The sequence below is a fragment of the Gavia stellata genome, chromosome 27, assembly GCF_030936135.1.
Source record: "Gavia stellata isolate bGavSte3 chromosome 27, bGavSte3.hap2, whole genome shotgun sequence".
Taxonomy (NCBI): Eukaryota; Metazoa; Chordata; class Aves; order Gaviiformes; family Gaviidae; genus Gavia; species Gavia stellata.
Genome location: NC_082620.1, coordinates 3,260,114 through 3,404,292, shown reverse-complemented (window position 1 = coordinate 3,404,292; position 144,179 = coordinate 3,260,114). Strand labels below are relative to the sequence as shown.

General features: G+C 38.6%; 3 protein-coding genes across 4 annotated transcripts in view; all 3 read left to right on the top strand.

Annotated features, from left to right (window-relative positions):
• The window catches only part of TNFRSF8 (TNF receptor superfamily member 8), a 20,741-nt gene extending 18,408 nt beyond the window's left edge, over window positions 1–2,333 (top strand). Inside the window, exons 10-11 of the mRNA XM_059829847.1 lie at window positions 348–555; window positions 2,047–2,333. Coding sequence (XP_059685830.1) covers window positions 348–555; window positions 2,047–2,333 — 495 coding nt within the window. The remainder of the gene's footprint in view (window positions 1–347; window positions 556–2,046) is intronic.
• Window positions 2,334–6,149: 3,816 nt separating this feature from the next.
• On the top strand, window positions 6,150–21,992 carry TNFRSF1B (TNF receptor superfamily member 1B). Its single transcript, XM_059830044.1, has 10 exons — window positions 6,150–6,203; window positions 13,994–14,096; window positions 16,219–16,347; window positions 17,496–17,645; window positions 17,933–18,026; window positions 18,111–18,304; window positions 19,078–19,152; window positions 20,119–20,156; window positions 20,631–20,901; window positions 21,460–21,992. The coding sequence occupies exons 1-10, from the start codon at window positions 6,150–6,152 to the stop codon at window positions 21,756–21,758; spliced, it is 1,407 nt and encodes a 468-aa protein (XP_059686027.1). The 3' UTR covers window positions 21,759–21,992.
• Window positions 21,993–26,974: 4,982 nt separating this feature from the next.
• VPS13D (vacuolar protein sorting 13 homolog D) lies at window positions 26,975–132,185 on the top strand. Of its 2 annotated transcripts, XM_009810019.2 has the most exons (69): window positions 26,975–27,071; window positions 27,973–28,050; window positions 28,288–28,478; window positions 28,789–28,869; window positions 30,198–30,314; window positions 30,532–30,636; window positions 30,972–31,142; window positions 32,104–32,204; window positions 32,835–33,003; window positions 34,411–34,503; window positions 35,238–35,448; window positions 36,003–36,182; window positions 36,622–36,752; window positions 37,520–37,592; window positions 38,103–38,273; window positions 39,448–39,578; window positions 40,479–40,611; window positions 41,824–44,046; window positions 44,404–44,555; window positions 45,324–46,358; window positions 47,288–47,378; window positions 47,933–48,059; window positions 48,945–49,125; window positions 50,144–50,326; window positions 52,963–53,182; window positions 53,656–53,866; window positions 54,004–54,175; window positions 55,498–55,610; window positions 56,155–56,364; window positions 58,380–58,645; window positions 58,827–58,960; window positions 59,886–60,041; window positions 60,632–60,857; window positions 61,708–61,782; window positions 62,468–62,674; window positions 63,160–63,249; window positions 64,246–64,386; window positions 65,615–65,737; window positions 66,365–66,439; window positions 68,889–68,994; window positions 69,326–69,478; window positions 70,096–70,231; window positions 71,260–71,307; window positions 72,079–72,229; window positions 72,871–73,081; window positions 74,224–74,471; window positions 75,148–75,339; window positions 75,944–76,070; window positions 77,006–77,148; window positions 77,998–78,128; window positions 78,377–78,552; window positions 78,681–78,804; window positions 79,559–79,794; window positions 80,554–80,662; window positions 81,296–81,456; window positions 81,812–81,920; window positions 83,862–84,041; window positions 84,308–84,424; window positions 84,775–84,924; window positions 85,895–86,044; window positions 86,879–86,975; window positions 88,665–88,813; window positions 91,322–91,456; window positions 91,816–91,983; window positions 106,512–106,644; window positions 108,460–108,655; window positions 126,479–126,610; window positions 130,532–130,772; window positions 131,609–132,185. In XM_009810019.2, the coding sequence occupies exons 1-69, from the start codon at window positions 26,975–26,977 to the stop codon at window positions 131,738–131,740; spliced, it is 13,185 nt and encodes a 4,394-aa protein (XP_009808321.2). In that variant the 3' UTR covers window positions 131,741–132,185. The 2 variants fall into 2 exon arrangements, with proteins under 2 accessions (XP_009808321.2, XP_059686057.1); XM_059830074.1 differs by lacking the exon at window positions 66,365–66,439.
• Window positions 132,186–144,179: the final 11,994 nt, after the last annotated feature.

The window sequence follows — 144,179 nt, the reverse complement described above, 5'->3', positions numbered from 1 at the left end:
AATTGCAGACAAGGCACTGGAATTTACCAAAGCATCCAAGCATATATAGGAAACTGAATTTCAATGGAAGTGAGGTACATTCTTGCAAATGTCATTGAAAATCTGTGAATTAGCTTAGAAATGCTATTTTTAAATATGGCCTTAAGTGATGCAGGAATCTCGTTCAAAGAAACTTAAGTTCCTATATCAGGTAGGCACTTCGGAGTTTTTTACTCCCTGTGGTAGTGGTGCTATGAAGTACATTATGTTATTCTGACTGCCATAGAAAGATTCTGTAGACCTATTGCAATCTTTGCAGTGTTGTTTTTACATTCATCCCACTTCTGCTCTCCGCTTTGTATTGGCAGAAGATCATACTGGCTACTGACAGGGGGCCAGAAGAGAAGGAGTTAATTGACAGAACCCTCCCTTTGGAAACCAACAATAACCTGGTCTCCAGCACAGAAAAAGCATGCAGTCCTGATCTGAGTCTGACTGACGTGACACAGAGCAATGGAAATGCCCCAGATTGCCCTATCGATTCTCGAGTGAGAGACCACACAAATAATCGAATTGGTGAGTCTTGTTTTTTTTTCCTCTTGCCTTTTCAATTTTTCAACCATGGGCACATAATGTCATTATGAGATTATCAGTAAGCTGCAAAGTGTCCAAAGCATCTAACAAAGATTGGGGTTGAATCTCCAGAACCTTTGACACACAAATTCTGGTATATCTATTCATTTGAATATAATGCTTTCTTATTTTCACATTTGCCTTAGTCACTTATGAACATGACAGAAAAATGCTCTTCTTCCTCTTTTTCTTTCCAGAAGATGTAAATTTGCAGAAGAAATTTGAAATCCAAAATATGCCAGCTGGAAAATGATGCTGTAATATTTAATGAGTTGTACTTCACATGTCTCAAGCTATCATTTTCTTCTCTTGGTTTCACAGTAATAGCTTGAAATGTGTCTCCCATATGTTGCCATAAAGTCTTTGATGATGGCAGAGGGTAGGAGATAAAAGTCAGGCAAGGAAGCTTACTCACAGGGGGAGAATTGTTACCTGAGACACAGTCTACGTGAGACATTCTGGCAATGTTTCCAAACCCAATTTTGAGGGCATTTGAAGGGTTCTTTTTGGTATTACTAGAACTGACCTTTCCTTACTAAAGGCCCTTTCTGTTTTTCCTGTGAGTGATCGACTTGGGACGAATGTGATGATTTGACTTACCATACCCATATATCTCCAAGGAATTGTGAACAATAACCTACAGTGTCTGATCTGCAACATCCTTCTGAATAAAATGTAGTGGTCCAAGCCACAGCAAAGGCCTTATTTACCTTCTGTAAAGGAGTGGGGTCAACAAGTTGGACACAAGGTTCAAGTCTATCCTAGAAAGTTTTGTAGTTGATTCTTCGCTGGAAAGAAACTAATTTCTTTGCTGGTCCTAAGACCCCAGATAATTACCCAGAATTTCTGCACAGTGCTGATCCTTGCCCAAAAGCTGCTTTTAATGCAGCTATTATTGCTTCTCGAAACAGCAGAAGCTTAAACCTTGGATTCTCCATATCCATCTTCCCCAGATCCCAGTTAATTGCTTCTTCTGATGGACTCTTGTGAATATCTTACTGCCTTTTCTAATTTGTCTTTCTTCAGTAGTCCTAGCTATAGCACGGAGGCTTCATCACGTGGGAGCTAGATCTACTTGATCGAAAATGCCCAGAGTTCCCTTGACAGTGGTCCAAAACCAGAGAGTATAGTATGAAATGTGCAGGCCTTCTTTATCACTTAATATGTTCAGTGCTTTGATTTCAAAATTAAAAGCACCTTATAAATAAACAACGAAGTATACAACTCATGATGTATGAATTCCAAAAGCTTTAGTGGGTTAGTGAATTCTGTGTTTTCATAGTGATAGGCTTGATCTGCATGACTCTGATTAAAAAAAGAAGGGGGGGAGAAGAAAAACTGAGTACCAGCTAAAAATTTTGCATAAGAAGGAACCATCTCTAGGGTCAGCAGTGATTGTTAACTGTGCTCAGCACTGTTTTTTTCCTTCCTCAGAAAAAATATACATCATGAAGGCTGACACTGTTATTGTGGGGTCCATTTCAGAAGTGCCTAGTGGCAAGAACTGTGCTGCTAGAGAATGTGAAAGTAATGTTGATGCCCAGGAAAACATGGAAGAGGAACTGGCAATGCACTATCCAGAACAGGAAACAGAGTCTTTTCCAGGGAATGATGTAATGGTTCCTGTGGAAGAGGAGGGAAAGGAATTTCATCACCCCACCACTGAGAAGATGTGTGAAGCTACAGAAACATCCAATGTGACACTAAGCCTGAGTCTATGACAAGGGAGGTAAACACATAGTGCCTTAGATTATCTGAAAACTCATGTGAAGCACTGAAACACATTCAAACAAGGAGTGCTAGAACCTATTTCATCTAACAAATGAGAGGATCATCCAAACCATTGGCATTCATGGCTGATGTCAAGTATTTCTTTTTCCCTCTATTTCCCAGTGTCATGCTGGAAACAAATTTGAATCAAAGCTACAAAATTCAGAAGACATCTGGATGCCAACTCAAGTTTCACAGCTTGCTTTCTCTGCGTGAAGGAAGGGATTGAAAACTATGTCTGATTTCTTCTATTAGCTATGAAAATTCTGGCCAGAATTCCGAGCTAAGCTTGAGACTCAGCCATGTATCATATGTTGTTTCTATTCCAGTATTACAAGTACTTCCAATTTTGTCATATATTTTGCAACGTCTGGTATTTTACTTAAGGCCTCAACTCTTGAATAAAAGTAATGACCGTTTCAGTTTTCCCTAACACAAACAGAACTCTTAAGTTCGTGGACTTCATGTTTCTTGAGGAAACAGGATCAAAATGTGTCACACAGGCTCAGAAAACAGAAGGCAAATGAAACTAATTGAATGTACTTTAGGCCATTCTTTCTGGTTTTTGAAGCCAAACTGGCTGAACATTTGGGTGTTGGATGAACTATGGATTTAGCCCAGTGTGGAGTCTGTAAAAAGGGAAAAGAAGAAAATAAACTAGTTTTCTACAAAAAGGAAGGACTGAAAAACAGGCACAGCAGTTATTTCCTATAAAATTGTTAATATCTGCTTGTTTTAGAATTGCTCATAATCATCAGGGCGACACTGATTTGCATATCTATTCTTTAAAAAAAACCTGTTTTGTGGTCAACTGGCTTGTGTTACGCTATTTCTCCATCTCATGCTGCTTTTTGGGTAACTGTAAATGTAATAGTGCTGACTGTGTTTTTGCACAGGACAAAGGAAAATGAGCAAGATGACAAAGTGTGCCTTAATAGTCAAAAAAAGGAACCACAAAAACAATTACTTGCTTTGTAGTTTTACCCTGGACAGAGTACTGTAATAAAAGCTGTGCAACTTCAGCATCTTTTGTCTTAGAAGACACAAAAGGAACATAAGGGCATAAAAACCACCTTCTTGGGCCAGACTAATAGCACAAGCCCATCATTTTATCTCTGACAGTCGCAGTAAGAGATGTTATTTAGAAAGAGCACATAAGCCTTGCTAATATTTGCTATTTGCATTCCTCATAGTTCTGCAGCATCGGCTGCAACTGGATTAAGGATGTTAAAGAGTTTGTCCCAGCCTTTAGTATTCATTCATATTGCTATTAATTTTTCTTCTCTCTTTTGAATTTCCTGGTACAATCTGCCTCCATAAGCACCTGCGGCAACAGATTACAGATAGTTACCATTCACTGTGTAAAGAAGTACTTTTACCACTTTTAAACTGACCTCTTACTTATTTCATTGAGTGCCACTAGTTCTTGTATTACAGAATTTAGTGCAATACTGAGTTGCTTTTACGATTCTTGATTGTACCCTCCTCAGCCTCCAAGCTGAGTACCCATCTTTTTATGTTTCTCATGTAAGTTAGATGCTCCACTGCCTTGGTCATTTTAGTTGACCTCTTCTGCATCTTTTCTAACTTCACTACATTCTTCTGGACATCTGGAGGCCAGAACCATGCACTGCACTGAAGAAGAGGGGTGGGCCAAGGTTTTAAATAGTGGCAAAATGATACTTTCTATTTTGTTCTCACTACCTCTCTAGATGATGTCCACCATTTTGTTTGCTTTTTTTTGGCTGCCCCTGCACACTAAGCAGATGATTTCAGAGAACCACCAAGGATGACTCCAAGATTGCTTTTCTGAGTGAAAGCTGCTAGATTCCAATTCAGCACTGTGTACACCTGGTTTAGATTACATTTCCCTGAATGTATTGCCTTGCGCTTACCTATGCAGAAGGCATTTGCCACCTTTTTATGAGCTCCTCCTGGCTTTATTTGCCCCTGTATGTCATGTAACTACGGGGAGAAGTTTAGTATTGGCTTCACAGTGCGGATGCTGTTTTCTCCAGATCATTGATGAAGATATTGACTAGAACTGGCCCCACACATCTCCACTGCTAACTGTTCTCTATCCTGAAAAATTCCCTTTATGCTGTGCTCTTTTCTTCCTGCCTTTTAAACAGCCATAGTTTTTGTATCCTGTAACCTTTTAGCAAATCCATAAAATGACCTTTTCTCCAATCCTGTGACAACTTTGTTTTGCCCCCACCTTAGATATGGACCTTCATCAAAGGCTTTTTGAAATCTCCAGGTAGTAGGTCCACTGGATCTTGTTTATCCGTTAAGCCTCACAATATAAGGGAAGGTATGTTATCAAGATTTTGTGACTGAAGAAATAAATCCAGCAAAATTCATACTTTCCTGGAACCACAGCCCCAGAGATGAAGTGGGAGAATCTCAGCATTATGGGAGCTAGTCACTGACTTTCATCAGTGGATATTCTACCTGTACTACATCTAAAAACTGGTGGTAATTTCAAGTGTTGTTAGTTCCAGTATTTACTTCCTGAATTCCACTCTTCTCTGCAAGTCCAGAACATGTCTAAAAATAATGTCTAAATAATGTCTGAAAACAACTGGTGCCACTGTGTAGTTTAGTTCATTTAGTGAGTCTTTCAAGAGAGTCGATTAGTGACTCCTTTCTGTGTACTTCTGTGTTTGTACTTGTTTTGTTTCATTCAGAAGATAAGTGGCTCCTAATGCTCAGATCGAAATTTCTTTTGGCTATCAGTATTGCCATGTCAGCAGCAGTTACGTGAGGTGAAGAAGGAAACAGAACCTTTTGGTTTAAGTGCTTGTTGTGCAACAGAAAGTCAAGTCACCAAGTACTGACATAAAGCAGCAATGCAAGGAAGAAGAAAAAACTGTGTAGGACAAATACTGGTCACCCTTTCCTCACCTCCAGTTGAGGTTGTTCTTTGTTTTCCAGTGCATACGCTACATTCTAGAAGAATACAGGAACTTCTGTTTCATTTTAGAGAACACCAAGTTGTGTATCCACAAACTGAATGACCATGTTCACCTGGCTGTGAGTGTTAAAGGATGTTCTGGAATGATGGCCAATGGTGTATTTCAGCTCTGTATATAAATTAATCTTTTTTATTGGAACAGCTTTCTAGACGAATCATATGCGTTGCAACCTGCTGGATGTATTATAGTTGGTTAGTTTAATAATGCTGGTAATCTTTGAATTAAAAATTACATGGATTTTAAGCCATAGCCACAGTTTTCTTGTCTGATATGTAAATGTTTCATTGTTGATAATTTCAGTACATGTGTCAAGAGAGCTGTTCAAAACTTATGAAGCGATTAGTTGACTGGAGTTCTTCCTCGAGAGCAGAACAGGTCTGAATATACATTAAGGTCTCTCTGCACCATCCTGGCAGCGTGTACGAGACATGAGTGAACATGATACAGTGGTACGGTGGGCACTGACGAATGCTGGAACGCTGCAAAAGGTACGTTCCTATTTTGGGGCTAAAGGAGCATAAATCGGACCGGAGAGCCCCGTTACCTATGCAGAGAGTCTCTTCTAAGAGACTTGAACAACTTTTATGTCCGGCCAGCGGGCAACACCGCTCTAACCTGGGGGATCGCGGCCAGGCTTCGACTCAACGCGGCTCCGCGCTGCCCCCCAGACACCCCAGCGCTGCCGCCGCCCGCCTCGGGGCGGTGCCCCCCTGCCGGGGCCGGGGCCGGGCGCTGCCGGGCGGCCCCAGCTCCGCCCCGCGCCCGCCGGCGGCCTCACTCGGCGGCGGGATGGGGCCGCGCTGGGCGCTCCTCGCCGCGCTCCTCCACGCCGCGGGCGGCCGGGTGAGTGCGGGGCCGCGGGCAGCCCCTGCGGCGCCCCGCCGGGGGGAGGCGGGGGGTCCGCCCGTCGCTCTGCGGCGTCGTGGGGCTTTTATGGTGGTAACGGCTGCGCAGCGGGAGTGCACCTGGTGTCACGCGAGCTGCGAGGCGAGTGGGCATCGGTTTACCGTTATGCTTGCAGAGGTGTAATGCAAGTGGGCATCGGTTTACCGTCGTGCTTGCAGAGGTGTAATGCAAGTGGGCATCGGTTTACCGTTATGCTTGCAGAGGTGTAATGCAAGTGGGCATCGGTTTACCGTCGTGCTTGCAGTCCCTTGAGCTATCTGCCTCCCTCTGCTTGTACTGAACTCAGCGTGATCTCTACAGGAGCCTCAAATCCCGCTCTTAGACTTCTTTAAAGCTCATCCTGCTCCCTTTGGCTATGTCGTTATGTGCTGGCTTCCCAAAGCAATGACTAATCGTTTTTCCTGGATTCTCATAGGAAATGGGTTGATTTTTCAGGCTTGTTTGAATATTTGCAAAAACCGTGAGTGTCCTAGGAAGTGCAGAGTGTAAATCTGTATGTGTTTTACACCGTTGTTTAAACAGGAAGAGCTTGTTGCGCTCTGTTGGATCCCTGAAACTATTCCCTATTTACATAGAAAAGCCCTTTAATTTACGTCTAAGCCCTGACGTGATGCAGCTGGGACTGTTCTCTTTTATATCCAGCTGTACCACTATTTGGCAGTGAATGCTTTTACGTGTTTAAACCAAAAGCTTGATGGGATCTATTTGACTTTGAGTGTGTGTATGCTGTACTGGTATATTGACAGCATTTTTTTAGCTGATTTTAAAGTGTCCTGGATTGTGAAGATAAATAGGGAAATGCTGCTGAGATGTCCAGGTCATTGCTTTTTCATGGGATGTGTATGTTATTTACACGTTTATTTAATCATATTAATTTAGCCTTGATAAGACAACGGTTCAGTGAAACTGGGTGGGGATGTCGGAATGCGTATTGAACCTGGAATTACACAGTGGTCTTTTAAGGAGTACTGGGTGCTATAGTGGGTTGATAATACATTTTTTTTTAACTGCTTCTTACTCATTTTGAATTCAGCCCTGGTTTGTAAGATGATAGTATTTTGAACCTGATTCACTGAACACCTTGGAGTGGATAGGGTAGAGCATGTAAAGAAGGGAGAGTCTCAGAATTGTAGCAGACCTTATCACCAAAATTTAAGTTTAAAGTTTTGTCATGCGTCTTGCTGAATAAAGGGCTTTGATTCAAAAGGAATTAACTCTCCTCTCACCCTAAACATAATAACAGAAATCATGAAGGAAATTTTCAGCATTACTTCTTGCATTGTGACAAACTAAAGAAAAGTCCATATATAAATTAGAAAAACAAACCCAGTAGTTTCAGAAATACCACATCTGCCACAGAGCTGGAAAAAAACTGCCTGTTATATCAATTTAAAAAAGTGATCAGTTAAAGAAAACTTCTGCTGGTTTGGAGGGAGAGAAACTGGCAAAGCAATAGTTTCTGAGTGACACTTCTTGGTTTTTCTCCTTCGGCTGAAATTATCTGAAAGATTCTAGCCTAAGTCCCTGTGCTACTCACAAGAACTGAGCATAATTTTTGCCACTTTGAACAACTCAGTCACGAGGTATTTTTGATAGAAACTTTCTCAGTAGCCTCAAACCTAAGTAATTGTCCTGTGCAAAGCAGCACAGCGTGCTCTGTCTGTAGCTGCTGTGTGCAGAGAAGGTCGTCTTCTGGATGCTGCTGACTGGTTGTAGGGGAATGCTGCTGGTACATGGAAGGTGTGTTGACAACCACGCACGTATTCTGAACTGCAAAAGGAAGAGCATAACGGAGATCTTGGGGAAAAATCCCAAAATAAAACTGAGCAGACTGCTCAGCTGTCCCTGGTTTTTTACAGGCAGAGCTAGGAGGACTGTGGGTGACCTGCAGCTTTGCTGTTGTACATATCCACACTTGTGGTTGTTGCATCAAAGTTCACGATGACTGAAAGTTGTAACAGAGCATTGCAAAAGCCGTCTGTGATACAAGCAACGGCATCCCAAGAAAATAATTTGTTTCAGAATAATAAAAAAATGCCAATTCTGGCATTTGGCCCAGATAGAAGGCAGTTGGCCCCTCTGGCAGTGTTTTTGGCTGGGACACCTGGGCCATCTTGGGAGGTTCTTCATCTGCCATCTTTACGCTCAGGGCTCACGTAGCTTCTCCTTTCCTGCCCTGCTCTCAATGTTAGGTATCACCCTGTCACCCTTAGGTGCATCTTCCAGGATGTCTCCATGAAAGGTCAAACCTAATGTGGCCAATCCTGACTTGCTGATCCTTTCTTGGGAACTTGTTCATCACCTGCCCTTCTCTGACAAATGGTGGGGATACAATCTGTCTTCCTGCCTCTTAGGCCTGCAATCTGTTATTCCTCTTGCTTTCACCCCTTGTTCGCCTGAGTATCTGTGCTTTCCACAGGGAAACTGTAGATTTTAAGGCTTATTGGCTTTGACAGTGCCTGTTACTGTAAGTGTCAGATCTTGATTTAGTGGATAATATCTTTTATTAGGGCAACCTTTGGGAAAACAGACCAACTTTCGGATACATAAGCCTGAAGTTTTGAAACAGAAGAGCTGTTATTTCTGAAAATGTGTATGTTTTCCCAAATACATATATAATAAAACATGCTATGTCTTCCTACAAACTTTGACTTGCTTCTATAATTTTTGCACGTTGTGAATAGCTTCCATATTCTATGCAGCCTCCTGCCATCTCATTCTGGGAAAATATTTTCATGTTATGGTGGTGAGTGGCAATGAAGTAGAATCCCTAACAGTAAGCAAAAAGATACTGTTTTCTCAGGGAGGGGGAATGTGGAGTTGTAAATCTGTTTATCTGTGGCTATCCAAGGACTCCTGCTTTACAGAAGTGAAGTACAATATAGGATGGGAGAAAAATTCACGTAATGGACCCGTAATCTTAGAGAGATATTTGCAGGAAAGCAGCTTTAAAAGAAGCTTTATGGTTTGAGTATAGTTGCTACAGCCTGGTACAACTCTGATTTTGGTGAGACTTGCTGTTACCTGATAACTAACCTTCAACAGAATTATTTTTGTAAATGACCAGTTTTAGTATTTTAAACAGAATTCTGTTTTTGCCTGTCTTCAGCAGGTTTGGTAGCTCAGCAAACAGTATCTCTTTACCTCAAGTCCTTCCCATAGCAACAGATTTTTACATCAGAGTCCTTAGTGACTTCATTGTGGTTTCATATGCGTAAAGAACGTTATACACCAGATGTAGTTCCTGTTCAGACTCCTTTGTTTGACAGCTTGAGTTTGAAGAAGGCAACTGTATGAAAAGGAGACCAATAAAAATCTAGACATGTGAGTTAGGATTAAAATATATGCTTAAATATCTTCGTTTAAATGGGCTCCTTGAGTGAAAATGAATGTTATGTGAATGGATTAATATATATATAGTCATCCATGATATTAGCATTTTTATTTCTATTATTGAAGATACTTAAATTTAATTGCACATAAAGTCCAAGAATACAGGAACAAGCTGTAAGGCAGGAATTAACGGAAATTATGTTCATCATAATTAATATTCATCACACGGGGAGCGCATTACATTGTGACGTGCTGTGAGTAGTTGAGACCTGGACTTCCTCACCAATAGGTAGAGCCAGGTTGGTGCATTGGATCAAGCCCTTATAATTTTGAAGAAGTCTGAATCCAAATCTTGTTTTGCAGTTCATGACTCGGGCTCAGCTCTGGTACAGACATGGGGGTCTCAGTTGTGGTTGATGTCTGTATGACTGTGTGGGAGGGGACAGCCCGCAGGCCCTTTCCCTTCACTAGTGCTGCTTCTTCACACAGCACAGATACAGCTGCAGGCCTGAAAATCATGAGATACAGGCACGTTCTCTGCTAGTTTTATCTTCCGGTGGGTATGATACAGGGAATCTTGGAAACAATTGTGCTTGTGCATATGTGTGTAGAAGAGTCTGTGCTAACCTTGCAGTTGGTATGGAGGCTGCTGTTAGCCTACTCCTCTCCAGTGACAAATTAGGTCACTGATCTACTGGACGCCTGTGGTGCGGGTGGGAAAATGATTCAAACAATGTACGGACTCTGGAGAGAGAGTCTTGAGCCATTGACTTTTCGTATGTAACTTCTTAGTTATTGCTTAATACAAAGGCATTGCAAAAATCTCCCTAGTGAGTTGTGTAGTCAAAGGCAAGCATAGTTTACCCATTTCTATGCCAAAATATATTGCTTAATTTGATTGATGTGCATAGAGCTACACTAAATTTCATGTTTAACAATGTTTGTGCCTCTGCTGCTAGATTGATGAGGCATTTTACTTCTACTTGTACCTGTCAAATTAAATGAAGTCTTCCAAAGTCTTTATTTTGTCCGTATAAATATCTTAACAAGTCTGCTGCTCTTAGACACTGCTACCTAATGTGAGAAGTTCTAAGGCTGTAACACAAAAGATGCAGCATCAGGTTAGTTTTCCTTCATACAATCTGCTTGCAGAACATTGAATCACAGTAAAAGCAGAAGACAAAATAAGGACTTAAGAGAGCTACAAACAATAACAAAATGTAAAGATTGTGGAACAGAATCTGGCCCCTACTCATCAGCCTTTCAGCCCAAAGTAGCCAATGGATCTGGATGCCAGAGGGTTTTGTTTTGGGCAGCAAATATTGTACTGCCCAACTCAGACCTTAAAATTGATGAGATGGCTAGAACTAGTGGAGTCTTCTTGTAGTCAAGAAATCCAGGAGAGTTTTATACCTAGTAAGAGGCCTACACGTCCTCTGACGTAGTAGGAGATTTGGCTGCTGGCCTTGACAGCTTTGATTAAACTAGTTTATATTGGAAGTAACTACTAAAATTAATGGCATCCTTCCAGTGCAAACAAAGCTGAGCTCATGTGTTTATGTAAATTCTATCTAAGTGAGTTGCAAGTTCCTTTTAGTTTCCTATAATGTTCTTTGAGGACAGTTGGCAAGAAATTGTCAATTGTATGTCATTGAGAGCCACAGTTCATCAGATAAAATTTCAGGGAGATTGTATCAGACAGCAGACTTATCCTTTCAAGCACAACTTAAGAGAAATAGATGTGAACCCATCAACCAGCAGGTTTTCCTGTGTCTTTAATTCGCAGGGCAGTATTTACAGCAGACAATGTGGAGGATGAGATAAGAACATTTTTTGCCAGGAAGCGTCACCAGCAGGATAATTTGTGTTGTGGTTTATTGTATTTCTCCTTTTTTTTTTTTTTAATGTGTCTGCTCTTGCAGTGAAGTTTTCTGCTTTAAAAAGACTCTCAAGTGCTTGTTTTAATGAAGTTGATCTTAGTGACTACAAAAATATGATGACAACACTTGATCTTTCTTCTTTTAATAAACAAGAAAGTAACTGAAACAAAAAATACTTTTGAGAGCAGAGCCCTTTTCTTCTCCTTCATCAGATTTTAGTGTCAGCTCACAGTTGCAAATGGTATGGTTTATCACTGCCCATCCTATGAAGGTATAATACCAAGTCCAGCATTAACAGTTATTACTGAACCTAGAAGGTATTGAAAAGTTTTGTTTTTCTTTTTGAATTGTTATGGTTATTATTCTCATTAATAATGACGAAACTGATAATGCTGAAGCCAGCCTCCTCGTTCTGCTTCAAACTCTTCAATCCTTGTGCAAGCCCCCTTTAAATAAGGCTTCTTAACTGGAAAGCAAAAATGAAGGCCAAAGTAGATTTTGGAGATATTTGAGGCTGCAGCATGGTTTCTGCAAAACTGGCTTTCTTCTCATGAAAAGGCAAAGAGCAGAATTTGAAAAATGCAGCTTGTGCTCAGCAGCTGTTTCTTACTTCACTTACTCTAGTGTTTAAGAAGAATGATTTTTTTGTGTGTCATCCTTCCCCACCCCATCACAGTTTCTAGCCTGTTAAAAGCATCTTTAAGACTTTGTTCTTCAGTTTGCAATTTGACTGTTTCTCATTGATCTGGCTGTGAAAGAATGGGGCTGGTATCGGTGAAACCCATCCCCAGTCTCCCTCGTTTTGAGTCTTTAACTCAACAGACTGATCAGAAGAGATCAGAATTGTCCTGATATCTGGTCAGTGTTACCAGCTTTCACAGTGTTTTAAATAGGAGTGGTGAAACTTCTACTTAAATAGTTTGCTTTCCTTTTTTTCTTTTCTGGAATGAATATTGAAACTCAAGAAGGCCTTTCTGTGCCTTCACATTCTCAGGAAAGGTTCTTTTGACACTGACCATTGAGTAGATAGGTGAAATCCTGTTTCTGATACACAGGTAAAATATTTCAACAAGCTGCATAAGAAAATGTTGCGTTCCCTTTAAGTAATTGTTGAGAGTGGGAAGTGTTAGTCTACTTTGTCAGTAATGTGAAGACACAATAGATAATCAACATGTTTTTTCGGTAAGGAGGAAGGATATTTTCATTACCGGCTTCCAAAGAGCTTGTTCCTGTTTTGATTTCTCTTTTTAATAATACTTTTGAAGTACTTCTCTAAATGTGTGTAGATTATACATGCAGCAATCTCTTCAGACTGCAGAAAATTGAGCAGTGTCGCATACTTTTTGAACAGCATCTTTCTGATCTAGCAGGAAACTCCTACGCTTGTGCTACCTAACATTAGCCTTTTTCTTTTGAGTGAGTATGTTTTTCCCTTTGAAAACAGATGGCAGGTCCTCAAATTTTTTGACACTTGTTCATTGAGGTCACTGAGCTGTGTTGATTGGTATGAGCTGAAAATTAGGTACACTGTATTTCATGACACTTTCTTATGCGTTTGACCTGCCATATGAGGTAGGTTTTTTATTTTTATTTCAGTCTTGTAGCCAGTTGCTCCTTTTCAGAACCAGCAGAGCAGTTTTTGGAGACGGCGTTTCTAAAACATCAAGGCCTTTCTCATTCAGAAAGGAATCACAAAGTATCTGGAATGATAAAAGCCTTTTTTCCTTTCCTTTGGTGAAACAGTTCTAATAGTACAGGTTCTTTGACTGAAGGGACAGGTTTATCTTGCCTGGATATTACATGGGTGTCAGTGAGGGCATAATGAACGTAAGCGCAATAGAGAATTGAACTTGGGTGTCCTGTGTCCTTTGCAGCCGCTGATGAAAACAGAAAGATTCCTTCAAGCATTCCAGCAGTGCTAGACCCACAGCTCCCTCTTCCACCGGCTCAGGAGGCCTGAGGGAATTAATAAATTGCAAAGTCAATCTTGTAGTTTTCAGATAGGGCTCTAAATGTGTATAGGGAGTAGACCTACTATGTAAGAAGGTATCATTTCTAACGTAGCCACTTTGCAGAAAATGCTTCTCCCCACAAACCCACAGGTAAGAATTTAGGTTTCACTGGCGTTTTGTCAAAGGTTGTCTGAATCATGGCAAGTGCGAATAGGTACTTTGCCCTTTGGTTTAGGGGATGCAGTAGTGACCAGGTGTGATGCTAATCCCATAGTTCCATTGCATTCTTTTGAACATAAAACCTGGAGAAATCACTTTGTTCGTTGTGACAGATCTTTGAAAAACAGAGGAATCTCTAAATGGTCTCAAGTAGCTTATAAGCTGTGCATTCTCCTTCAGGTTTTTGGCATCTGCTGCTTTCTGTTTCATCAGGCCTACATCAGTGTCTTGGAAAGGAAAGTGGTTATAATTGCAGGGATCTTTAAGTGTTTGTCTCTTTTGAACCTCTACTCTAGGGCCAGAATGGACTTGTGACTCATGATTTTCCTCTAATTTCTCCTAGGAGTATTCATTGCCTTACACACCACAGTTTGCACAATGCAAAGATCCCAGCACTGAATTCTATGAAGAAGGACTTAATAAATGTTGTAGCCAGTGCCCTCCAGGTAGGTTATAATTCAAACTATTACTTTACACAGCCAAATTCAGTCAATTTTCAGATGAGCAGAATACGTGTTGATTATTGATACGTCTTAAGAGGATCTAATTTTTGCTGTTGTTTAGCTGGAAGACAATAAAATGCCGTGACTGTAAAAATATCTGCAAAAGAGACACACTGTTAATCAGATGTGGAAGTCTGTTACAAGGTTAACCTGGCTGAGGCTTATCAGGAGGTAGGCTGCTGAGCTCTTGTAAGCACAGTTTTGCATGGTATTTTGATTAAAGTATTTTTAAGTCAACATTTGGGGGAGGAAGCAACAGCTCACTAAGGGAATTACAAAAATTAGACAATGCATGTCAGACCCACATCCACTAATAACTAATATGTTGTAAAACAGGGCATGAGGTAGAGCTTAGTTTCTGTACTTTGATAATATCACTTACTTAAGGGGCTTTCCATTGGACAGGTTAATCTATAATTGCTCATTAAGGGAGTTTTGTTGTCTGTTACTGTAAATCAGACACTGCAGACCACTATCAGAGGCTGGGTACAAGACTACAGAAATTGCCTGCTTTGAGGTGTCATGTCTTACACTCCAGTGATAATTATTAGTGATCTTTTGTTAGCAGAAGTTGTTGACTGCAGAAAGGTGGGTGTGTGGGTTTAGGTTTTTTGGGGAGGGTAGTAATGCCGTTCGGGTATTTTAATAATAGCATTTTTGCAATAAGTTGTCATTATATTTTTACATTAGACACAGCAAAAAAACTGCCTAGTTGTCTCATTACATGCTGAGCAAACAAAATTTGTCTCCGTAAATGCTGAGTTCCTGTCAGATCCGGAAGTTGAAGCAGGAAATCAGTATATGCTGAAGCAGCCACAGTTGCTTGAATTAACCGAAAATGTCTAGGTAGATCTGTCAAGCTTCCTTTGTCAAAAACACAACAGATGAAAGATGATAATTCATAGGTAAAACCTTTTTCTGTTGTGGTATCTACTGTTCAGTCTATTTCTCCTTAATTTTATTTTTTCTGAATAACAAACTCTGGGCAACAAGTTGTAGGAAGTCTAAAATATTTATTTTTGTTATTATGAATTTGCATTTTTTTTACCATAATTTATCAAAAATTGAAGCTTAAATCATGAGCAGGATGTGGGAGGCAGAATTTTAAGGTTCAAGTAAGTATAAGTACATGGAAAAACAAAGTCTTTGGAAATAATTTCTATTGCTCACCTCCAGTGCCCCTTCTTTCAGAGAACAACGATTCTCCAAGCAGCTCCAAAGACTTTTTCAGTGTTATTCCTGCTTTCTGAGTATATTTTCCAGGATATTTCTGTACAGATATGAGACATTGACTTTTATCTTCTTCCTTTCAAGCAAGGGGGAAATGGCAACTGAGGTGTTCTCCTTTCTCCAAAATGAGCATGTTGGAGCTCATATTTACTTACTCTCACCACTGCACTGAACTCTGTTGTTGGCGAGAAGCATTGGAGAAACTGCTTTTGATAGCTTTTGATTTTGTCTAGAACGCCAGTAGCTTCAGAAACTCATTGCTTTGATCTGTTAGGGCTGGCTGATGATGTTAGGGCTGGCTGAAGAGGGGAAGGAAAAAGAGTGAGCTCATGTCCCTTCAGTAGTGACAAGTGGTGAAGTTTTAATTCAGGTCTGTTTGTGGTAATACTTTATTATTCTTAGGTAGTAAGGGCCTCACCCAGACAGATCATTCTAGCATATGTCTGACTTTCAGCATGAAACACCATCCTGTGCTTCACCACAAAACACAGCTTCTATGAGGATAAAAAGTTTGTTTTGTGTATTGTGGTAGCTGCATCTGAGTATATGCTGCGGGGTTTTGTTCAGGATTGAGGCCGCCTTGTTTTGAACATGGCTGGAATTCACTAAACTGAATGTAGGAAAAGGGGTCAAACACGAATAATGTAAAAGAAAACAGAGTTTCCTATGCTGTCCTCCTTTAAATCAATGCTTGCTTGGTATGCGTTACCAATATGGTAGTGGCAGTGAAGGGGAAGGGTTTCTACAGCTAAAACTGAAACTTAGGTTAAATAATTCCTAGTGATCTTTTCCAATGAGATGCTTTCTCTGTTTTGTTTTGGTTTTTTTTCAATAGGTCAATATAAGACAGAGAGCTGCAGTCACAGTGTGGACACAAAGTGTAGTCACTGTAAACCTAACACATACACAGCAATCTGGAATCGGTCCCCTCAGTGCTTTGCCTGCTCACCACCCTGCAGAAAAGGTAGGCTTGAATTATTAAAGAGGCATTTGTGACTTTAACAGCCTGCTCAATGAGTGGGCTTGGTTTAACCTAGTCTTTTCTCCTAAGAAAACTAGGAGGTTTTGTCTGTCACCTGTATAGTCCCGTTCTCATGCTTTTGGTACTCATAAGATTTGGGGAAAAGAATCAGGGAAAAGTCTTGCAGGGGGCCCTGCCCCTTTTTCTTTCTAAGTCCTAAAAATGTGACATTGGTCTTATATTCTTGGAAACTAAGGTACTGCATCACTAAAATAGGTACAAATGTCATCAGTAGAATAACTTCCTGCTTATACTCTCCAGCCAAGGGAGCTTGAGATCTGACTTGCACAGGGCTGAATGGATAATTGCATTTCCAGCATCCAGTCATTCATCTGGTCTGCTGAACTGACAATAGCAAACACCAGTTGTGATATTCCTCTATTGTTTTTACTTCTTTTGTGAAGCAGCATAGTCAGTGAGATCACGCTGGTTCAGTTCATTAAAGCAGCTTAACAGTATATAAAGTAGTACATTGTACCAGCATCTGTACATTGCTCTAATAGATCCTGTGCATGAACAAATTCAGTCATACCATTGCGCATAATTTCTAATGGAAACGGGTGTAGAAAATTATCTGCTTGACTCGCTGGCAAGTAAGTTCTAAGGATACAGTCTAAGTTGTTCAAAGGACCTTTGGTCTCATCCAAATAGATAATCCTACAAAGCTGGTTAATTACAGTATGAAAAGGTATGTAGTAAGGTCTCCAATCACTTTAAATACAGTTGCATGATCTGCACAGACTACAAAACTTAGTATGGCCCCCAGATACTGCAGTGATGAGCACAGGTAACACAAATGTGCATGCTTATGGTTATGATGCAATACAATGCAACTGCAGGTACAGAGTTTCAAGCGTGAATTCTACAGATGCAAACTTCTCCTTTCCTAGAGAGAGAGAGGAAACTCTTCTGAAAATGTAGATGCTGGGGCGTATAACATATTTGTTTTATGATGGTATACTAGCCAGAAGCTGCAAAATTTTCTTCAGTTTGTGGTTTGTGAACATCACCTCATATTCACTTGAAACATTGCAGGCTATGATTTTAAATGTTGCTAATGATATCTTGCTTTATTCTTGTTTTAAAAACAGGATTTGTGCAGAATCAAACATGCACAAAATCACAGGACAGAATCTGTAGCTGCCCACCGAATGAGTACTGCATTTTGAAAATATATGAGTACTGCAAAATATGTAAAGTGCATAAAAAATGTGGAAAAGGTTACCGAGTTTCCAGAAGAGGTAATTTAATTCTGAACACTCTACACACAAAATAGTTGTACTGTATGAAAAGTGTTATTTTTATAGTCTTTGAAAAAGACTGACTATTAAGTGCACCAAACTAACAGCCAGTTGATCTTCTGATTTGTGTTTGGGTTGGTGTTTCGAATTAATTTCTTCTGTGACAATTAAAGACTGTATTTTGTGTACTGCCTCTGTATCACTTCCAGGATCTGTACCGCAGACCTTGATTACTCATTCTTGTTTCTCACTGGATGACTAACTGGAGTTTTTCTATGCGTTTAAAGGGACAGATAGCACAGATACAGAATGTAAACCTTGTCCTCCTGGCACTTTTTCACATGAGGAATCTTACGATATCAGCTGTATACCACATACAGTGTAAGCCAGTGTTTCTGTCTAATAGCAACCTTAACTGTGCACAGGGTTGCTTTCTTTCCTAACTTCTCTTTTTGTTTCTTGCAGTTGTAAATCAGTGGCTGTTCCTGGAAACAGCGTGAATGACACTGTTTGCAGTGACTCAGGAACAGCAGTTGCCACAGTTCTACCTCACACTATTTTGAACCTGCTCCTGACCCAAAGCTCGTCTTCCAGCAAACCTGAAATAGTAACTCGACCTGTCATTTTAAACTCTGTACCTGACATGTCTCACATCATCGGTGAGCTATTAACTCATTTAAAGTCATTTTTGTCTGGCTAGGAAGCAAGTTTATATTTAGTTCTCAGTTTCTTTCCAAGACCAGTTACCTGTAGCCAAGCAGAACCTCAGAACGGCTGAATTAATTCAATATGACAATGCTTGTAGTGCATTGCAAAATATTTACCCATGCATCGGCGCTACCCCAGGGCATTCTGCAGCCCTTGTAATTCTGGAAATATTTCTAAAAATCCCAAAACTAGATTATACAGTGTATTTCCTGAGAATTGCTGCTATGAAGGAGCTCGTAGAAAAGGTTGTATCTTAGATTTGGGACTGAGGCAAGCTTGACTTCATAAACCTCCTGATGGGAGGTCTTTGGAGACTTCTGGCAGCCTTTCCCGAGACGAAGTCCTTACAGCATTCACAAGTGTGGATGTACTCCCTCCTGTTCACAACCTATCCAGAAGGCATATATGTTCAGGAGCATTCTGGACTGCCTGGCCTCGTATTTAAGAAACTGTTGCTAGCCTAGAGAGATATATTGTGTGACTGAGGCCAAACGTCCGTCTTCACTTTTCAGGACAGGAAAATTCAATTTTACGAAGTGGGGGAGACTGCAATGAGACCTTGGTATCTGACAATAGAGGCATCAAATGTGAATGTCAGACACACCTGATACTTGTAAATTTAGCTTTTGTAGCCATGGACAGAAACTGCAAAACTACCTCTTTCTAATTAGATCCTTTGTCAGATCAACCTGCTAAATAATTTATCTTTTTAATTTATTTTCAGGATCAGTAGCAGGACCATTGTTATTGGCCCTGATAATCACTATTTTGGGGTATTGCTTAGTCTCCAAAAAAAAAGGTAAGATTCATGAAGTGAAAACAAGCAGATCTGAAAATACTGGACAGAGTGTCACCTTATTTCCTACTAATCTGAGCATAGTGGTTGACTGACGTTAGTGTCTTAGAAGACGCTAGCTCTCTTTGACGCATTTATCATGGCTGGATATGGATGAAGATTCATTGGCGTCTAATAATGTATGAGTTAGTTTTTTTTTTTTTCCAAGGGGACAAGGCAATGATTTACAGGTTTCTGCCTCACTAGCTGGTAACCTATAGCTTCTTGAAACCCTGAGGAGCTTTTGACACCATTTCTCTGTTACATTGGGGTGAAATTGGCCAAAGGGTTCAAAGGTCAATAGAAGAGAGACAAAGAGAAAATTCATGCAAATCAGCTTGATCACATAAGCTTTGCAGCTACAGAAAAATAGAATTAAAAAAAAATACTCCAGGAATTCCATACGTATTTAGTGTAAAAGTGTCTGTATTAAATCACATGGGGTGAAATTAATCTCAATACAGGGATACAGTGAGGCAAATGTCCCATTCAAATATCTCTTGTTCCTCAGATTTTAGATAATTGTCTAAACATACAACATCCCAGTGGAGTTGGACAACTATACAACAGTTGTGCTCCTACTCGATCTTGTAAAATATTTTGTACTTCATCATTTAAATATTAGACATTATCAAATGTTATCATTAAACAGTCACAACCGTAGTTTATTGTCATCAATAGCTTTTCTCACTGACACTATGCTAGAAAAATTATTAATTCATGCAGAGGGTCCTCTTTGCTTGCTGGCTAAATTTACGTCACCTTACAAAATTAACACACTATAGCTTTCAACATTTTCAAACAGTGAGTAATAAATGTACATTTGGAGTTTATTCCAGGAGCAGAGGATATCATTCAGGCTAGCTAAGAGAGCAGCTTTTGCAACTGAAACAATTTAGGTGCTAATGAACTGTCTTTCCTCACTTGCAGCCCTTGTATATTCTCCACCGACTACAGAAGCAGATTTGGTGAGTGTCACTCCTTTCCATCTTTTCTCTTTCTTTAAAAGTTACATGGAAATCGTGCAGTCTTACCTAATTACAAGAAGAAGAAAACTGCACAGCAGAAAGACAACTGGAGGGAGAATGGGGTGGTTTGGTCCCCAAGCTAGAGTTTAAGATGTGTAAAACCTTACATAACTTACGTAATGTACCATCCTCACTTTATATTAGGCTATATTAGCAATAAAACACAGGTGTGCTTCAGAAGACCAGATTTTAGAGCCTTTGTTCCCTAGAGAATCAGTGAAGTACTGTAGGTGCCTTCAGGAGACAGGTTGATTTTGTTGAATGCCTAATGAGCTGGTATGAATTTTACTTAACAGTCATCACTATGCAAATGGCAATTATCAGTGGTTTATTTAGCTGCCTAAATACTGACCAGCTCTTTGTTAGTGTTTTTTAAAAAGATTAATGTTTTGCCTTTCTCTGCAAATGTTTCAGCCTTTTTCCCCTACAGAAAAGCAGTGTGACAAAAAAGTAAGAAACACAGGATCGCAAAACTCCAGCAGTTCTGAACAGGAGGAACAGCATCTCTTGGAAACTTCTGGGTCCAGCAGTAGCTCCCTGAATAATCCAGCTGGGTCTGCAAGAGTCAGTGTAGTAAGTAACAAGAACAATGAAAATAAAGAAACAGAAGGATTTCAGCAGCAATATTCAGCTGCAGAAGGTTGTAAGCTTCACAGTGGAGACAGACACAACTCTGCGAGTTCAGGTAAGAATGTATCAGAAGGATCCAGGGCCTCTTGAAATTTGATTATCAATTATGAGTTTTTAGCAGAAGTTTAAATGGCAGGATAAAACATCAGACCCATGTTCAGCAGAGAGTAACTGAAAAGAAAAAGTGATTGTTTTAAGTCATCATCCTGAGACAGTAGAGTGAGCTCAATGGAGAAAAAGTTATTTGCAGACTAGGGGATCAGTGTGATGGAAGGCACTTACCTGTGCATGGGAGTAAGAGCCAAAGGGAGCAGTAAGAAAAGAACATTGTCAAAAGCATCTGAAATGGCAACAGATGGGCAGGGAATTGGCTGTGATCCAGGGCTCTGTATTAATTTTTATGGTCTTTTTATTTCTGGGATGACATGTGGATTTTATGGTACTGAAAAAACCCTAAAACATTACAGAACCAACTCCACCAGCTTGCCTAAATTAAGTGAAGCAAGAAGATATTTAATGTCTATTTTAACTTTAAGTCAAAGAACTGGATAAAGAATCCAACTGTCCTGTTCTGAGTTTCATTATTCCATGTTTAATGTGTTTTATTTGACAGAATATTCTGGTAACGGAGGAACGCAGGTGAATGTGACTTGTATTGTTAAAGTATGTAGTCCAGACTGCAGTTCCCAGTTCCCAGAACAGACTAGTTCAACGAGCATGGATTATGGAAATGCTCCCTATTATTCCCCAACAGGGGAAGAAATTCCTCTTTCAAAAGAAGAAAACCCCTTGAAAAAAGAAACTGAAATTCAGATCTTGGTGGAAAATGAGGACAATTTACGTCAAGACTTACTTCCAGAAGAAAAGAAGTTTCCTCTGGGTATTCAAGATGCGGGGATGAAAACCAGTTAAAGGAAATTACAGATCCTATACTGATTGACTGATAAAATTAATCAACCAACCTCTTGTCTTCTAAAATAAACATGATGTTAAATGTAGCATTCCTACAGAGGCTTGATATTTCAGATGAATATAGACACTGATGCTTTTGAGGTTTTTAATCTCTTCTGTCAGCTTTGAGAGTCGAAGGATCATCTTTGCAGTTTAAAAAAAATTGAATGCTTTTTCTTTTAAACTGAATGGCCAACTCCTCCCTTTCTTCTGTGATACCCTAGAGAGACCGTTACCAGATTTGAAAAGGAACATTTTTCTAACTTTACGCCATTGATTTTTCTGCTGAGACTTCTTGTGATGATAATTTGGGTTCAGGTATGCCACCCATCAAGAACACGGCTGTGACCAGCAGTTCTAAGAGCCTGAAGTTAAATTATCATTCATTCAATGCTAAGGAATTATCCATTTGATTTTAATTTCAAAACTTTTGCATGCAATTTCCTACCCCATATCTTCATGGACATACATTCCCTCATCCGCTTGGCTATTTCTTTTATTATTAGTTTGCTTTCACTCATTATTGGACCAAACTTCTCAAATCAACCTGTATATCAAGGAGTGAAATATTTTACAGGAGCTTTTTTTACTAGATTACAACTATTATGTCTAAACAATAGCATTTCATTAGCTGTGCGTAGTTCATTTTATTTTAGAAAAGAAAATCTAGATTAAATAGCTGTTATCTTGGACTAGGAAGTAAGTTGCTTTTATTGACAGCTCTCAAGTTTGTCATCTTTGTGTCCTGGCTGATTTAACATGGTTTGCTGATTGATTCTGACCTCATTTTTGAGGTTAACCATAAACTGAAAATATTTTTCCCTACGTTCCAGTGACTATTAGAGAAGATCCATGTGAGTATATGTGCCAGATAGCTCACACCCATTGACCTCAGGAAAAGGGCTATCTCTTCGTGATTGCATAGCACATAATCTGTAAAAAGTGGAATTGACTCAAACCTCAGAACCAGAAAATCCTGTTCTCCTTCACTTCTTGCTTGGCAACCACCTCTTACAGAAAATTAGTAGGGGTTCTGCTTGAATCAAGTTGGGTGTCTTTTGTTTTGGAAGTCAATTTTTAGGATCCCATTTCCCATAATTGTATTTTACATATGTGACTAAACCGGCAATTGTGGCGTCTGTTTTCAACCAGAAATTTGCAATACGGTGTCTGAATTACATTTGGTGAAGTCATACAGTAGGTGTAACTTTTTTCTTTTGCCATAAAAACATCCTGTTGGACTACATAATCATTGTACTTCCCTTCCAGCTGAACTATTATGTTCTACCTCAAGAGAAACTAAATGCAGTCATTATTTCTGAGGCCTGAGACTGAAAAAGGGTATTTTGCAATAGCATTTATTCTACAGCTACAGAAGAGGGACAGATTTTAAAATACACATTTTAAACTTCCACAAAAGCTATGAGGTTTACTAACGTTATTTCTGGAACTGAGAACTGGCAAACAGGTCTTTAATTCTACTATGAAGAAACCTTTTACAGCTGTATATTAAAGTTGTACTTGAAGGTAATTTTCAGAGATGACTTTAGAAGTGGGCACACTTGAAACTATTATAAAACTGAAGGATTTAGGCAAGAAAAGAACCTAATTTTAATACAGCGCTTTGAAGCCCTTGCACTGCACGGAGTGTTTTCACGTCTCGTCTGCCAGCTCCCGCCATTGGGGCCACACTGAAGCAGCAGTGGAAGATTTTTGAAGAAGTTTTTAAAACGTTAAAAAGGGGGACCCTGTTACGGCAGTTAATTTACCAGGTTTTCAAATTACAGAGCTGCGTGACAGAAGGAAAATCCAAGTTTTATGCTGAAGTAGGAAAAATGTGCTTGCATTTGCTTATTAAAAAAAAAAACCACCCTGTATTTTTAGAATTACATGTAACTTCAGGTCTCCTGCCCCCTTCATTAAACGAAGTTCTGGTTTTCAGAAGGGCTTCTTTCACTCCCTAGGCTAAGCTGCTGCCTCCCCAACAATTTTAATTCCTCTTGTTCCCGCCTCATTAACAGAGGGCTGATGGGCTGCAGCCCGCGCGCGGGCACTACGCCGACGAGGACAGGCATCGACCAACGCCGCTCCTGCCGCTCGCCGCCGTGACCTCCGCTCCGGGCGTTCGGAGCCCGGCCGCGCTCAGGAGCGAAAGCCTCGGCTCCCCGCAACGCGCCCGACGCGCCGGCGGCTGCCAGGGCCCCCGCAGCCCGCCCTCCCGCTGGCGGGACGTTCGCCTCCCCGGGCGCCCCCACAGGCGGCGCGGCGCGGCGCGGGACCGGCCCGACCGCCCCGCCGCCGGCTCCGCCTCAAAGAGGCGGGGGAGGCCCACATCGATAGCTCGGCGCTCCCCTGCCCAGGCGTCTCCCCGTCGGCTGGCTCGGGATCGATTGGCGTGCGGCCCGCCGACCCCGCGCGCCGTCGAGGAGGCGGCCGCCACCGGGAGCCCAGGTGGGTACCGGCGGGCTGGGGGCGCGGGGCGGCGCCGCGCTGGCGGGCCTGGGCGCCGGCTGTCGTTTCCTCCTGCGTCAGCCTCCGCTCCCAACTCGACCACGGCTGCATGGCGCGGGCCCGGCCCTGAGGGGCCCCTCCCTGCCTCACGCCCCTCGTAGGGCTCCGCCCCGCCGCCCCGACCCCGGGGGGGGGCGAGGGGCACCCGCGCAGGCCCTTGTCCCTACGCCTCGAGGCCGGGGAGGGGACCGTGCCCCTCCGCCGGGGCTCTGCGTGGTGCCTCCGCCCTCAGCCCCGGGGCCGGGCCTCGAGGGTGCCCCTCAGGCGCCCTCCCCGCCTGGTGCAGGCCGTCTGCCCCCGGCCTCGCCGTGGCTCCCTCAGGGCTCCCTCCGGCCGCCGCTGGGCAAGGTGACCTTTCGCTTCGGCTCCGACAGGCGTTGCGTGCCAACAGGTCTCCTCTGCTGCGTATCTCCTTTTCCCCACGATGTGTTTGCTTGCGTGGAGAGAGAGAAGGGAGGGTGTCCGGAAGGCTCCTCCCCGCCCTTTTTCTGTGTAACCGGGCGCTGGGGAAAATGCCCCCTTCTCCCTTGCACTGACAGGCAACATCATCCCAGCTCGCTGCCCTCCTTCCTGCGCAGCCTGTGAGCTGCCCCTGGCCGGCCGACCCCACTCCTTCAGGGCCTGCCTCGTCCCTGAGATGAGAGAAATGTTGGAAAAATTACATCTTTATCCAGAAAAAGTGAGCCAGCTTTGAGTGAGGTCATGGTTTGGACTTTGATTCTCATCCTGATAAGTGCTTACTGTTCCTTTTTTACTGTGTATGTTAAGGAAATAAAAATACTGTCATAGAAAAGAAGTGTTTTGTTTTTGTTTTTGGCACAGCAGTGGACTAGAAAGTTAGAAATGTAAAAGACTTAAAACAGTTGAAAGATTCCTAAATAGTTATACATGTTCCACAAGTTCAGGTCAAGGAGTTGATTTACGGTATTTACAGCTCTTACGGTGACTTTGGGCATGGAATTGTTCATGCACCCGCGGTTTTCAGTTGCTCGGATGCTAACCCGTTATGTGCTTCTGAATGTTTCTTCAAGATCTTCCCTCTGGTTTGCCTCTTAACACCTGTAGATTTCTTTTTTTTTTATTGACTTACTATTTTAAGGGTAACATGACAAGGATTACTGTATTTGCTTTTGTTTGGACTTCAGCTTTCTTGTCAATTTTAGCAGAATAAAAACCTATACTATAAGGTGGTGGCCCCATGTGTACAAATGCTTGATCTTTACTGTGTGGAATAATACTATAGTTTTTGAAAAACGTTGAGAAATTTTACAAAGATAAACATGTTAAGCATGTTTAACGTGAAGATATGCTTTATTTGAATGTAACTTCCCTGTGTTGTTTGTGATGGATGTGTTGCATTCTGCATGGCAGCATAGTTTCACTTTTCAGCCTTTAGAAAAAGCCTTTCATTATTTGCTTAATTCTGGTTATTTTATTTAACTGTATTAGTTAAATTTTTTCACTGGCTTCTTTTTTTTTTTTAAAGAAATAAAGACTTAAATGCGGGTGCCTAAAATCAAGCAAACTTCATTATGGGAACCCCCTGAATCTTAATACAAAATTGAAAATGTAACTCTTGAAGTTGTCATTTTCTTCTGTTGTCAGATGTAAATAAGTCTGACATATCTTGCTTTTCTGCTCTGTAGCACTCAATCTTACCTATACTGGTTTAGGGAGGTGTGTGGGGTTGGGAGACTTTTCTAAACACAGAACTGATACATTTACTGCATTCTATCCACAAGGTATGGCCTCCATGCTTTTTTCCTTACTGTAATAACATGCTTGATCCTGCCCTTGCAGAAGCTAATAGTAGTGTTGCAATTCACTGGTTAAAAACTTGAACAGGGACTTGGTGTTTTTAATGGTCTGATTACCACATAAGTTGAAACAGAAATGGTTGGAGAAGAGTATGAAGGGAAATGTATATATGTATGACCAGTATTGCTTTTCTAATGTAGCTTTTTTCCCCTCCTTGGTGCAGTAATCTATGCTATCACTTCGAAAACCTGTTAGAGTAACTGTTGTTGAGCTATTTATGGGACTTGTATTGGATTACTTCCCACATATACACTCTTCCAAAAAAACGGGTTTGGGTAGGGTGAGTCATTTCACAGATGTCATGTAAGAATTCTACAAAAATACAGTGGAAGGCTCTGGGGTGTTACTTTAGACCAGGCTTCCAAAACCAGAATGCTGGCAACTTGAAGAAAATGCTGGCAGCAGAAGTCAAGGAGGCCAGTGCAAAACTGCTTCAGATCAACGCAGAATTTTAGCCTTCCCTTTACTGGAAGAGGATGGTAGATTTACCTTCTTGATTATTGCAACAAAATGTGGTGTTTTGATTCGAAAAAGGGTGGAAAGATGAACTTAATTTGCAAATGGGAATGGTCTGTAGTCATCAAAGCTCTATATGAAAGTCTGATTTGAGACTTAAAGGGCATAGCGTAGAGCATTTTTATTAAGGTAGAAATCAAGCTTAATGTTTTTACCGCTTTTTAGATTGGTTACAGGAAGAATTACAGTGATAGCAGTATGTCAGCTCTGCTGAGGGTGTATTTCAGACAGTCATTTTCTTCATGTTTTTTCTTTCAGAGCGAGACTGTAGTTATGGAATGGAAATCCAGAAAATGACAGAAAAACATTAGTTGCCCTCTTCTAGGACAGTCATGTTGGAAGGATTGGTAGCCTGGGTCCTCAACACCTATTTGGGCAAATATGTCAATAACCTGAACACAGACCAACTTTCAGTCGCTCTTCTGAAGGGTGAGGCTTTGTGGTATTTTCTGTAGTGTTTTCATGCTGTCATTTAAAAAAAAAAAGTTATGTTTTTATAATAACTGGAAGGTGGAATAGAAGCAATCACTTAATATGGTGTGTAACGTTTATATAAACCCTTTTAATACAGAATTTTGTGCTAGCACTTTACAGTGAATAGTAAATTCTCTTGTGTTCTTATCTTTGTTGCTTTTTATCAACACTGTTAAAACCAATTCATATGAAACTTTCAAAAGTATGCTTAGCATATCTTATCAGCATGTTTAATTTATAAATATTTGAGTGTCATTTTTCTTAATACTGTTCAGTAACTTTCCTATTGAGGGACTGTGGCAGGAAGTATTCTGTAGTCTTTACTTCTTACATTTGGTGCTATAGTTACTTCCCTGTAACTAAGACTTTTGGTTTATGTCATGTTATGTCATGTTATGTTCACGAGTCTTGTATTTTTACAGAGTCCTCAAATCAATGCTTTCTAATTTACCTTTTGCTGCTATTATCTGCTATTTTTGGGGAGAATATTTTATAACACTTCAAAGCTTTTCTGTGCATGCTGTTTGTAATATTGAGTAAATACTTGAAAAGACAAAGAGTAGACACTTTCTCCATGGTTACAATAAAGTTCAGATCTAAAACCTTGCAGAAGGTTGCTTCTAGATGACCTTATCAATAGTTTGAGAATATGGCATTGGAAAATTAACAAGTATATTAAATAACCATTGCAATTGTAACACTACTTGAAGTGGTAGGTTGACTGTTCTCATGAGATCCTATTTTTTTTTTTTTTCTTTAAAACATGATGCTAGTCATTTAGGCTTATAATGATCAAGCGGGCATTCTTTAACATAACTTTCTTCAACAGACTTGCCTTTTTTCCTGCTTTGTCTAGGTGCTGTTGAATTGGAAAACTTGCCACTAAAGAAAGATGCCTTGAAGGAACTGGAATTACCATTTGAAGTAAAGGCAGGTTTGTATTTTGCTTGTGTGTGCAGGACAAATATTTATAAACAGGAAGTATTGCATGTTTTAGGAGAACCTTTACCTGTGAGTCAGAAGCTTGAACAAATGAGGTAACCTGGTTTTCAGGTAATCCAGTTCTATTTTAGCTTGTTTGTTTCTTATACCACTTTTTCTTTCAGGTTTTCCAAAGATGATAAGTTTGTTTACGCGGGAATCTCATAGCATCTCTGTTTTGTATATCTAGGTTTCATTGGCAAAATAACACTACAGATACCTTTTTATCGCCCACATGTGGATCCATGGGTGATATCTGTCTCAAAACTGCACTTAATTGGTGCACCAGAAAAAAAAGAAGATTTTGATGAGGAAAGAGAGAAGTTGCAAGAAAGAGAATACAAGAGAGCCCTTCTTCTAGCACTTGAAGAAAAATGGAAAGTGAGTCATACTTGTCTTTCATGGTGAAGAAACCGCTATGGTAGTTGGATTGCATTTACGTCTACTAACAAGTAGGACAAAAAATGCATAGGAAACTAAGTTAGGATTTGATTCATACATGCTAACGTAGCGCAGTTTCTGCCCCATGCCACTCCTGTCATGTTGTGTGTCCCACATATGTTGGAGATACTGAAATCGTTGTATTTTTTTCTTTCTCCCTGTTCACAGTAATTTCAGTATAACAAGGTATATTGTTTCCTTACCAGTTGTTACAGTGGTGGTTAATGCTTATCCCTATTTTCTCTTTCAGAAAGAACGACGACAGAAAGGGGAATCTTACTGGTACTCGGTTACTGCGTCTGTAGTCACAAGAATTGTAGAAAACATTGAAGTAAGCCTTTGCATGGTAGAGCTTTTCCCACTTGTTAAGAATTACCTGGGCCCACTGTGCCTCACAATGTGTAGTCCTCAGAAAAGAAATGCATAAATCAAAGGTAGATGTTTGGCAGAGGACAGTCCGTTTTCAGGCTGAACCTTCATAACTTCAGTCTTAAACTAGTCCTGATGGAGACTTCTGGAAAGGAAAAACCCTCCATCCTGCTTTTACCAAGGGGAAAACATGAACGCTTTTTGGTTTGTAACAGTAGGTGGATAACGAATTTGCATGAAATCTGATGGGTTTTACTCCCGTTTTAATTCTTTTAGTTATAAACCCACCAAAATACTGAATTGTTTATGAAGCAGAAGGGTGTGATTTGTTGTGATAAAAAGATAATTTGTAAAGCAACAAATCTCAGAGTTCCTGCTGATCTATGATTTTAATTATTTGACTGCCTGTTGTCTCTCAAGTTCTTTAATTATTCTTTTTCTACTATTAATAAAAAAAATCTGCCATGTGTCTCCTAAGTATCAAAATGACTCAAAAGTATGGCTGTTCCGCTTTTTTGCTTTTTCTCTTTGGAAGTCCTAATGTAGTTAATGACATTTTAGCAACATTTACATCATTAATCATTTGTGTTTAAGAACGAGAAGCTTTCTACATATGACTTGCTAAAGTTTGTCTGCTCACCTCCATGAAAGGACTATCCTTCTTTTTCCTTATGTGCAGATAGACTGACTATGTTATTTGGTTGCATTTTAACTCACTAGAGGCAATTTAGAAGCAAGATAGCTACCTCGGACTATTTGCTTTTCCTGATATGTTTGAGAAGGATGTATTTGGTGTAGGAGCTCAAGGTGAGAGTATCAATAGTTTTCTCAGTCCTGGACTCTACATTCTCTGAGAAACCACAGTAACTCGGTGCTTTCAAAGGTTTTTACCAATGTAAAATTAGTTTGGGTCACCTTGTATTGTTACCAGTTTGTAATTCTGGCCCATGCTGATGATTCTAGTACATAAAGCAAATTTGAGTCTTCGGTTGGCAATTACACATTTGCCTTTAAAATGGAGAATAATAGTAGGATAGCAAAATAAAGTGCAGTGTCTTGTGAAAGTGGCTAGTTGTTTCTGGGGAGAAGGGCAGTGGTATCTGAGGAGAAGATAGAACCAGAGAGTACAAAACCAGAAGTGAGGAATAGGATTTTTATAAGATCTAAATAACTCCCAGAAATTTGTTGGAGCATTGCAGAAATTAAATATTAAATTGCTTCAGTATTAATGAATAGTCTGCTCTAATGATATAAATAGTTGTCTCTAGTAATGATTTTTTTTCTGTCTAGTTAAAAATTCAGGATGTCCATTTGAGGTTTGAAGATGGTGTCACTAATCCTTTGCAGCCATTTGCGTTTGGCATATGCATCAAAAATGTATCAATGCAAAATGCGGTATTTGAACCGGTAAGTATAACTTTTTGTGCAAGAACTCATGGCAGCTAAGATGTGATGCTGTATATTATGGGTGCTAGTAAACATGTAGTAAAAAGTGTCGCATTTTAATAATCTTCTGGTTATTGTAATAAATTTATTCTGGGCATTTCATATTGTTCACAGAGTATGTAGAAGTGAAAACTACATGGTGTGTGATCTTGACTTTATTCCACTTTTTCTACTTCAGGTAGAGAAGCTGATGCGGAAAAAACAGTTGGATGTTGCCGACTTCAGTGTTTATTGGGATACCAACTGCACTTTATTGGGTGACCTGCCTCCTGGTCAGCTACAGGTACAAAAGAGAGATTTTGCATATGAAGAGAGATTGTTGTTGTTAGTCTCCTTTCTGTATTGCGGACCTATTTGACTTAGAATTTATTGCATCTCGTGCTTTTAAGAGCAACAGAAGTTTATGCTTTCATGCTATAATGATAGGATACATGTGCAACCCACAGAGGCTGTGCTGTGAAACACCTTGTTTTCCCTTTGAAGAGAGAACATGTTTAAGAGGGGTTTTTTTAATAGATTGGCATTCTAATAAAGTGTATTCTAGTATATGAAACCAATGCATCCTAATAAGTATTGTGCACTCATTTCTAATAGAATAAATTTGCTTGTAACCCACAGGAAGCAATGGATAAAAGTATGGAAAGTCGTGATCATAATTACATCATGGAACCTGTATGTACTTCTGCTCTTCTTAAGCGAAATTGTTCTAAGGAGCCTTTAAGATCACGCCAGACTCCGCGGCTTGAGTGTGACATTCAGCTTGAGACTATACCCTTGAAGCTTTCACAGGTAAATACCAACCATCTTTGTTTAACTCCCAGTATCAGAAACAGAGACTGTCGAGAAGCAGGGTAAATGAGGCCGTCCTGAACTCTGTGCTGTTAACTATGGTAGGCTGCGTTGGGTGTCCAAGATTGCTTGGGTATCTGTATGCTGTGTTGCACACTGCTTTATGGTCACTTTCTAACAGAATGACTGATTAAATAAGATACTCCTTTATGCTTTGGTCATCACAACGTCTACAAATTTAAATCAAGAGTTTGACATAGAGTGGATTTTTTCCTTTCCATGTGCTGCAACTGTGCAACTGTTGTTTGTATGTCAGTGCTTCTGAAGATTCTGCTGGTAAAATGCCATCTTGAATTATCTATCTCTAAGAAAACAGTTGCTGATTCAAACAGTGAAATACCTGTAAGGGTCATAAAACTGTGGTAGTGTTTGTAACAGCTTAAATGCCAATTGTTATAGCATAAAATTAATACTTACTTATTAGAGGCAACCGTAAGGGATATACTAAAGAAGATGTTTGTTTTAAAACCAAGCATTCCAAATTACTTAATTATTTTGCTGCAACTGATTATTGCAAAAAAATTGCATTGCTGTTTGTTTATTGTAGTAATAGGAGGGGGATGCATATGGGGTTTTTTAGTCTATAGAATGTACAATAGCAGCTGATGTTAGGTTGATAATCTGACATGGAAGGACATTTCATTCTGTGTGTTTGTAAATAAGGAAGCCTGTAAATTGAATGTCACTCATTAACTACTAGCTACGGGAAGAAGATATGTGACACTAGAGAACCAAATTATGGGTTATCATTAACATTAATCTTAATTTTGAAGCCATATGCAGGCCATTGATGCAGGTAAACTTAGCCTGTGGTTGTTTGTTTGTTTTGTTTTTTCCTCCCCTTTGCATTGGAAAGCACTCCAATCTTGCCTAATTTATCTGTGTATTCTATTACTAAAAGATGCAGTATCAGCAGATCATGGGATTTTTAAAGGAACTGGCTAGAAAGGAACGACAGCTTAAATTCAGGAAATGGAGACCAAAAGTTACAGTAACAGAGAAGTAAGTATATCTACATATGCGGTGGTGTTAACATGATATTTAAAACTATATTAGAGAGACTAGAATGAAGACAAATATAAAAAGGTAGATAATAATCATATATTAGAGTTTCAGTTTTCATGTTTTGTTCCCCTATCTCATAAATCAGTTTTAAATATTCAGATGTAATTCAAACTTAAAATAAAATTATTCTTACCTGAGGCTTTAAATCCTTCTTTCACAGCTTCCAAGAACTGAAATTAAATTGGAGGTTCTACCCCCATGCACACACTGTGGTGTTCTGAAATTTTCTTTGTGGAAAGAGCTCCTATTAAGTTTCTTTTATTGATAAAGAAAGATGGTACCAGTTCAGACCAGGGGTGTATGTAACTCAATATTTTGTTGTCTATGGCTGATAGATAACAGCTATACTAAATCCCACTAAAGTGGTGGGGACTTTGCAAAGCACTGTTCTACACAATTAGTAGAACTAGCCCACATATGCTGTCTCTAATACTGATGCTGTTTCTGACCAGTTGACTTCTGTTTTTTCACTGAACCTCTCCTGGACCTTTCACCAGTTTGGCGTGCATTTGGTTGTTTGGATTTTTTTTGAAATATGGGTAATACAGTAATTTTAAAATGTTTCAGTTGCCGAGAGTGGTGGATCTTTGCTTTGAATGCTAATCTTTCGGAGATCAGGGAGCAGAGGCAACGTTCTACCTGGGAGTTTGCATTACATCGGGCCCAAGATGCAGTATCTTACACTGACATGTATTATAGCAAGTTGAAGGGGGAACCACTGTCTACCGCAGAGCAGGTATTTAGATTTGAATTTTCTACAGTGTTGATTAATCATCTTATATTTGATTTGTTTCACCTTCTCAAATTTAAAATCTGTTCTAGTTTAGAAACATCTTTAGTTTTACTGCAGGCCATTTTCACTGAACAGACTGTCTTTTGACCACAGCTGAGTTTTTAATGCTTGAAACCTGGGCTTGTGGGAGGTGTGTGTGCAGCAGGGTTCTTATGTTTTTGTTTTGCTATGCAAAAAGCAGTCTTTTTTTTGAGCTGTAATTGGTTTTCACCAAAAATAGCATTAACTCTCATAGAATGCTCATGTCAGTCTGTGACATGCTTTCTTAACTCGTGTTCTCTATAGACTCAAAAAGTATTTAAGTATCAGAAGTGTGTCAGGTCACCATATGGTTGTGTAGATAACGTGGGGAAAATTGTGGCTAGTTGACAGTGTGTTTGGGGGTGCTTTGGTTTTTTTTGGTTTTGTTTTTCCACAGTTGATTTTAGGATGAAGAATTTAGAGGGAAAGTCTCCCTAATAATGAACCTGTGTCCTACTTCAGAAAGAAAACAACCTGTGAACTATAATTAGCTGCTTTTTATCTTTAGGTGTATTGGGACTTTTTCATTAAATTGGTTCAGGGCACCATGTACCTCACCTGTCTTAATTACAGGTGCGATTCTATTGATACTTTAAGTTTTATGTAATCCTTGCTTGTGTTACTTAGACATGAACTGTAGGAGTAGGTCAATGTACTGGAAATGTTATAGTGCCTGGCAAAGCAGGAGACTTTGACTTTCATAAAGCTTGTATTGTCTTCAGCAGAGCTTTGAAATGCAACAAGGGCAATGCTATTGGACTAGAAAAATGCCTTTTGCTTTCTTGTTCCATGATATATTTTTTTGACTTGGGTGAATCACAAGCTTCCACAAACAACTTCTTCATCAGTACAAAAAAGACAGCGTGTCTAAGTAACTGAATATTGTCCCTAACTACTACATTGTCCTAATTTATGCAGTTCATTTCCTCTACCTTCTTTACTCAAGACAGAAGCTTTTTTTGCTCTTGGCTAAGCAAGGCATTCTGTTAAATCAGGTTATTTTCCATGGCTTAAATTTTGTGCTGCAAACCTTGCTTCTGATGCATGATAGGAGGATATAGTTGGGCAAGGAATTTTTACCATGAAAAGTGTTAAAATAATGTATTTTATGATGCAAATAAACTTTAATACGGGGGAATGTCAGTGTTACAGCTGCTCGCATGACTTCTGTTTATTTTCATGTGCTTAGGCACTTGGATGCTATCCTTAATGCCGTGTTAGTTTTTTCTATGAATCTCTAACTTACTCAGTGCAGAGATGTTTAACATGTTTATGAAGAAGATGCTCTATTCTTTTAGTGCAGTTGCTTTACCTTTTTTGTCTTTTCAGGCAGAAATGCATCGTATTGAGGAGGAGCAAACTTACGAAGAGTTGAAGATACTATATGAGATAGTTCATGATAAATTTCATGACCTAGCTGAGGTGAGGAACACTCTGCATACAGGGTAATATTTGGAATCTTTAAGTGAATTGTTCTGATGTGTTGTGTTCTGTTCTGCTGGAGAGCGTTAGCGTGTATTTGCTTTGATTTAGAAGAGTGGCATTAATGCTAAAATTGCCAACGATGCTTGGTTCCTGCACTTTTTACTGTTGTGTGACTTGCACAGTGAAATCTTTTGTCTAGTCATATGATGATCTTCCTCAATAGTATCCTTGCCAGAATTCCTAGGGCAAGTACTCTTCGTCTTAAAAACAGAGTGGAAATAAGGGCCTATAATGAGTATTTTCCCAGAATAAATATATGGCAGAATTGAGTCTCATGTGAGTGGATTTCTGAGCACACTTCATAAAATAAGGACTGATCTCTGTAACAGTACAATGCCGTTTCTTTCAAATACAGTTGCTAAAATTTAGAGCTGTGTTTTATGGTGTCAAATGACTTCTTATCTGGTTTAGTGTTTCTAAACTAAGATTTAAATAATGCTCTATGGCTTCATATATGAATATGCAGCAGTTAACTGATGATAATGTTTGTTATTTCTTTGCTGCTGCTCTCCTAATAGGCTAAGTATTGGTTGAAAATAGCACTGCTGGTATACTGAAGAGTGCTGAGTAAATAATAATGGAATTGTATTTTTATTGTGATGTTTTTGTACATTTGTGATATTCTTTCACTTATCAGCAGTAATGTGTATGTCTGCTATGTTCAAACATAGAGTGTTAAAGAGCCATTGCCTGATTCCCCTGGAGGTTCCCCTACAGCAGAAGCTGCACATGGCAGTAGCACTGGAATGCTGCAGTATCTTCAGTCTTGGTTTCCTGGTTGGGGAGGTTGGTATGGATATGCTCAGCAAACATACGAAGGTGAACCTTTTGAAGGGCTGCTGCCAGACCCAAAGGAACAGTGGAATCCGGAAGACATACTAGGTATGGAAGTACAGGGTTTTCTGTTTCTTTTTAAGGCTTTTAACGCTGCCATACTTAGATACCTGGTAACGGTGAATAGAAACAACTCTTTGGTTCTGTACTGTTAAAAGATTACATGTGTCAACTGATGTACCTAGGCAGCAGAGCCTGTCTAAAGCTTAATAACTTGTTACCTGGTGTACCTGCTTATTTCTAAAGCAATATATGGAATACATTTCCTTCCACTATTACAGGTATTTATGGCAAAGAGCTTTGGGACTTTTTCTGTTCAGGTGGGTGGGAGTCATGTAGCGTGCTGTGACTGGGTATAACATTAACAGTACTGGGTTGTTGGGGTCTTCATAAATTTAGGTTTACGTTACCTTAATTGAAATAGAATATTCAGTTTTGTTAAGGAAGCAGGTAGGTCTGCTTTATTTTTTGTTTCTAATTTTTCTTCCCTAGAGCTGGGGAAATCTTTATTTTCAAATTCAGAGAAACTTTTTTGTTCTTCGTAGCCTTTCAGAAACTTGACTTATTTAATGCGTTGTTTTGTGTTTTCTTTTTTTAATCAGGTGCAGATGAATTTTTTGATCCTGCTGCAGATGCTTCTAGCATGAATACCTTTACAAAGAGAGATCATGTTTTTGCTAAATTAAATCTACAGTTGCAGGGTGGCTCTTTCACTCTGTCGCATAAGGAGAAGAAGGTGGCCCATGCTGAGGAGACTGCTTTTACGCAGCTGGAGTTTTCAGGTATTAAGCCAATTTCTGTTCTTTCTCAAAAAAGACCAGAGCTTTGTCCGCCTTCAGACCTTCCTTTGATTTTTGTTCTTAATTCTTTAAATTACTATACTGAAACAAAGTTCAAAATCAAAATATGAAAACAACTTGTGGAATTTGATGTATTGAATGAAAATAAGTTTCTGTCTTCAGATGTGTGAGTGATTTCAACACCGAAATCTAATTTTAGACATTGTTATGTGTGAAAGAAAGACAACTATAGAAATACATGCTTCACAATCATTGTAATGTATTCCAAATTTCTGTGTTTAATATTTTTAGTAGAAATAAATATATATAAGCACTTCCAAGAGACTTGTTTATTGGACGATGTTTGTTATCTGTAAAATTTAAATAAAACCTGTGCTGTGTACTAAAAGAAATAAAAGCATTTTATGTATTTATATTCCAGGTGTAAAGATCTTAGCAGAATCCCTTCCTCGTAGAAATTCTTCCCTTCTCAAAATTCAGCTTGGCGGTCTTTTTCTGAGGGATTTGGCAACAGAAGGGACCATATTTCCTCTTCTTGTTTTCCCGAATCCTGTAGGTGAAAAAAACTCTTCAAGTTACTATGTAGGATGCGTAAATGTGTATGAAAACAGTTGTATTCCAGAACGTAACACCTTTTTCTTGATTTGTGTCTTATCCCAGAAAGAGAAACAAAAGTCTTGAAGCAAGATTTCCACTTGTTGAACTTAATTTTCCCCTCTCTTTCCAAAGATGATTCATAGAACTCTTCATTGTTTGTTCAGTATGCTTGTAACTTTTAACGTTACGGTTATATGTGTGGGAAAGAAGATAATTTGTCAAACAAGATTTGGTTTTTGGAACGATCAGCATTGCTGCTTAATCAGTGATTTTTCTTTTTCATAAAGCTCTTCGGTTCAAGTAAGGTTTTACTTCACCTGTATACTGTTACACTAAAAGCAGAAATACAGAACTTTTTCTTTTTCTTCCTAATGAATTGCTGAAAAGATTTCAAATATCTCTTCTGAGCAAACAAAATTTGAATCTAATTCCATGACAATTTCCCATGTATTTTGTACTTTGTAATTTGTAGAGAACTGGCCAAAATTTGCACTTCAGATTTCTGTCTGTCTGCTGCATGAGTGGGTAGTGTTAGCTTCTTAGTCATACTTCCTTCTCTTGTTTCACTACATCAGGGGAAAAAATGCATATCAAAATCTCAGGCTATACATGTAATTCACTTACAAAGTGACCATAAGACTGGTACAGAAGAGTTTTGTGCTTATATCAGGTAGCTTGGTTGATTTTATCTAAACAATCTTTTTCTTTTAAATTCTTATCAGCAAAAAGAGGTTGGCTGCATGTCTTCCTTTGGGCTCCAGAGTTTGTCCTCAGAAGTGACTAATCAGAACACTGGTAAAGATTTCATTTTATGTTTGATGATGACAGGCATATGAGATAATTCCTACAAACCAGAAATTTCAAAACTGGGTGCCTAGAGTTTGAATTCACGCAAATGTTTTTTGCAAGTAGTAAAGATAAAACCGTAGAAGCTTTGTTCAGACACAAGGGTGTGTGCAAGTTGACTTTAAAGAAAGTGAGTAAGAAAAAATGTATTTCAAGACAATGGGAGCTGCACTTGTGCTTTGTCTTGGTATAAAAAAAGAAAAAATATTGTTAGGCACTCAACATTAGGACCCCAGTTTTGAAAATGTTTTTGTGTATACAATCATGTTGAATTTTGTTGATTGTAGCAGTTGATTGTATTACTTGCTTTTCTGTTGCTGAAGAATTTTCAGACAGGTACTACTTCCCTAGTAGTACCAATTAAAAAATAGTTATTAAATTCTTTGGGGTTTGTTTTTTGCTTTTGTCCATTTGTTTTGGTTTTTTACAATTGCTTTTTGTAACTCATTTTTTATTCAGTTGCAGATCCAGATGCCCCAGTGTTTGAGATGCTTTATGAAAGAAATCCAATTCACAGCAATTTTGAGAGGCGTCTGGAAGTCAGTACCAGACCTCTAAATATTATTTACAATCCACAAGCCATTAAGAAAGTAGCTGACTTCTTCTACAAGGGAAGGGTTCATACCTCAGGTTAACCTTTAATGTGTTTTTTTGGTGGGGTTGGGGTTTTTTTGGTGGTGTTATATTTTTTCTTATCTTTGATTTTTATTTATTTTCATTCTTAGAAATATAAAGCACTGATCAAAGAATCTTCACTTGAAATTAAAATTAAGCAATACTCTGAGTCTTGTCTGGATGATTTTTTTAAATTTGTTTCTTTGTTCAGTTGAATCAGGGGTTTTGCTTGGGCAGACTCCCGAAACTTCTACTTTAAAATTGCAAGTTGCTGCTATACCACATGGTGGTTGTTCATGCTGCCTAAATTAAAATGCATAAATAAGGAGGCCTGTTTCTGTAATCTCTCCTGGAAATTCATGGAGAACAACAGGTTTTTTGAGAGGACAGTTAAAAGCAGAATATTTTTTATAGTAACAATACAGCGGAGATTGTGTTCCAATTCCTGCTGTATCTGTTGGTTAAATGAAGTCTGACCTTTGTTACAGCTGGTTGAGGTACCTTGTTTTTTAGATGTTAAACGTACCGCTTCCCTAAGCGTCTAAGCAAGATTTAGTAGTCTGGTACCTGAGCCCGTAACATTATAAAGTGACTGCCTTTGCAGTTTTAGTTATTAAAGTTCAGTTTCTGAGGAGATGAGAGGTGAGAATAAGGAACACATGTTCTTAAAGTACTAATTCTTTTTCTGTTGATTTTGGCAAATACCAAAAGATTTGAGTTACCTACCATAAAGGTGTGGATGATACTTACCTTTTCTGACAAGATGAGAATATTCCATAAATGTTAGAGGTAAAGTTAACAAGCAAAACAAACAAAAAAAGACTGCCTACACATTCCACAAACTTCTTAATGTTTAGTCAGAATTTCCTCTGTTGCCATACTTACCACCCTTTCTGTCCCTCAAATTTAGTAACTCAGGTTGAAGGTCTGTCAAATAAAGACCAGAAAGAAGATTGGGAAGTGTTATTTTGATGGGATTTTTCTGTGTCTTAGACAATTCCTTTTTTCTGTGAAGCAGCCTGGTGTGTAGGTACAGCCAATGGCTTTCAACTGCTCTGTTTTCCTGTCCTGTATTTTAGTGCTAAAATTTAAAATAGCGCTTTTCTTTTTTCTCCTTTTTTGTTTTTCCCCCTGATTCAATAACATGTGAACAAAATCATACCTAGTTGGTTTTGTATCTCTTGTGCAGGTTTCGGATATCAATCTGAGTTAGAGGCAAGAGTGGCTGAAGCTGCCAGAAGACAGTACAACAAGCTGAAAATGCAGACAAAAGCTGAAATCCGGCAAACTATTGATCGCTTACTAGTAGGAGACTTCATTGTAAGTTTTTGCCCCCAAAATGTCTATGTAGGCTTTTTTGCTGTGTATTTTAGGACTTGAAGCTCTAAAAAGTGTGTGTGGGGGTTTGTTGTTCATTTGTGTGGTGTTCTTTTTAAGAAAGTGGGGAGTTGTATACATGTGGTCCTGTAGTATTTCTTTTGCTGTCAAACAATCCATTTTTGTGATGCAAACCTGTTGTCATTAATGGCAGAATAGTATTTTTCTGTTCTTGACCCCTTTACTGAGATGACTTCATGCCAACTTGTTGGCTCCAGTGTGTGTTGGAGCTCTGTTACATCAAACTTACTAAATTTGTGTGTAACTTATTTAAAGATTATTTTCTAAATTAAAAAATTGTTCCACCTTTATTTGTTTTTTGCTCATTCCTCAGTTTTCAAGTAATACTAGTATATGTGTAAGTTTCATTAATCCGTAGCTTTGAAGTTAGCTATATTGATGCAAGATAGTTGTTCTATATTGTTTTCAATAAAATGAAAAACTAATAGATTGATGTTTGATAAATCAGTATAGCGCATGTTGTATTTACGGATAGCATTGACAAGGATTTGTCTGATCCAGTGTCATGTAGAAGGTAGAGGCCTTCTCTTAGCTGTGCAGGTAGGTTCACTCAGCTTAGAGATGGGGAGTCCCTCTCTAGAGGTGATTCATTGCATGTATCTTAGCATGGGATGTTTCGCCTGGTGAAAACATCTCTTCATTGACCGTAATGGGAGTCTGTGGTTTAGCAGTCTACTGAACTTTAGTATGGCTGAAGTTTGTGAAGTTAGCTGTTCAGGTGAAAAAGTGGCTAAATAGATTGATTTGTTTGACGTGTCTTTTTTTGTATGTGAGGGGAAGCTGTTTCTTGTGGGCGATTATTTCTTTCTTCTTAACTTTCAGGAAAACAGCAAAAGCTGGACTGTGTGCCTTGATATTTCTGCCCCTCAGGTGATCTTTCCTGATGATTTCAAATTTGTGGATCCAGTGTTAGTTGTTGTAGATCTGGGAAGAATATTACTTACCAATTCTCAAGGTATGATCTAGAATTATTGCAGCTTTCCCTTTCTTTTCACCTTCTCCCAGAAACTCTCTTGTCTGTGTAGAAAGTAGAGATAGGGGTTATTTCCCCTATATATGCATAGAGTTTCACATAATAATTCTGCTATTATTAATAATTTTTTAATTAAGATTGATAGTTTTAAAAATAATGGGGGGGATGTGTGCAGTTTTTCTGGTTTTGTTGGGGGTTTGGGGTTGTTCTGGGATTAACTTTTAAATTAAAGGCTCCCCTGTGATACCTTGCACCTCTTGAAGGCTGTGAGGCTAGTGTGTCAGGCACTTTACCATAGATATGGTTTTGGCTTAGAGTGGTGTCAGATGTAGCTGTTGAATGCTGTTTTGGGACAGTGCTTCCAGTGAAAGTATGCTTTGAGTAAACCCTGCAGTTGTGGAGTCACATGGATCTCTGTTCTTAGCACATGTGTCTACAGCTAGGTGAATAAAAGGGAAAGGAGAATTGGTGTCCTTTGTTTGTATCAAAAGCTAAGATCATAGCTTCTTAAACAAATCATTGTTTCTTTCCTGTTCCTCTAGACAAACAATGCAGGAAAACTAAAAAGAAAGTACAGTGGAACTTTTAAATAAAATTAGACCTACTTAAAATCTAGCTGAACTGTATGGTGTTTGAGGATATCTTAAAAAAAGTTGGAAGAGATATCTATGTGGTATTAATTTCCTTTTTAAAAAGTACAACTGTAGGATGAGCTGTTTAGTGGTGCAGTGGAAAGTTGAGGTATCAAGCCCAAAATTGTCTACAGTGGAATGTTTTTACTCTGGATGTCTTTGAATCATTTAATCTTTTCTAGCACCAACTAATCTCTGCAAGGTTTTAGTAGCTTCATTTTCAGTAAATTCTGTCCTTCGGCAAACTAGAAAAAGAACACATTGTTTATGCAAGATTGATTTGTATTTCCCTGTGAAACTGAGGCATTGGGCTGTTTAGAGTAGCCTGAGCTTAAAAAAAAAAAAAAGGTAAAAATGTACAGGAGAGTTTTGGGGGGTGTTTCTGCTTTGTTGAGGAAAAAAAAAAGTGACAGTGGAAGGAGACAAGGACAGTACTGGATATGCTTTGTGTTTATAAAAAAAAAATACCTCAGACAGGTTGATCAGGTAATGATGGGAAACACTCAGGGGGGAGAATACTTTTGTTTATTTGTTTGTTTACTATAATTTTTTTAACCCACAGAAGAATCTAAAAGGAATGCAGATACTTTTTCTTCAGAAGTCAATGAACTGAGTGATGAGGAATATAAAACACCTCTTGCAACTCCTCCTAATACTCCACCACCAGAACCTAATGCTAATAGTGGTGTAAAAATGTCTGAATTTACTGGAGTAGAAATAAGCGAAGAGCAACTACAAGCACACTTAATGAGTAAAAAAATGTATGAGAGATACACACTTTCATTTATGGACCTTCAGATCATGGTCGGCCGAGTGAAAGACAACTGGAAACACGTTCAAGATAGTGATGTGGGTCCAACTCATGTGGTAGAAAAATTCAATGTTCACCTGCAGTTGGAGCGCAGATTGATATACACGTCTGACCCAAAATACCCAGGAGCTGTCTTGTCTGGCAGTCTGCCAGACTTGAAAATTCATATCAATGAAGACAAAATATTGGCTCTGAAGAACTGTTGTACACAGCTGAGTACATCTGAAACTAAGTCTTCTGATGCCCTACATTTAGGGAAAGACAAGATTTTTGCAGAGGTAGACCAGCTTGGCAGTTTGCATGATTCTGTAATGAATCTAACACAGAGTGTTGTAATGCTAGAGCAACATACCAGGGAAGTTCTTGTTGAATCTCAGCTGCTTTTGGCTGAATTCAAAGTAAACTGTATGCAGCTGGGTGTTGAAAGTAATGGACGATATATCTCTGTACTCAAGGTTTTTGGCACCAATGCCCATTTTGTGAAAAGGCCATATGATGCAGAAGTGTCCCTGACTGTTCATGGCCTATTACTGGTTGATACTATGCAAACATATGGAACAGATTTTGATCTTTTGATGGCTTCTCATAAGAATCTGAGTTTTGATGTGCCAACAGGAAGTCTTCGAGACAGCAGGGCTCAGTCCCCAGTTTATGGACCATATGATGCACGTCCCATTGATGTAGCTAGTTTGGCAGAGAGATGCACGACAGCCTCAAATACTTCATCTAGTAACAATGGAAAAGATCAAGAGTCCCTGATAAAATTAGAGTATCAGTTTGTGAGTGCAGAATGCCCATCGATGAATTTGGATAGCAGTCTGCAGGTGATCTCTGTGCAGGTGAACAACCTAGATATCATCCTTAATCCAGAGACTATTGTTGAACTGATTGGGTTTCTCCAGAAGTCTTTCCCAAAGGAGAAAGAAGATTCTAGTCCTCAGCCTTTAATAACTGACTTGGAAAGAGATTGGAGGGAACAGGAAACCTTCCAGTCTACTTATGTGCAGAATACAGAGGTAGCAGTTGATATTCACTGGTTAAATATACTCCTCCTCAGGACAGTTGGCATGACAAATGGAGAAAAATATGGCAGAAAAATTGCAACAGCCAGTATTGGTGGCACCAAAGTCAATGTCTCCATGCGTAGTAAATTTGATGTAAATGGCTCTCTTGGATGCCTTCACCTTATGGACCTAACACAAGATAGCGTTAAGAACCAGTATGTTGTCAGCATAGGGAATACAGTAAGGTATGAAAATCTCATTGGTGATGTAGATTACTTTGAATCTTTATTCTTCAGGCTTGATGATGGAAATAGCCTTCCAGATGCTTTAAGTTTCACTTTCACAGAAAAGTCAAAAGAGGAATGTTGTCTCAACCTCAAAATGGCCTCCTTACACTACAATCACTCAGCTAAATTTTTGAAAGAACTAACTTTGTCAATGGATGAATTGGAAGAGAATTTCCGCAGCATGCTGAAAAGTGCAGCTTCAAAAGTTACTACAGTCTTGGCAACTAAAACTGCTGAATACAGTGAAATGGTTTCTTTGTTTGATACGGCACCACGATCAAGAGATGTTGCCAATGTAGAAGATAATGAAAGCGATGCATTTGGATCACAACCTCTCACAACTGATACTATTAAGCTTATATTAAATGTAAACATTGAATCACCGATTGTCTCAATACCTCGAAAGCCTGGTAGCTCTGAACTGCTTGTAGGTCATCTAGGACAAATATCTATTCAGAATTTTGTACCAGGAGAAGGTGAATCCACAAGTGATAGACTGCAAGTTGAAATTAAAGATATTAAAATGTATTCTTTAAATAGCAGTCAATTTACGAGCAAGAAGGAGTCTGCAAGTGAAATAGCTCATGGGCTGCATTCTTCTTCAGGTCCTGCCAGTATTAATAGCCAGGAAGAATCCCATTTTACTCGTCATGACTTCTTTGAATCATTACATAAAGGCCATGGTATGTTAATCAGAGGACTTTTAATTATTTAATATGAGTGGTAGATGGTACTAAGAAATGGGTATTGTCCATAGGTCTGATTGTATATTCTGTCTCACCCATCCTCCTGAAATATACTGCTCAATTTTCATTACAATGGACAAGTTATTTTATTTATATCCATTTTTAGTCTCCTAAGCAAAAACTCAATAGTGCCTTTCATGCGGAAATTTAACAAAATGTAGCCATATATATTTATTTTAGCATTGCTAAGAGATTCAGAGGAAGTTAAATAGCTACTGTGTTATCTCTGCTGTACAGTCTGTATAGGATCAATCAGTTCACTTACTGTAATGTTGTTTTCATTTCACTTAACAGCTTTCCACATTTTGAATAACACCACCATCCAGTTTAAATTGGAAAAGATACCACTAGAGAGAGATTTGGATTTAACTTTTCCTCTGAGTAATGAAGACTCTGGAATATCAAGCATTATGAAGATTGAAGGGAAATTTGTGAACCCTCTTCAGGTACAGTACTGCACTATTTATACTATCAATATAAAAGCATTTCCCTACATAGAAGATAAGTATTTTTCAGGCAAATATCTTAATGTTTAACATGTTGGTAGTTTAGAAATCAGATCCCTATACATGTGGTTAGAAGAGACAGTCTTAAGTCATAATAACAATGACCAAATTTTAATCTTGTTTTGGGGCATTTTAGACATCTTTATGAATTAGTCAAACTTTTACTTACCCTTAACACCTGTCACAGAAGGAAAAATAAATGTGTGGCTGCCCAAATGCCACTGTCCAAATATGTTTATTTGCAGTTCTGGTAGAAACTAAGAATTAAAATGCCATTATCTTAAAAAAACTCTGCAGGAGCAGGGATTTTAAATACAGGAAACCGAAACGTATAAAGCTAAGGAGACAAGCAATGATGGCTAAGTAGAATGGTTTTTTCCATAAGTTACTGTATCGTCTCAGTGTGCTAAATTAAGGCTAGTTTGTATGGTGAATTATTTTTAACTAACTCTGCGTGGATGCTTTTTGCCTAGGAATATGAGGTTTCCTATTCTAGGATCCGAGCCTGTATGTTTCCAGATTGTATCATCTGACAGAGCTAATACAGAAGAATTGTTTTGCTTCACCTTTGCATTGTACCTTGTTCTGGGTTATTTTTCACTTGTGGACAAACTTGTCTTTCCACTTGTGAGTTTTAAGATATTTGTACTGATTTTCTTAATACAGAGAGCTCTAATGTGATAATTGTTTCTTTTTTCTACATTGTAGGTGGTGTTAGCAAAACATGTATATGAACAAGTCCTTCAGACTCTGGATAATTTAATTTACAGTGAAGACTTGAACAAATTTCCAACCACTTCTGTATCTTCAACTTGTCATAGTTCTCCTTCAGCATCACTTCATAGTACAGGCACAGAATTCTCAAATGAACGGAAGGAAAATGGCTTATTCAGCCATTCTAGTTTTAATTCTGTTCCAAACAAGTCATTAGCTATCAGGGAAACAAAGGCTTTTACTCAGATTCAGGCAAACTTTCATATCTCAGAGCTCCAGGTTCAGTTAAGTGGTGATCTTACACTTGGTGCACAAGGCCTTGTCAGCCTTAAGTTTCAGGATTTTGATGTTGAGTTTGCCAAAGATCATCCTCAGACTTTGTCTATTCAGATTGCCTTGCGTTCTCTGCTAATGGAAGATCTTCTGGAAAAAAACCCAGACTCCATGTATAAGAATCTGATGGTGTCCCGTGGAGCACCCAAGCCATCCAGTTTAGCACATAAGGAATATCTTTCACAGTCTTGCCCCTCGGTATCCAATGTAGAATATCCAGATATGCCACGTTCACTACCTTCCCATATGGAAGAAGCTCCTAATGTCTTTCAGCTATACCAAAGACCAGTTTGTGCCTCCCGTAAGAAGCAAAAAGAAGATGCTGATTCTGAGTATCCTCTGACTCCACCTCCTTCTCCAACAGCAGACAGATCCAGGTTGCCCTGTGGAAAAAGTAACTTTGATGATTCATTAGTTCATATCAATATATTTCTAGTGGATAGGAAACATCCTGAATTTTCTTCTCACTATAACAAAATTAACCGTAGTGTAGATGTTGATTTTAATTGTCTAGATGTCTTAATAACTTTGCAAACTTGGGTAGTGATACTGGATTTCTTTGGGATTGGATCCACTGCTGATAACCATGCTATGAAGCTGCAACCTGAAGATACTCAGCAGACAATCAAATCGGAAATAAATACCTTGTCAGCTTCTCAAGCCCAAGAGCCTGTAAACACTAAGCTGGATCTGAAGGTATACTTGAGATGCAAAATAGTAATTGGATTGTCTGTCATAAAACGTCTGGTTTATAGAAACTTAAGGTGACATTTAAATCAAATGTTTTACATTCTAGTGGAGAATGCGCATAAATTCAGAAGCAGTAGATTTAAAACGTGCGTAGATGTAGTTAAAAAAAAAAAGTGCAGAAGTTATAGAAAAGCAAAACTTTTGCAAAATGATTGGCTCCCTTGCTCTGTGACCCTCCGTAGACACATGTATGCCACTGGAAGGGAGGCTGAAGTAGAATGCTCCATGTTCATCCAATGGAGCTCTCATGGGTGCGGTTTGATGCCCACCCCCCCGCCCCATCCAGTCTGTTCTGTGCCTGAGAGTCTAAGGAAGGTGTAAGTCTTGTGGGCAGCGACTGTTATTTCCCTGGGATAACACAGAGCACAGACTAAAGGTCTGTGATCTCTTACGTGATAAGGTTGCTTCAGTATTAAAGACCTGACATACTGATATTGGTACTGTGCTGTTCTAGGTACTGTGGAGTTTATTTTTTTAAAAAAAATGTATATAATTTTATAATTATAGATGCATATAAGTCTATACATACATATGTATAAACATGTATTTTAAAAAAAATAATTATGTGTGTATATATATAGTCTTTGCCCAGAGGTCCTGCAGTCTAACTTAAAAATGACAAGTCTTGAAAGAGAAAAGGACGAAGATAACAGTGCTAGGATTTGTTGATGACCTGATCATTCTAAGTTGTTTGGGAGACCCTTTAACATGCAAACAAGGAAGTAAAAAGGTTGCTTTCCTCCGGTGTCTCCCAGTCAGATAATTCTTGTTTGCCATTTATGTGTTACAGTGTGATTGTCTTGAAAAAAACTAACAAGATGTTCCAGCTATGAAGTCGTCGTTTAATACCAACCTGTTCCTTTTTGTTTGACCAGGTCCATTCTTTATCGTTAGTACTGAATAAGACAACTAGTGAGCTTGCTAAAGCCAGTGTGTCAAAACTCGCAGCTCACTTGGAAGTGATTGGTGAGTAGATGGGAGGGCTAAGGTTGCATGCAGTTTAGAATAAGAGGAAGTGTGCGCTGGAGTTGTGATTTCAAATGCTTTTATTTTGCTGCTCATAACGGGGTTTTTGTGTGTGTGTATTTCCTCGGCAAGATGCACATTCTCTTCCCACTGCTTTTTCCTTTGCTTTTCCAGGCTTGATTTTAAATCCTTGCATCCCTCCCAGTTGTCAAACCCTTGACCATTTTAGCTGAGATTGGCTAGGATTTTAATACTTCACTTTCACAGAGCAGAACAATAGTATGTATTACTGTTTTAGACAAAAAAAGAGTTCTAGCTAAGTTTTCACAAATCAAAGTGATGTGATGATATTATGTATGTAAAGCATAGAGTTATGTTAGGGTTAATATAAACTTTGTAGCAGAAAGACATGATTTTCTTGGAACATGAGGTTTAATGTTTAATTGAATGTGATTTACTTAATTACTTGTAATGAGTTTATCCCACTAATAGAAACTTTAGAGTTTTAGTAACTTATCTGTGTTTGAGGATCCTAATTGTCTTTTGTTTTGCAGAGGGAGATCTAGCCCTGCAAGGAAGTATTGGAAGTCTGTCCTTAAGTGACCTTACAGCTCACGGAGAGTTTTACAGAGAACGTTTCACGACCAGTGGTGAAGAAGCCCTCATTTTCCAAGTCTATAAGTATGAATTGAAACTTCTTGTTACTCAATATCGGCACCATTAACTCCCTGAAAAAACAAACCAAAACCCAAACAACCCCAAAAAAACAAACCCTCAGCTGTCAGGTCTGCATGATTCTGTTTTGGGCGCTTGTGACTTAAATGAGACTTTGAACGTTTTCAGTCATAAACTTACGATTTTTAACTTTTCTTTGTCCTGCAACCTACGTGGCTTATCAGGAAAGATAGTTTTTTATTTCCCTCTAAAGCTGTTCTTGAAAGTATTTTAAATAAAATAGTAGTAGTTGTTTTTTAAAAGTTGGAAGAGGTTTTCAGCTGATGAAACAGGTTTTCCATTGCTCCTTAATTTTGGAATTAAGGGTTTGCTTTTGTCATAGTATACTTTTGGAGTTGTTCTCCTTTGTGTAAAGCAATAGTTCTTAACCTGGGATGTTTCATGGTTTTCCACCCCTTCCTCCACCCACTAGAATTAATCAGACTAGAAATTATCCAAGTAATGTTATGGAATTGATTTCAGATGTAACAGCACACCAATTCAGAGTTGAATCTACATATTATCATGCAGTAGAGTACTTACCGTATAAACCAGGGTTCAGATGTATAAAATCACCAAAGGTGTATCTGTTAGATGTAGAGCTTAGAGGTACATTCCAAAAGTAGAATTTTCCTGTTTGCTTAATTAAAACTCAGTAGGACTTAAATATACGTAATTTGGAAATAATTAATATAAAACCAGTTTTTCATACCTGTTATTGAAAGTTATAATTATATACTGTGAACATCAGTTAAATCCTCTATATTATTATTTTGAATGCAAAAAAATGAATAGCACTCTTTGTAAAATGTAGCTAAGATAGCTAAATTTTACTTTCAACCTTTATCATAGATATGGGAGGCCAGATCCATTGCTACAGCGGGAATGTGATATTCGTGTCACTCTGCGAATGGCATCTGTTCAGTATGTGCATACTCAGCGTTTCCAGGCAGAGGTGGTATCTTTCATCCAACATTTTACTCAGCTTCAGGATGTCTTGGGGCGGCAAAGAGCAGCAATTGAAGGACAAACAGTATGTCTGGGGTTTTTTTCTGTTCTTTCCTAGCCTACTTTTGGAAGTTGAAATGCAGTATAAAATTTATGTTCATGCATCAACTCAGTGAGTTGAAATGATGGGAGGTTTTAGAGTTCTTACGTTAGTGGAGATTGCTCATACTCATCTTGTAGTTAAAAGACCTCATCTAGGACCGTCCTGCTGCTGTTTGAAACTGTAGAATACCAAATTTGCACATTACTTAAAACTTTGGCACCTGGATCCTGCCATATGCACTGATATGGGTGTTTTCCTATCTTTGTGACGCTGAACAAACAGGACTCAAGACTTTATCTTGCCTTTTTCTCCACTGTTCACCAGGTAGTTATAATACCTGAATAAGGAGAACCAAGTCCTTCTGTTCTACTCAGGTGTATGTCTTTGATTAAGTATGACAGCTGGTAGACTGAGCAAATCAGATGGTGAACTTCTGCACAGTAGAGTATATAAATAATCATGACAGTCATTGCCTATTTTGTACAAACACTAATGTGGGAGTGATTAATATGGTTAATAGTAATAGTCTTGTTCAAAAATTTGCTTCTCATAATTGGAACAAATACAGTTAGTACTTGAATATATTATAATGCTTCATTGTATGTCAGAAAGTTTGAATCTGATTTTGAAACATCTGCTCTAAATGACTTTTTTTTCCTTTTGTAAGTAATTTTTCTTAAGTAATCTTTTCTTTGTGTGGTGACCTGAGTAGTGTCTGTTATGCCTCTTGTAGTTCGGTGGTGACAGCGTGCTTCACTCCTGATTGCTGCACCTGTGGCACAGGTGTAAGCTGTTTGCATCATACCCTTTTTTAACTAGCCTTTTTTCTCTGCCTGAAACAAGAATTGGAGTTCTTTTATTTTTGTATAAAGTTTTATCACATCTTAATTTTGTAAATCAAGTAATAGTATCCCTGAATTCAGTACTAATCAGTGTGAAATAATCGTCCACTTCCTGTATTTTTTTAATTGCTTTTTTAATTAATTTTTGCTCTTCCCAGGTAAGAGATAAAGCACAGCGAGCTTCCCGAGTTCTTCTTGATATTGAGGCTGGTGCGCCTGTTCTGCTTATACCTGAAAGCTCAAAGTCTAATAGTCTTATTGTAGCTAATCTTGGAAAACTGAAAGTCAAGAACAGATTTCTCTTCGCGGGTATGCCGGGTACTTTTTCACTAAAGAACAAGGTAAGAACATTACTTCTTAATTTAGCAGCTTGTGGTTTTTCTAGTTCTTACGCATTTTATTTCTATATCAAAATGGTAAATGATTCTTACATTTTAATTTCTATATACACTTTGTACTACTAGTAGCGAAACAGTCCATGGCAGCGTGCTGGGTAGTCTTCTGGATCTGGCCTGCCGCTGGGTGTACCCAGCTGCTCCCTTCTGTGCCTGCACCTGGGCTTCCTTTCTGAGACCTTCAGGGCAGAGGGGAGACTGTTCTCTGGAACTCGCTAGAACTGGTCTTGTTAGGAAGCAGGACCCAGCTGGGTGCACACCTGGATGTGGGAGCATAACAGGCTAGCTGAAACACTAATCCTGTTTAGTAGCTTCTTCAGCTCTTCACCAAACAAAATTTCAACAGTGTGAGTAGCTGTTGAGAGCTGTTGAGCTCAATAGAGATCTGTATTGGCTGAGGGTTGCTGGAACACGCTGGAGAACAGAACTGGTTTTAATTTGGGGTTTTTTCCCCCTGCTCTTAATGAAATTGAGTGTGTGTAGTTAGGTGAAACCTAATGAAAGGTTTCCAGTGAGTGCTTGAACCTAAGCCTAGGCACAGGACAGAGAGTAATTAGTGTTGCTATTGAGAGATGCAGCCACAAAATTTGGGGTAAGGAAAATCCATCTTGGATGGCTTTCTATATCTAACCTATGCAACAAAATGCGTAGTTGTTCTGGGAACACCTAATCGCATTTTAAAGGGGGGCAGAAATTAGGTGGGCTAAATTGCTACAGCAGTTTTGTGGCCTGTTACCTCCATCTGATTTATATCTACCAATGTCTTTACTGTAAGGAAATACTGAACTGTAATATTAAGTTGTATTCTGTACTCTAGTGTGCTGACATATTTAAAGGTTTGTAAGTGGTAGATTCCTAAATTAACATTAGAAGTTAAAGGAAAGGATGTGTGCCTAATAATTTTATTTCAACTTAAAAATACTGTGTTAACTAGCACTGTATAAATTTGGAGGTTTGAAGTGGGATCAGGTGCGGTTTTGGGGTTTGGTTTTCTTTTGTTTTCATTTTTTCTCTGTCCTATGTTTATTTTTGAGGATCTGATTTTACAAGGCAATGCGTACAAGGATCCAGTTTTATTTGAGGTATTTCACATCTTTATAGTAGCGTTCAGGTGCTCCTCATTCAAGGAGATTTTCTTATGGAATTTAGCACTTTAAAAGTTCCTTTACACATTAAAAATGATGCTTCTGTTCTAAAGGCTTTGCTGAATTCTGTAAGAATTGGATTTAAATTTGTTGTGGTGTGCTCTTTATGCATGTCTGAGGAGCTATTAATTTGGGTTTACTGCATAAATTCATAGACTTACAGATGATGTGATGATTTTTCTTTGCATGTACTTTTCAGTCTTGTCTTTACAGTATACAGTTAAATGTTAATGTCCTCAGATTTTTACTCTTAATATCCTTGATCATGGCTGCAATGAATTTTTCCAATGAAGAATAATTAAAAACCATGTAGAGCAAGTAAGATTAATAATTAAAATCAGAAAGGAAAGTTTATGGGTAAGGACTGTATCATGACATCAGAAGCTGGATACCGGGAGAAGGTGGGAAATGATAGCAACAATACTGCAGTCATGGGTAAAGTGGGCAATCCCGGAGTGGGGGGCAAGGGGATCACTAAAGACGGATGACTGTTACCTGCTAGGGCTGAGTGAAGCTGAGTAGAATTGAAACATGAGGTTAATAAATTCAAATCAGGACTGACTAAATGCACCCTGAAATTGGCTTCGGAGTTTAAAGGTCGTGTGTAAATCTGTTCCAGCAGACATGTGGTTTTGGAAGAATAAATTCCTAATGTTGATGTGACTATTTTACTAGCAAACTATACCCTTTGCAGGTTTTTGATACTAGACAGCATCATGAAGGTGGAAAAGCTTGTAAGGTTTCCACTGGCTATATGGTGATGGGGAAATGTCTAAAATGTTATTCATCAATATAAATGAGCTTTTCTTTTTTCACCTGTGGGGATTTTAACAATGAGGGTAGGGACTTACTCTATCTTAAACTTAGCTACTGCAGAAAAATCTTGGGACACATTGCGGTATGATGACGGAAGTATTTAAAGTGCATAAAATGGTAACTTCATGTATGGAAGTGTTTATTCATATATTCTAATAAAATACTAAGTTGATGACATGATCTTGCAGAAATCATGGCATGTATTGTTTTCATCATCTGAAGATGTTCTGAAAACCAGCTTTAAATATTTAACAATCTTTAGTCTACAGAAATGCTTAATATCTTGACAGTCTTACCCCTCTATTTTGTATTCATTTCATTTACTTTTTTTTTTTTTGTTTTGTGCAAAAACTACTGGTTTTGAATTAATTTCTCATTGAAAAGATTTCACAGCTTTTTTGAAAATGTTGCTGAAATTTTTTTTAAAAGAAAATGTTTTAATCTGCTGTTAAGGTCATAGGAAAAAAGGTGGATATCTTTCTACAGTAAAAGATACTGGCATTCAAATAAAATATTTAGGTTTTTGACAGGAATTTGTTGCAGCTTGAAGCTTGGTGTATTGGTTCCTTAGAGTTTAAATTAAAAATCTGTTGTTGATTACAAAATTACTTTCATTAGCAGGATTCAGTTCAATTTTCATCTCCTTTGGGAACCCCGAAACATAGCATGAAGAAAACAACAAGTGCTGATGAATCAAAAGTAGTGATGGAAGGATTGTTCATGAAAAAATCATCAGGAACAAACATTTCTAGGCTGAAGAGTGAGCCTATGCTGAATACATTGAGTAAGCAACAAGGGCAACAATCAAAGCTGCCTATTGTACCAAACCCTGACAGCCCAGGTATGTGATAAATAGTAGAAACCCATAGAGCTCTTGTTTTCCCTTGTAAAATAATGCAGTGCAATTTTGCTTCTATCTTACATGACACTGTAAAAGTAAGGCTCTGGGTCTAAAGATTGTAGATTTAAAAAGAAATGGCTTCTTAGTTTCAAGGTTGTTTTTTGCAGCTTAAAGGATTAGGGAATTGTAGTTCAGTTTCTGGAAGAACAATCCTGCAATTTGGGCGTGTTTTGAGATAAATATTGCAGACATGTGAGGAGTATAGTTGGATTCTTAATGAAGAGTTTACATTTACCTGTGAATGAGCTTGGTATGTGGTAGTTACAGGTGTTGATGAGTGTGAATAAAAAAAAAAATTTTAAAAATCAGAGTAACTTACAGGAGAGACTAACTTTGTTTCTAAAGTAAGTTGCATTAGCTTCATACAGATTCTTTTTTTCTTTCTTAATGCATTATCTCCTGTGCACTTGCAGAGGATCACATCTGCCTCTTAGACTGCATTGTGGTTGATCTGCAGGACATGGACATATTTGCTGCGGAAAGATACCAGAGAGAGTATTCAAAGGCTGTGGAAGATACAAGTGCAGACTTGAGCTTTCCATCCTACTTCGTGAGGCAGACAGGAGGAAGCCTATTAACAGAACCTTTCAGACTGAAGTTACAAGTAGAGAGAAACTTAGACAAGTGAGTTTATCTAACCAGCATCTCTTTATGCTGTCAGCCTAAAGCCAGTGTTTTAGATGCCTTTTTATTGTACCTTAAAAGTATTGCCTGCTGTGTGTAGCGCCTTGAAATACTGAGATCTTTCTCCTTTGTTGTAGAGAGCTAAGTCATGCAGTTGCAGACATATCGATACATGGCAATCTGTCATCAGTCCATTGCTCTCTGGATTTGAATAAGTATAAACTGATACGTGGACTGCTGGAGAACAACCTTGGGGAGCCCATAGAAGAGTTCATGCGGCCTTATGATTTGCAGGATCCAAGAATTCATGTAAGAGGAACTATATGCAGTTGAAATTCTGTCTTGAAATGTCAGGGGTTTTTGCTCATTAGGCTAAATATCTCTTATTTTCTTGTAGTTTACCAGGTGGACTGGTAGATAAAAAAAAAAAAGAAAATTTAGGTAGACAAACAGCGAAGGAACCTTTTTATCTGTAGATACTCCTGTGAATTCGGGTTTGTCTCTGCGATACCATTGTGCTTTCAGGTGTGGCTTGCTCTTATGATTGCTTCATGTTTCTGAGATTCTAGAAGAGACGTGTGAGAAGCAGCCATCATTGCTTGTATTTGTTAGTTCATTTTAGATCTGCTGAAGCATATTGGTGGGGAAAAAAGTTAACAAATCTATGAAAACTGTGCGCTTTTTTTTTTTTTCCTGAAGTATTTAAGCTGAACTGCTGTTGCGGTATATTATTGGTACATTAACAAGCCTAAGATTTTTTTTTTTTGTTTGAATGGAGGTTTTTGGAGGGACTTTAAGGTTATCCTGTAATCACATGCAGGGTGATGATTCCTTTCCCATGGTGTCTATGACATTCCTAAAGACTTAGGAGATTGTGGAATGTGTATTACTTTGTGTTAAAAGCCCTCTATTTGTCCTATAAACCTGAAAGAAGAATTTCAGTAATAAAAGCTTTACAGCAGGGCTGAGCCTTTTTTTTTTTTTTTTTTTGAGGCTCTTTGGCTGTTGTCAAATACTGTCCTTTCAGGAAGAGTGTGGGCAGCACCTGGGAAATTATTGAATAACATGTTTTCTTTTGATCTTGTGGGGCTTCTAAGCATTGTCTATGTTGCACGACTGTAATGTTTGCTTAACAAGCAAATATGTGACCACAGCAGGGGGAAAAATTGCTAGGAAGAATGTAGAAATATCTTTAAGATCTGAGTAAAGAATGGGTAAAGTTCTCCTAACACAAGTATGATATTCATGGCAAGCTTTTCACATAAAACTCTTTTTAAAAAAAAAAAAAAAATTCAGAAACTACAAGTCTGATTTAATAATAGACGGTACCTGAAACAGTTTGAAAGAATTGTTGGCTGTTTGGTTTTTTTGGGGGGATGACGATGGCAACATTTTGTTTAAGAACAAAAAAGCTATAGAACAGTAGCGTGAAAATGGTTAATAGACATTTTTCAAGTTGAAGGCTACACCGTTGTGAAATGTAACTTTTTTCCCCAGCAGTGGTTAATGAAACTCTTTGAAGGCGAAAGACACTACAGCTGTTTGCATTTGTCTAAAATAAGAAAACTTAGTTCAGGAATGAAAGTTAAATAGGTGCTCTTAAAAAGAATGTTGGTGTTTTCCACTTTCAGACAGTTTTGAGTGGAGAAGTGTATACTTCTATGTCGTTCCTCATTGACATGATTAATGTGAGTCTGGAACTGATGGATCCAAAAGGAAAAGATGGGTGCAGCTCTTTAGCCAGGTATGAATTTTCTTTTGTTACTGAATGACTTATCCGAAATACTATGCCCGTCTGAGAGATTATAGGACAGAAACTAACATAATACCTGAAATTATGGTTTAATAATGCAATGAAATAGAATTTCTTAATTAGAGTCCAAATTGAGAGTTTCATCTGATCTGAAATACTGAAGGGAATGACACTGTTCAAAAGGTACCATCTGTTTCTTTCAAGTTGTCCTTGAAATCACAGTTCAGTAATCAGTTGACTTCCCTAAGACAAATGGTGTTCTAATGAAGAAAATGTTGAGAAGTGATCTTTTCTGCTATGTTGTTTTGGTTTTTTTTTTTAACCCAGAGGTTCTATATCAGTGGAAAATATTACTACATACAGTATAGATCTACTTTAGATCTCTGTGACATGAGATGGGGTTATAGTTGTTTTAGAAAATATGTAAATGAAAGATATCAGCAGTGTACCATGCATACTTTTAAAATAAGTGACTTTTAGAAGTAAATGAGCTACAAGACTCTTAAATGTATTGTTTTGCTTTTTATTCTTCTAGGTTTGATTTTAAGAAATCCAAGTTGCTTTTTGAAAGCTCTTCAAATGGAACAAAGTCTGTAAATTTGGTTTCTCATTCCATGATGGCATTTGACACACGTTATGCTGGACCGAAGTCTACTGCAGGCACGCCTAATGTGTTCAATTGCATCTTTCAGTCATCAAAGAATACTAGTAGCCCAGGAGCAATCCAGATTGAATTGCATTTCAGGTTGGTAACTCTGGGATTTATTTGTTTGTTTGCTTTTAGTAATGACATATTTGGTTAGGATTGTTTTGGTTTTAGTACAGCTGTTATTAATGTAGATAAACTTGGTGGCATTGTATTTAAATCTGAAGACATTTTTGGGGTGGTCAGTGGTACTCGATAGATGGAAATCTGCAATTATTAGTTAACTGAAGGTTGTTGGATTATTCCCCCCCCCATTGTTGCAATAAAAAAAAATTAGGTTTGAATGTATCATGTATCGGATGAAGTTCTGGCCTATTAAAATCAGTAGTGCTTAAAGCTGGATAAGTCTCGGCTACCACTTGTATGTTTGCATAAAGCCATATTACAGAATTTTTAATGTATGTTGCGCAAAGGCTGTTTTCCAGTAGGTGTCACACTTGCCTTTCTGAGAGAATCGAATAAATACAGAAATGGCACCTCTGTCAAAAAACAATCTCTGCATTCTCTTCTGTATTCTACTCTACCCTGTTTGTTTTTCCTTATCCAGATCTTTTGGAGTGCTTAAAGGCATCACAGTTGACATCTGTTTTGTTCTAATTTAATATTGGCAATGATAAAGTCAGTATTTACCTGTATCAGCATGGTGTTTTGTTGAGGGATGTTAACTAACAAAAAAGAGGGAGAAGTGAGATGACTAGAGATGTTGCTTTCACTTTTGATCAGGCTCACTGACCAGACTCAGCTTTGTAACTCTTTTATAAGTATAATACCTTCTGAAGCAGTTGCAGGAGTGATGTAGAAAAAAATCTGTGGACTGTTTTAGTCCAACAGAAAATCTTGAAGACATTTGTTCGTAAAAAAACAAACAAACCAACTTCAGGCAATTGTGAGAAATTTCTTGTATATATTGGGGTAATGCATGATGGTTTTAAGTGCTTAGTAAGTTTGCGTTCAGAAAGACACCAAGATTTTGACTTGAATAAAACTAAAATGCCATGGGATTTTCTGCCCTCCCCCAAAAGCTTTTCATGTAACTGTTGATCCAGTATCTGCCTAGATTGGAGGTTAGTTTGTACAGTATAGCCTAAGCTGGTTTATGAGTGATAGTTTCAGGAATTTTCTTCCCAACTGTTGTGCTTTTAAATTTTAGCCACATAAGCATGTGTTATGTTTTTACTGGTGAGAGCATCCTTGGCACTAGATGTAAGCTTTTGCAGAGCTCAGTGATAGTGTTATACTGGCTTGTGCCTTTTGGAAATATCCTGGAGAGCCAGGGAGGGTTAAAGGCTTTTACTGTTGGAAGCAATGCAGGCAGGCTGCTTCTCACAAAGGAATTACAGTTCTTTAGAGATTTTATAGTTCAGAATGTGTTGGATATAAAATTTTTTCATGGTATTTAAGCACTTAGATTATTTCCCAGTTAGCATGACCAAATATAATTGGTATTCCAGATCATGAAGCCAAACACTTTTATCCCTCCTAGCCAGATACTCAAAATGTGATGCTAAAAGTTCAGTAAGGCTAGCATTTTTTCTGAATGACAAAGAAGCTTCCTGTGCTGCAAAATGCTGTCAGAGTGTGAGAGGAAACACATTGTGTGTCTAATCTTTTAGAGGGATATGGAGCCAGGTCTAAATTTCACACGCAGTACGTGAGGTTTGATAACGAACAGATGTAAAATAATAGTAAAAAGATCAGTTCTAAAATTTGAGACTTTGCAAATTAGTATCGATAATGTAAATGTATTAAAGGAGTTTTTATAAGTTAATTTCTTGTTACATAGAGTTTTTCAATTCATCTTTTGTATCATTACAGCTTAGAATTCATGCAGTTAAGATATGTTGGGTTTCTGTGGGTACAGCAACTTGATGAATTTCAATCTGTTTCCATATATATATATATATGTATTTTATAAGGCCAGACACTCTGTAAACTAAGCGTATCCCTATAAAGTTACATATAGTTTTTACTTGCTAGTTGCTGGTCGTTTTCGGCATCATTTTAAATATATGCAAGTTGTAAAGTTCATCTGTATGCTTCTCTCTTCTTAAAAGGTCTACTAAGGATTCCTCCAGTTTCACAGTTGTTCTGAACAATCTTCGTGTATTTCTAATATTTGACTGGTTGTTACTTGTTCATGACTTTTTATATACTCCTGGAGATACCAAACAGCGGGAAAATCACCCTTCTTCCCGGCAACGCACTTACAGCAGTGAAACAACTGTAGTTCCAAAAACAGTGAAAAGTGGAGTAGTTACAAAACGTTCATCGCTACGTGTGTCTACAGAAAAACAACTGGAAGTTAAGGTTAATGTGACAGGTAAATGTTTTCTTCTCTTGTGCTTTTTTAGGAGCTTTTCTGATAAAAGCCATGTTGTGCCTAGTGGAAAAAAAAGGTCCTTTAAAGGACGGAAAATCGAGAAACCTGCTACAAATACTTAAAATACCTTAACGGTATTTCCAATTGCCTTGTTTATTATTTGTCATTTTGTTTTGTTAAGGAACTGAATTTGTGGTCGTTGAAGACATGTCTTGTTTCGATACCAATGCAATTATTTTGAAGGGGACTACTGTTCTCACATACAAGCCCAAGTTGTTAGATCGTCCTTTCTCTGGTAGTTTGTTTGGCATTGAGGTAAGAAGAAATAAATTTGCTTTTGTAAAACATCTACAATTAGAGGCGCTTGTGAAGATACTTTGCTTTAAATATATATACAACAGGAGTAGTCCACAGATTATTTTTGAAGTCTGTTAGTTCCTCATCAAATGCTCTAATTCTACAGCAGTTTTAAGAATGGTTTTATATTGTTTCTGTTAAGACATTGAGACACTTGACTATAATCTCAAAATATTGCTAGTTACTAATGTAGCTTCCAGCCATAAACTGGCAAATTAATTGAAAGCTGAGGAGTGACTGGGTAGACAGAAGCCCATGTGGTCAGCAAAGGGCCTGCAAGCTGTAATTGTAACTGACTTAAGGTGAACAAGCAATATCACACCATTGGAATATGCAAGTAGGGATCTTTTGCAAGTAGGAATTTTGAGTATGCAAAGTGATCCTTGCATCACAGCTGGAGTGCTGTGGCCAGTCTTGGGGAAACAGAGCTGAAGAAGCTCCGAACAATTAAGAGGAGGGCAACAAGAACACTCAGAATTGAGGGCTACGTAATATATTGGGAAAGTTTAAAAGAACTTGCTCAGAAGAAGAGGCTGCACAGAGATGTGGTAAATCCTAAATGGTTATTATAGACCAAAGTACAAAGCGTTTTCTGTGTCTGTGATGGGAGGAGTAGTGGAGTTAAGCATAGCAGTAAAGGGGATATTTGGTTGCATATCAGAATCTCTTTTCCTGAACTTACAGCATAGTTGGGCACTGGAATAAATTGTCTGGAAAAATTTTGGAATCTCTGCTGTCTTAACATTTACAAAGGAATTGTCTGTAGAGAACAGTTTGGCTGTAGTTCGTGTTTTGTGACAGAGAGTCAGTCTTTGATTTTGAGGTTCTTGCCAGGCCTGTTCTCTCGGTTCCTAATTTTTTTAAAACCATTTTTAATTTTTAGGTTTTTTCATGCCGGTTAGGAAATGAGCACGAGACCGCACTGTCAATTATTGATCCAGTACAAATTCAGATGGAGCTTGTTGGGAATGCTTCCTACCCAAGTGGTTCAGGACTGTTGGATGCTTTCAATAGTGAGGATTTTCCTCCTATTCTAGAGGTAATATTAAAAGCCTGAATAAAACTATATGCAAGAGAGAATACTAGATCATGATCTTGCACAGATTTTTTTATGCCCAAGGATTTAACAGAATAGTTTAAAAATGTATAAGAAAAGAATGAGATAAATTTTTCCTGAAGTGGAAAAGGCAAAGAAACCAGCATGCAGAAAGTGCTCTTAGTGGTAACAAAGGAGTTATTTCTGGGATAGATTATAGCGATTAATAGTGGGGGGGAAAAAAGTGGGCTGATAATGTAGACAGATAGTCACTAATAACTGAAAGAAAAAGGTTTATTTTCTGTATCTCATTGTTAGTGTTTATTAGAGGGAAAGTCTATTCAGAGACTTCTTTTCACTGTTATACCAAAGGAAAATATTTTTTTTCCTGATATATGCTTTTAATGCTTTTGGCTGTTAGTAAATAATAGTAAGTTTGGTAATTTTATTACTGGAGCTTTAAAACAGTGTGGTCATCAGATTTTAATATGAAATATTGTCTTCCTTTGGGAAAAGCTTTGTTAATATCCAAAGTGTGAAGAAAAATATGTTGAAAAGGGTAACTGAATCTTATTTTTTAATTTTTCATTTAGATTCAGTTGCAAGCACTGGATATCAGACTGTCATACAATGATGTTCAGCTGTTCTTGGCAATTGCAAAGTCAATTCCTCAACAGACTAGTGCAGCTATGCCTGACTCAACTGTATCGATTGCTGAAAATACTGCTCATCCTTCTAGTTTAGCACCGGTGAATGAGACTTCCTCTTTGACACATGAAAACAGAGAGATACCCAAACGCGTGTTGGATCCAGTTCTTGGTGCGTTTTGAACCATTGGAGTGTAGCCATTTTTTATATCTAAAGGAGGTTTCTGCAGTGTGAAGCTAGATTATATGCTAAACACAAAAGATGTTGATATCTTCATTGTGTAAAACCCTTCATTGATTTGAGAGGATAGCATTATACTGATGATACTATAAAAAAAAAAAAAGGTAGACTTTTTGTTTGTTTGTTTTTGCTACTTATAGTAACTATGACAGTGGGCTGGTTTATAGTAAGTTTTATTTAGCATCGCTTGTCATTGTAAATCATCGTGATGGAGTACTTCTTAGGTAGCAAACTTCTAAAGGGGGAGAGGGGCCACCCCTTCAAACTCATTACACTGGTAGTGAAATGGAAGGCATTGTAATTACCAGTTATCTCTTCATGTCTAGCAATCTTGTGTTCTGGTGACATTGCTTTTTATAAATTAAAAATTTTGCATGGTCAGAACCACTGCCTGACAATAATGAGGAAATACGCACTAGTGTAATAGGCTTCCTTCTCTGCTACTGCACTTGAGAGCCATGTGGGGAGTTCAAAGTAAATAACTGTGTTCTGAATGAAGGGTTGGTTTAAAAAAAAAAAATTTAGTCCCAACTGAAATTCATGGAGTGTTTTGGCTTCCTGTAGGAAAATAAAAATAGCCGATATATTCTAGAATGTGAACATTATGGATCGAGGGTTCGGGTTTGTTCTGTAAAAGCAATGCCGAATCCTATGCTTTTTCTACAGTTACAATCTTAAACAAACAAAACCCCATTTTTCATACAGACATATCTTAATTTTAGAAATGAAAACAAGTAACTAACTGTCAAGGATTTGTGATTGGTTAACTGTTCAATTACAGAGGTACAGCTGGCTCGCCTCCAGGAGTTGGGATTCAGTATGGAAGACTGTCGTAAAGCTCTTTTGATCTGCCAAGGTAACCTCAAATATTCTCAGTTGGCCTTGCAGTTTGTTCATATTACTGAACTTCCAATTAAGTAAAAACTTTCAGACTGTAAGGTAGCTGATGCACAGGCAGTATTTCCTTCTTTACTTTGGCTCTGTGTTGGCATATAATTTTAAGCATTCTCATTTTTCTCTTCAACTACTGTGTAGAACCCACCCCCCAAAGATTCTTCTTGCGTTTTGGGATGTCATGTGTGGGGTGTTTGAGTGTATTTTTGTTGAGGGGCGTGTTGGTTTTTTTTTTCCTTGCTATTATCCATCTCTTTCCCTTTAGAGCAAGTGTTTTCATCTCTCCCTTTTTGAATCATGTATTTTACCTACTTCTACATGCAATACTTGAAAAGAAGATGAAGCTTTAACACAAGTGATTCTTTTTCTTTAGCACTGTCAATAGGCATTGATAGTATCAATATAGATTTAAATTATGTTGCCACTTGGGTTGCAAACTTCAAAACGCATTTCTTATTCTGAGAAAATACCAATGTATTTATAATCTTCTCATATTTATGTTATTAGATAGAGCACATTCAAGGTACTGTTGTGTCTTGCTGTACTTCTTAAGAGAGGGAATTACTTTGTTTTCATATGTTTTTTAAGTAAGTACATTTCATTGAGAAAGTAGGTGATGATTGATTGGTTGTTTGGTTTTATCTAAGGTGACTTGAAAAAAGCAGCAAGTTGGTTATTTAAGAATGCTGAACCTTTGAAATTGGCTTCCTTGACCTCCTCTGGTCGAGATAGCCAGGGGATTGTGCCTTTTCAGTTCATCTCTGGAGTGGAGATAAAAGCAGAAAGTATATGCATTTGCTTTATTGATGACTGCATGGACTGTGACGTTCCCCTCGCTGAGTTAACCTTTTCACGTGAGTATGTTATTTTGCTGAGTGAGTTGCATAAAATTACTGTCAGTTACTGTGTATGTTTGGCACCATGCTCCAGTTTCTTAGGACTTGTGAAATTTCAAGCGATAGTGTTTTGGTGGTGGTGGTTGTTGTGTGGGGTTTTGGGGTCCTTTTGTTTTGTTTTTTAGTTTTGTTTGTTTGTTTTAAGTTTTGTTTTTAAGATTACAGTCTTTGTAGGGTTAAGATTCTGGTTTCCCCTTTATACAGCACATAACAAATGGAATCTGTCCTAAGCAGAACCCTAGGGAGGCTCTGTGTTGTAAAGCTTGGCTGTCTATAAGTGTAATTTGAAGAGTACTATGATTATGCTTTTTGTACCATTTCAATTTAAAATACAAGACAAAACCTTCTGTAGCTTACTTAACAGTTCACAAAATCAGGAAACTGTTCACAAAATCAGGAAACTTGATTATTTTGCGTTAGTGTAACATTCACTTTTTTTGCAGGTTTGAATTTTCGTCAACATTTGAGAGCCAACCCTGAAGGCTGTGCTCATTTTACCCTCTCTGGAGATTATTACAATCGTGAGCTTTCAGGTGAAATACTTGGGGGGGTTGTTGTTTTCTTTATTTAAATTTAGGAAAAAAGCCTTGCCTACTACAGTAGCTCGAAATTCACCCAACATGAAATGCATATAACGGAATGTGAAAAGTTGACTTTTGTGATCATGTGTCTGTGAGAACATGTGATCCTTAACAAGATAACCAAACTTGATATCAGGTGGAGGGATGTGGGAAGTAGAGAGATTGCTGATATGAAAATTTTCAAATGTAATTGCGTAAAAAGGTTATCCAGGAACATGACAGTTACATAACTAGCTGTCTCTGTATTCACTTCTCCTTTTTAGTATTTAATTGCATTCAGTTTGCTACTTAATTCAGGAAGGAAAAGTACATGAGGGTAGACAATTAGGCTGAAGACAATGGATTAACATAAGACGACCATCGTAATTTATATTTTAGATACAAAAAAGCAAGTTATGCCTCAATACAGGTCAGCCACTGACAAAAGAAATAATCTAGTCGTGTGTTTTCTCTGAAATGAGAAACTAAATTTTCTGTTAAAAAATTGGTGGCCACAACCTCAGGAATTATCTGTCAATAACAAGGTAGTATTTTTGCTTTAAAAAAATACATAGGATTTTTTTTTTAAACAGCCTTTAGAACTTTGTCTTTTGTGATACTGAGTAGTAGGCCAACTTAGGGCGTGAAATTCATTTCCAAAACTATTTCAGAGAACTTAGTTCCAGCTAACTTCAATATGAAGCTGTAATTGCCTTCTAATGCTTTCCTCGGAATTAAGATATTTCTGCAAGACCCTACATACAGTATACGCTGGTTCAAATGGAGGAGCTGGAACAACATTGTATTAGCTAGTAAATTAAATCTGTAGGCTTACAAGTTCATCTTGAGCGCAGATTGAAAGTAAAGGATCTCATTAAAGTTGCATTATTAAATCCTTAGGTATGTAAACATCATTCCAGTGTGGCCTTCAAATGTGTAATACACGTGATGTTTTCTGTTTGTTCTCAGGCTGGGAGCCATTTATTGAGCCATGGCCATGTTCAGTTTCTTGGCAACAACAAGCTTCGAGCCGCCTCCACCCTTCCCGACTGAAGCTGGAAGTAAAGGCTAAACACCGTTTGGACATAAACATTACCTCTGTCTTCATAGGTATGTAGGAGTATTCCCCGAGAGCATCACTATACTGTCTAATTTTCACTGTGCTGAAAATGACAGACATATCTAATTGGGTCCTGCTGGTGTCCCGTAGATGAAGAGAAGGGAGATTTGGCACGAGTCCCTCGATACTTCACATGATATTGTACACAGGTGTGCATTTAGGCAGCCTGTATTTTATCAGATATTGTGAAAGTGTAAAGCCATGAGCTACATATTTTAGAGGTTAGTAGGAATTCTTTCTCTGGTCATATGAATTCTATCAAATTCGTATGTTATTTGAAATTTATTTTTAATCAGAAACAGGCTTTCATCTAAAGCTTTCCATACTTTACACTATTTAAAAATATTTTGATAAGCTCGTCATTTTTCAGTACATTGACAGGCGTAGCGGGGAGCTACTCATTTCAGTTCTGCAGTCTCTGAAAACCTGAGCTGTCAATTCCCACCTCAGGAAATCAAAATATTTTGTTCATCATTAACTCAAACTTCAAGTAAGCTTCTGTGTTGCGAGATTATGATTGTGTGGATTTCCCAGAAATATTGTTGCTTATTCCGTATGCAAAACTGAATAATTTGGTGGTCATGATAAAAAATGTGAACAGCTGAGCTTGCAAATGTAGCAGAAGAGCCTTCCTTGTTCCTTGAATATTCATTCCTTTCTCCTGCAAGGCCTGTGGGGTTGGCAGAAAGAGAGAGCCGAGGTGGGAGGACAAGACGCAAATCAATGATTCCTAAGAGTTCCCATGATGCTTTTTAATACTAGTGATAACAAGTAGTAAGGCTAGTTTATGATTAATACTGTGCCAGAGGACTCTGTTGGTGTCTTGATATTTATGCAAGAATGTGCATGTACCTCTTAAAAAAAAAAAAAAGAAAAAAACCCCAGAAACTGCTTCTAACATGAGAATTTTTAAGGTTAATTGCCTCCTCAGGGAGAGCTCTTACATTGCTACAGGAGTATCTTAAGAACATGAAATTCCACTGAAAGTTTTAAAAAGAAAAAATCTTAAGAATATAAAAACATTTGGTTTTGAAGACACTGCTGTGATTTTGTGAGCTGTTGTTTGTCTTTAACTTATGTAAGAGACTCATAGAAAAAGCAGTGAGGTAAAACTTTCCGTTAAAGTGGAATAACTTTAGTGTTATGAATTTAACATATTTTTCAATTACTTTGCTGCCACCTTGGAGACATTTACTGTCTATGCTTATATTTCTCTAGAACAATACACATGTACCAAACAGTCATGGATGGAAGATTACTGTAAACAGGACAAAGAAGTGAATGTCATCAGTTCAGAAGACTGGATGGGTTCTTCAGCGGATGCACCATGTTTTGGGCAGAGTATGATACTCATTAATCACACTTTATTTGAAACAGTCCTGACATACACAGTCATCTATCTAATATATTACAAACATAAGTATTTGGTCTTCATAGCGTACAATGAGTTGTTAGAGATACTGGCCAAATAAGACAAGAATGCTATTTTCTGTGCGATTGTGTTCAATTCTTTAAAAGCAAAAACCTTTCTGGCTACTTAGCTTTGAGTGCAAACTTTGCATTGCTAGTTCTGCTTCCTTTTTTTTGTCACACTTTCTCAGTTAATGAGTGACTGTCCTGTCAAAGATGAAGAGTATTGAGTTTAGGGTGTGTGCGGTTCAGAGGTGATGTTTATCTTTCTGTACCCCCAAAGACCTAAATGACTGAGTTTCTGGAAAAAATGCTGTTATATTTGTGAAACAATTCTCTAAGTAGTAACTCTTGATATCTGGCAGGTCTTTTCAGTGTTACTTCTGGAAGAAATCTAGTAATTCAAATGCCAGCTTGGTGTACGCAAATGGGTAGAGACTCATACACTGATTGCATGATGCCAACTGTCTGTATCTTTCCTGATGCATGATGGGGAAGAGTCTACCTGTATTTGTGTGTTTTTTCTTACCTGCTAACTTTGTCTTTCCTGTCTGCCAGGCCTTCCTCTTGTCTACCTTAGAACTAGGAGTACAGCCAGTTTGACTAACCTAGAGCATCAAATCTATGCTAGAGGTACTGTATAGCAGAGAGAGACAAAAAGGGGTTTTTTCTTCTTTGGAGGGCTCTTGTACAATAAATACGGTGTGGTATCTGTGACTTGCTGGTAGATTGGCCTCTGTATGTAAAACAAACAAAAATCCAAACCCAGACAACATAACAGCTACTTTGCTTTTAAGTTGCTTAACTTAGTATTTCATCCTGTCTTTCTCTTAAGTTTCTCTCTGGGCATTTGAGGAAAGAAGGGAGAAGTATAACTAATCCTATATAGGAAGACTGTCTTTTCAAGGAAGGTTATATGGGTTGTTGACTATTCAGTGTCCCTTTTCTAGAGAGACAGTATACTGTGATTAAAAATAGCATAATAAAATCACAGGATTTTTTATTTTATATTCTAAAAACATCCATCAGTATGTTCGGTATACATACTTATGCTTGATTCAGCATGTATATTTAGCTACTTAAAACTTTAAGATGCCTTCAGAAGGAACAATCTGTTTTCAATAAGCCTTAGGAAGTAAGGCATTCCTAATAAATATCCTGTTAATTTGTTTGTTTTATATTTGACAGTACAGTCTTTGGGCAAAACCATCCAGTTTAAAGTAAGATTTTTAATTTTTATTTTTTAAGATTTGTGACGTTATGGAAGACAGAACAGCACACTTGATAAATGTGTTGCCCCTGTAGAAGAGTTGCTGAATGGGAGGAGAGAAAGCTTTCTATAAATCTACATCTGTGGCCCATTCAGACTGCCCCTTAGAAACATTTTCTCTGAGTGGTTGCAGACAGTTCGTAGATGTTAAAAAAAAAAAAAAAAAAAAACCAAACCAGAAAATGATAGAACAATTTATTTTTCTGAGGTATTTTTCAGGAAAGTTTTTTTTGGGGAAAAAAAACAAACAACAAAACCTCTTAGTATTTATTACTTAGCTTTTAGTGGGTGTTGCAGCTAAATGGCTAAATAAATTATGAAAAACCCTCCTTGTAATGGTAGTCTTTATTTTCAGGCACTAGTCTCAAAATGCAACTTTTACATTATGTTTTCTTTTGAAAATCAGGCCATAGTCCCAAAAATTCTTTTTTAGAAGTCTCAAAAAATAAATTGGCAATAGATTAAATACCAGAGTAAAAGTTCATTTGGCTTCTGGTCTGTAATTTTGTAGAACCTGAGCTAGCCAAACCATTGTATAAAGTCAAGCTCAAAACTAAAAAGATTGTTTTATTTGCAGTTTGCAAAAATCAGAGATTTAATTTTCAAGAATTTAATCTTCTTGCCATTTAATTGGAAAGAACTTTCTCTGTAAGCTTTAGAGAGGTCAGATTTAAGTCTCCACTGACAAAGGAAGATATATAGGAATTTTATTGTCATTGATTTGGAGGAAAGTTGTATGTGATCGTCAGTAACTCCTTCAAAAACTTACCTACCCACCCTGCATTATCCCTTCTTGCCTCTGTAAACCTGTGCTTAAGTTATTTTTAGTTAGACACATGTTGTAGTGGGATGAATGGGTCTCAGAACATGGAGTACTTCAGCTTGGTATCAGTCAGCCTTTGGAGTGACTGCAGATAAATTCTGTAGAATAGATTTTATTTGTGTTACCTTTTCTTTAAGCAGCTGATTTATTGTGTGTGCCATCTTTCTACTTCTCTCATATAAAAAGATGTATGTATTTAGGGAGCAGCCATTTATCTTCCTTTTTAAGTAGTTACTGGAATTTGACAGGGTTTTTTTTCTGTCCAAACACAGTAAGTATTTTCACAGATACGATGTACTGCAGTATGGAAGACGAGAGTAACACTTGTGTGCTTGTTAGTAATGCATACTTGAAAATAGTCAAACCTGGTAGGTGAAGTTTCTTGTTCTGGGGTTTTGCTGTCCCAGCATTTCAACAAAGCCAGATTACCTTTGGTTGCATTCAAATTATTTTTCATACTTGTTTTTACTAGGCTTTATCCTGTATAGGAAAATATCTCTACTTGTTCAGTCTTTGAGGATAAAAGTCCCATTTAAAGAGGCTACGGGATAATCCGGTATTCATCATGTTAAATAGAGCGTAAATCTTAATTATAAGTGAATATGTGTTTAATACTATATGAGCATGTGGATGTACCTGAAAAGTGACTGATTATGATTGGGTTTTTAGCTAGGTTTTCTACATGTCAGTTATAACTGGAGGCATAGTATTTTATGAGACTTGATAGGAAGAAATGAAAGAACATGTAGATTAAGCTCAGTTCCTGGGGGGTTGATATAGGGGAAGACTTGCTGTTTGCTTTGTACTATTTCTAGAATAGTTACTGAAGTTTTAAATGTTTTTAGTAATCTGTTACCCTGTTTCTTTGATCTGTTTTTCTTTAGTTAGTGCAGGTTGTGGTTCTCCAGCCATTGTGTATCATCCTACATTAGCATCTGATGACTGCTTCTCTCATAAGCATTTAGACAAATCTTTATTCTGTTTTATAGCTGAAATGAAGACTCCAAAACGTAGGCAGCCGTTTGTCCCGTTTGCTCTAAGAAATCATACTGGATGCACCCTGTGGTTTGCTACCCTAACTACAACACCTACTCGGTAAGAAGCTGTTGTGGAATCACTTTAACAATATTTGTTTGGCTTCTCTAACACATCAGCCAAACCCTGTTGTTTTCAGTGCTTTTGTTTTCTTGCAGAGAAACATAGGCAACTCCCAGTCTTTCTTAGTTCTAAGTGAGATAGTTTTACTACTAAAAAAAAAGATATTTTTTTTTCAAGAGGCCCAAGAGAATTTGAAAACCGGTCAGATACATTCATGATGTATATGTGTTTACTGCAGGACTTCTGTAGACTGAGGCAGACTAAAAAGCGCTTGTTACTTGAAGTAGTCATTTCGTCAGTTTGTAAAATGATGTGATTCTCTTCACAGGGCTGCGCTGTCTCACAGTGGGAGTCCAGGTGTTTTTCCTGAGGAAAACGGGACATTGCTGGATGATGCCCATAATGTCAGTGAATGGCAAGAAGTTATCACTGGGGAAGAGATTCCATTTGAATTTGAAGCCAGAGGGAAACTCAGACACAGGTGAAGGGACCAGGCTGTGAGATGTGTTTTGACATACTCATATATGGAACACATAGGATCATAGTTGTGAGGACACTAGCAGATGTTAAATAAAAAGTAGATATTTTTTTAAATCTCTTGTTAATGTTTTGGTTTTAAATGTTTAAAATTTATTTATAGAGTGAGATTATCAGCTGTCTAGTAAGCAGCATATATTGCTATTGGTGGCAGCCATTCCTAGATGTGAGTTGGATCATTATGAGCTTCTAGAAAGACTTAGGAGCCTTAATTACGAATCATATGTCCTTTATTCTAAAGGACTGGGGGGACATTGGTTGTTAGGCATAAGCGTATCAGTGTTAAGAACTAGAAGAACTAGTAGCATGCTTTTATTTTTGCTTATATGACAATAGTTGTACTTCTGTATGTTCGTTAGGGAAGGTGGAACAATTGAACAAATGTAAAATCAGGTCTGTCTTTATCCATGAAATAGAAAAACTCTTGAGACTTTTTTTTTTAAAAAACGCTTCAGTGAGATTCTTTATTCAGAATCCAGAGGATGTTCTTGGTTTGAACTGTTTGGCATTTACAGCGTATAATAATGCTTAATAGTAATTTAACTTGGTCTAACCTGGTAGGCACACACATGATCTAAGAATTCATCAGTTGCAAGTGAGAGTGAATGGCTGGGAAGAAGTCAGTCCAGTATCTGTAGACAAAGTTGGAACATTTTTCCGATATGCTGCACCAGATAAGAACTCATCCTCTTCTACTGTAAGTTCTAATTTGGAGTGTTAGTTTTAATAGAATACGTAATTTGAGGGTAATGATGTCTCCAAGATTTTGATCTTAAAGCAGCTGCTGTTGTCTGATTGTCTTCTTTCCAGTTAGCTTGGATTGGGAGAGTTTGGAGATGCTGGGTTCCTAACTGACAGTTTTATGCATAACAAAAACACAAACAGAGTAGTCAGCAGTTAGTCTGTGCTTAGCAGTCAGAGCTTCCAATGACAGAACTAATACATTAGTGACTGTGTCATGGACTCATGGAGGTTGAGCTTTAAATCAGCACAGTATTTCAGCAGCTACTTTTATTTGTTCTATTGCAGGAATGCTTTTCATATGTTTAATTTACTTAAAATAAACAACCCTGGCAATTTCCTGTAAGCCTAGAGATTGTTGAAATATGTGGCTGCTTAGACAAAATATACTAGTCATGAAGGAAAAATGCAATTGTAACAATAAGCAGGCTGGCACTTGGTGGTTGAGGCTTAATAATAAAAATGATCTTGTGGATTTTGAAACTAGTTAAGTTTTGAGACTAGCTACTGAAAATTATTGAGCACTGGAGAAATTGAAAGTTGAGATCTTTTTGATATAAAACAGGATTAGAATTTAATTTCATGATACTACTGACAAGAGCCGGTAGTCTCTTACTTGAATTGTTTCTAATGTTTTCGTATAGAAGCATAAAAAACATCATCTCTCTCCCTATATCTTGATTCTTGAAGGAAAAGGATGCAAATTAATGAGAATTGCTGTTCAGGAACATCTTCTGTATCTTTTTTCTTTTTTTTTTTTTCCAACAAAACTTCTTCCTTCAACTTCATTTCTTTTGAAAGCGGTATTACAAACAGGTTTTGCTAATACAGTTCTGACACGTTTTCCAAGCTGTATTGAAGATCAGAAGCACAAAGTGATGAAAGTAGTTAGTTTATTCTTCTGTAGTAATGCTCTGTATTACAGCTGAGAGTAATATCTTAAAAGTTGAACAATTTTAACTTTCTTGTTTATTTTTCTCCCAGCTTGGAAGCCTAATAAGTAGAACAAATATAATACATCCACAAGTCTATGTGAGTATATATTTTCATTTTTTGAGAGCTACTTAAATAAGACTACCATAATTCTACAAGTGAACTGGGTTTTCCATCCTTCTAGAACCTTTTCAATAGAAAGGAGACAAAAGGTCAAGCAAACAAAACGAACTTTCAAATCAGAACAAGTATTTAACATAACTTACCATTCCTCACCCATGTAAATGGTTGTTTGAAGAATGGGTCTTATATTCCAGTATGTGAATTCCAGCATGTGAGCCCATATAAAATGTGGTTTTCAGGACTGAAGCGGCAATGACTTTGTGTAATGTAGGAGATAAAACCCCACAGTAGAAGGGCAGCTAAGAGTGAATAAAGTAGAAATAGTTTAAGAAAGCTCCACCTTATTTTTTAGTTTTGACAGATAGGAATGATGAGTGACTGTTAATTATATGAGGCTTGGAATTCAAACTCCATGAATTTATAAAATAATGTAATAGTGAGATAGTGTATAAAGTGTTCTTTCAGGATCTGCGCTGCTTTTATTTGAACTTGCATTGTTTTGAAAAAGATAATGGAGTTAGTAGTAGTATTTAGAATTGCTTTTTCGTAGTTAATTTTACTGTGTTTTGAGGAGGAGGTGCAGGATTATAAATCATTATTATGAAACTATATATACCTTAGGGGTTGCATGTGGTTGGACTCAGTTGGCAAGTTTTTACTCCAGTAGTTACTGCTTCAAAATTGAGGTGTCCCTCTTCTAGGTACAATCATTACCTGAGCTTTTTAATGCTTTTAAATATCTTCCAGTTTTCTTCATTGCCTCCAGTTCGTGTGGTATTTGAAGTTACCATGGAAGGTAGTGCTCGAAAAGTTATAACAGTGCGCTCAGCCTTGATTGTGAAGAACAAGCTGGAAACACCAATGGAGCTAAGACTAGATAGTCCTTCTGCTCCTGACAGTAAGTGTTAAATATTCCTTCCGTACTATGGGCAATCTTCAGCTTCCTCCCCAGGAAGATTCACCACTGCCTTGAATGGTTAATGACAAAGTAGACCTCCCTGGAGGGGAAATGGCTAATCTTAAGAAGAAAGTGATCAGCAGGATAAGCTAGAGAACCCAGCAGAGTTTTTCCTTGTTGTTCAGGTAAATGTGGGAAGCTGAGATTCTGTAAAGACCGAATCTTACTTCTGTATTTGGCATGTTTTATATTCTAGCAGTAGTCTAAAAGGTTTCAGGTGTTGGCATGCAAAGGTGCAATCTAGAAATGTAGTGATACACTGGTAATGTACCCCAAATGTAATGAATGAGGTCTTTTTGAAATAAACATTTCCACTAAAGCCTCCAAGGAAAAAGAATTTGAATTCCAGCAAGTTTTTAGTCTGTTTCCAGTTTCAGATTTACACACCTAAATTTGACTGCTGCCAGATTGTTAATAGGGCTTAAAACAACGGGTTGGTGTTTGAAACATACATAAAGTAGCTAGTGTTTTATGTTAAAATGAAACGTTGCTTCAAAAATTTGAGACTTGCTATTTGAAAATTTTATGCTTTTCAGTAGAGGGGCCTGTTTTCATATGTGTATTTTCTTCTCTGGTTGCAGAACCTGTAGTTCTTCCAGCAGTTATGCCAGGAGATTCCTTTGCTATTCCATTACATCTTACATCTTGGCGTTTGCAAGCCAGGCCGAAAGGAATGGGAGTATTTTTCTGTAAGGCTCCAATTCATTGGACTAATGTTCAGAAGACTGCAGAAGTATGTAGCAGCAAGCGAGAGTGTCATTCAATGGAGTCTGAAAATAGCCGATTTTTCAGGTAATTAAGACCTAATTATTTCTCTGTAGGCTGTGTTACCTTCTTCTGATAAATGAAATACTGTGACAGTAACTAACAGGAAAGAAAATACTTAGAGATAAAAGCTTCTGCAGCTTAGTGGGATGTTTTGTTTGGTCTCTTGAAGAATGGGAAAGCGCTGAAGCATAACTGCTGTATTTCTGCAGGGCTCCTTGAAGCCCCTTTGACAGTGCCTGTTAGCAAATGTCTGAGAATACAAAGTAAGCGCACTGTTAATATTTATCGTAAAAAAGAAAAGGTTAGAAAATAGAATGTGGACTTAGTTAAATTACCTCATCTGTCTCACTGAGAATAATGAGTGGTTTGCCATAGTGCGTTTGCAAATATTCATTCTTGTCCTGAATATCCTGTACTCTGTTCTAAGCCCAAAAATGTCACTGCATAGTGAGAACTTAATGGAATTTTGTAGTTACCTGACACGATGGATTTAGGGATGCTCTCAATTTAGGAAATACTAGAATAGGTATTATGGAAGTTGTTTCAGGAAATTACCTTTGCATACTATATAGTTACTGCTGTGTGTCAGTTCCATAGTTCATTTCTTAATATGCTGTTTTTGAACGTATCACAGGGAGGAAAATTAACAAATTACTTAAAAATTGAGTTAAATGAACCTTCATTTTATACCTTAACTAATGAAAAACCAAAGTATTAGGTGGCCAAAGCAAGGATGTATCTACTGGGAAGAAGGACACGTTCAGCATTTATGTTAAGAACATGATTATAGTTTACTTTAATAGTTAAAACCTCTTTTTCGTATCAGTTGATAACATGTTTCTGTGAGTTTATGGAAATTGATGTTAAAGTTGGTAATCTGTAAAAGCAATTTTCTGTTAGGTCTCTGAACAGATGAGGTTTTTTGAGTGATGAAATTCGTTGCTTAAAATCAGGAAACTCCTGTTGTCTTAATGTTAGGCATAAATACAAAATACCTTATAATCAAACTCTATAAAGTGCTTATGTGGAGAACAATTCTAAATGCTGGTTTTGCTATCAGTCCTGAAGTTACAGCATGTTGTGGGATTTAGTGCAATACACAAAGACAGGGTTCAATTATTCTGTTGAGTTCATTGACTTCTTCTCATATACATCTGCCTTCTCAGGTTTTGTGTGGCTATAAAGAAAGAAAATTATCCGGATTATATGCCTTCCAACATATTTTCTGACAGCGCTAAACAGATTTTCAGGCAGCCTGGGCATACTATTTATCTCTTGCCAACGGTGGTAATCTGTAACTTGCTACCTTGTGAACTCGAGTTCTATGTTAAAGGAATGCCAATTAATGGGACGTTGAAACCTGGCAAAGAGGCAGCATTGCACACAGCTGATACATCTCAGAACATTGAGCTTGGTAAGGTTCTTTTTCAGATACCACTTTCTGATCCTCCCTAGAGGAGTACCTCAATATAACTGTTTCTTGTACAAGGAACTATGGTGCAAGAATGGAAAAATTAAAAAATTGAAAACATTTATATGATCATTTCATTGGGTTGCAGGGTTTCTTATAGTTAATAGCCAAGTGCACGCATCCAAAAAAAATACTAATATTGCCATCATTCCCCCAAATCTGTCAGCTGTCTTGATCTGTTCCTTATTCGACTCTTTTCTCATTTTCCTGAGAGTGGAAACAGTGGAAACTGGAGAGAACAGTGATAAAGAAGGGAATAAATCAAACAAGTTCCCAACGTTTTGGGTGGGTTTGCTGTTTTCTTTCTGACAGAAAAAGTTGGTGTTGAGAGTACGTATGGAATTACTCAGCACTGGCTGGACTCCTGATGCCTAAGGCAGTAATTAGCCCTAAGCAGCGTTCTTGACAGAACTTAATTTTTGCTGCTTGCGACTTAAATTGAGGCATTTCTTCATGAGGTCAGAGGTTACTATACTGGGCAGATTTAAAAGTTAATCTGGGTAATCTATATGAAATATTCAGAAAGATCAAGCCATATGAAACACCAACCTGTATGCTTGTCAGAAACTAATGCTTCTGTGTAAGTGACGTTTTGTTTTGTTTTGTTTTGTTTTCCTAGGGGTATTGCTAGAAAACTTCCCGATCTGCAAAGAGCTGTTGATTCCTCCTGGGACACAAAACTACATGGTGCGGATGCGATTGTATGATGTGAACAAACGACTGCTAAATTTGACCATAAGGATTGTATGTCGTGCTGAAGGTTCTCTAAAAATATTAATTTCAGCACCATATTGGCTAATCAACAAAACAGGTAAGTTTACAGTATTTTCTTTCATAGCTGTAATAATGAACTGGGAAATAAAGATTTCATGCAGCGTTTTGATTTGCTTTCTAGCCAAATAGTGCTTTTAAACACCACTTAAGAGGATTTAAAGTTGCAGGAATTATTTTTTTTACAGTGCCAGCAGCTATTGTTTGATGAATGTTACAGGAGGTAGCTAAGACATTTTAGTTGCTATATTGCGGATTTTCAGACACGAGCTACTGTACCTCTAAATAAATCAACATAGATTAGATCACTGTTAAAATTGTCATTTTCAGAGACTGAAATGCCTTGAGAAAGCAACAGGTCTAAATTGCAGTTACTCTATGTCAACATCCATTGGCACTTTCAGAGCTATAAGAACTCGTTTTCTGCATGGACCAGACTCCATGGCTCACAGCTGTTAATAGTTCTAGCTGTTAAGCAGGTTAGACGGAGAATGAGAGGGAGAATGTGTGCAGACTAACGGCTAATACTACAACAGAAATATTTTAGGTTGTTCCTCAATTTGGAGTAGCTTTTACCATTCTCATTTTAATTTGTGCAAAAGCAAAGTGTAGTATGACACTTCATTTTTTGTGTTTACTTAAAGGATTACCACTTATCTTCAGACAAGATAATGCAAAAACAGATGCTGCAGGTCAGTTTGAAGAGCACGAGCTTGCTAGAAGCCTCAGCCCACTTCTGTTCTGTTATGCTGATAAAGAACAGCCAAACTTGTAAGTAATACCACAAGAAGAGCAGACAAGGAGGAACCTTACAAAGTATGAAAGTAATTCGCAGAGGATAGGGTGCTGATATTAGTATGAATATCACGTAGGAAAAGTCTTTCCCTATTAAGATGACCTGTTAAGTTGTTAAGTTTCTAAATACTAAAGTAAGCATACTGGATCTTTAGATGTTTCCTACTGAAAACTTCTTGGTTGGCTAATTCTGTTGTGTCTGCAGGCTGCTTTGGTTTTCTTTTGCATGTGTTGAACTCATGCTTCTTTTGTAAGAAAATCAAAAACCTTTTTGAAGAGACTTAGTGGGTTGTATAAATTACTTCATTACCACCAAGAAAAACCACTCCAAACCCCTAATCGTAAACTCTGAATGTTAATAGGGAAGTAGTAGCAGTCACATAGTAGGAAGTCCACATGCAGCAGTGCTATTGTGATTCTGATGTAAAAGGAAATGGCAGGATTTTGGAAAGGAAACTTTTCAGCTACTTCAATGGGCATCAAGGAGAGAACTTGCTTTTTCCATGAAAGTAAGAAATAAGACTATGATTTAAAGTAAATTTATCTGAAACGTTCTGGGATTTTTGCTCAAATTTATCACAAAAGTTTTTTCCAATTTTTTTTTATTTTTTCTTTCAAAGAAAAAAGACACTCAAATTTTGTGTCGTTAATCAGTCTGGTTAATCAGTCTGAAAATTACCAAGCCTTTTACCAGAAATGGTCACTGAATCACGATTAATATGTTAAAAGAGCTTATGGGAGAAATGCAAAATGAATTACTCAAGAAGAGATTTATCGTGGCTTCTTATGCTTTTATATTAAAACACAGGTGTTCTTTTTGTATCTGTGTATGTGTTTGATCATCAGTATCGTGTTGATATCTGATCCTCCATTTAAATGAGTAAATCTTTATGTTTTCTTCTTACCCTTAGTTGTACAATGCGGGTTGGAAAAGGAATCCATCCTGAAGGTATGCCTGGCTGGTGCCAGGGTTTCTCCCTGGATGGTGGTAGTGGTGTCAGAGCCCTTAAAGTGATCCAACACGGAAACCGGCCAGGTCTCATTTATAACATTGGTATGTGTTGATAGGAACAGTTGAGAAATACTGTAGAACTTGGTAAGACGTGATGTCAGTGACACCAGAAACAGAACAATTACAGCAGGGAAACATATGTTGTTAAAGGTTTTTAAGGGTCCAGAGAAAATTATTGAACAAAACCCAGTATTTGAAGTATTTTTACATCTTTATTTTTAATTTCATTAGCTTAAAACTAAGTTTTCAGTTATTTTTATTTTTACATTTCATGCACTGTAAATGCAAAACTGCATTTACAAACTGTTCTTTCTGTTTCTGTGTCTTTATTCCCCCTGTATGTTACTTCTAAGTACATTTGAAATCCCACGACATTACTGTCTTTGATTATTTTGAGTGTCTATGTACTGTAACTGTTCAGCCATGTGCTACTTCTGTGTTTTTTGCTTTGTGGTGCCTCTGGAGGCTGATGTGGGGGAGTGCAGCTTCTGTCTTCCTTGTGCTCCTAGTGTACGTAACATACAATTTCCTCGGAAGCTTTTAGTTTTCAATTAAATGAGTTTGGAAGTTACTCCACAGTCATTTTTGAGGAATTTTTCAGATGTTTAAAAGTGGAATAATTACTTGCATTGATTTACTTGTGATTGGGAATAGGTTTTTTTAATCTTCAATGCTTACGATCTCTAAATTGTACTTGAGAAACAGAGGGTAACATACAGCATTATGTTTACTGTTTAAAATAGTGTTTCAAAATATGGCAGTGATATGGCAGAAACAGCGCATCTCAGGAACCCAAGAAAAAGAATTCTTGTTATGTGAAATATATTGTGGCAGATGTCTTGTTTTCTCTTGTAAATAATAGCTTTATTTTTGACTTGTTTTTATTACTAGGTATTGATGTTAAGAAAGGCAGAGGCCGTTATATTGATACATGCATGGTAACATTTGCGCCCCGTTACCTATTAGATAATAAATCAACCTACAAGCTTGCCTTTGTTCAGCGGGAATTTGCCAGAGGTCGGGTAAGCTGCTTCCTTTTTGTTACTTGTTACTACAATACCTGTAGTTAGTCACAGCGTCTTCTAACCAAAAAGAACACAAACATTACACTTGAAAGTATTGTTGACTGATTACGAGGATCTTTCTCGTTATTCTAATACCTGCATCCACCTAACAGAATAATTGCTGTGTTCATATTTGAGAGGTACATAGATTAATACTGTGGTTTTTAATACTTATAGGATATGTGTTTACCAATTTCTGTTACTAGGGCACATCCAATCCTGATGGCTATATCTCCACACTTCCTGGTTCCAGCGTTGTGTTCCACTGGCCACGTAACGATTATGATCAACTGTTATGTGTGAGACTAATGGATGTCCCAAACTGCATTTGGTCTGGGGGCTTTGAGGTCAACAAAAATAACTCGTTCCATATTAACATGAGGTAGTTATTATATATAAGTCTTCTGTAGCGTGCTTCCATTTTTGGTAGAAGCAGCTGTTTAACAATTATGGCTGCGGCTAATGCAGATCAGAAGCCTACCTCTCTTGCACTTGTTTGTTCTTGTTCAGGGACACCGTGGGAAAATGTTACTTCTTAAGAGTAGAAATTACTCTTCAAGGAGCCACATACCGCATTGCGTTCAGTGACACAGATCAGTTACCGCCACCTTTCCGCATAGACAATTTTTCCAAGGTAAAAGAGCAAAAAAAAAACCTTTTTTTGAAAAGTAGTAGCTGCTCCTTTATATTTGTTAGAAGAGGGAGCTGACTGGCTTGTGTAATGAAACAAAATGAAAGTGTATGTAGCAAGATGTATTTGTGTATAATTGTAATTTTCTGAAGTTTTAGTAAAAATTGGTAGTACTGAACTACTTCATCTTGTTCAAATAACAGTGCTAACATGTGGCTTTCATGAGTGCATTAAAAGTCTTACAAGGAAGAGCATTATTACTGATGAGAAAATTGTGCTAGGCTACTGCTGCCACTTCCTTTCTCTCTGTCTTTGGGCTTCCATGTCAGTGATTGTATAAACCAAAGAATTTACTGTGCGTATTTTACAGAAACTTACTGACTGCCTTGTGATCGGAGCAGGAGATAGAGCTCTTAATAGTTATTGATTCTCGTTCTGGATTTTGGTACTGACATGTTAAATAAAACTGGGCAAGTCTCCTAATCTTGATCAGGAGGGTTTGAGATGCTACCATGGGACTAAAGACATTTTGAACCACGGTTGACAGATAAAAGCAAAGATGACATTTCTCATCCCTTTGAGACCATCTTTAATTGAAGCTTGAATGGAAGAAAATGCATACGAAACCGTTGGGGTGGGAAGAAGTGCGCTGAACATGTTTCAGTGATCAACTCCTGAAAAATGAACGAATGATAGCAAAAAATCTCTGATTAACAATTTCTGTGTGAAACTAAATCCTCTTTCATATCTGTTACAGGTCCCAATTGTTTTTAACCAGCACGGTGTTGCGGAGCCAAGACTATACACTGAAGTGAAGCCCATGACCTCTCTGGATTATGCATGGGATGAACCTGTTCTACCACCTTTTATAATGCTGACAGTTAAAGGGGCAGGATCCTCAGAAATAGTCTGTAGCATGAATGACCTCCAAGATAGCAAGCAGCTTTACTATGAAAACTTCATTTATATTGCTGCTACACACACTTTCTCAGGGTAATTCTTTATATATTAGATGAATATGTTTTGAATGTTCATGGTGTTCTTTAGGCTTTATGTTAATACTCTCTTAATGGTTGCCATTTGAAAGTTTTTCAAATGCAGCTAAACTTTTTTCAGCCTTACGCTAACAGAAGAAATGCCAAAATTCAGAAGTTGAGTCTGGCAGTCGGTAAGCTGTGTATCCGACCTTGTTTCGTTGTGGTAACTTAGCTTTATAGGTGCAGCTTGCTGTTGTTTATTTTGTCACATAGTGAGAAAGATTTAGCATATGGCATCTGCTGTGACCCCACTGTCTGCTCTTAGTAGAGCAGGGATGTTTAGGGTCATGTCTCGGGGCTTAATTTCATTTGGTGGATTAAGAACACTTGAGTACAGGACATAGCTATTTATGACATGCCTGTGAATTTTAAACTTGCACTAGTTTGTATGCTATTGAAAACAGCTACAGGAGGTTGAGACATGCTTTGTTGCTTTTCTCAATATAAGGTAGAAAATTTTCTTTGGAATTCATCTTACGTCTGAAGTTCCTAGTCGCAGTGAGAAATCAAAGCCCCTTTTAAGAATACTCAAATTGACAACTTACACTGGTAATTCCAAAAATAACAAGACGAAAAAAAGCCAATATAAATTTTTGTCTGATTGGCTATATTGGAATCGTAAGCTTCCTCGACTGGATTTTGGTACGGATCTAATTCAGTCTACAGGGGAAGCAGCTACTCTGAATACTGTGATGATGTTTTCTTGGTGTTGTAGTTTACAGGAGCCAGGTGTAAGACCAGTTGCTTCGAATAAGGATACTGCATACGCAGAGCTTGTCCTTGATGTTTCTCCAAAGACTCAACGAGTTGTACTGAAAAAGAAGGTACCAGGACACATTTGATTTTATTAAAATGCTGCTGCTAGGTGCTGAAGTAAAATTATGTGCTGGGAGAATGAAAAAATAAAGCTTTTTCGTGGCAACTTCTAAAGGGTGGAGACAGACTCAACTGAAAGCGACAGGTTATTGTAGTTCTCAGGTTGCTTGAATTATGGTGGTGCTTCCATATAAGACTTTTGTGAGGGTGACAGAAAAGGGAATTGGAATAAAAGTAGTAAAGGAGGATGTAAATGCCTCTAAGACAACCAGGTGCGGTAACTGTATGTTGGAGGTTCTAATGAAGTTACAAGGTAGGGCATGCTTCTTTTTTGGTTGCATTGTAAGCTAAGACTTCTATTTCTGGAGCTCTTAAGAAATAGAAACTATTTAAATATTGCTGAGATTAAAAATAGCTTGTAAATACAGCTCTGCATCTAACAGTGCTAACATAGGATGCATATTCCTTGAATATCAGAGTTGAATTAGAAGTTTTTATACAAACTAGTTTCTAATTCAGGCCTCTGAAGTTATACAAGTCATTCCAATAACTATAATTTAAAGCATCTGATAGCAGAACAGAACAGAGATACTTGCTCCGTACCACTGTGTTCATTTAAATGTTGAATTTTTATGCAACAGGAGCCAGGAAAACGATCCCAGCTTTGGAGAATGACGGGCACAGGAATGCTTTGCCATGAAGGTTCTTCAGTTCCTCATAACCCCCATAAACCTTCTCCTCGGTCTGTGGACTCTTGTATGATTTTAGATATTGCAGGTCTGGCAGCTGTCACAGATAACAGGTATTGCACATACAATTTCTCAGGAAACTGGTGTAGATTCTAACCATGTCTTTGAAAGCATACTTAACATGATATTCTCTGAATAAGGAAAGAAATTATTCTGAAGGCACGTGGAAGAGCTAGATTTTATCTGTTTGTGAATGGATCTCATGATCGCTTTTGTGACTTGGAAATGTTTTTAAAAGCATGGAAAATGTATTTTCAGCAGCAGATTGTTAAAAGAGCGCTTCAGAAGTGAGATTAGGAAAATGAGCTTGAACAAAATTAGAGTAAGTGTTTGCCATTAACACATCTCAAGAGCGAAACAGAAGTTGGAATCATCCTCTAAGTATTGGGTGGCGTGCTTTTGCTGCAGGTACGAGCCCCTGATGTTGAGAAAGCCTGATCGACGGCGCAGTACTACCCAGACGTGGAGTTTTCGTGATGGAAAGTTGACCTGCGGTATTCATGGACTTGTTGTCCAGGTCAGTACTGATTATACGTTGAACTTGTTTTGACTGTTGCTGATATAGATGACAGAGTCATTTGGGCTTAGTGTTGAAGTGAACTAAAAGCTTTGAGGCCAAAGTTCAAAATACAGATGAAACCAGACTTGCGCAAACAGCTTGTGTCGTTTAAATTTGTGTTTGAGTATTGGTATCAATTTCAAATAATTAAACTACTAATTTGAAAGTAAATAATCAGAAAATTAATAGTACATCATTGTTCAAAATGAACAGTATAGTGATAAATATTCTCAATATTCTCACACATACCAAATGTGAAAATGCTGCAAATCGTGTCACTTAGTACCACCGATGACAGTCAAGATTTGTGTATAACCAGCACTTCTCAGAATCATTGTTCTAACATTTTAGTAATAAGAGTTTTAAAAGCACTTTGAAATGTTTGCTCTTTCTTTGTGTTCCAGGAAACTCTGACTTGCAGACAGCTAACACTTGCAAACTATTTGATAATTCTGCTGCTGATACTAGATTTTGTAGGCAAAGAAACAGGGATTGCTTTCACAAATTCTAGAACTAAATGTCAAAAGAATTTTTATGCCCTTTTTTTTTTAAATGTTTCAACCATATTTATCCATTGCTTACAAACAAATTTGAATAAGTTATCCTGCATATTGTTGAAATAGCAAAGTGTGTTTGTAATAAATAATGATATTTCTAACGTTTTATTGTGAAAAATAAAATGTGCCAGCTATGTGAATGGAAGTCAACCTCAGTTCAGTGGAAAAGTACCTTCTTAGTGAATATGTTAGCTCTGTGATGAAAGTGGGTCTTCTATGCGCACAATGAATCTGGAATGGATGTGTAAGGTACAGAATGATAATATCCTGCAAATAGGAAACCATCACGTTCTATTGGAGATATCTTTTTTTTTCCCCCCTTTCCTTTCTTTTCTTGTTTCTAAATTCCTTGTAGTTTGTTGGGTTTTTCCCCAAACATATGCTTTGGATATTTCTTCATTTTGAAAAAGAACAGCAATGGCAGAAAACCAGCATCTTGGCCATTTTGCTCACTCTGTAATAGCAGGACAGTATGTGTCCTCTGTGAAACTAAAAATATGCTGCAGAAACCAATTTTGAAGTTTCCGATGCTTGTTGTGATGTAAGCAAAGAAGAAAAAGCATGGAAAATACTCCTTGGGCTTCACAATAACCTTTTAGGACTGTATTTGTAGTTCTGTTCTGAATAATTTTAAAGGAATGTAGTAGCCATAAAAGAAGGTTCCAGCATCCAGAATAGATACAGTAAGGACAGCAGTAATACAGTGTTCCTTTGCCACCTTTGATGCTATGTTTCAATTCTAATACCAAAAAACAGATCTAGAGAAAAATATTTTCCTTAGTCCCATGATGTTGCATTGATCGCTTTGTGATCAAATTACTGTAGCTTAGTAAGTTACTACTTGTCAGTTTGAAGCAACCAAAAAGCCCTGCGTTGCTATTTTAGGATGTTGACTCAGTAAGGATTTACATTCTCATCTGCAGATCCAGAATTCATCTTTTAAAAAACTTTCTATCATTTTGAAAATATTTTCAGGAAAGACTTCCCGTGTTCGATCACGATATAATAGCTTTAGTTTCTGAACGTGCAGTGCGAATACTTAATTATTGATCTTGGCTGTTTCTCTAGCTGCCAAGCTGGTTAAACATGAGTTATGAGAAGCTTTAGCAATACCAAGTAAAGTGCTGCTTGACTGCTTTTCTTTTAGTTCTGAAGAGTAAGAAATGTGTTAATAGCCCTCACACCCAGACTGCTCAGTCTGGGATGGAGTCTCAGATGACTTTCTTCCTCAGCTGTGTAAGAAAAGTAAAATACACTTTCAAATTAACGTATGTAAATAGTTATCTGAAGCCTTTACTTATCACTTAATTTTTTTTTTCCTTACTCTTATTTCTTTCTCCAGGCAAAGGGAGGAATACTAGGTCTTCATGATGGAGCAGAAGTTGTTCTTGGTCCTGATACTTCACTTGAACTTTTGGGGCCAGTTCCACCTGAACAGCAGTTCATAAACCAGAAGATGAGGCCTGGGTCAGGAGTGCTAGCTGTTAGAGTCATCCCGGATGGGCCGACTAGAGTTCTGCAGGTGAAGGTCCTTCGTTAACTAGAATCTGGTTTCATTATTTGCTTGTACTTAAGATACCTTTTTCTGTATTGCATCTCTGAATTCTTAAAAAGAATTAACTTTATAATGATATGAAGGGGGAGAGGAATATCACAGAACAGAAATAATTACAACAAAAGTTTCCATTGTACTTACTTTTAAAAAAAGGTAATTTTATAAGGTAGGACAATATAGCTGTTATTTATAAATAGGAAAGTGATCATTGTAGTATTTTATTTGTTTATCAGATAACCGATTTTAACCAACGTAGAAATGATCGTTTATCCAGTGAAGGAGATGAGCTTCCAGTTATGGAACAAGATCTACGCAAGTTGAAAAATCCAGATACAGAGCAGGAACTGGAAGTAAGATATTACAACTAGTATCTGGCTCTTTTATTTATCATTTTCCTTTCTAGATTTTAGAGGGGGGTCAGAGGGGTTGTTCATTGGCTTTTCCCCATGATGACCTGTTGTAGACTCAGGTATGAACTTGTAGGTTTTCTTGCTGAAACTCCTCGTTCTTAGAAGCTGGGTTTATATGTTGTAACACCTCTTCATTCAAAGACTAATTGTCAGTGAGCCGTTCAGCTTCTCTGGAGATGAGTCCAAAAAAATAACTTCTTTGCAGAAGCATATATTCAGTATCACAGGTTTTCTTGGTGTTTGTTTGTTAGTGGGGTTTTTTTTCCCCTCTTCAAATACTCTTTTCTCAGGTGCTTGTGAAACTGGAAGGTGGAATAGGATTATCTTTGGTCAACAAAGTTCCTGAAGAGCTAGTATTTGCAAGCCTCACAGGAATTAATGTCCACTACACACAACTGTCGACAAGTCAGGTGCTGGAGCTCAGTGTGCAAGACGTACAGGTATTTGCCATTTTGAAACAAATTTATTTGTTCATGGGTCTTCTGTGGTTTTTGATGTCATAATAGGTTTGACAAATGTTTAGAGCTGTTACTGAGATTTCAATTCTTAAATATCATAGAAGTTTCGATTAGCAATGGATGTTTCTTTTTTTCATTGTTCTCTACTTAGTAATAGTTGAGACAACGATATATCATATTTCATGCTGTTGATTTCTGTTAGGCAAGTTAGAATCTTTCTCATTTTGTGAACAAGTCAGACTGAGATTTTTCTCCCTTTCTGGTTCTTGATTCTTTGTCATTACATAACAAAAAAACATCCATTGAAAGCAGGAGTCCTAATGCTGGTAGTACCGCAGTATAAACCATAGACAAGTAAGACAAATAAAAAACTCTCATTATTTTTTCCAACTAGATTTTGTTTCTGACTGTTGCAGAGCTTTGTCTTTACCATTGTTTTCACTTCAGTCTTTGAAATTCAGAATTCACAAGTTAATCTGAGGACTGTAAAGACTCTTTTTATTCTACTAAAAAACTCCTTTAAATTATTAGAATTCTGTCCCCAATATGTAAGATTTCCTTGAAAGGGGAATTGTGGATATTGATGTAGATTACGCAAGATAAACGGATACTTGCACGTATCAGTCAAACGTAAATGCAGGTGTAGCTTAACTCTGCTGTTTAGTATTTTTGACTGTGTTTTTTGAAAAAGGAAAAAAAATGACAGAGAACATAGCAATTTTGTTACAAGTTTTGTTTGTTGGTAGCTATAACCATTTTTTTGATGAAGGACATTTCTGAATATTTTTTTGGTATGCTCTCAGTGGTGATCAATAACCAAGTATATTCAGTATCTCCCTGTCTCAGGGACCATGTATTTCTGAAAGCTTTTAAGTCCTCAGTTAAGTAAGATCAATTTTGTTGTTTATTGTCACCTATTCAGATTTTGTTGTCTGTCTTGTCCACTCTGTAGGTGGACAACCAGCTTATTGGCACCACACAGCCTTTTATGCTCTTTCTGACACGTAAGATGAGTGAAAATGAAGCTGTGGAGACTGGTCCTGCTGTGGAAGTAAACACAATGAAATTTCCCAGTAAAAATGCACTGACTGATATATACAAGGTAAACCACAAACTTCTGATTGTGCCATGCAGGTATTACTCTGTTTAAATGACCTTTCCTGTTCCTAATTTTTACTAGTAATCTGAATTAAATAATTTGTGAAATACACTTTGTTGAATTAATACTGAGGCTTTAAGGATGCTTTATCCACCTTCTCATGATCATAGTGTTTAAAGCTACAGTACAGTGATGAACAGGATAATAAATATGTTTAAAAATAAAACAAATTAGGCCAGACCCTTGTTTGTTCATGCCTGTGACCTTACTTTTCAAGCCAATTATTCTCACCTCAGAATTGATAGGTACCATTGTAGCATAGTGAACCAGAATACTTACGCTATGTTTTTCATGAGTTGTGTGCAGGTTGTTACTTCTCTCTGATAAGCTGTTATCTTGCAGCATAAACCCTGTTCTGTCTACTGCAGCTATTGTTGTTGTTTGGAAATCTGTCCACCAGCTTGTGGTATGCATTGTGAGGGCAAAACTGAGTTGGTTATTAAGACCTATTTTCTCACTTGGAATCTTCACTCATGTATTTTGATGCTGTTTTGAAAAACAGCTGATTTTGGTGTCAGAAAACAGCTAAGCATCAGATTCTGAAGTGTTAGTATTAGATAATGAAGCACAATACCTTCCAAAAAATTGAAACCATCATCACTAGTTGTAGTGAAGTGAAGAAAACTGCTAAAGACATTTTGGAGGTGGGGATCTTGCTACAAATCCATTCCAGTGAAAATATTCTGTTGAAGTAGAACACATTGTCCTATTTAATGGCTTACATGGATCATATTTCTAGTGTTAATACTGTAAACTGAGACGTGTTTATCTTCCTAGCATCTGATGATCACTGCTCGAAAGTTCACAGTTCAAATTGAGGAGAAACTACTTCTGAAACTATTGAGTTTCTTTGGCTATGATCAGTCGGAGTCAGGTATAGTATAAAATTACAAAGACCAGTTTTACAGTGTACAGAGGTATTATCTTTGCATATAGAATAGATTCAAAACACCTAGCAAACTCTTAGCTGCTTGGAAACTTCCACTGTCAAACAGAAAGCTGGAGAGCTAATGTCTCAGTGGCCCCTATAAAGCTGTTCATGTGTATTGTGCTTGTTACAGTATTCAGGTGATGATCCACGTAACATGCTGTTGTCCAGTACACGGTGGCTGAGCTGAGCCTCTATCCCAAGGAGTTTAGTATTCATTTTAAGTTCCTGTATCTGGATTCATATAAATTGGCATAAAAGAAATTGTGTTATTAATTTTGCAAACCACTTTGTTTAGTAATCTTTGTTTATTTAAACCCAAGGCTAGAAATGGGATCTCTGTTTATTTGTTCCTTGGGCAGTTCCTCTTGCTTAACTGAAGGAAAATTTTGGTTGTCTGACATTTTAGTTGTGGCATCCATACCCCTGGCTTTAATTGTAATGTAAGTTTTCTTCCATTCAGTGAGGCAAGACAGAGCTCTTGAATCTTCTAATGTCATAGATGTTGTTCTAATCCTTCTATTGTAGGGTTTATCTGTACTTTGGAAACTTTCTGAAATGCCTATTTTGGAGTGGCAATTGAAAAAGTCAATTTTATTATGTAGTAGGCTGTGTAGGGTTATATAATAAAATAACTGTTGCAGGAAAAAACTATTTTTGGCATGATTCCAGATGTGGGCAAGCCTACAAATGATGCTCAGGAGTGCTGTGTCTTGCTAATCCACAGTATCTTCTGAATTGTCTCTGAAAAAATTAGTATTATGTTTCTCAGTTTCACAGAGGACTTAGACTTAGATTTGTAGTGATGAAGAATAAAGATTTTGAGTTTTGCTATGCCATTTACTACTCTGTGTTGGTTTACCCTCGTGCTTTTGCTGTTTTTTTATTTCCTTGCTGTGTAGTCTTTGTAGTTTATCCACTGGTACTGATGATGTCATCCAAGATTCAGAGAAAAATTATTTTGTCATTTACTTTCAACGTGTTTAATGATTCAACCTGAATTCATAAGACTTTGCCATCTTTTGTCTTCCCCCTCCCCTTCTCACACCAAGATGCTCTTAGAAATAACGTATGAACCTGTTAGTGTCAGGCAAATTTGGCTCGCTCTGTACATAAAGTGATTTACTGAATGTCTTCCATGTAAGCATTTTGTCCGTTCTGTAGTGATAATTGAAAAGATTGTCAGCTTTGCTTGCTTTGTACATTATATTGATAGTTGAGTGTATAAGGAAGTATAGAGAAAGTAGAGCAAAACATATTGTAAGACCATGACTACACAGTAGGAAACATTGCATAGTTATGTTTGTATTGCCTTGCTTCTGTATGCTGACAAAGATAAATTAGAAGTGAGATTAAAAGCTCAAATAACTTAAACTATGCACTTGGATGACTTTTTTTTTATCTAGCTACAAATACATTCAGGTTTTACAGATGCAGGCAGATCTGAAAAAATCTTGAACCTCAAAGGTCAACTTCATGTCGCAAGGCATGAGTAATTTTACTGGCTACACTAGCAGTCTCACATACTCTTTATTTGTACAGAGAAACTATTAACTCTTTACAAAGTATGCATTCATAACCCCATCTTTATTTATATATAATCTATTCTGATTCCTGTGTTTTGTCTGGATGCAGAGGTTGAAAAGTATGATGAAAACCTCCATGAAAAGGTTGTTGAACAAGGTGGAGGACAGAAGCGATGCTACTTTGAAAATCTGAAAATCAGTGTTCCTCAAATAAAATTGAGTGTCTTCACGTCCAACAAGCTACCTTTGGATCTCAAGGTACGCCAGTGCATTCACAGAGTATGCTTCCGAGTGAAGAGATTCTGTTGTAGGAGGAAAAGGGAACAGAAGCTTTAACTTACCACTATTAATTTCCATTTACTCTTTAAGTATTTACGTTCCAAATAACAAAAGTTCCAATAACTTCTGTTACTTAATTTGCATAATTTACAGTCTCTTCTGTAATATTCTTTCATTTCAGTTGAAGCACAGCCAACTTCACCTAATAACTCACTACTTTACAAAAGGATCTTAGTTACATTAATGGTGGTGTAAAGAGGCTGAGGGAGGGCAAAGAAGAATAAAGAGGCTGGGAGGGCTGAGGGGAGGGCAAAGAAGAATAAGAAGTTACTCAACTTTGAGAGCAGAAATACAGGACAGCTCTGAGTGTTTTCATCCAAAAAATGTTGTCTCATTGAAATTGGAGGGTTTCCATGAGCACTGTGCAATTTGGTTCAATATTAAAGTGAATTCAGATTCAGTGTGGACTTAGGTGGAAAATCTGGTCCTTTTCATGTGGTAATAAATGTTCTGGCACAGTCATTCAAGTGAATCAGGGATTCCGTATCCCTGAAGAAGATAATCTCGTCCAGTGTTCCCAGCTTGGGTGTTGGGACCTTCCTGGACGTACTAAGGTGGCAACGGTCAGCAATATTTCAGTTCCCTCTGAGCTAATACAATTAATTTCCTACAAGGTGGGGGAGTTGAAACAAAACCAGCCAAACAAACCATGAAAAACCCTCCCCGCTGTGGAGGAATTGAGCTGCTGCTTATTCAGCTTGTGTGTTCAAAAAACAAAATTGAGACACTGACCAGGCTTTTTTGCATTCTTGATATTATGGACATTAAGATGTGTGAGCTTTTAAAGAAGTTTAGTTTTGTGGAATGAGTGTATATCATGGAGTCCTACCAAGATGACTCAGAATATCACCAGTCCTGCATTCTTGTATTGCTTTTACCAAATTATTTTGCAAAGGAGGATAATTCAGTAGCTAGCTGTAATATTCCTTACCATTCAACAACATCAGCAGTGTCTTGAATGTGTTTGTGCTTCAGCTTCAACACGAAAATGCTTATCATCCGATTATCTCAGATTTAGAGAGAGAAAACAGTGGTGAGTGCCTTTAAGAAACTAGTTATGTGCACTGTTCTGTTTGGATTTCCTACCACCTTTGGCATATGATTGCGTATGGATATGTCTTGGCAGCTGCCAGCATTGTTCCCAAGAGAAAACTTGGCGTATACATTTTTTCCCCCCTAATGATAACAGTCACTGACTGTATATTAACTTTCACAGAAAGAGTTCCATTCAGTTTTGTAGCACAGGAGAGTTCAGGGTAGGAGGGAGAGAATAATCACAGTAGAGCCTTTGTAGAAGTTTTTCTAAGTACCTCTAATGTTTCTGGCTTGGACATTGCTGTCTGGTAATTTGGTGTAGACAGATTATTTTTATTAGGTACCAGTATTAACAAAGTTGCCTTATATAATATCTGATAGTTAAACAGGAAATTACTTCCTACCCAAGTGAATAATGAGGACTACTCTAGTTAGTCATCCATTTACTGAAAAAACAAATAGGTCCTTTCTTACTTGCGAACTTAAATCAGACCTGTAATTTACCGTGATTGCCTGCAGATGGCAGAAGAACTCGTATTACTTACTACCAAGTGTGCTTTAGTGATTAATGTAGAAAGATGTAACACAAGTATCAGGCTTCTTGCCTTCTTCAGATTTTCTGATGTTAGTGACTGTGCAGATGCCATTATCAAGACCTGAAATAGAAGGGATCTCTTTCTTTCCTAAAAGACTAGTTTTCTTGTTAATTTTTCTAAAATTATTTTATTTTTGTGTGTGTGTATATATAGATGTATAGCTTGTCCACCTTAACTATGGGTTTTTATGTATAGACTGTACAGGTTACAGATGGCCCATGGGTTGATTACTGTCTTAGTTTTCTTCCTTGAAAATAATTGAAAAAGCTGGTTTAAAGAATGTCAGTACACCACGTAATGTTAAGAAATGAGCCATAGGCTTGCAGGAAATTACTTATGTTATTCCAGCTCATCCTGACACTTAATCCATTCATAGAACTTCAGCAGGGTGGAAAATACCCCATTTTGTCTTCACTACAGATCAAGGAAATTCATTTAGGGTTCTGTTTAATTGAACATTAGAGCAGTTATAGCAAAGTGCTAAGCATGGAATCTTAAACACATTTTGTTTTGAAATACTCCTATCAAGTGTAGGAAATAGATTGCATCAGGAAGAGTGTTTAATGACTATTTAGTTACTGAAGAAATGCAGTTCTAATAATTGATCATTGCTTACAAGGAAGAGGTTTATGGAGTGATTGCCCTCTAGATCAAAGCATCTACATGGCAGTGGTAAACTACTCTAGCAGCTTCAGATAATTTTGGTTTGTTACCCATTTAAAGAGTAATTCATTTGGGTGCTGTGAATGAGAAGTAGAGAGAAAAATTAAAGCAGCAATATCTTTTATTTAATTAGGCATTGAAAAGCACGCTGGGATTTCCTCTAATCCGATTTGAAGATGCTGTGATCAATTTGGATCCTTTCACTAGGGTCCATCCATATGAAACTCAGGAATTTATCATTAATGACATTCTGAAACACTTCCAAGACGTAAGTGTCATACAGATTTTATTGTGGCAAAAGCTGAACTTCTCTTGATTGATGAGTTTTCTACTAAGGGTGGGAGAACTCTTTCTTGACTATTTACTTAAGTGTTAGTGCTGTGTTCCTTCTTTGGTATATGGATAAATAGCATCACGTGCTTCTAAGAATATGCTGCATTTTAAGCTTAAACTATTATTGATCTTACTGGTATTTGTGTGTTCATTTATTCAGTAAAACTATCTGGTTTTGTATGTGCTTTTGTTGCGGGTGGGACTTTTTTTTTTTTCCCCCCCTTTTAATCAACCTTGCTGTTGGTGTTAGCGTGATCCATAAGTGATATTTCATTCTTCCTGTTGATTTTACAGGAGCTGCTTAGTCAGGCAGCAAGGATTCTAGGTTCTGTGGATTTCCTTGGCAGCCCTATGGGTCTATGGAATGATGTTTCAGAAGGAGTTACTGGACTTATAAAATACGGCAATGTTGGTGGTCTCATAAGAAATGTCACACATGGAGTATCAAACTCTGCTGCAAAGGTAATAATTATGATATTAAACTTTGCTAAAACAATAAGCAAAAACTAGTTGGGGAAACAAGTCAAATAGAATTATTGAACATCTTTAAATTGCTTTATGTCCTGTTTGTTTTGTAAAAATTGCATTTGAAGTGTGGATTTTTTTTTTTTCAAATGCTTTATATATGCACTTCAGGGATGCCAGAAACCCTGCAGGAGTCAATGAAACCACTCAAGACCTTATTGTTGACATACATATATTTCACAGATTGAATGCAGTAGTTAGCTAGAGTGAGGACTAAAATGTTGCTCAAATGTGGCATCATCTCCTGTGTGCTAATGAGCAAAGTTATATTATGTATATAATATATATATAGAGAGACCATTATAGGAATTTGGAGTATTTAAGGGGTTATTTAGTATAACAGGAGTTGTTAACTTTTATTTTTAAAAAGCGATTAAGCTGATGTGAATATCAGTTATTAAGCTAATGCTTTAGGGTTTTTGGTTGGTTTTTTTTTTCCCTACGCCACACAGCAACAAACTAAGGAATTTCTAGATTGCTACACGTTTATCTGTAGTTTAATTCCAGAGTCTCTGCATGGTGAACATTCTTTTGTCCTTCCTGATAACGATTGAGAGAATTCGATTATATCAGTGTTATCAGTGAAAATAATTATCTTTAGTGCCTGAGAGAGGTATGATCTGACACAGCAGCCAGTAATAGGAAGTGGTTTTGATCATGGTCGAGACTGTACTTGATACTGAAGAAACATATGTTCGCTTGGATAAAAAAAAATCTTGAAATATTTTTCATTACATATGTGGTGTGTCAACATGTACTGTAAATGAACTTTGTGATCGTGGGCAGGACTGGAATAATGCTTTCTTCACATAAGGACATGTTGTTAAGATTTATTTTTGTGAAAATCCTTTACTTCCTATTATTTTCATCCTCCAAACTGGTAGGTTTGTACATGTACATTATCAGGGTTCATCCCTTCACAACATATTCCACTTATTTGTATACAAGGAAATCTACTTTTTCCCCAACATTAGTGGGAAAGGTAGTTCAGAAGATGAGAAAGGTGAAATGTAGAGTTTGCGTAATTACAGATAACTCAAGACTAACATTATGAAACCTAGTTAAACTGCCATAGAGATCCCCAGTCAATCACCAAATGCATAGCTGTGGGCATATCTCACCCAGATAGTTGAACCATGAGGAAAGATGACTTACACCTTCTCTATCATAATTATCTTGTTGCCAGCATTAGCCCATTCTGGACAATTTCAAGAAATTCAAACAAAATACCATGTTGTTGATATTCCTGTCTTAATCCCATACCTGGTGCTTCTGTGATTATCAGCACTGCAAACAGAAGCATATCCAAGCAATCTGGTGGAGGACTTACTGAGCTTCTGTAAGGCAGTATCCATCTGTGCAAATGAGTATTTTTGTCCATGCTTTCTACTCGTGGTTCTAGTCTCTTGTGACCCATCCGCTCCACCCAATAGAGCATGTTTCTTTAGAGTTTCCTTTCTATCAAGTGTTGTTTCCTCACTGCAGTCACATCTGCAGCAACAGTCTCATAAATCTTTCTTTAAAAGGCACGAGCCTTCCTACGTTTCCCACAAGGGCAAGGTCATTCTTTGAACTTTGGAGTCATTTGTAACCAAGGGTTTTGTGAACGAAGATTTTCAAAGGCAGAAGGGCAGTTGGATGCTGAACTCCTTTCAAAATTCAACAGGAGCTGAGTGCCTGCTTCCCATTTATACCTTTGAAAATCACCCCAGGTACTATTTATCTGTCTTCCTAGGTATCTTTTTCTTTCTCCTTGATATATCCGAAATGGCTGCGATGCAAGTCTCACACAGTTCCCTTTTTAAAAATTTTTTATATGGATTATGTACTTGTCCTTTCAGAACAAGGAGAGAATTATATCCTTTAGGAAGGCTTAATAGTGCATTATGGAATTCCTTGATTAATCCTTCTTCCAAAGGATGGATCTTAATTCTGCTACATAGAAGATAACGGTAAAAAAGGCTCAAATAATGAGCATGAATTCTTCCCTATATGTTGCACTGCTTTTAGGCAACTGAATCTGCTAGAAAACTAAGCCAGGAATGTCCAAATGATAAAAAATTGGCATTTCAAGTACAATTTGTGACATGTTACGTACATGGTACGGTGTAGAACTTCGTCTTTTACTTCTTTCTATTCTGCCATGCCTTAGGATCTTGTCTAGGACATCTGAAGTTTTGGTAAAGAAAAAAACATGGGGAAAAAAAGTAATTCCAATTACTGAAGATAAACATGACTGAAACAATAGAGCTTTTTCATCTTGCTATCGGTGCTCTCTGTAGGGAAAGTATTTTAAAGGATATTTTCACTGCGTAAGTTTTCGCCTGATTCAGCTGTGCCGCAGCTTATTCTGTGGAGCTGGTAACCAGTGCAGCCAAAACTAGATGAGCCTGTGTTCTGCTTAAAAAGTGATGGCTGGGAAAAATAGCCATTTTGGTTGTATTGAGTACCTGATTTTAAAGTGTCTTAAATAAAATCTGTCCTAGATTTTAAGATGAGTTAGCTTTTAAGGTGTGAGTAGATAGCTAAACAAACTTTAATACTATAATCATTACTTTAAAAGTAACACTGCTTGACTGAATTGAAAAGTAAGCTATTTGAGTTGTATCTGGTTTTGTCATTTTATTGCTTTTCTATTTTATAGTTCTGTTGATTATCCCTGTAATGGCTTTTCCATGCATTTCAGAACACGCAGTGGGTAATGCCTTCTTTCAAGTGGAGAGCTGCAGTGTATTTAAGTTGGCACAAAACCTTGGGTTAAATAAAGTTCACTGCAGACAGTTTTGTAGTTTTTATCCCTTGGAGACTCCAAGTTCTGTATTTTAAAAAGTTCTTTGATCCTAAATATAGACACCTGAGGGAATTTCATTCCCTCTGAATGGAGACTTCTATAGTTGCCATATGCGTAGAAATGTCTTGCATTCTTGGCATCCACGCTTTTTTTTATTTCCCCCGTTAGGCATGATAGTACTAAATTCTAAATTATTCCTGTTTCAGAGGTGTTTCAATTAGAAATGAATATTGAACATTGAATTAGCATCTGAACAAAAACGTTCTGTAGCTTGTGTTTTCCAAATGGAAAATTAAGCATGGTTGTATCTATTACTGGCAAATAGGTGTTGTGACGACAAAATGAAATTCCTGGTAGTAAAGGATTGAAGAGATTTATCAGCTTGTCAATACTGTGTTTAATTTGTCTGATTCTTTCAACCCTTACAAGGAATTCTGTTATCTTTTATGAATTATGAGCACATAGTAATGTAGTTGTTATGACTCTGCAGCTAGGCTTAGTTTCTGAAAATATATATATAGAGAGAGGATGGAAACAATTGTTGTGTCCCTCCCTTCCTCCTGAAAAAAATAATTTGATGAACTTCTTGAAAGAGCTTAATTTTTGTACTGAACTTTGAAGTTCCCAGTGAGAAATGTAATTAGGCTTCTTAAGGAAAGGTAAACCATCAGGCACAGTTACATTCCCTTGTTATGTTTTTGTGGAAGCTTGCAGTTCTGAGAGGCAGGCTTCCTTAGGCTTGGGAGCAGGCACCTGAGATGCCAAAACTTATGTGTAGAGCAGTTGCAATAAATTGTATGGTGGGTGTTTGTTTTCTTTTATGGCTGAAGAGGAGGCACAAATGAACTTCTGCCCTGGACTTTCAGTCCATATATTTATTTTAATTCAGTTCAAAGTGATGGCAGAGGTGTTTAAGTGCTTGACAGAGATAGGAAAAGAGGTGGGGTGTTGGAACCAGGTAAGAAAATTAAAAGACTAATAAGGATATGAATATTGCTCCAGGTGAGTGGAGGCATTTGTAGAAAAGGAGCATGAAAGCAATACGAAGGGAAATAAGAATTTTAACTCTCATTGTAAGATAAATCAAAGCAGAATCTCAAGTGGTTGGCAGCGACAGAAAAAGATAACTGAATGGAAAACGAAGAGGAAGTAATAAAGGGATTATTTAAAAACAAATCACGAGCAAGTGTTTGACTTGTATGAATGTTAACAAAACTGGCAATAAATAAGATGAGAAGTGGAAATAGCAGAGCACAGAATGTAGGTACAATTTAAGCAGGTTCTACCCAGGAACAGACGGAAATGTTTCTAAAACAGTCAAAGCTGATGCTTCCCTTTTGTTTAAAGTTTCCTAGTTCATGTAACCAACTGCTCTTATTTGATACCATTCAGAAGCAAGTCCAACTGGCATTCTCGCATCTTTGGAGACAGTGTGGTTCAGTAGTTCTAGGAATATTAGCTCAAAACGTAATTCAAGTAGCTGAAAAAAAAATCCTCTCTTGGTGACAGGGAACTTCTGACAAAAGCCTTTATCTGTGAAGCCTGAGAAAGAAGTACATGGTGGTGTTTTCCTCAGGAGAGTATTAAACAAAATAGTGAACTGATAATGTAGAAAGATCACAGTGGCATTTGGGTTCTGAGTTTCCTACCATTCTATATTTTCACAACTTTCTTTTGACTCCCTACTCCTCTGTTTAACTGTTACCAGCAGAATGGGTATGATTACTGGCAGTCTCATACTGGATAAAAATGAGGAAGGCTGGAATACATGTCATCCTTCGGGGCAACTGTACAGATTTGAAGTTGGGTTTTACTTCGGGAAAGCTGACGGTCGTCCTTTACAAGGGTAGTCTAGGTATTGAAGTTGTGGGATTTAGCAGCCATTGCCATCAATGGTTTTTTCTCTTCTTGGAAGTGTTTTATACAGTTCAGGTCAAATGTCGTTTCCCCTGGGTGTTCTTCAGTGTAATCTTAAGATTTTTCTCCTCCTGTCTTCCCCAGTATTGTGTAGGGGCTCCTGCAGATCATTCAGGTAATGCATCCAGGTGGCACTGCGGATCATCTTCAGTTTAACTTGCATTTCATTCAAAGATTGGCAGTTGATGTGCAGGTTCAAGTGCTGAGCAGTGAGAATCTGTATGAAAATGTGCAGATTATAAGATGGAAAGTAATTGAAATTCCCAGGCAGAACTTTTCAGTGCTGGGAGGAGCTTTATAGATGAGGCCATTTCCCCATTTCCTAGCTGTTGAAAAGGAGAGCAAGCTTTATGGCCAATTAGTGACAATCAAAAGCCATGGAAAGTGTCACTTTTTATGTGCAGAACATCTGGTATATGTGATCAGTATCTTTGGAAGAGGTTTTGGGATAAAGGATCATCTTCGAGAAGTTTGAAGTATTATTTTGTTCTTCCTGTTTTTCATTTGTACCGTGGCATAAAATGCGTGTGGCCAGCATCCTGGCTGAAAGTTTTCTTTGCAGTTCAGGTTAAATTCAACCTTTCTTTTACAAAGCTTCTTTGATACAAAGTGTTTGTGAACCTGCTTTGACTGCAACATATTTTTATGTGGAGAAACGGGCATGGCTAAGATCAAGCAGAAATGGTGATGTATTCTACGGGAAGAACTGTTTTGATCTGGACTTGGTGTCTTAAATGTGCACATTCAGAATCAAACTGACACATTGGTGGTAGCTTTGAATGAGCCTTTTCCAGGAGAAATTATTCAGTAGACAGTGAGAATCCTGTAACAGTGTGACAAATGCAAACAGTGAGATGCTTAGGTGTGTGCAGAAACCGACAAGTGACCATCTTGACAATTAAAAGAAAAAAGGGGGGGACTAGAAAGCTTTAAGTTTCACACCTGCTCTAGAGCTTTATTTTGAAGGGTTTTACCAGCTGATTTTCTTGCAAAATAAATACAATGTTCCTGTTTTGCTGACTCATGGGGGAATTAAATGAAAAAAAGGACAATTTAGAATGTGGTATGCAAAATGTTGCCAAAAGCACAAACTGTGAAATCAGAAATGGACATTTATCATAAAGATGAAGTGAAATTGGATCTTAACCTACAGTTTTTGAATGGTTAGCGTGTCATGAAAACAGGCACATATATCCCATATATCACAATTAGCATCTGAAGGAGAAAAAATGGGGTGTGGGTTTGAAATGAATTACTTCAGTCTTGACAAAAGGCTAACTACACTACTGTATATATAAAGTTATGTAGTTGTGTAGAATATGTTAAACAGTACAGATTTAAATTTGAAATTCCTTGGCTGTGTATCTCTGGGGAGGGAAGACTATTTTTACGTCCACGGGAGATGGCCACGGTTGTCTTCTGAAGCTGTAACAATACATGATTGGCATCAGTTCAACAGATCTGAACCTGTCGTCCCTCAAAGAGTTGTTTGCTATTTACACTGCACACATGATGACAGGCCGAATTAACGTGTTTGTGTTAGGTTTCCTTCAAAAATCTAATGGAACACAGAAAACCTGTGGGTTTTTAAATAGGAGGTTTTTTCAGATCCCAAGCGTGGTCAAGGGTGACCATGGCAGCAAATGAAACTGTCTGGGAAGAGCCTGACTGCTGGGATGTATTGCTGGAAGGAAACGCCGAATGAAAATAAAAATCAACAGAGTTGGTAAAGGTGATGTTCAAAAGCAAAATCTGCCGCCCTGTGAATACATTGTTGGTACGTATTAACTCAAGGAACCTGACAAGATCTCTTCAGGCTTTTTCTCAGGTTTTCAGTATATAGAGGGGGTTTTCAGGTGCGGGGTGTGAAGAGGGCAAATGATTCCATTCCCAAAAACTAAACAAACAGGAAGACCTTGAAGCTTTGTAAGAGTTAAAGTTGGGGGGAGGGGAGTTATCTGTTAAGAGTATTAGTTGTTTAATAAAGCGCAGTTGTCCTCCAGATGAACCCGCCAGTGACTCTGCAATTGGGGTCATTCCAAGTTCATGCTGTGGACTTTTGACTGCCTTCTGTGTCTGTGAAAACAGCCGGCGGTTCCTGCAGGGATCACTCACTCAGCCCTGTAACACAAAACTGTTGCCAGCGGGCACCTGCTGGTGCAGCGTCCCAGGAGGTCCCCGAGGGAAGCAACCCACCTCCTCAGGCACCCGTGGAGCTGAAAAGCCCGGGGGCTCCCCCGGGACACCCGGCTCATCAGGCATCCCTGCCGGCAGCGTGTCGGGGGGCTTCACAGATTACCCAGCCAACGTGCCGTTGTCAGCATGCATTAGGAAGCTTAGTTAACGATGGGATGTGAGCTAATTAAAGCTCCTTTACTTTGGTTATATGACATAAATAGGGGTGGAGAATGCTGCACAGAATCTCAAGAAACGTGTGTTTGTTCAGTGGGAAAAGCCGCCGCCTCCTCTGGGTTGTCAGTAATTTAGAGAGGGTCAAAGTTTATGTGTCTCTTAAAATGAGAAGCTGATTATAGCATTTTGCTGATTTAGTACTTTCTAAATTAAGACTGTGTCAGTTCGAGTCGCAGTTCCATTACTCGTTTCTCTCTGTGCAATTTGACTTGGTTATAAATGCGTTTTGGGCTCGGCCTGAACCATCCTTTCTGTTTAGGGTTGTACTGAACAGTTGACCTGGGTATGTATGAATGGTCTAAAGGAAAGTGTGAAAGTATATAGCATATAAATTTAATTCAATTTATAAACTTTCCTGCTTAAATATCTTGAGTAATTCTTAAGAGACTGACAGAAGCCACGTGAAAGTATTTTGTGGAACAACTTCAGATAGCTAGGACTTTTAAATCTGACAAATAAACACCTGCTATTTCTTCAAATACTTAAAGCATTTAATTTTTTAGTCCCAGTATAACACAGTTGACCACAGTGATGGGAAAGGAGGAAGCTATGTTGTCTGTGTGCTTACTGATGTCCAGTTTGTAAAATTAAATACGAAGTGCTTCCATTCCGTAACAGTGCTTGTATTGGTTAGTAAAGAAGCTGCTCTAAAAGTTATTTTTGTGGCAAGTTACAGAAATGTATTAAATACCAATCTTGAGACATGGTAATAAAAGCAAGGAAACAGGCTGAAGAATTTGCTAAACAACTTTATCTGTCCCACTGCACCTAGTCATTATGTATATGCAAGAACACTGCATGTCATTTTTTCTTCACACTTCCAGAAGAATAACAGCAAGATTTGAGGATGGCTAACTGCTCTGAAACTTTTTTTTTAACCATAACAGATCCTAGCAGCACGTATATACGTCTGCTTAGCCTGTTACATGGACACTGTGAAGATTTTTGCCTCCATATAGCAAAATAAATGCTTAATTTTGAACTGTTGTATTTTACTGTCAGAAGTCAGTGTAGAAATTGGCTTCCTCTACAATACCTGTAACAGATTGGAGAGATGTAGGAAATAAAGGTGATTTTTAATGATATTACTAGAAGGCAACTAACCACAAGGGATTAAACTTACAGATATGGATTAAATGTTTAGACATAGTCCATTGTATTTAATCGCTTGGCTGAACAGTACTTCCAAAACTTCTGTTCAGCAGGGAAGGGAGTGGATGTGGGGTTTTTTAAAAACAAAAGCACAACTCAAAAGAAAGTAGCCTCTAGTTTCCAGTGCTGTCAATCTGCTTGAGTTTTTTATATAATTTATATCTATGTTTCATCTTAAGATAACTGTTTTAAATATATATAAAATGTGCCGATGTTTTATTTTAAATGTATTTAGATAATATCTAAAGAAACAGATCATCGTTTTATGCTAAAAAGACAGCTTATTAGTATTTTTTAAAATACTTGTAAAAATAATGTTCTGTGTAAAACATTTGTATTAGATAAGAATACGTATTTCGGGGCGGGGGTGTCAGTATTTTCCAGCTAATATTTACGGTATCTATATTTATTAGGGTTTTACTGTTAGGTTCACAGTATGCGCTGATCTGAGATGTTTATTCCTTTCATGCCTGTTGCTTCTGTTGGTAGTACATCGAGGCAGCAGAGGGGAGGAAAATGAAGTTCCAAAACCAATGGTCATGCTCAGGGCTGTAAGGAAGAATGTTTTTAACAGAACTCACATTCAGAAATCTGATAATCACTGTTCTTTCTTTACCTATACAGCCTTTGTTTCCCGAGATAAGCAGCTTTTCTCTTTCATGTGGACAGTTAATTATATTTAGGGGAGCTGCTGTTGAAACTGTGGAATGACTTTTAATCATCATGACTAGGGATTTTCCTGTTTTGGAAAATATAAGGGTGTATGTGAGAACTGAAGATGACATAATTCACAGTTTACATTAGACTTTCTAACTTAAATAAATTTTGAATACTCTTTTCTACCTTACTGAAGTAACATACTTAAATTTGTGCTTTGGTCTCCGAGAACCAGCTTTTATTATTGAAGATAAAAGTATGAACATTATCAATGTGTGGTGTTCGAGGTTTTTTTGAAAGGTGGTGGTTTGGGGCAAGAGTTGAATGGAGTTCAACAAAGAACTCCTTTTTAATGGAGTTCCGCAAAGCAAAGATGCGAACTGAGTAAACCCTGTGATTTCTAATTTAAATACTGTTAGTTGTGAGGTTTGCACGGAAGTTATAACTGACCTGTATTTAATTTCATCGCTTTCTTCTTTAAAATTCCATCTTGAAATGTTCTACTTTGCTCTGTCAATAGTATTTGTAAATGTACCATTCTCTGATGCTAGAATTACAATGGAATGTTTGGACTAAAATCATAATTGTGTATTTATCCTTTTGGGATGTCCTTAGAGAACCAGGCAGTGCCAAGAGCTTAAAAAGACTTTAAAAGATTACTTAAAACTCATTTCCATGCTGTGTGCTTCATGCATCTGGCTTAGAGGGAACATGCAGTACAAAGTCTAGAATTAGTTTTCATTTGCTTTGAATTCTTCTTGTGCCCCATAAGCCTTATTGTTTGGCACCAGCTTTGATTCACAAACACTGTATATGGGTGTTTTTGTTTTTCTTCTGTTGCTTGAAACAGCAAAGGGTACATAGTCAGTGGTAAAAGTTTTTGTAGCAAAACTTCCTTAATTATTGGGCCTTTTGAAAGAAAAACAAACACACACACACCAAAAAACCCCAAAACATTAGTAGATTAGTTTCTTGTACAGATGCTATTTCAACTGCTTTTGCAGATCGCGGTGGATAGTTAATATTGATCGGTGACACTATGTAAACGTAAACCAAGAAATGATGAATCATCTGTTTACTTGAGTCTAGAGGAGGCTAAGGCCAGTGTGCCCCAGGCTTATGGAAGTGTAATAATATTTTCAATAATTGTGAAGTGCTGAGAGTGGTTTACATGTTTTTCCAAAGATCATGTTCACAGTGGCATAATGTCCTGGAATTTTGGGGGAAATGTGCAAGTCATTGTCTTTCACCCTCCACAGGAGGATCAGTTTACGTTAGACCACATAGGCTTAGGTTAATGAAGTGTAGGGGGTCATATTTTCTGCTTGCAGTATAATACCAGTTGGTAGCTTCACATCATATATGAACCAGTGTGGGATGAAAACCAGGGATCAAGTGTCTTTAGAATGTAGAGCTGGAAGAACAGGCCAGTGTCCCTCCATAGAGGGGAAATGTGGAAAGTGCCATCTGCTTTGGGGACAAAAAGAGTCAGAGGAGAAAGAGGTATATCTGTGAATGGAGGTGGACAAATGTTCAGATGACTGGAGCTTTTTGGAGAGGTTCTCCTTTTTCTGTCCAGGCAGAATGGATAAGGCAGAGCATTAAACAATGCATATTAATGGTAAGTTGAAATATTTTTAGTACCTGAAATGACAGAACTTCTAATGAGTAGTCTGGAAGACCAATACTTCGCTTCATTTGGAGATGCCAAGTTGACACAAGTAAAATACGCGGCTTCTTATGTGTACCTAATGTGTAGACTGGCTTCATTCAGTAACACTTTGGTGCCTTTTGGTTAGAAAGCAGGTAACGTATCTTAGCTGATACTGATGTGTCATGTTGCAGTTGTGTTTCAAGGAAAAGGATATCTGAAATAGGGAAAAATGCAGAGATAAAAGACCAAGTTACTAATTTATTTTTTTCATTGGCAAGTAGACAAAGAACTCATTATGAAAATTAGGACAGCGAGGGAGGGGGACTGGTTTTTAGAAGTCCCTTGATTAGTTTCATGTTTGTTCCACAGACTGTTGTATTTAGTTATGTTGGTATTTACATGGTCTTAAGTAGGCTTTGAAGTTATCAGGTCACACCTTATTAACAAAAGCTAAGGAAGACAAGGGTGGATCGCACTTTTGTTGTCACCTTTGTTTATCTGGAGACTATTTTCTACGTGACCGGGTTAACAGCTCAGTAAGCCACCAGCACTGCTCTTCCACAAGTCGTAATGTCTGAATCTCAGTATCTAATACTGCACTTCTCAAAGGAGGTATGTAAAAGTAAGGTATTTGGGGGGAAAAAGGCAGGTCTGCTTTTGTGCTTTAACTTGGTCAAATCTCCCTTCAAAGTTTAAGCTGGACTTAAACTGCTTAAATTTGCAATGCATATTCAAGTTTCTGATACTGAAATAACTTGCCACGGCTGAGTACCTTTTTCTTAATACAGTGATTATAATCTACGCGGACTGGGCATAAGGTGTAGTTGGTTGGGGGGGGGGGGGGTTTAATGTTAGAAATCGTTATTTTTCCTTTTTATATAGGTAGGTACAATCCTGTTTGCTGAAACAGGCTTCAGAAACCATTTCAGGGAAAGTATTTCTGAGGTGCACGGAAAAGGATGGTTAAAAATTTCTGATACCCAGCAATTACTTCGCTCACATGGTACTACTTGTATTGAGTAATACAAGAGATGACGTAGGTCTTGTTCAGCTCGTGAGTCAGGATAATCTGACACTGCAGTCTGAATCTTTATTGCAAATCAGAGTCTAAACTTCACAGCAGAAAATGGTGAGTGGCTCACTTGCCCAGCAGACCTTAATGTGACTTGCTGATGCCTGTGAAATGGCTCAGTTGTTTTACCTCTGATTGGCAAACTCGATCACATTACAGTCTGTACCTCGGAGCAGGAAAAGTGCCGCAATATTCCCCAGCTGGGAATTGTTCGGAAGGGACCTGTTCACAGGCGCTCATTGAGATAATCTGTTGTTTTAAGTACAGATGGTACAAACGACTACAAAAGTTTGGCTTCAGTCTTTGGTAAATGAGGCCAGAAAACAAACAGTACCGGGGATGGCGGGGAGGAGGCGTGTCAAAAAGTAATTCAACATGAAGTTCGTGTTCAGTAATTAATGTGTGTTGAGTTTAGATTTTGTCACCTGAGTGAGGGCAAAATGGAAACATCTCATGGTACATTTGGTACATTAGAATCCTTAAATTGTTCTATTTACAGCTGTAATTCAGTGTTATTTTCTAAATAATACAAACAAAAATGTCCCCGTTTAACTGTGGTTTTACAGTTAATGGAGAGTATGACTTTTAAACCATCTGCATGTGATTTTTTTTCTTTTTTCCTCCTTACTAAGAGAATAATTTACTATTACATTAAAATTCTTTCTGTACACTAAAACAGAATTGTTACTGACTATTGGGGGTCAGATTCTGCTTCACAGAGGAAGGAAAATCTGAGGAAAGAGTGGATTGTATTTGCTGGGAAAGCTGGTATAGTGGAGCTGGCCAATTTGGGGGGGGGGGGGGGGGGGGGGGGAGCCAAAGCTGTAAGGAGAGCTTAGCAATTTTCGATCGTTTTATTCCTGCTGGCTCGTTGTCCGCTCATGCACTAATGCAACTTTCAAAATGTGTTCTTGAAAAATCATTTTCAGGCTTTGACAGATTCCTTAATGAGGTTTGAATTTTGAAGGCCTATTGAGCCTTTTAATTTTTATAGCAACTACTCTAATCTTCTTAAAGCAAAGTATTTGTCCAGAAAACCCTCCAACCTTAAACACGGTTACTAGGTAGCTTTAGGTTGGTTTGTATTTCTAGGCTAATTTAAAAAAAAAAAAAAAAAAAAAGATGTCTACATTAAGTTCACAAAGAGGTCAGGAGTAATTCAGTCACTGATCACTATGCTCTGTTTAGTGTCTATATGATCAAGTCACAGGAAGGGTCATGGGATTTAATTTTCATTCATGTTGTTAAAGTCTTACTTGTTTAGATAATTGGAGCCACTGGACTAGTTTGTGTTTGAGCTGGAAAGAAGTATCTAACATTAGGAAATCATGTAATGAGTTAAAAAAAAAAAAAATGCAGCCTTGGAAAAAATGGCAGAAAAAGGAAGGGAGCTTTGTCATTTCTTAATAGACATTTGTCTATTTCTTTTTTAATCTTTAGTGTATTAGAATCAGAATTTCACACCAGGTTTTAGTTCTCTTCTGGAGCACATCTGAATCACATAGGGTTTTTTTAACGTAACTAATAGGGATGCAAAGGAGCTAGTGCATGCAACAAAGCTAAGCTGAACAGTAGGAAGGGCAGTGTCCATACACAGTTTTTAAACAATGAAGTACTTGTCATAGAGGAGCTATGATCATGCAGGACAGCAATGATTTCACCACTGCTGCAGCCATCGAGTATCTCTGACATTCCTGTGGCACCTGGTACATTCCCCAGCCCTAGTCTAAGACACAACAAAGCATTAAATTATCTTTCCTTGGGGGGGGAGTTCATTTATTGAAAGGAGAAGATTGTCAGAATGCTGATGCTAGTTGAGGGAGGTACAGAAGATGAACAACTACACATAACCAAAAAAGAGCTAGTTTTTGGAGGTTATTCCAGGAATATGCCTGCTAGGAGTCCTTTTCTCTAATAATATCCTGAATAGGAGGTAAGGTTTCAGGTTTTTTGTTTCCTTTTCTCGCCTTCCTCCCTCCAACAAGATTCTGTTTTATAACTGATTATGTCAAACTAAAGGTCAACAGATCACAGTAGATCATTTTTATTTGGGGCTTTTTCACTGACTGGTACTCAGTAATGGTCAAGAGTTTTCAGAACAAATCCTGTTTGGACTTAGGTGTCCTCTTTTATCTGTAAACATAAAGTCTTCCCCCATACTGTTAAAGGTAAGTGTAAGGAGTAAAAATGCTCCACACACACCTTCAGGGTTCCCCTTAGACTTTTGTTTTACAGTCTGTAGTACCTGTGGACGCTTATCAACATAGCTATCTTTCAGCGGATCACCCCGTGTGCTGCAGCGAACGCGGCGTGGCTCCCCCACCAACTCTTTTCACGACAGATCCATTTCTACATTGTGTTACTAAAAAGAATTTAATTAACTCTTGCAAATGTTTTAGTTTCGTGACAGGCATATTTGCCTTGAAGCTTTTCACATATCTTTGCAGAAGAAAAGCTTTGTATCTAAATAACATTCTTGTGAGTTTTGAAAGGTTACAGTTGGGTCACTGGCACTTCTGTTGGTACATCTTTCACAGACTTCATTTATTTTGGCTTAACCACTGCGGTTGGGCACCTACTTGGTTTTTGACTGTCACCTCAGGATTTAAGTCGCACCAATGGAAAGCACAGGTTAATGTACTTCAGAGCTTTCTTCATGGCAAAAAAACTGGCGTGACCGCGTACATGGAACAAAAGGAGTTGTATAAATCTGTAGTTCACAACTAGAATCTAGGAATTTTCTTCAGTAAATCTACATAAGAGAAACACCTTTTGTTCTTTTAATAACAGAAAAGGTTGCTCTCTTACAGTTCGCTGGGACCTTGTCAGATGGTTTGGGAAAGACAATGGATAACAGACATCAAACCGAACGAGAATACATTCGATATCATGCTGCAACTAGTGGAGAACATCTTGTAGCTGGAATCCATGGACTTGCACATGGTAACCCTTAGCTGTAATTTTAACTCATTTCTCTCTTAAAAGTAATTATCAGATTGAAAAGAAGAGTTTGTATTACTCTTGGGTGATTATTTGAAGCCGGGGAAGTGGAGCGATCGTAGGCTTTATATTTGAATTTCAGTGCTTGCAGGTCAGGGTGGGGGGATTGTTTTTTTAAGTTAACAGAAACTACATTTAAGAATAAGGTCTTTTCACATGTAACTGTAAGTAAAAGCTTTTTTTCCAAATTAAAATGAAATTTCAAAGGAAGTTCATCCAAAACTTCAGTTTCTTTGTAGAGTCATAAAATACCCCTGCAGACAGTCTTTTGAGGGCCGGATATTAAAATAAAAAATAGTGTAGTTGGATTGTAGCTTTTTTATGTTTGCTGTCAGTTCCAGAAACTTGAGTTTCCTCAGAATCAGTACATCAGTTTAAATTAACATTTCACCAGTTGGGTTATTTTGTGGTTTTGTTTTGGTTTTTTAAGTCTACTAAGAAGTAGAGAAATTAATTTGTGTAAAAGACAGGGGACTAGGCTTAATTTGGCCAGAATCTCACATCAATTTAGTTCATGATTTATCCGTGGAGGAAAGTTAAATCAATACAAGCCAAGTTTAAATCAAATATTTATATTTTGCATCATCTTGACTCAGTTTGTTTAAATGTCATTCTTTTAGTGCAACTGTTGCAGCCTGCGTAAAGATAATCTGGCTTTCAATAAAATGGCAATCTTGTCTGTGCTGAGCAAAAGTCTTTATGCTGGACTTTTGTCATAAAGAGACACTGTAGGGATTTAAATGGATCAGGTTTCTCTCACCCCAGTGTGCTGTAAGTCTGATATAAATTACATTGGTAGAAATGCAGGAAATCTGAAATATGTCAGTCTTTGCTGAAAAGGCAATTATTAAAGCACTTCATTGTGTTGTATTATCCAGTAATTAGCAGGACTGTTTAGTCTTAATTAAATTTCTTTTAAAAAAGCAATTAACTGTTAAATCCTATCTGTTGAAAAGTAGGAATTAACCATAAACTAGAGTTAGTCAAGAGAAGTGATTTAAATACTTTGTGCTTCTCGAGTTTGGAAGTTAAGATGTACTTCAGTTACAGACCTTAAGAGAGTACTTGGCTGTTGAAAGCTGCAGAGCCAAATGGTGGTAAGCGTTTTTAAATGAGTGCTTAAGCCAGTTCACTGAAAATTGTGATATTCTAATCACGGACACAGGAAGTCTGTAAAGCGTGTTTTCAAATAAGATGAACTGTTCTAAGTCTTTTGAAGCCTCAGTAGGTTCTTGATTTCTTCAGAGCACTCGGATTCTCAGCAATGGAAGTGTGCACAGAAATGTCTGTCAGCAGCATCACAGTTAAAATCACACAATGCCAGTTTAAAATAATTGACTTTTTCCAGTGGAGAAATTCACTTTGCTATTTTCTGTCTCAAATTATATAAGCTTTTGTGGTAATAGAATTTTGTCACGTTGTAAGTAACCGCTTCACCTCGGGAATAGATGACGAATGTGTAAGTACAGCTGGGAAATAAAACAGTATAGAAATATTTTAAAATAACATAATTAATAATTAAGTCTTTTTCTGTGGGATATTATTGTCTGTGCATATGCGTGTGTATACTACATATACAAAGTATAAAGTTATTAGCTAATCAGTTGTGAAACATTTTTTGTATTACATTAAATGCACAGTACATTTCTATCAAGCTCGACAGTAAATCATTTAGGCAGACAGCATCAGCTGTGACAAGGCTCTGTAATTTTTAGAGGCAATATTTCTGGCCTACTTTGCTGTTCTTGTCTTTGCTAGGTATCATTGGAGGACTGACAAGTGTAATAACTTCAACAGTTGAAGGCGTGAAAACTGAAGGAGGTGTCAGTGGTTTCATATCAGGCCTCGGGAAGGGGCTGGTTGGCACAGTAACCAAACCTGTGGCTGGAGCTCTGGATTTCGCATCGGAAACTGCACAGGCAGTGAGGGACACTGCAACTCTAAGTGGCCCCAGGTCAGTAAGCAGTTCACATTTCCCATCAATAATACTGTAAAAATGCGTATTAATACCTGCCACAATTTCCGATCTGATTATCTTTCCTTACCCAAAGAAACAACAATTTAATCAAATTAACTGTGAGCTATTATTAGTCATGTAGCCCATTTCATTCAATTTGCTTTTTCTTTAATAGATAACATTTGTCGATACTGTAACAGGAGTGAAATTTGCATGGAAAAGCTGCAACATACAATAGGAATTATTAAGCTACATCATTTGATTAAAGCAGAATTTTTGAAAGGCTGATAATGAGATTAACCTTCCACCATGGAATCCTTATGCAGAGTTGAAATGGAAGAGTCCTTCTCCCTGCTCTACCTCCAGCTTCCATTTAGCTGTGTAGAAAAACAATTCTTCAAAGGTTTTTGAAGAGTTCTGGCATCAATGTAGTGTCATTATCTTCTAATTTTCGTTTTGTACAATCGTTCTCGCTTACAAAAAGTGTAGATATATGCCCTTAGGTCTACATGCTTATCTGTTTACCTATACATATGTGGATGTTAGGTGTCAGCACGTCAGGACAGATGCTTTGCCTTGCTTCCTGTGTCCAGTTACTAGCGTAACGTGGTCTCTACAAAATAATGATGATTACGTTTAAAGCAAATGAATGTTCATTAGCACTGACTATGAATGTGGAAGAGGGAAAGGGCTAAGTTCTAAAAAGGCTGCTGTGAGAGAAGATTCTTTTTACTCTTTGTGGCCACAAGTTTACTTTAGGTGATAGTACTATGCCAAGAAGTCCTCTTGTATGTATGGGAGATCCTGTGTGCTGAAGAAGTGAAAGAAAATCCTAAGTAAATTTGTTGGCAGAAAACTTAGAGAAAAATGTTTGCAAAATGTTGGGTTTTCTGGTTGTTTTGTCTTCCCATTTGGCTTTTCCATTTCCTGTGTTTTATTATGCCATGCTTGGAGTCCTGAAGCGTCTACCATCAGTGTTTCAGTAAAGAACAATAAGCTTGATGAAGTGTGAGTGAGGTGCAGGAAACTTGAAAAGTGAACCTAGGTGTACTTTGTTGTGAAAATGGAAGTGTTTACAGGTATGCTTATGCATTTGGTACTTAGCTTGATTTGTAAAACCAAGAGGTCAAGGATTACAATTTGGTGAGTACATACGTGTACTGAAAATTACATGAGAACTCTAAGTGCATCCCTGAGAAAACACATCTACTGATTTGCTTGTACGTGCCTCCATTTTGTGACTGTACAGCCTCTTATTTATTTAAAGGTGGGGAGAAACACACCTGGCTATACTGTTAGTTGTCTTACCAGTTGGACTGTGTCTTTATTATAGTTTGTTTCAAGAGACACATATACTTAAAATTAATGTTTTGACATAATTCTATGAGATACAGCCTATGCACAGTAGCGATGATGTTATCAACAGTTGATAAACTAGATAACAACTGGGAACGGGAGGGCCTCCAGCCAACCTTACCTCTAGCTTGTGTTTGCTTATGTGACATATTCCCTTTAACTTGTTAACTGTCAATTAAGAGATGAGCTTAAGACAGATGAGCTGAACCACATTTTTGCTTCCACTAGATTCTGAAATACTGTTGTCATTGATGAGCACTGTGAAATTATTTTACTCTTTACACACACTCTGCCAAAAGCTTCTGACCCAGCAACCTTCTACAAGTGGGGGTGAGGGGAGGAACCCAAAAGAAAAGCCTTTCTCACTTACTACACTTCTCTACACTTCTCCAGTCTACAAAATCTGATCAAAACTTTTTTTAGATAAACAAATGCACTTGAGAATATCTAGATAATGTAGGAGGGGAAAAACCCCAAAAAACCACGCTACCACCTATAAGCAACCTTGCACTCATGTTTTGTTCGGTAAGGTTTTTTTTCTTTTTTATGTGCTTATATAATGAAGCAACCAAATTGTTCTTTCGGGGGTATAAAAAAAAAAAACCAAACCAAGAAAGGATTTGTACATTTTTTAGACTGCTGTGTACCAATATCCCCCTGCCGCATTTGTTAACTGTTCAAATATGTGTGGTTTGGAATCAAAATAGAACAGTGTTCCAAACCCGAGTTGCTGGCTCCAGTTGAATATTCCGTTTAAGCATGCTGGGCCATCTAGACTCTTCCAAGCTAAGTACACAAAAACAGCTAACCCTGATGAAGTTTATGGCAGTAACTGATCTCAAGTGTAGTTTTGAACAATTGAAGAATGTGAGTTAATAAGCGTGGTAAAAGCCACCTTGACCTTAACTATGAGACTGACAGCGTATGTGCAAGTTTTGGTGCGAAGTTGAGTCAACCAGTTAATTACAGTTGCATTTAAATAGCATGATACATACCTGTAAATTATAGGCCCCTTGCAAGTCTCTAATTACATAGTTGAATTTTTAAAAAGCCCTGAATTTAAGCTGCTTGACTTTAACCATTGGATCAGTTTTGAGTGAGATGATGGATTTTAACTGAGGTTGTAGGTTTTCCTAAAAGGCGTGTTGTCATTCCAGCGAAGTTACTGAATTGAACCGAACACTGAGGAAGACTCGGTAGCTTGTGATCATGCAACATGGACCTAAGTCTCTTCTGGCTTCAAAATGTATTGCTTTGTACTGGGACTCGTGCAGCTGGCACAAACCCTGTGTTTGGAACGTGGAGCCAGACCAGTACAGCTGAGATGCAGACGATGGCTTTATAGCTTATGGTGGTAGTTTAAAAGGTGATGTGTTTAAAGTACAAGAAATTTTTTTTAAAATCTGACTTTAGGCTGGACTTTTTCGAAGCTAATCTTATAGCTTACTATGTAATCATATAATTTCTTATGCTTGTTATTTATTAATAAAGTTGCCTTAATACTTTTACATTTTAATGCAGAGGAGAGCATAAAATAGTTGTTGACAACGCAGCATACATCTAATTTATAAACAGTTAATGCCTGTGACTTGATACCTTTTTTTGAGTGGGTTTTATGTGTTCCAAGTACTCTAGTGTCATATACAAGAGTTCTGATTATTTCCATATTTGTCATATGCTGCCAAAAGTCTTAAAAGACCAGTTCAAAACAGGAAAGCTGTTATGTCTCTAGATATGCTTGGAAAGCTCTCTCCTAGAAACGTGTTTTAAGTCCTAGTGCAGCACAAGTAAAGTACATTTATATTTAGATGTGTGTCTAACTTAACAAGTAGTGCAGGAAACTGCCATTATGGCTTTCTCTCAGGCTTCTGCCAGGTCAGTGCAAGTTTAAGATTATTCTTGAACTATTGTTGAAGGGTTTGTGTTCTTTTCTGATAGTCACAATGTGAAACTTAGAAGTACAGAGATAACTTCATGACTTACCCAATTCTAATGAATTCTGTCAGGGAACTAGTCTGCATTAGTAAAGACTAGCTTGAGATTGGCAAGCCATTAATGGTCACAGAAAATTCTTACGTAAATACTTGATTTTTTTAAAAATGTACTTCACCTGGAAAGAAGCAGCCTGTGCTAGTTGTTCTTTTGCTCACCACTTTCACACCATCACTCAGAAATGTGCAGTGAGGTTGCAAAGTTTGAGGCGATGTCAACAGCAGGTGATTTTATTTTTTTTTTCCTTTGTGTGTCCATCTCTCTGTTAGCTACAATTTCGATTCTAAGGTCAAAAGCAGAAGATTTGAGAGCATGAGTATCAGTGATTCTGAGAAGAAGTAGTAGAAAATATGAACGTAACTGTATGGAACACCAACTCGGAATATACTGCAAAGAGTATATTCTCAAGGTTCTCAAGTTTTAAAGATAAATATTGCTTGAACCTTAACATCTCTGTATGTATCCCAAATTCCATCCTGACCTTGGACTTGATCTGACTTCAAGAGTCTTTACAGTAATGTCAGTCATGTATGGGCTACGACTCTGGTGAAGGAGACATTATCCTTCTCCTGGTAAGCCCTTCCTAAGATTTTCCTAGAAGCCAGAGAGAAAATATGTTTATCAGCTACTATTCATTGTGTTGTGTAAATCTGGAAATGTTGCATACAGGACAGTTTAGCTGATTCATCGGTCTAATCTGGAAATGACTTGGGCAGTGTGATTTCGTTCATATCCTCTTTCCTCTTTTTTCCCAGTGGGATAACAGGTCTTAATAATTAACTGTTTCCTCAAATGATGGGTTTTCTTTTGAGCAAGTTTGTCCATTTTACTCCTGTGGCACCCTGTTAAATGGCTGCAGACATTGGCTTTTCCTCAGTGTTAGCCCTGCCTCCCATCTTCGGTCACTGCCGAACTTGATTTTATGGGTTTACATTCTTCAGTCATTAGTCTGTCCAGATTCTTCCACTGCTGTTGTTGAGCTACTCTGAAGTCCCCCCAGTCTGGAAGTTCCCATCAGTATTGTGTGAAAAGGGACTGTTGTGTCCCTGTTCTGTGACAAGCTGTGCTCTGCAGTCATCCAAAACTGTGCTGGCTGGTTTTACTGCCATATCACATTGCAAATTGATATCCAGTTTTCTGCTTGCTATTTTTCCACAAGAGGTTTTTTTATTTTTTGTTTTATTTTACTGCTTTGCAAATGTCTCGTTATCATTTAATATTTGTGTTCTGGATTATTTTTCCCCAGATGAACCAGGTTGCGGTTTTGTAGGTTGAATCCCATTTCATTTCCTGCCATATTTCTGACCTCTTCAGGTTCTTCAGAACTTCACTGTCCTCGCTGGAGTTTTAAACACCTCTTAGTTTGTCCTCTCCAGATAGAATTTTACATGCCGCTTTTACTAGATCCTTGAAGTTATGCGAGTCTGGTTTTGTGCCCGTACATTTTGCAGCGCCTCAGTAGACCCTTCTCCCCGCTTTAATCATTTTCTGGTACCAGTCTCACCGGCTGAGTGTTCTTCTGTTAGGTTCTAGTTTACCGCTGGTCACTTTCTGTAGTTCTGTTGGAGGTCCTGTTCTGTTCTCCAAATGTCTGCTCTTGCTTGTTGCGTAAGTGAATGTAGATTTTCTTGTGGGGGAAGTAGTTCCTCAAGCTGCAGCCCTGTACCTCTTCAGTATGGATAATTTCATCTCAAAACCTTAACTTTTTTTCTGAAAACGCACCAGCTATTTTAGTTTCTTAACTAGAAAGAGACAATAATCCACCATCTAAGACCTAAAATTATTTCTAAATAAATGAAGCTACCTTTAAGAATGAACACAAAATGTTTCTCTATTCCTTTTTCCTACTCAAAGAGTGCTTTTTACTGCCACGAGACACTTCTGGCTTGTAGTTGTGACTAAGGTTTTCTTTTCTACAGCTTTCTGTAAGAATGATTTTTTTTTTTTTCTTGCCCTTACACAGAATTATTTTCTGAAGGAATGACTTGGATTAGAAAGAAGTGCAGTCTTTCCTAGACTGCACAGAAATAACTCTTACATGCTGTATGTCAGGAAATCATAATAGGACTTTTTGTCAGAAAAGTCTCAAGTAATGATTATATTTGACTGTGAGTGGAATTCTGTTGAGATTGCTTTGCATATTTGCTCCACTGGTCTACTTCCCCTTAAAGCTCTATGGAAGGAATTCAAGCAGTTGAGGCACGTTGTTACACTTCTGGAGTGCCTAAAATCATGCGAGTTGAGGATGGAGTGCACTGCCGTCCCTCATTTCCCTGCACTTCTGATCAACATACTCATACAGTGACTAATCCTAAAGAAGTAAGTCCTTAAAACTTACTATTTCAAGAAATAAAAATATAGTTTGGAAAGGGATCTGACTTTAGAAATAAAGGCTAGTAGAGTTAAGCCCAAGAACTTCTGTGTTTGAGAAAGAAATACAGGGGGGCAGCTTTTTTTTCGCGCCCTCCTCCAGCACTGACAGGCTGGGCATCCCAGTTTCTTCCCTTTGCCTTCCCCCTCTAGGACAGAGAGCTGAAGGGTAATTACTTGGGAGCACAGCCTCTGTTCTTCACAATAAGGCAGAATTTGCTATGCATGGTTGAAGAAAATAACTGATGTTTTCATGATTTTTTTAATCCACAGGATATAGTGAAAGAAAGATGAACCTTTAAAACATCACATTTGCTTAATCATATTTTATTGCAGAGTCTCTAATTCTAGAGCTGCATGGATAAGAATGTCACGATTTCCAGAACAATACATTGTTCGCTGTAGGAAAGCACTGTTAGCTGCTTAGCACCCAATAGAAGTCTGATGATTTGTAGAATCCAGACTGCGCTAACATATCCCTCTCCCTTTCCTTTTTAGAGGGTTGAATGGTCATGAATTGGTACCTGCTGTAAAACCAAACTATAACGCCTTTTTATGCATTACTGCAAATACCTTGCTTTATGTCTGAATAGTGTTTCCAGGAGGTTATTGCTAGGTATCTGCATTACTAGATACTATTTATATTTGGGATATTTGTGAAATCAGTTGTCTTTACAGTTGGTTGTCTTTGTCCCCTTTTTTGAACTTGACTCAATTTAACTATTTGGAAGGAGTGGAAGAAAAAAACCAACAGCGTTTGGACCTACAGCAGCAACATAGTACTTCATTAATACTGTATAGTTGTGGTTGCTTTCACATCTGCTGTATATGAATGTTTTTAAGTAATAGGATGTTTTAGAAAAAAAATTACTGGCTTGCATTAGGTAATGTTTAATCATGCAGGTCTTACATTTTACATGTATTATATCTGATTAGCCTCTGGAGCTTATGAGTTAGACTTTGAGTAGCAGGGTCTGAGATAGGAAAACTTGAAAACAAACACCTTACCTATTTTGAAAAAGACTTTTTTTCAAGCCCAAGAGTTAAAGTTGCTGAGGCTGTTCATTAGAGCTCCCCTTTGCATTGTATTGCCGGGTTGTTATGCACCCTACATGTTAGCAAAGAAGTTCTGGATGGTTTAAATTCCTATAGGGAGTGCTAAACCTTCAGTTAAAACTTATGTAACTTCTTTTGTTTAAAGCTTTTTTGCTTTGCCATGACAGAATGTATTCCTACTGTTAAAACTGAACAAAACCTTGGTTTAAGAAAACTCTGTGGTCACTGAGCTCACCATTGGTAACGTGTCCGTTAACATTAAAGCGGGAGACTTTATGAGGGACTGAACTGTCATTCTAAATAGCAGCATCTATTTTGTAAGTAAGAAAGATTTTCTACTGAAACAGTAGTGTTTAACTTGACATTTGAGGGCAGAAAGATACCCTGGATGCATTCAGACTGTTGGTTAAGGGACTGACAGGGACAGCGGCACTGGCAGGGAGTGTTGCGAGGGGAGGACAGGTGAGTAAAAATGGAAGAAGTTAAAGTGAATAATGCTGAATAGTTAGCTGAGCATAAAACGTGAAATTATGTTTTTTCTTTAGCTGTCCATTCATTATTAGCAACAAATAATTTCAAAAACATGAATGAATACAAAGTTCTTACTGTCACAGTCTCCACAAACCCAAAATATTTACTAGCGCCTTGGTGAGTTACAACTGGGGCAAGTATGTTTCCATCGCTGGTTGAAGGGTGCTGCACCCAGTGAAACTCGCATAGCTTTTGCCTTGAAGAGAAGACTGCTGCTACGCCTGGGTTCAGAACAGGAAGCAGGCTAAGCTTGATTTCATCATGTACAGTAACGGCTTTGGAAAAGGTGCGAGTTTGGGAGGAGAAGGCTTTACGTTGTATTAGGCCAGCCTGGTACGAAGGGAGAGATGGCTGAAAATGCACGTCATGGGTACGGCACTGGCTCACGTTCAAATGCGACACTTCTGAGGGCATGGGGAGGCTGCTGCTTTTCAGACAGGCAGACGTTTGCAGTAGGTAACTAATGCTTTCCAGTTCGGTTAAATCCAGGGCACTGTCATGTAGGCCTGGCGCAGTCCATCAGAAATTTAAGCAATTATGAACTTCCTTCTGAAAAGAGCTGATAAATCCTTTGTTGGGTTCACCACAGATTTATTCTACTACTTACACTCTAAGTGACAATTAAGAGGACTGCTCCACAAAATGGAATTCTTATGCTGTGTGCCCACTTCACGGTATTTAGCTATTAACTAAAAGGAATGCATCTAGACAGGGAGAAATTTTTATTTCCTTAGGAAATACTTGTATTTCTAGAGCCTGCATATTTTGTCAAATTATCTTCTATTTCAGCAAAAGTTTTTGGACACCAAGGCCAAAAAGTAAAAGGAACACCTTTTACTGTGTTGGATGTTCCCTGTTTTCTGGCATTCATGTGGTTTTTAGATCCTTCCTTATTCAGAAAGCACTCTGCTAAATGATGCTGCTGTTTCGGGGTATTCTATGTAATAATTTTCTTCGGTTAAAACAATTAGAGAGCTGCAGATTTAACTAGTCTGCAATGGTGTCTCCTAGAATGGAATTGGAGAGATTTTGAAAAAGAAAAAATTATATTCATGCATTAGCATCAGCAGAACAAACGTAAAACCTCATCGAAGACCAACCAGTAAAGTATTCACCATTTCCATTCACAAATCTGCTTGCTTAGAGTTAGGTGGGAGAAGTTGAAAGCATATGCACACCAGAAACGAACAAAAGCTTTATTCAAACAGACACGTCTGTTGGAACGTACCAGGACAAATCGTCAGACTGCATTAAACCAGTCCGACTTGATCCCCAGAATTGAAAAAAAATTAATACACATTCTGTGGGTTTATAATATCTTTTGGCCCTCTTACTAGTATTTTCAGTTCATAAAAATAGGAGGAAAGATGAAACTGGTGTAATAAGAATATGGCATTTGTTTATTTACTTATTTCTAAAGCACAAATGGCATGAACTGCTCACCAGCACAGCAGCTTTATGACCTCACGTCCTGAAATACCTGCTGCTTGTGCCGAAGGGGTGAAGTCTGGTACAGCAGGTCTAGGGCAGCTTTCTGGGAGTGCGTTTTACTGGTCTACACTGATGGAGGTAAGCAGAGATATTTTCTGTACCGAAGAATGAGTACACAGGTACCTTTATAGTATGTGCATGATCAGTAAGAGTCCTTGTGGTTTTCCATGTATGTATTTGTTTCTCTTCTGGGTATTTGGAATACCATCTTTCAAGTTGTCTTTCCATTTGCTTTCACACCAGATGGTTTTGACTTCAGATCATGTTAAAGGTTTCTTTACATCCTTAATTTTGTGACCTGTATCAAGAAGTGGCCTTTAATTACCACAGTAATAAAGCTTTGAGGAGGGAGTATCTGAGTGTACCCAAAGGGGACTTTTTCTACTCTGAGACCAAATATAAAGATGTAGGAAACGCCCGTTACATACAACATGAAAGTCTTCTCTCCTCTGTATACTGCATTTCCAGTAGTTTTGTGTCTTACTAGAATTACTTCCTACGTCTTTCTCCCAAGCATAAAATATCACGGCATCAGGTTCTCTGAGGTTCCTCCATGAGTTTAAAACAGTAGAAATGCTAAACCATGCGGCTGGCCAGGTGGTGCTGTTTGTACTGACAGGTTATATTTTCAAATTAAAAGATACAGCATTGCTTTAAAACTAATCCCACTTCTAAGCAGTATTTTAAGCCAGATTAGTTGAGGTGCGTATTTATGTAGTAATTACGGGCTTACTGGAAAGTGAGGGACCTTGCGGCAAGGTATGTGCTAACGCACCGCCAGGCTGTTTACCTGTCGCTAGATGGATTTTTGCCTCGGCCGTTAACGGTGCGGTTTTCTGTTCAGTCCTAGTCCGGAGCCTGTAGATGGGAGCCCAGGGCCTGCTGGGATGGGGTTTTACACTTGTGCTGTCCTTTTGCCCTTCCCCTGAACTCTTTTCATTTCAGTCATGAGCAAACAGTCAGTGCCTGAACTAACAACCCTGCAATCCTCCAAAGCACGCCTCGCTTACAGTACCAAACAAAGGGAGGCCCGCGTGGGCCGGCCCAAGCCAAGGAATGCAGCTTCGGGGTTCTGCTCCATAAATTTAACCAGCACGACAAAAAGGAGATAATATGAGCCTTCGTGATGATCTGAAAGGGGGAGGTTTGTGTCCCATTGATTGCGGTCTGGCCTATTGCCAGGCCCCGAGCCTGACCGACAGTTGAACCATATCGTTAAGGCGTGTAATACAGCTCAAGTCTTGTACAGCAGCCAATGAGTACATATCCAGAGGGCAAAAGTTTATAAAGAGTTGAGGCTGTCCTGTTTAACCCTCTCACACTGCATGTAATATATACTGCTGCCATTCAGAAATAGTCACATTGCTATTAAAAATGTAAACCTTCAACTTTCTTTACTTGGAAAAAATACATGTGTGTCTGATTTCTAATGCGCAGCAGATTTATAAAGTGATCTGAGAAAAATATGTAAAACTGATGGGTTTTTTACCAAAAAAAAAACCCAGCCCACTTTTTTTTCAGTCCTACTTTATCCATAGTTAGTTACTTTTTTGTTCAGAGATGTCTTCTGGGTTGTTCTACAAACTGTTTCATACAGATGGAGCTATTTATTGCCTTGATGTCACCTCATTTAGCATGTGGCTGGTATTTTTATAGATAATTTTTTCACCTAATGTTGCTGTTAACATGTGGAACGCTCTTTATCAGTTTTGTAAGTACAGCCAGTTGATTTGAATTGTTCTTGCAACTCCTAACTTTAAATATCAAAACACACTTTCTGAGTAGCTTTTAGTTCGGTGAAGTTTGTGCTAGAGGGCTTTGCTGTGCCTGCTGCTGCCCTGCTTGTGTTGTGCTGGCTGAGAAGTAAGTATATAAAGGAGGGTCTGAAGAGAAAACATAGAGTCATCACAGGTCATTTCACGTAGCTCTTGAGGCACACCTAGCAGTTTGTGTCCTGGTGCTGGGCCAGGGCCCCTGTTCGCTTTCTTCTCCAAAGAGGATTTGCTTTCCCAGAAAGATAGGAGTATAGTGTGGAAACATCTCTGTTACACTCGAAGTAAGGTGACCATGTTCGCTTTTACAACAAGTGGGCATTGCTTGGCCAGCATTGGTGGTGTTTGATGGGACCATTATAAACGGGAGCACAGAAATAAGACTGATGGTCCATCTGCTACACTGCCCTGCCGGTCAGCAGACTGTATTCAGAAGTTGTAAGACCTCGCGCTGTGCCCCGAGGCGCAGTAATGTTACGGCCCTGGGCGCTTTAATCTTCACTAAGGCATGTTCAGCTCGTGTTTTTCAGACGGGTGTTTGCAAGAAATCCCTGCTAAGCACCCTATCTTTTACATGGAATCAGAAGGTGACTGGGAGCATTTTTCAACACGTTTGTGCAACAGGGAACTTTAAGGTGACAGCTCTAGTCATCACTCTGTGATCAGTACAGGAAGAGTCTGGGAGAAATTGGAAACCGAGATGGCAGGGTTACATTTTGTTAACTTCTTAAGCTTGCTATCAAAATGCTTGGAAAAGTGTTGGTTAGCTGCACAGCTATTACAGTCAGAGGTGGAGCAAGTGCCAAAGGTTGAAGACTGGTTGATGCACAGTCGTCTAGTATGCAAGCGCATACAGCTTATGCAGGTCCTGGATTTGTAATATGGATGTCATAAGAATGTGCCATTTGGGTGAGTACATCTGCTGTTCTGCTGTTTTTAAAGAAGTGGTTCTTGATGTCTTAATTAAGCTTTTCTCACTTCCTTTTGAACTTGGAGCCTGAAGAAGTTGTATACAGTCGTAAACCAAATGAATAGTTTTCAGTTTTGTTTTGATCTTGCATACAAAAGAAAGGGGAAGCGGGGAGAAGAGCTACATCTCTAAGAAGTAGGCCGGAACAGCCTACATGATAAACAGTTGCTTCTTCAGCATGCTGTAGTTCTCCTAAAAGTATATTGGGTCAGATAAAGGTCTTCAGCATCTGAGCTGGTAGATCCCTCAAAAGAGGAGGGATTTGACTGTAAGTGGGAGGTTTTAACCCTAGGCACCATTTATTTGCATGTTTCTGCCTGAAACTAGCATTTTGGGAACACATTTAACAAGCACAATATATTCCATGCATTTGCTGGAATAAACGGTGCATATAAGCTTCCTCAGATAGGCAGTCAGCAGGGAGCTGTCTGGCTTACGATTTTACACATTCTTGCATCTAACTGAGACATTCTAATGCCAAGTCCAACACTCAGACTGACTGCACTGCGTGTGCGTTTTTAACACACCTTAAAAGCATCTATGTCTGAATCAGTGCATGAATTCCATCGCAGAGCTGTGCCAAATCTCGGGGTTCAGGCATCAAGTCTTCAAGAAATTATCTGCCTAATGGGAGCTGCACCCCTGAAGCCCAACACTGGGGAGGGGGCAGCTGTACTCACCCTTGGAAATACAGCGTTACCATCTGCCAGCAGAGTCGCAACGGAACATGAAATCTAGATTGCCATAGGTTTTTCTGAAATTGGGCCAGAGTCATTTAATGTTCTCAGACGCAGAGAACTAGCACATAAAAAATAATGCTGTCTGGCCGCTTATGCTCAGGACGTTGCTGCTTATCGCAAGGGTTCAATGTTTGAAACTAAGTACATCAGTGAGGAAAGAATTGTGGAAACAGTGCATTTTTAGTATTTTGCGAAGGTGTGATACGAAACACAGTCCATACCAGAAATGGCATACGTTTGCGTTCATTTTTTATCCTTATGAACCTGTGGTACGACTGCCTCAGCTGTAGTTGGTTGCTGTGGTGGCTGAACTTCTAGGATAGTTTTTAAGGTATCCATTGATAAGGCATTTAATTGATCCTGGCACTTCTGAGTAGGCTTTACACCGTGTCCTCCCATTACACGGCTATGAGACAAGTACTGTCTTCATTCTGCATTCTGTGGAAATCATGTGCATGGGATGGTGGTACTTACAGAAGGCTGCAGGTGCAGTTCCGTCTTGAGCAACTGTAGCAGGTATTTTAGTTTTTGCGTATTTTATGACAGAAGATGTAAGGCTATTCCTCCTTTAACTTACCCGATTAAGTCACTTCTTAATATCTGAAATGCACTAAAGCCTCTTCAGACAAAGCACTCCCTGTATTTATGAAGCAGACTTTTCCTGTAGCCAAGTAAGTAACAGGTTTGATATTATTTCTTCAAAATATTAGCAGCAATTGCATTGTTTCATAGGCTTGTATTACCTGCCAATTTTCCTTTGTTTGAACGGAGGTTGTTTTATAATTATTTCAAGGGGATAAAAATTGTTCCCAGGCTGAAAGTCAGTATGCCAAGTTACAGCCCAGAGCAGGCTTTTATCAATAAATTTTATACAAACCTGAAAAAACAAGTTTACAATGGAAACACTGACAGAATTTGAGCTATACCAGAACCAGTAAGTTACTGCTTTATATGGGTTGGAATGATGAGGTTGTTAAAGTGCAACACCTTTATGAGTGCGACACATTGATGACAGTTGCTGGAAGTTTTGGCAGCAAGACCTGGGTCTAGCTGAAGAAAATTATTACTAGAGTATTACTAGAGAGTACAATATTACTAGAGGGGAGAGCCTGTGGCCAGAGATCTCTTTGGAGGCCTTACAGGGCTGGTTGGCACACCCGTGTTTGTCAGCGGGAGTGGACTTGGGGTTTTGGTGACAGGCAGGTACAGCAGGTGAAGTCTCTCTGAAGAGATGTCAGAATTGCATCTCCTTGCGCTTAGAGCTGTGGTTTGTGCAGGATTTGGGGTGTCCTTGATCTCTTCCCATTACGAATCAAGACCTGTATGCATGCTGAATTCGGGCTTTTTGAACAGATTCGTAGTTGCCCCTGCGGCTCTCTTACCAAGAGGACAGATTAGAAATTCCACAGATACACATTTTAAATGAGAAGTTGTAGCCATTGCTGTGTCAGTGATAGGGTTTTTCCTTGTTGCTTTTTTCTTCTCAGGAGAAGTTGCTAAATTTCCTAAAGTTGTTTTATGCTGCATAATAATTCTAGGTGTGATACTGAGAAAACTGAAAGATGTAATAGCAAAAAGACACTTTTATTTGTGTATCATTTTAGAAGTGCAATGTTTTGTTTTCACAGACTATCATCTGTTGATATACAAAGCTTGATACCTTCTGATTTTTCTTTCTTTAATGTTTTTGTCAAAGCAATCTAGGTACAATTAAAGGGAATTTTTTAGGTCAAAAAGACACTCAAAGCTGAGTAACAGTTACTGTTCTCAGAAACAGTGTATTTATGCACCTCCACAAGAATCACGTCCACATACCCAATAGTGTAAACGTCATAGGGGGTAAACGTGTAGCGAAGGAACAAGGATAAAAGTAATTCTGTAAAACATGTGATGTCTCTTGCAGAGTTGTTTCAGTCTAAGTTGGTAAGTAATTATCACCGATAATACCCGAACAACTTCCTTACATCAGTGGGTCGGTGAGCTGTTTGATTACAAAATTTCTGGCTTAAAACTGGTCAACTGAATCACAAGAATTCCGTGAACTGTTAAGCAGAAGCCAACCAATTAACACCGTTAACTGCTTTTAGTGTGCACAGTCATCTGCAGTGAGATTCTCCAGTGTTCAGCTTTGTCTGAAGAGTGAGGGACTGGAGTGTGTGCCTCAACCTTCTGACACCATTTCCAGTCTCTTTGTGTCTTCATTCAGCAGCACTCTTCCCTGCTGTGACTAGTAGACATGAGGGCATTTCTGTCTTGCATTGCCTTTGTGTGCTTATTAAAAAAGAATCAGTAAATCTGTTGAGTGCGTGTTTAATGTAACGCAGATGTGGGCACACCACTGTTCATTCTGCTTTACAAATCTTCAGCTTTTTGTATTTCATCAGTGTTGCTTATTATTTACAGAAGGTAACTTGAGACAGTAGAACAAATTTTTAGATTAAAAAAATCAAGTTGTGTGGAATGTTTTTAGCTGTCCAGACCAAACAGAGCAGTTTGCCAAGGGGCTGATGGACTAAATCAATGCAATTTATGCTAGCTGTAGTGGCACTTAGTTGGAAAGCAGCTGACCTTCTTATCACCAAGATGAGAATTACCTTTTATCACCAGGATGAACATTTTCGCGCGGAGGAGCAGAGGGGACAGGAAGCACTGTACTCTTAAGTACTTCTTCCATTTAAAAACAAAACCTAAAAACAACCCACAACCAAACCCACAACTCAGAAATTGCCAAGCCTTCCACACATTCATTGTGGTGCCTGGAACTTCTGTAGTACTAGTACTTTCTCTCTGACCTGCTTCTAAGCCAGACGTTAGACACCTCTGTTCACTAACGTTCTGGTTTCTATGGAATGGGTCCGATTAAAAGGCCCCGTTCTTTCCTTGTTTTTACATTAATCTTGTTGCAGTGCTTCATCAGACACCTCCTCTCACGGTACTACAGACTATTAGTTGAATGTTTATCTGAAAGATGGTTAATGTAAAAACCATTATGCAGTGTTGTTGCTCCCTCCCAGAGGGATGGGTGTCTGACTGTCCTGAATGCACAGCAGGGAAGTGTCCAAGTAAAAAGTTACTGATTGGCCAATAGTTAATTAAAAACTGTAGATGACGCTTCAGACGTTCTCTCTTTGAACTTGTCAATAGAAGCTACAGGTGCTGTAGAGAGATTTAACAGGCAATGGGGGCTTCTTGGATAAGTGAAATTTTGCCATTTTACTGCTTTTGGAGGTTCAGAAGTAGGACAAAGAGCAAGGTGTGAATTACACTGGTTGGAACCTTTTTATTTCTTTGGAACTTGGCCTCAACATTTTGCATTTCATGAAGGCAAACGTGTGCTTTTGTTTACTACTTTGTAAGAATCTAATAGGTAAAACCAGGCATTTATTGGTTCACCTTTGGTGTAGGTTCAGAAAGATAATACAGTGTCGCGTAACTGTACCTGGTACAGATGGATCCTGTTTATATCTAGAAAATCCAAGGGGCAGGAGAGGTGACCTGCTCCAGCAACATAGTACTTAATGGCGAAGTTCTAACCACTGCGTACAGCTGTTACCCAGCTGAATAATTTCAAGTCATACGTAGGTTGTGGAAGTCATCTGTTTACCTGGTGTTCAGGTTATTCTGATTCAGAGAAATGCTACTAATGGAAGAACACAGTTTTAAGACATGGCACTTTTTACAAATGAGGAAAACTAAGTACCTTTATGCGGCAAATGGCAATTTTCATACTGGCATGTTTTAGCTTGGCTGCGTAACACTGTAATTAACTAATGAATGGCTAACCAAAACGGGAAGCAGTGCAGCAGGACAGGTAAAGCAGTGAGAACATCTGGCAGCAGAGGTAAAACTGAAAATTTGGCTGGTAACATTTTACTGGCACTATTAATGACAACGTTTGTTATGGTTTCTTAAGCCCCTGCTCTGTTTCGCATTCTTCTAGTTGGCGAATTTCCACTCTTCATTTCATCCTCCCTGCTGACAAACTGACTTGCCATCTTAGCGTAACCCTAGTTCAGCTGAAGTGAAGTTTCTCTCAAAGATGATCAGTGACAAGCAGCACTTCTGAGCCACTGAAACTTGTTACACAGGTCAGGGATGTAATATTCTCATTAACAAAATCAGAACTTACCAGATAGTCATAATGTATTACAAATATAATTTGGCTGATGTTTTTCACTGCTGTGCTGGAAAGCCAGTATCTTTGGCTTCTGTACCTTGGGTGTTGATACCAGACGGAGCGATGATAGCCAAAACACACCGAGAGGCCAGTCACCCAGTGGAGAGCAGCAGAGACGATGTAAGTCATGAATGACATATAAGAGAGTCTGTTTCAGTAACATTTACTGCAGCCAAGAAGGGAAGGGGCAAAACCCATGTCTGTCACCATTAAAAGGCACGGGTGTCAAAGACTCAAAGGAAAACAAATTTTAAAAGGGTGCACGGGTTCCAGGTCTGGGACAGGACTGCTGAAAGGGAAAGGTAACAAAGAAACAAGGCTCCAGAGAAAACATCTGCAGAAAGCAAAGCTTAGAAGGCAAGTAAGTCCTCTTGTGCACTATTGCCAAGCAGCTTAAAAAGAAAACGTGTTGTTACATGGGGTATTTTTCCTGTCTTCTGATCAAAAAGGATAGAAGCAGGTCATTGTACAGGATCTTTACAAAGCATCAAGATGGGAAGTAGAGAGCACTAATCAAAAATGGTGCATTTGGCTTGGAAAATTACAAAAGCAGTAGCCTGAGAGAGAGATGAAAAAGCATATAGCAGACCCAGAGTGATGCTGTTGAGAAAGGACGGAGAATAAAGCAGGGCTAGGCAGGCTGTAACACAATTCTTCAGGGGTAGGGCGTTCCAAAAGCTTAAAGGAATTCAGAATATTATTTTTTAACAAAATACTGCTAAGGGAGGAACCTAGCCTGCAGTTCTTTAGCACTGTGGCCAGTATCAATCTCTGATGTCCGTTAGGCCACAAGTGTGTGGTTTTTATTATGGTCATTTTTTAATAGGTGCTTGAGCAAGGTAAAGTATGCTAAACCCTACTACAGAAACTCTTAATTACTGTGGATTTTTCTTTTGTCTTAACTTAGCTGCATGTTCCTATTTCCATAACCCTTCAATTTTCAAACTACTGACTGTCCATCGGTGTGAGCTCTCTCTAGGTTGATGGCACTCTTATTTTCTGTAGCGAAGTGAGAAGAAACGGTCCAATCAGTAAAACTCTGCTGATAAATAGATCCCAAAATCTGCAGACAGTATACTCAGTTTAGGTTGCTTCTTCCTATTAATTTAGCACACTGCCCCTTAATTGTAGGGAAAACCAAGAGACGTTTCTTTGAAACGTAAAACTATATGAATAGACACCATGTCTTCCAGATCAAGTATTACAGAACCTATATGCTGTATTTGTGAAGACCTTGTATTTTTACAGGCTTTGTCATACCTCGTATTTCAAAATAAATACAACTTTGTGTGCTGACAGGTTTAAGTGGAAGGAAAAGTGCTGCTGTTGCACTAAGTCATTTCTCTGCATCTATTTGGCATGCAGGACACAAGCGGAGAGAGTGAGAAAGCCACGCTGCTGTAGAGGACCTCAAGGGCTCTTGCCCCGCTATTTAGAAAGTGAAGCAGAAGGCCAAGACCAGCTGTTCAAACTGACTGACAACATCCAGGATGAGTTGTAAGTACTGACTTACACAGTTACTTTAAGCTGTTCTGTTTGCTGCCACTGTATCTTCACGTCTTTGGGGATGAGGCACTAAAACTCTTTTACACGCACACGCTTGCACATACGTTGCGTTTGTTTTCTCTTGGTACCGATCAGCAGCACAGCAGGAGCACCTGATGATTTCCACAGTGGCCTGTCCACTGGCTGCGTACAGACATCACTGCAGGTGCCTCAGGGCTCCCTTGGTTCACTTGTGGCTACCTGCCATTGAGCGCGTGTCGCATGCAGGCCGGGGAAGAATCGGAGCCTTGGTTTGTTGACTGCTGCTCCTTTTAATGTCCCTGGTCCCCTTCTATCATTACGAAAGCTAGGGCCGTTAACACTTAATGACCAAGATAACCTGCAAAATTTAATTTTTTTTCCTCCAGAGAAGGCAATACTGAAAAATTTGCATGGGTAATACACTAAGGGCGCATCTACATTTGAATGCCCTGGATATAGGTTCATGAAAGCAAGTGAAAAAAGTGTATAAATGTTATCAGTGGTCAGGTTTGAGAGTATGAAAAAAACTGCAGAGAGAGTGAATGCAGGGAAAGATACCTGTACGTTTGTTTCTACAGTTTGTTGGAGTGGGGTCTTGAGGTGTAATTCATTACTTAACCCCATCTCTACCACAGTCACCTGAACAGCGGTTTTCAGTGGGGTATGTAAGCTACTGTGTTTTGCATCTATTATCCGTCAGAGTATCTGCCAAGGCAAAGCAGTTAAAACAGTTGCTGGTGAAGCTCGTGGAGGGAGGTCCTGGTTCAGCAGGGTGTAGGAATTTCACCAGTGCCAATGGTCAGGCTCCGAAAGCCACACGCACTCTAGAGTCTACCTTCAGCTGCCTGCGAGGAAGAGCTTATAATCTGCCACTTGCTTGCGGCCCTGTGATCTTCCACTCTCCTTATCCTGTTTTCATCTCATTTAAGGGTCTTTACACATACACAGTCTGGCTCTTAGGTAGGGAGAACTGAGAGAGAGCAATTTGTGACCAAAACAAATTGTCAACTTTTTGCAAGTGTACCCCATAAGCAGATCAGCGGGCTTTTGTCATCAAGTCACACTGTTCATTCACTGTGACTTTCACCATTAGGAACATCATTCAACAAGAAAACAGTGTTTCTTGTCATGGAAAATAAGTACAAAATGATGCCTCTGACTTTTATCCTAGTATCATAATCAGAAACACATTTAAAGACCTGATTATTTGCATATTTTCCTTCAGAGTTAAATCCATAAAAGGGGGTTTAATACCTTGCTCTACTGTTCTAACTAAATGTTTCCACATTTTTTTCCAGTTAGGCTCACTGTTTCACTTCTGGAAAATATTGTGTAATTACTTCCTGATGTTGTTAAAAAACCCACAAATTCTCCAGAGATCTGGTTGCTTCTACTTTGTTCTACTGGATCATGTTTCATTTAATTTTTCATTTTATTAATTTGAGATCTTTTTAATAGTGTAGAAGTACGTTTTTTTTAAAAAAAGTAGTATCTTGAAGTAGTATCTTAAAAGGTTAAATACCCGTTTTTGAGAACTAGACAGAGAGAAGAAAGTAACAGTTGGCAAGAGAAAATGGGTAATGATGCATGACTCAAACTTAGAACAAAATGTAGAGCTTGGACTACAAATTAGCTAATGTTTCTGTGCTTCACATTAAGTCACTGACCTCTGTTTCCATTCCTCAAAATATATACACGACACCAGTAAAAATCTTGTATGGAAAATCAGATATATAATCTGTTGTTCTTACAGAGAAAATACAAACCCCGTAGTCTGATCACCCAGTTGCTTCCACTGAACCTTCCAGTAGCTTTCAGCGCTTCAGCTCTCTCCATGGCTATGCCCCATATAGCGGGCTGTACATCAGGAAAACAGCTGTTCTGCTTTTGTGGGTATACGAAACCTTCTCAAGTTTCTCAGCTCCGCTGTGACAATTGCTAAGGACAGTGATACAGTATTAAGGATTCTGATAATCACCTTCGAATCTTCTTTCCCCCCTGGAGAAGCAGCAAAGCAAGCCAGTGTGCCAGCAAGTTTCCTCTGGCTCCACTTCTAGTGGAAGTCTGACCCGAGTCAAAGCGAGGATCTCTGTGAAATACTGTACTTGCTTTTATGTGCCGGTCCGAAGGAACAAGACTGCTATTCTGCAGGCTATAAAGCTGCTCTATTTTAAAATTAAGTTTTCTATGACACTTCATAAAAAATACCACTCTCCAGCCTACTTAACTTATTTCAAAGACAAAACCTTACCCCGAAGCATTTGACTTCTGATGGAAAACTGAGGGGCAATTGCTAGTTTCAGTAACTGTGTTAACATTGTCTTTCCCCTAGGTTTTTCTAAGCTGAAATACACAGTTTTGTCTGTTTTGTTTTACTTAAAGGAACACAATTCAATTATTCTTTCCCATAGTTTTATCCAAGGTTAGAGCAGGGCAAAGTGCATTACAGGCCTTTTTTTCACTAGAATGGCTGTGCTCTTCTCAGCACGTAAATGAAAATGTAAGTTGTTAACTTGAATAAGTGCGTACGCCTTTCTCAAGTTTGTAGGAGCACGGGCATTTGTCAGCTGACATGGCTAGGGGGCATAGGGCAGGGAAGAGACAAGTCCAGTGCAGAATACCATCTTTCAGAGGACTATTAATAGAAAATTACTTGAATTATTCTTTTATACCACAAAAAGAAAACATGATCTGACCTCTTGACATTTTTTTTTTGGCTATTAAAATTCCATTTATAGCTATGGGTTTATTTGGATATAGCTCAGAGTAATTTGTGCAAAAAGTGTTACTTAAATGGTAGAGCCAACAGTAGTTTGGGAGAGGGCAAGCTTTTCTTACCTACCAAAAACTCTTAGTACTGACAATCTTCATTGATTTCAAGGACAGTGGCGTATTTTGCAGAATGTATTAGGACAGCGGTGGATAGATTTGTACAAGCAATGGTTCAGAAAATAGTAATTTTGAACCTACCCGACAGCACGAGAGTCTTAGTTTTTACAGCTACACGTTTACTGCTGTGGGTTGTTGTCAGAGCATGATTACTCTATTTAGTACTCTTCCGTAGTTACGCTTTTGTATTTAATTTTCTGAATTTTTCAGCATTTTTAAAAAAAATAATGAGGGTCATTTCAGCAGTAAATCAGCAGTGGGGGAGAAGCGTTTGTGTGTGAAATATCAATTTCACTTTTGCATTCCTTACTGTTGTTTTTTTTTTTTACACATCAACCTTTTCAGCCATCGTAATTCTCAATATTCTTAACTCACTCTTTTCTACCTCCGCTATTCATCACTCAGACTAATCTCTCTGGGGAAACCTGCTTGCTGCTTAACCTTTCACCCCTGTGTTAAACAGCTAATTTCTCTTTTCTAGCTACTGATCCAGGCAGCAGGTTAAACTTGTTTTTTGTTTTTTAAAGGCAAGGGAGGTGTGCGGTAAAAGGAGGCTCAGCAGGTTTACTGTGCGCAGAAGGATAACGCTCTTGTCATAAATGTCTGCAAACCTTTCATGTATCGGCACTGGAACTGAAGTGAAGTTAGTTATAATTAAACTTCAGTATTGGGACCTGCACTGTTCCAGTGCAAGGCAATGAGTCTTCTGAAGCCTTGTTAAAGGATATTTTTATATGCCATTTAATGGCCAAAGCTAGAAGCCAGGCATTTAGCGCTAATATCTGATTTACAGCATGATCTTTTTTAACTGGGTGAGAGGGTCCTTCATCAGCTTGGTTTTTAGAACAGTTTAAATTAAATACAGATGAATTGTACATGTTACGCTAGTCATTTTTCTGAAAGACTTCTAAAGGTCACTCAAAACAGAACAGGTGAGGACATTTGTTAGTTACTATTTTTTTACCTTCAAGTGAATAATTGTTTTTTTTTTCTTCTTTGCAGCTTCATAGCCGTGGAGGACATCGACAGCTATTGTGTCCTCATTTCATCTAAAGCTGTTTATTTCCTGAAGAGTGGTGATTACACAGACCGCGAGGCCATCTTCCTAGAAGTCAAGTATGATGATCTCTACCACTGCCTTGTTTCAAAAGACCATGGGAACGTGTATATACAGTTGACAAAGAAAGCTGTTAACACGAGCAGTGGTGTAGCAATGCCAGGCCCATCACAACAAAAACCAATGGTAAGGATCTCGCGCCTATTGTTTCATCCATGCGGGGGGTTCTTTTCCCCGTTACGCATGTACCGGTGCCGGAAGTGTGTGTAGTCATTCGTGTTTGGTTTCCTGTGCTGCAGAACAATGAAAACTTTGTTCTGTCAGCAGTGAAAATAGCTGCTGCTGAAAAGGTTTAGGTGACAGCAGAACTTGCTCCCTAAACTCTCGAGAAAAGCTGACAGCAAAATGTAAAATATTCCTGCAGGCAGGAAAGTTACAGTAGGAAACGTGTATTTACCTGAGAAGGGCTTTTAACTTTACAATGCATACAGGGAACTGAAGTACTTTGCTATTTACTCTAATCTTCCCTTCTCCTCCGATACGTAGGGGTTTTTCTACTGCAAAGTATCTAAGATTAGACAGAGTGTGTGCATCATGCATGTAAAAGTTAATCAGAACTCTTCTCTTCTAAAACCATTGCCAGGTCTTTTTGCTTCATTGCAGTAGTTGCTCAGGGGTCTGTTTTACAGACAAGGTTACAAGCTCACCCCTGACCCAAGTCAGTTTACATTCCAAACAGGCGGGCCAGATAAAAGGTAGGAGGGGAAGCAAAGGAAATAACTTCAAATATTGCAAGAGGGTTCTGCTCTCATCCTAAAATACCTCTCTCTAGTTACCTGCCTCTCCCACTTCTTCCTTACCCTCAGCCTCAGCACTGAGGAGGAATCTCCACTGGAACATTTCTGTTCCTTACAGAGACTTCAAACCTAATCCCTTCCGTTAGTGAAGTAATAAAAAATTAATGTATTCTGCTTTAGGTGATAGCAGTACCACATTAAGAAAAATCACATTTCTTTTTGCAGGTGAAAGTGAAGTCTGAAGTTCTTGCAGTAAAGCTATGTCAAGAAATAAACTATGCAAAGAGCCTTTATTACGAACAACAGCTTATGTTAAGACTCAGTGAAAATCAAGAACAATTAGAGCTGGACTCTTGAAAACTCTACTGCCAGGGTGAACTGCAAGTATCAGTCTGGAGGCTGACGGTGTTCTGTAACTACAGGAAGTATGACATGGGAAGGAAATAAATACAATTCTAGTATTTAGCTAAATGGAATCATTGTGTGTAAAAGAAAATAAGTGAGGTGGGCTTTTTTTTTTTAAAAAGCATTAGTTGTATGACAAAGATATAGCTTAATGCATTTGATTCTGGGAGAAGCCCTGTATTTTGCTAACATGTACATATGTAAAAGTGTTTCATGTAAATAAGAAAGTACAGACCAGGGTGTTGGTATAAATAGAAGTCTGTTTACTGTGTACAGAAATTAAAGGAGCTATTTGAGTCCTACTGCACTACCTGAAACTACCCGTTCTCTCTCTCTTTTTTGCTTGAGAAAGCTGATTTTCAGTGCTGGAATGTAGATAAAAGTTTAAAAAAAAAAAATAAAAATCTGGAGGTAATTGCAGCTGTTGGAGCACAGATATCCTGTAGTTCGGAGCTTTAACACTGTCATTAGGGTGCATTGTTGGGGTTGTCTGTTGGGTTTTTACATTTTCAAAATATTAGAAAACAAGAAGCTGATTCTGTTCTGAATACAGTACTCAAAACTAGCAAAGGCTGCGCCTCTGAAGGCCTCTGCTTTTAAGTTGTTTTTTTAAATAGTTCGAGTGAGTAGCCTTGGAAATTGAAATCTTTAACTTCAGTTTTTCCCTTCACTTGGATTGAGTAAGTGTATGGAGTTGGCTGGTGAGCGTGGAATTCTGCTAGCACTAGAAATGCGGAGGGGTGGGGGGAGAGGAAATCACCGCATCATTTGTCTTCATGACAACCTCTTCAAAATTAAACTTTTTGAAATAATAAAAACAACATGCCTTTCTTTTCAAATGTTGTACATCAAATCAGGATTTGTCTCATCAACTTTAACCAAGCTGAAGATCTGAGGAATGAGTGTACTTACGTACCTTTATTCACAGCAATTAGGAAACCTCATTTTCATGTTTGCTCCCTGGAGACAGTTCAAGCGACGGTGCTGAACGTCTGCGTGTCTGCACGCACTGCAGCATTTGCTGGGCGAGGTTCAAGCGTGAATGCGCAACCTCCCTAAAACCGCTGAGTAACCTACCTTCTTAAAAGCGTTACTTTGTAAACCTTTGACTCAAAGTAAGGAGCCCACAATAGCTTTACTTTCAACTTAGTTTACTTTTTAATAGTCTTTCATAAAGGCATACAGGAATATTTTTAAACTGAAGGTTTGAATTAAACCAGTTGTCAACTCCTGGAAAGTGAAAGGCAGATGATTATTGTCCGAGGAGAAACCGTGGTATCAGTCAATGGTCTCTGGAAATCAAAATCCATAAAGGTCCATTACGCAAATGAAACTGATTGAAAGCACCACTTTTGTATATGTCTCTGTATAATTTTTAAGTAAAATAAGGAATTCAGTAAGTGCATTGGCTCAACCGTGCTTTAACACGTCAGTCCTGCTGGACTCTGCTACCACAACTCCCTGCTTCTCTCCCCTGTAAAATTCTTTTTAATGCTGCAAATATCTAGTTGCTAAAGATGGCAGGTAGATGGGGAAGGAAAATAAAAAGTAGTTCACAGCTCTGTGTTGAGAATTTACAGGAGAATGGCTTGAATACTTACTAAAGTTTGTAACAATTATATAAGGAGCTGATGTGCAAACACCTGAAAAGCAGTTTGATAGTATACCCTTTGAGTTACCTGAACTCGGGGAGCCGCAGTAGATAATGGATCTAATTAATTTGTGTGTTTGTTTCTTTTGGACTGTGCTTACCCTGTTCCTTTGTTGATAACAATGATTAAACAGAACATTATTTAAACCTCTGAAAAGTGTACCCACTAGCCTAGCTGTATGTGAGCACCATGGACCGTAACTGGCTTAGGTTATTCCTGTATGCCACGACACTGCTCTGCTACTGTGCTCCTCTTGAGTACGGTGGCTGAAGTTGCTCACTCAAGGCCAAGGTTTCTCCAAGGGTCCACACAGGGTGCTAGTTACAAGGAGCGATGTACAGACAGTGCTGAATGCAGCACATCATTGCCTCATTTAGCACTGCAAACTAAACCGCATCAGAACTTTGGGTTTTTAAAAGCAAAAATGATGTTATTTATTGCTGTAACCCAACTATTTTTATATCATTTCAGAACTCTTACTATGGACTTCCTATTACTATTGGCACTACTAACATTATTACTCAGTGAATAAATATAACTTTCAGATTCCAGGAGCCATACTCAGAAATAATTTACAGAGCATGGGAGAGTAAGTAAGTGCAAGCCTCCAGCTTTCACTCAAATTCTTAAGAACTCAAACACAAGCTGTAAGCAGACAAGGCAACGTAATAGTTCCATTTACCAAATTCTGCAAAGTTCTTCAGATTCTGAGCCTTGTGAAGACAGCATGCCTCCCCCCTCAGCCTGGTTCCACTGGAGGAGGTGTGACAGCTGCAGCAATGCAAGCAGAGTTTCAGAAGCTGGGGAGGAAAAAAAATTCACTGATGAGCAACAGTAACACAGCTCTCTCCCCCTGCCCACTGGCTTTAGCACACAGCTGATACAATTCAGGGAAGACAATGCTTTTTCATGCCTCTCTGCTCAAGTCTTGATAAAAAACTGTTCACCTTCACACTAATAAAGATTAAGCAACCCAGCAACAATGCAGGTAGTATTTAAAAAAAACACCCTAAAACCCATGCAGTGATATGCTGAGGTAGAAACACTTTGCTTCAGCCCAGTACCTTTGATTTTACCTATATTTTGCTGAGACCTCTACAACTTGTTCTCTGCCTGCCCTGACCCACTTTGTTTTCTTGCTGGAGTTGCTACTGAAGAAATGTAAAATAAAGGTTATTGTCGTAAGAGTTCTCTCAGCATAATTCTGGAGGAGTGCAATAAATGGATTCCACCCACACTTTTCATGTGCCCTTGTTTGCAAAACTATTAATTATGTGCAGGAACAGAAAATGGCTGTGGAGGCCAAGAATGACTAATTCTCTACATTAGACCACATGCCTCTTGAGTGGCGGAACAGCCCTCAAGACCTTTCTTATATCCTGTAGTTCTGACGTTTGAGGTAAAACCAGGACAACTCCCTGGAATGCTGGTTGTCACCGTAGGTCAAACCCAGACTTACACTGCATTTCTCTGACTCGGACACTCAGATAATCTGCATTTGAGATGATGGTCTGATTTTCCGAAAGTCATTTAAGAGTAGGCAATCTAGAAGCTAAGCTGTTTATTTAAACTGCAAGGAAAAAGCACATCTTGTAAAACACAATCCAGAACATCTTTCTTACACATCTGGATGACCAGCAGGGCTGATAAATGCTTTCGTGCTATAGGAACACCTCACAGTACACATCACCTACCCAAGCTATACAATGCCAGAGTTAATTCACTTCCCAAAAAAAATGGCACTTTAGGTATTAATAGAAATTTTATGTGGGAAAAATGCATCCTAGTATTTCTATCACTTACCCAGACCCATGTGTTCTGCTGTCACTAAAATGAGACAGACTTGTGACTGAATCAGGTAAGCAAGTTTTCAATGTGCAAGATACACAGAAGAACACAGACGGTGATGTCATTTTATTCCAGAAGCAATTCTGGACAAGCAGAACTACACAAGTCCTTTCTGTTCTGACCAAAAACCACAGCTGTGGCTGCAAACTTCCATTTTGCCGGCCTATAGCTGACAAAGCAATCAAAATGTAGAGAATTATTACTATTATTTTGGCTCATACTGTTTTAAGCTCTCCGAGATGCTCATAGCTAACAGGAATGTGACAAGGCCACTAAGAGACCTTTTTTTTGCTGAGGAAACAGTATTACTGGTAAACAAGCTGGTAATGCAAAACTATAAAGGTCCAGGGAACACATGCATAACACGGCTGCTAAACGAGGCAACCCCCACACCACTCACCGATGCCTGATTTTGAAGCCCCACGTAATTCCTGGAGAGAGTCCTCAGCTGGTAGCAGGATCGAGCACAGCACAGGTGGGAGGAGTAGATAAGCCATCTGCCCACTTGCTACCTCTGGAAGAAGAGAAATTAACGGCTTGCTGAAACCACAGAATAAACAGGAAAAAAGTTTGGTAACTTTTACACAGTTTACTCAAACCAGGGGTGAGGTTCTACATGTACTTATGCATCTCACTACGCTCATGAGGCTGAAACAGACTTTTTGTTACAGTCATTACTGGATCATAAACAATTCCGTTAACTATTTAAAACTTAGCCATTTATAAATAAAGTTTAGGCAGTCAAACAGGAAATACAACATGCGGTACGCCTGAAATGAGGTAAACGGTGTGCACAATGTAAACAACAGCCTTCCCTTCCTTCTGCTCCTGAACAGACTTCCAATAAATCAGCTAGATGACACTACCGGAACAGCTTAAGTTGTGAATGCTGTTTACCAAAAATGTGCAGTGCTTACATTTTTGTGGAGTGCATGAAGTGGCTAAATAGCCCACATCTGAAAACAGAAAAATAATCATAACCATTCCCTATGACGAGGAGGTTTTGATCTATTTGCTAGCCTGTCTCCTAGCCTGCATGATGGTTTTCAGCACACACTTACCTGTTTTCTCATCACTAGAATACTTACTTTCTAGGATCCTAGGCCAACTGTATATATTCTTTAAATACTTTTATTTTTTTTTCTCTATAACACAGCTTAGCACTGACCTGTTTCCTACAGTGCACAGACCGCTACCTGATGACTCCTAGGAATAACCTTGCTTACTCTCATCAGGTTACAGGCTGCTGCAAAGAAATAAAAAAAAAAAAAAAATATAAACCAAAACGCATTTTAATTAAGTCAACAGTTGCTCAAAATCCACTTATACAACTTGGTTTCTTACAAAGAATAACACTGTTTATGTGTGTATGCTTATATACTTTTTTAATATACACATACAATATACATATATACATCCATACCCATACTTTTCTTATTTTTAAAAACTTACCTTGAAACATGGTGGCCATACTCCAAACTCCTCTATTCTTAAAAGCACAGTTGTTACAAAGGAGGAACACATATTGTCTTATTTTTCTGAAAAAAAAATCAAATTGTGCCCAGAACTTTGGATTCCAGTCCAGACTTCTGTAAAATTCAGGCTTGATAGTGAACTCTTAATCAGTCCATGTTACAATGCTGAGTTTTATCAAATGTAGGGCTAGGACCAAATCACTTCCAATTCCCCACTCGGATCGTTGGTTCAACTTTACGACAGCCTATTTATTGCAGCCTACTGGTAGCTGGCCCAATGCTCTGACAGCCTTAGAAAAGGAATCGGGCCAGCACAAAGCCATCTGCCTCAGCTACACCATAAAGTTACCTAGCTGAGAAAATGTTTCATTAACAGAGGACACAGATCAGTTTGAGCGAACCGTATGCTTTTCACAGCTTTCTATCGGCAGATTTTCTGAAGGGGGAGAACGTGGGGAAAAAACCAGCACCAGATGTGTACAGGAGCTGGGTCCTCGCACTGCGCCTGGCTCTGCACCTGTCACAGGGATGTGAGCGAGCGCAGGGTTAATGGCACGAAAGGAGGCTTGCCAAGAAGGACAAAAAAAGGTTACTCATTAACCACTGACAAACACTGGGGGGAAAGAAAATGTTTTTTTTCTGTTCTCCTCAGTAGAACTACAGCACATTCTAGTATAGAAATAATCTTGGAGCGAAATGCAGTTACATAAGAGATGCATGCCTACGGCATTGTATCAGTTCTATTACTGGCCTGCTGCACAGTTATGTTGCCTCAACGCAATCGGACTCCAGTAATCACAAGGGTTTTTTTGGTTGGGTTTTTCTTCTCTGTAGCTGACACACTGTTGCCCAAGCAATGTGCCCAGCACAAAGCGTTCTCTCGGTGGATAAGAATAACCTTGCACCTGAGGCCTACTCTGGTCTGACTCAGAAGTACTAAAAGGCCCGGAGAGCAGTAAACAGCTTTCATGTGCATTTACATTTTGGATAAATGGACGGGTCACCCAAAGGACAAGGACTGTGTATGGGAGCTACAGAACAATTGTTTCCGCACGCTGAAAATGCCTGTAAAAACAGTCCCCTGGATGCTGCAGCCATAGAGAAATTTTAACAAGTAAAAGAGCAATCTGTCATACCGACTGCCCCTCAGCCCTCTACGCACAGCACCAGCAAACATTTGCTTTGACCCGGGAGGGTGACTCACAATAGCTAAGGACTTGCTCCAAGGCCCTTGGCAAACAATCAACAACCAGCCGTACAAACCACCGGCTATCAGAACAACGACGCAGCAAAAAAAATGTGCCTGCATATAGTTTGGGAGCAGGGAACAAAACAGCAATTCACCATTCGCAGGCCCAGACTCCCCTACCCAGGCTTATTTTGGTAAGGTCAAGCCCCTGACACAGCAACCCGAACTCCAGGGAGAACACCACCAGGGATGTTTTCCCTCTGCCAATGTGCCATTCAAGGCCCTTTGAATAAACCTTCGTGTGCCTGTACATTTTTCAGGATTTCTTTTAATCTCAAAGTATGGAGGGAACAGTATTTGAGGTAAACATCCCAGAAATGTGAAGATTATATCTAGCACTACTTTCCGTGCCAGAGTACGTCTTTATCTGTGGTATAAGAGCCATTGCACTACGAATCTTCAGAGGATTATGCAGAGACAGCATCCTTACTCCCCGAGTTCAGACAGGTATACGTAGAATATGAGAACACAATACTGCATATAAATGGATAAAATTATTCCTTCTGACCTAGCTCAGTATAAAGCTGATCCCCAATCATGCTATTTACTTGCTACCTGTAGTAGTTTCCTCTAATGCTTTTTAAGGGCTTCTCTAACCTGTACCAGCCTCAATATGCAATTGTATGTCACCTTGACATTCGACCACCTTCTTAGTTCTGTGGCAGGAGAATCTATCCCTCACAGTGCTCGCTCTCAGGTCTTGTAGCGTGAAGCTAGTTACTGCTTGTACATTTTGCTTCACTGACACTAATTCCGACTGCTGATCCTACCCATTAAAAAAAAAGGTATTTTAAACAACATCAATATCCTCCTGGAGAAACTATCTGCTGATAAAACGTTGTGAGCAAAAATAAACAGCTGCCAAGTTCATAATCACACCGAGATCACACCAAGAGCTGACCTTTACAAGCAGGTTTCAGAGCTAACTCCCCAGCTTTGAGCTTCCTGATCTCAAATGCTAAATCCACGTAACGCACAGACCTTCACCCACCTTCCTTTCTTTTCAGTAGCTACCTTTTTGCCCTCTCCTCCAAGCACGCACCAGAGGGAAGCTGACACACAGGAGAGCATGTATTTACACACCAGAAACCCAGAACGCATCACAGGACATACAGAAATTCCCACAGCATCAGCAGTGCCAGATGCACTCAGAATTTGAAAGACGAGCACCCATTGTCAAGGCAGAGGTTACATGTCTATTTGAAATACTAACCATCAATGACAGGCAGCTTAGCACCGCATGTGTGCCTGAGCCTTAGCTGTACGTTCACCCAACGATTACAGTATTACTGCAGGATCTATTTGCTGTGGGTTCCTGTGGGAGTTTGAAATAACCCACACACAGCACAAGAATCCGCGTTCGCACCTTGCACACATGAGCAAGCCTTCTAGACCTGTGTTGGTACCTGGACTGCTATGGGGAGAAAGCAGGGTTCTCTGCACCTTTCGTGCACAAATGCTGAAATACGAGCAATTTGCGACAGAAACCATGCCACTGACCGACTGATCATCAACGCACGCACAGCACAGTGCCTGCCTATTCCACAGAACAGGCATCTAGACCCTTTCTGGGTTGCATTCAGCAACACTTCTTCCCACTGCCTGCACTGAGCAAGTAGTAGGAAGCAGCAGGTTCCCACCGCAAGCAAGACACCCGGAAGAGCCTCAGCACTTGCTCTCACAGAGACAAGCAGAGAGGAGGTATTTCTGGAGGTCTGGCTCCTATTCAGAAGAGAAATGTTTCCCTTGGCTTGTGAAAGTTGCTCAGACTGAGAGCGGTAACAGGCTGAGGAAGCCAGCTTTCCATTCCCTGTTCCATTACTCTTTTTGATTGGCACTTTAATGAGGGCGCCAGGGGTCGACCCCCTGCCAGGGGGCCGGTTCATGCCCCGTTTATCTCACAGTCCATGTAAGACTAAAATAACACGCCAGGCTGAGTTTCACTGGCTTGTGATCCAACAGCCCACCATGATGGATTGAGTGACTGCAGCAAGTTGGCAGCTAAAGTGTGTTGTAACAGTATCTTTCTGTCAGCACAACACAATGGATTTGCTGATTCCCGGGTTTTCCCAGTGTTCACCGTTACCATCGGCTCAGAATTTTCTAAAGTTCATTTTCCAGGGGGCTGCAAAGTGATAATAAATAACATACCAGAGGTTACGCCAAGCTTTTCTTCCCCTCAACTGTCCTACTGCTGACAAAGTAGGGGTTGTGGTGCCAGCTTTACTACGTACACAAGAACAGCCATAAATTCACTTGCTTTTCCAGGAAGGGAGAAAGGGGGCAGCTATATTGCTCTTTTCGTGTGAGCTCATTCTGCTAGGCCAACACATGCTACACAGGACTTTTCACCCCTGAACAGAACAGAGAATACAATCCAACACAAGCGGAGGTTGCTATGTAAAGCGGCTCTCTCCAGAAGAGCTGTCGGCTTATTTGGGGGCTAAGTTCACAGGCTGCAGAAACATGGGTAACCAGCCACAGTCCTTGTGATCATCTTACTGATTTGCATGGCTTAGAACCATCAAAATAACCCATAAGTGAGCTAGAAAATCCAGGAATCCTGTGCGAGGCATGGATTATGCTTTAGATCCCTTTCTTTAATATCATAACATATCCTCTTATCTCCTCTATAGGAAAACCCTGAAGAAGAGGGTTCTTTTCCTTTAAAAAATTGGGGTATTAGGAAATTGACTGAATTTTCATCAGTCATCTACAGAGGCCCTCTATGTCCTCTTATTAACTAAGACCTTGTCTCTGTGCCCTGTTTCCTTAATATCCTTTTCACTCTCCTTGCCACTGTCTGTGAAGTGAACAGCTCCCCTCAAATACTGGGAAGAACATTCTGATTTTCAGTTGTTGCCATCCCAACTCCTCCCAGCAAGGGTGAACAAATGAGCTCCACAACAGAGGTGGCTTTTCACTTCCTGTACAAGTATTCTTGACAGCACGAATTTCAACAGGCTAACAACTCTCCCACCCCTCAAAGTCAGACTAACACCCCGCCCCCCAGGCTAATAAATAGGGAGGGTGAATGCTGTTTTCCTTGGAACAACTGTAGATGCATACAACTGTATGTCTACGGTTTTCCACCTCTTTTAGGCCTTACATGAGATAGTCTAACACAGCCAAAAATACCTCTAAAATAAACTTGAGAACTTCTTCAGCTGACCTAATGTCAATGTGTTTTCAAATAACCTCATTGTGGGCATCCAGAACTGATCCAGCTTCACCCTTTCCCATCTCTGGGACTCTAGATCCATCTATCTCTGGGCATAATCAAGTGTGTTCCTGCCAACAGAAGACATTACTAAGAGAGACAATGAGCGAGGAAGGTAAAAGAAATGAGAATACAGATGTGGAAGGGACTCGAACAGGCAAGATCAAGGAGGAATGCACAGGGGTATGAAAAGAGAAGAACGTGATGGGAAAAAGGGGCCAGACGGAGGAGCTGCTTGAAGAAAATACGGCTGCTCTCAACAGCAGCTTACTGTTTACACTGACAATACGAATGACTGCACAAGACAGATTTCAATTCATGGTGCTGGAGAAACAAGCCTCGTGAGTTAAAGATCTTTATTAGTGAAGAGAAGAAACAACTGTAACTACAAACTGGAACAGCAGCAGCAAATGGGGTCACTACTGGTGCAAGTCTTCGCTAGTGCGGAGCGTGTAATTAGCGTAATTCTTTGCAGAACTCCTCTAGAGAATCCAGTTTGCAGTTCTGCGCACCGCAACACTGTAGCCTGCAGATACATTACTCACCTAGCTTTGAACTAGCTACCTCAGAGACTGCCAACAACATAGCCACAGCAAAGCGAAGTAGATGTGCTCTGAACGTGGTTCGAAGCGTTACCGAGGCTGCCAGTAGTCAATCTACCTTGCTAGTTCAATTCCAGCTCGCATCTGTCTACGCAAGCTGCTGCAGCCAAGCCCTAAATGTTCCCCTGGGGAGAGCTAGATGCTTACACCTTAGCACAGTAACACAGAAGAGGGCATACCGAGCCTACAGCCAGAAAGCCTGGGAATTATTAGGAAAAACGAGTGGGTGGGGGAGCTCAAGGGACCAGTGGGAGGATGCGGGAAATCAGTAACACTGATTTGAATAACTGGTAACAATTATTAGATCTTTTTTGGTATGAATCATCTCTCAGAGACTCATCATTTAAATGATGTCACTCAAAGGGCAGTAAAAAATACAGTAGAAGAAACAAGCCTGCCATGACACAAGGTGAATGGCCAAACAGGTCTGGGAAACTTCACCAACACTTCTAAAAGGGAGAAACTTTTGTGGAGCATATACACTCTGACAGATCAGACAAGCTAATTTGTCTTTAGGAAGATTATGATGTTACTTAGAGCTCTGCTGAATCTGTTTAACTGATGGAAAAGGAGTGGTCTCGCTTATCTGATGACCACTGAACTTGTCCTTGCCCCATCCCCTCCCCAGCAGTGGTATCTGCATTTGAAACTACAAGCTGTAAAATTAGCCAGCCAGAACCATCCCAAGGGAACAAACCAAAACCAGAACGACAAAACAAAAGCCCAAAACAAGCAAACAAAAAAAGTGAGTTTGCACCGAATCCATTCTCTGATTGGGCTCACCAACCCTACGAAAATGCTCCTGTCGCTGCAGGGGAAGGGGCAGCAGAGAGCAGTGCTGCCTTATGCAGATTTCAGTTACTTCTTTTATCTTTTTAAACAACTGCATGAGAAGAAAAACTGTTTGACAAACAACTAGTAGCATCAGCAACAGGCAGGCTCAGGAACTCAATGGCAACCACACTACAGTTCATACTCCCTTTCTCCACACCTTCTTCTAATGCACCCCCACTTCTCCCAATCTACAGAACCATGGCCCTTTTTTGTCAGTAGAAATACTGAGCTTCTGCATCCAACCCGCATTTGCTTCTCACCCGATAGGCAAAATACTGGAATATTAAGTAAGCAAAATTACATTCTGGCCTCTGGTACGAGAGGCGTGAGTGAACTGCAAATGGTAGCAGCAAGCTCTACAACAGGCATGGCCTTTCTTCTCCGTTCTTTCTCCCGCAGTTTTGCTGTGACCAAGAGTGGCACCACTGGGATAGCTGACGCCAGCTGTTTTGCTGCAACACAGGGCTGACCCGAATGCACATCTGGACAACGTGGTCATGTCAGCCTGCGCTCCTGTCCTTCCTCAGCACCCAGGAATCCGGGATACCAAGGGAGATGCTGTCAGTACTACTTTGCAGCCAATCACCTAACGTAAACCTGGCAGTGGCTGAGGAGCTGTATGGGAACTGACATTTACACACAGTTGGAGCAGAACTTGACCTCCTTCCCACATCCAAAATGGGGGGTGGAAATCATCATTCTGCGCCGAGCAGAGCAGGACGCAAAACTGAAAATATTCACCGCTCCAGGAAGGCTCACAGCTTCCTGAAGTCACAGATTATCTCTAGGTTTACACAAGCTCTTCCCATTTTAGACGCAGACCTCCCAGCATTCACCATCTGAAAGCGCACTACCGGTAAACGTTTCTTAAGGGGGGGTCTGCAAGGACCCCTGTTTTATGGAATTTAGGCACGCACAAAAATACAGGACTTAACTCCTGGAAATACTGCGCATTAGACAGCTTCTATTGATTTCAGACCTTCCTTACCTACAATGAGTGAAAAGGAAAAAGGAAGAGAACTTGAGTCCCCATTTCAAAACAGTGGTTTTAGCCTACAAATGAGGTTGAAGTGCTTTACCAGATACTACTCTCCAACAAACCTGCCACACCACAAAACAGAGAAATGGTCTAAGAAAGCATATCAAAAACTTCAGCCTCACCACTACACACTAATTGTGGTGGAACAGCTACTTAAAAACCAGTAACTTTAATTTACTTGGAGCATTCCTGGGAGAGGAGAGAGGGAGAGGAAGCAGTAGGGATTTAGGAAAGGGTCAACAGACCAAATTCAGCTCTCGGTTCCACACCGCACCTCTGGAGCAAAGCCCATTACACAGAGGTGATGTGAGTAAGAGCCCAACTATGCCATGTCTAATTATCAATATATATTATTAACTAAGAAAAGAATTAAGTTTAATGGTTAGCATAATGCTGTTTTTACAACATCTGTCAGCAATTATTTGTATTTACTTGCACTGCAAATGCAGAAGAAAACTCAAAGAAATATAAA

What these genes read in the sequence shown, in the direction of transcription:
- TNFRSF1B (XM_059830044.1), top strand. Translation starts at nt 6,150, where the DNA reads ATGGGGCCGCGCTGGGCGCTCCTCGCCGCGCTCCTCCACGCCGCGGGC. An exon ending in TTGTAGCCAGTGCCCTCCAG is followed by an intron (nt 14,097 to 16,218) that starts GTAGGTTATAAT and finishes TTTTTTCAATAG; the next exon opens with GTCAATATAAGACAGAGAGC. An exon ending in TGACATGTCTCACATCATCG is followed by an intron (nt 18,305 to 19,077) that starts GTGAGCTATTAA and finishes ATTTATTTTCAG; the next exon opens with GATCAGTAGCAGGACCATTG.
- VPS13D (XM_009810019.2), top strand. Translation starts at nt 26,975, where the DNA reads ATGTTGGAAGGATTGGTAGCCTGGGTCCTCAACACCTATTTGGGCAAA. An exon ending in CTTTTTCACTAAAGAACAAG is followed by an intron (nt 50,327 to 52,962) that starts GTAAGAACATTA and finishes TTTCATTAGCAG; the next exon opens with GATTCAGTTCAATTTTCATC. An exon ending in GTAGTTTGTTTGGCATTGAG is followed by an intron (nt 58,961 to 59,885) that starts GTAAGAAGAAAT and finishes TTTAATTTTTAG; the next exon opens with GTTTTTTCATGCCGGTTAGG.